This window comes from Vombatus ursinus, unplaced genomic scaffold (genome assembly GCF_900497805.2).
Source record: "Vombatus ursinus unplaced genomic scaffold, bare-nosed wombat genome assembly UNPS02014786.1, whole genome shotgun sequence".
NCBI lineage: Eukaryota > Metazoa > Chordata > Mammalia > Diprotodontia > Vombatidae > Vombatus > Vombatus ursinus.
In genome coordinates, this window is record NW_020954564.1 from 3,213,774 (window position 1) to 3,357,952 (window position 144,179).

Consider the following 144,179-nt stretch of genomic DNA (forward strand, 5'->3'; position numbering starts at 1 on the left):
AAACCAATTCATTTGAAAAAAAAAGGTAAAGTTTAATAATAATAATAATAATAAGCCTTATTTTTGTGTTGGGCCCTTTATGCAGCACTCTACATGTAATAAAGTATATATTAAACCACCTATAGAAATCTATGAGCAGATAGGAGGTGTAGGGTGTAAAGGTTTCCCTCTTTGGTGCTCTTCAGACAGACAGGTTTTCAGGCTGCTACTGGACTTGCTACCTTATTAACTTTTAATACAGTGCTTCACAAATTGCTTTTGTCACAACCCAGCAAGTTAGGAGGCATATTCCCTTTTTATAATAAAGAAAACAAAGCTCATCAACATTAATTAATAATAGTAATAACAATAATATTAATAATAATAATAGAATTTATATAGCTTCTCCTATGTGCTAGACACTGTGCTAAACACTTTACAAGCATTATCTCATTTTATCTTCATAACAACCCTGGGAGGTAGGTGCAATTATTATCCCCATTTTACAGTTGAAGAAAGTGAAGCAAACAGACTTATCCAAGGTCACACAGCTACTAAGTGGAGCCAAGACTCAAATCAGAATATTCTGTCTTTAAAAATAATGCTTTCTCCTTTAAACCTAAAGTCTCCGAAGCCACAACTACTTTGCGTATTCAAAAATCACCCCCTTGAATGTGAAGAGTTGGTGGTGGTAAAAAAAAAATAACTACACAAGGAAATGTGTTGTAGGTTTAAATTTCTCAGGTGAGCACAGGTGTATCAGGTTGGTTGATAAGGCTCCAGACAGGTTCATGTTGTATTCCCTGCATTATTGTGTTCCACATGGAAATAGTGACCTTATTTAAATGGGAAACAACTTCATAACATGCTGGAACAAGTAGCTCTCATCCAGATGAGTTTAACTCAAATTCTGTATAGTATATATTGGTTTTGTTCCATTTAACATGACACAGCCCAATTATCAAACAATAACCCTTGGTCTTGCAACTGCCATCTTCTCACATAATGAATGGAAACACAAAGTAGTAGAAAGAGTGCTGGACCTGGAGGTAGAGGAGATCTAGGTTCAAATCCCACTTCTGACACTTACTAGCTGTTCAGTCTTGAACATGTCATTTAATATTTCTGAACTTTAGTTTATACATACGTGAGATGAAACTAATAATACCTATAATATTTACCTTAGAGAATAGATGTGTGAACCAAATGAATAGTGCAACAAAGTGCTTTGCATACCTGAAAGTTCATTTGAATCTCAACAGTTATTACTTTACTGGGAAGAGAAACCTGCAAGCTGAAGTCATTTCTTCACAGAAAAAGAACTGTTAAAATAGTAAAACAGCGATAATTTTTCTAGAGACTACCTGACCTAATGGAGAAACAGGACTTCAAAATCAGGAAGACCTGAGTTCAAGTCCAGCTTCTTCTGTATATTGACTATGTGACTCTGGGAAAGTCACTTCACTTCTCAGTGCCTCAGACTGTAGCTGAGATTTAGATGAATAAGACAAAAAATAGATAACTTAGAACACACAAAGGAAAATATCTCCAAAGTATAGAGACAATTTGACAAACTAATACAATTTGTTTTGAGGAAAAAAAGGTCTAGAATATTAAAAAATTATTTTTAAAGTAGGAATGGAGAAAAGCCCTTCCAGAATTCAAATTATTTTCATAAAATAATGGTTCATTTTCCTTCATAAAGCAATAACTATCAAAACTACTTGGTAAGTTTCTCTGATAAAGTCCTCATTTCTCAAATATATAGGGAACTGAGTTAAATTTATACAAATGAATCATTCCCTAATTGATAAATGGTCAAAGGATATGAACAGATAGTATTCAGAAAAAGAAATTAAAGGTATCTAGTCCTATAAAAATGCACTAAATTACTATTGATTGGAGAAATGCAAATTAAAACAACTCTGAAGTATCACCTGACATCTATAAAAAATAACAAATGCTGGAGGGGATTAGGGAAAATAGGTATAGTAATGAACTATTGGCGGAGTTGGTCCTGGCATATGATTGTGATGGAGTATTACTGTGCTACAAGAAATGACGAAGGAGGTGGTTTCAGAAAAAAACATCAGAAGACCTATATGAAATACGCAAAGTGAAATGAGCAGAACCAGGAGATCATTGCATATGCTTGTAGCACTTCTTAAACTGTGGGTCCTGACCCAAGTCCAAGGTGTTTCTGGCAGCGCTTGCTGATGTTGCATCTCACAACTTCACTGCATCCTTGGTTCTGAACACAAAGAACGATTATTTTGCATCGCACATACCCTCAGGCCACACCACACCAACAAACATGCTGAAACACCTTAAAGGGGTCCTGAGCGGAAAAAAGTTTAAGAATCCCTGTTATACAGTAACATAAATATTCTAATGATGACCAATTGTGAAAGACCCAAGACAATTCCAAAGGACTGTCCTCTAGAAAGAGAACTGATGAACTCTGAATGAAAATTGAAATACAATTTTCTCATTTTATTTTTCCTGTTTTTTGTGGTATGGATATTATGGAAATGCTTTGCATAATTTCACATGTATAACTGATTTCATATTCCTTGCCTTCTCAATGAGTAGGGGATGGATGGGAATGAGGGAGAGAATTTGGAAGAATGCTGAAAATAGTAAGTTTTAAAAACTACTCGGTCTCATTTGAAAAATAAAACAGTAAACCAGTACAATGGACTAATTAAGCAAGAATTATAAACAATTGAACTCCACAACATAGTGTTCAATAAATCCAAGAACATGAACTATTTAGGGAAGATTTCTTATCTGATGCTGACTTCTGGTTAAATTGCAAATAAGTTTGATGATACTTAAATTTAGATCAAACCCTCAGAGTATATGCTACAAGTTCTAAATGGATAAACAACCTAAATATCCAAAGTCATATCATAAAAATGAAAGAAGAAAATGGAAGGAGGCACCTCCCATGATGGGGACTGATAGGAAATATTCACCAAACACAGAAGACAAAATAAACTATTTCCATTAATTTGAAAAAGTATACATGTAAACACAGTCAATGCAGCTAATAAAGAGAAGTATAGATCAGGACAAAAAAATTCAAAAGTTTAAGTTAAAGTAGTTAATAAGTAGGTAAAGCTTATGAACAAATAGTCCTATATGGAAGATTGCCACACCACTAACCGCTCTATTATGACAGCTTGTTCCATAGCACCACTAATAAGAGAAATGAAAAGTTAAGACTGCTCTCATATTTTACCTCACATCCAATAAATGCTCAAAGAGATGTTATATAGTTAATGTTGGAAGGGTTGCTTGAATTCAGTCCCTGCAGAATTATGAATTGGTTCAATCATTCTGATAAATAATGTGGAATTATAAATGACATAATGGAGGAGGGCAGCATTTATTAAGTGTTTACTGGGTGCCAGGAGGTCAGCTAAGTGGAGCAGTGGATGGAGTGCCAGACCTAGAGTCAGGAGGACTCATCTTTCTGAGTTCAAATCTAACATAAGACACTTACTAGCTGTGTTGCCCTGGGCAAGTCACTTAACCCCGTTTGCCTCAGATTGCTTCTCTGTAAAATGAGCTGGAGAAGGAAACGGCAAACCACTACAGTGTCTTTGCCAAGAAAATCCCAAATGGGATCATGAAGAGTCAGATATGACTGAGAAATGACTGAGCAACAACATGTGCTAGGGTCCTAAGTTGAGATTAAAATATTTAAAAAGAGATCATCTCTGCTCTTAAGAAACTTAAATTTCCCATTAAACAAAACAAAAAACAACAATAGCAACAATGAAAATAAAAGTTTGTACCTTTTGACCCAGAGATTCCTATATGTATTTGTATGTGTGTATATACACATATAGTATATTTACATATGTATAACACATACATGTATATATAATATACATACTTTTATGTATATACATATACATAGCAGCACTTTCTGTGGCAGAAAAAATTCAAAATAAAATGAGTACTTCATTCACATATGGCTAAAATAATTGGTATACACAAATATAATGGCATGTTATTACCTTGGCAGAAATGACAAACATGAAAAATTTAGAAAATCAAGAGAAGACATATATGAATTGATACAGAGTGAAGCAAACTGAACCACGAAAGCTATCTATTCATTTATCTATCTAATTAAAATGTAAACACTGTAAACAAAAGGAATAAGTAAAATAAAACAGAAACTGTCAATCACAATGACCCAGTTTAGAGTGTGGATTGTTCCATAAGCCATGAAACCTGTCAGTCAATTTTGCTTAACTTTATTTTTTCTTTGTTAGAAAAGAATGTTCACTTGACAGAAAAAAGGCTTGGAGGTGTGCATTCAGAAGTGTCTATAATGTACAAACAAAATAAAATCAATAAAATTTTAAAAATAAATTCAAATTATTAAAACAGAAAAATTAGTGTTCTGTTTAGAGGTGCTTCATAATGTTCTGGATGGAAATAGCTTGTTATCTTCAAGAAATAAAACACCTGAGTATCAAGGATGGAGCAACAGTTTAGATGACAGAAGACCTGATTTTTTATTTTAGCCCTGTCTTAAGGGTGATTTTAGGGTAGTCAATTCTTCTTCCCGGGCCTCTGAAACTTACCTTTAAAATGAGGGTAAAGGGCTAGAAAAGCTTTGGATCCTTCCTGTTCTAGCACCTTACAAGCCACCTGTGTCATCAGTTAGACTTTTAGTAAAACTTTCAGCGTGGTAAAGAAATGAACGAAATACTAACTTCAGTTTGCTTGGTGGAAAGGGGAATCCAAAGCACTCAGCTGCTGGAGAAACTTCTATTTGTTAAAAGGACAGTCATAGAATGTATTGTCATTGTGAGAGGAAATGACACAGAAATAGAGTGAGATAAAAATCATCTTATGTCATTTCTGGCATTGGTGAAAAGCAATTACAGATTAGGTTCCCTTCAGTCCAAGAAAAAGCATAGGACAAAGATGATTCTAAGAAGAACGTTGACTTGCACCTAAGTTAGGGTTTAACAAATGTCTGTGAAATATTTGAAAATAAAATAAAAATTATCTCAGGAATCTTGATCTTTAAAGTACTTGAAGGCAGAGGAAGGGTTAAAACTTCCCCTTTCAAAAAGAATAAAAAAAAAAGGAGATGTTTGAGATTGTTAATTTTTGAAGATTAGTAAAGAAGGCACAAGATTTTATCTAGGTATTTGTATTCCCCTAATTCACTTTAAATTGTATATCGCTATACAAAAGATGCCTCAAAAATCTTAGTGAAATTTTAAGCCTCTAAAACTATTAAAACAAAACTGCACTGAGATTTTAGGACACCCTGTTTAGCAATGAGACCATTAATGATTATATAATAACTTAAGAATTCTGTAAAACATAATTTGGTGGAATTGTGTTCTAAAAATTCTCCAATAACATCCCTGAATCTTTTCCATTCAAAGCAAATGACTATAGCTTAACTGAATTGCAGTTAGAGTGTCTAACAATAACAAAACAATTCTAATGCACACTGACCTTGAAAAGCAAAGAAAGAAAGCCTATATCTCCAACCTTGGGCAAGAATAGAGGGAATTTTTAAAGTGACTGAAATGGGTGAAGTGAGGAGCAAGGAAGGAAATGGAATATAAGGGGTCATTTATGTTAGAGACCATACTTTGAACCCAACAGCTAGATGGCACAGCAGGTGGAGTGCCAGGGCCTGGAGTCAGGAAGACTCATCTTCCTGAGTTCAAATGTGACCTCAGACACTTTCTAGTTGTGTGACCCTGGGCAAGTCACTTAACCGTGTTTGCCTCAATTTCCTCATCTGTAAAATGAGCTGGAGAAGGATGTGGCAAACCACTACAGTATCTTTGCCAAGGAAACCCCAAATGGGGTTACAAAGAGTCAGACAGAACTGAAATGACTGAACAACAACAACAAACCAGATGTCTCTTTTTAGGCTTAATTTCTGTGTTGTACTAAGTGTTCTTTCTAGATTTGGGCACACATTCCCCCCCCCCCCCAGTGTTTTGGCTGCTTTTGTTCTCTCCTTGGAAGGAATAATTTGTTTACTACCCAGAATTTTAAAATGATTTACCAGGTAACAGACTTAGAGAATTTGATCAATAAGATTAATGAAGTAAAACAATTATTAGGTTGACCCTCTCAATACATTTCCCTTCTTATTTTGTGGATGAAAAGGTGCTATGGGTTATATTGTACTTGTTTTTCCTTGGCCCATGTAGACACGCTGAGGACTGGCATTCAGTTTTCTTGTTTCTTTTCACTGAATAGACAATGTCATAAGGAAAAGAGAAAACAGAAAACAAAGCACCAAACCAGAAAATCCACAGTTCAAAGGAAAAACAAAACAAACAACAGAAACAAACAACAAAAATAGTACACTTCAAACTGTGAGATACATAGTGGTTAAATTTAACAAATCAAGTCACAAACAACAAATCCTGCATTGGCTAGAAGGAAGACCATCCTATATAAAAGAAGCAGAATTCAAATAAGTCAGGATTATTTTGCAGCCATGAGAAACTGAAGGAGGAAATGGATTAATTGGATGTTCTAAAAAATGAAAGAACACAAGGTTTATGACATACGTTTTACCTATTTTTTTGGCTAACTTTCCTATACTTACTATCACAGATTTAGAATAATAAAGGACCTTAAAATCCACCTAATTCAACAGTATTATTTTACAGATGGAAGAATCTGAGGCCTAGAGGAGTTAAATGACAGTTAAGGTCATTTTGTTGTTTTTCAGTCATTTCAGTCGTGTTTGACTTCATGACCACATTTGGGGTTTTCTTGGAAAAGATACTGGACTGATTTACCATTTCCTTCTCCAGCTCATTTTACAGATGAGGAAATTGAGATGAACAGGGTGAAATGACTTGCCCAAGGTCACCCAGCTAGTGTCAGGAGTGTCACCCGACTCCAGGATTGTCACCCTATCCACTGTACCACCTAACTGCCCTAGGTAAGGTTATACTGGCAGTTCATAGCAGAGTCAGGATTCAGGTCCTATGACTCAAAAACTAGCATGCTTTCCAGTGCACCATGCTTCCTTATTAACATCTAGTTAAAATAACTTCTTTAGTACTAAAGCCAAATTTATTATTCTCAAGTAAATAAGTCCTGAATTACTTACATTTGTACTGTTCTATTGTGCTTTTATCTGTGAACAAATAGTGAAGCACAATCCCATTAATTTTGTCTACTTCTCATCTGTCTGATGCATAGATCTTGGGGGGCAGCTAGTTTATGGAGTGTGACTCTAAGGGTCTTTCATGAGCCCCTCCCTTGTTTCCAAACTAATAACAGTCCACAATATTTGAACACTTTAAGGTTTTCAAAACACTTTCTTCAAAACAACCCAAATGGCCAAAGTATTACTGTATTACTACTCATTTAAAGCTAAGAAAACTAAGGTTAAGGGAATTAAAGTAACAAATCTATTGTCACATAACTAGTAATTATCCCTACTAGGTTTCAAACCCATTTCTCTCGTCTAGTGTTCCTCCCAACCCACTAAGTAGCTTCTAGAAAATAATTGGCACTAGCTCCTTGATGCCTCAAATTGTTTTCCCAAGGGATGAAGTAATAATAACAGTAATAATTTAAAATAAGTTATGTAATAACTCATAAGCATTGTTCTTTTTTAGACTAATTAATTTACTTATTTTTAGTTTTCAACAATCACTTCCATAAGCTTTTGAGTTTTAAATTTTCTTCCCCTCTCTCCCTGCCTCCCTCTTCAAGATGGCATGCAGTCTTGTATAGACTCTACATATACATTCCTATTAAACATATTTTCATATTAGTCATGTTGTAAAGAAGAATTAGAACCACAAGAAAGAAGAAATAAAAGAAAAAAAAGAGCAAATAGTATGCTTCCATCTGCATTCAAATTCCATAGTTCTTTCTTTGGACGTGGATAGCATTTTCCATTACGAGACCTTTGGAGATGTTTTAGATCTTTGCATTGCTGAGAAGGGCTAAGTCTGTCAATGAACAACTTGTTCAGTCATTCCCCAATTGTTGGGAATCCCCTCAATTTCCAATTCTTTGCCACCACAGAAAGCGCTGCTATAAATATTTTTGTACATGTGGGTGCTTTTCCCATTTGTATGATCTCTTTGGGATACAGCCCTAGAAGTGCTATTGCTGGGTCAAAGGGTCCACTGTTCTTTGCAAATTTTAAAACACCATATGTGCATGGAAATGTATGTGGTGATAAAGATATATACACACATACATATATGATACAGATATAAGCATATATTAATATATGCATACATATGTATAGATGGTGATGGTAGTGGTTATTTTTCAAAAGGAGGAGGATAATACTTTTATTATTTACTTCAGTGAGTTATTTTGAAAAAAAAAGCCCTTAAAACATAAAGTACTATAAAATATGAATTATTATTATTTTGGGAATAAGAGTACCTCAGGCATGACCCTCAGAGTCATACTTTATAAGCTAACTGCCCACAAGGTGTAGATAGTCAGACAGGGGAGAGAAGTAGGCAAGATGAAGGGGATTATTCTTCTGAGTTTGCTGACAGAACAAAGCAGTGTGTGTGTGTGTGTGTGTGTGTGAGAGAGAGAGAGTCAGAGAGAGAGAGAGAGAGAGAGAGAGAGAGAGAGAGAGAGAGAGAGACCGAGACCTAGCTGGTGGCTCAGTGGATAGGATACTGGGCCTGAAGTCAGTACAATAGTGCCAGAGCCAGAATCCAAATCCAGGTCTTCTGACTCCAAGTCCAGTGTTCTTTTCATAAAAGTATATGGCTTAAAGTATATATCTCACTGCAAAGACTATTGTAGCCAGTTTATCATTCACACCCTGATCTAAATAACTAATATTTAGACCTCTTCTGAGGGCAGGGTTTCATAAGGGAGCAGTAGAGAGTGTGTGTGTGTGTGTGTGTGTGTGGAGCAGGAAACCAAAAATTATTTCACCAAGGGCTATCCTTATACAGGGCCTACCTGCTCCCAGCCTCCTTCATCATCCTTTTTTATGGAAGCTTTCCTTGGGACCTGCACAGCCAATGTTCTATGCTGATACATACACTCAGTATTTCACAGTAGCATGCCTCTTTGGTACTGAGTGATCATGGCTGACATTTGTTTCCCTAGCAATTTCATGGTGTTTGTCATGCTGCCCACATTTTTGATATTAATATTAACAACCTTAATGCAATCATCATTTTATCATTTGATTTTATTTCCTTGGTGACTCAGACAAGTCTAAGCTAATTTACTTTTAAAGAACATTACTGTACATGCTTCCTTGTGCTAACATAGTTAAACAGGAAAGGACTGAAGCTATTAACCCGGGTGAAAGCTCATTTTAATGCTATTTCAGTCATTTTTCCACATCTGCCAATAATTCTGAATCCAAGAACAATATTGGCAAGGAGACTGGAAGAATGTGCTAGTCTTTTCAGATAGGTAGATTTGCAGGGAGTTTGCTGTCTAAGTGTCCCCAATTAGAGAAAACTAATCCTTTTCCTTGGGGAGAGGGGAGGTGGGTAATATTTTCCCCTTGATCTTTGCTGTGGATGTCTGCTACATATGTTACATTTAGTTAGGGCTCAGAACATATGAATTTGAGAAACTGACGCCGAAAGTTAATTCTACTTCCCTGACTAAAACTCCATTTAGTTTCTCACCATCTCTTCTTATTTTGTTCATGTTGATATAACGCCACTCATAAAGTGACCTCTTGGCAAGTGTTCCTCATCCAGGACTTGGGTGACACATGACAGCAAAAACATCTTTCTCTTCTAACGTGTAGACAACATGAGGGCAGGAACTGCAAGGCTCTCTTGCTGTTCAGAGTGAGTGTCTAAGAAAGGCTTGTGAAATTGAGGCAGACATTTTGAGAAGATGGCTGAGTATTATTACTTGAAAGAGCCATATCCACAACAAACTTACTAGTAAAGCTCTAAATTTGCCTGAGAAGAAGTAATAAGAAGTAATGATAAATCCAAAGGGAAATAGTGATAAGTTCCTGTATCCAGTCTTTAAGACAGTCCTGGGAAAACTCTGAGGAGAGATAGGGTAAGTGGAAGGCAAAGCACATAAGCACTGTTGACTCAAAGAGGGGAAAAAGCACTTCAGCCCTAATAGAAGATGGCAGGTCAGACCCAGGTAACCCCAACCTTCAGTACAGCAGAAGTAAAGGCCATGGCTGCCCTTCCAGAGACACATCAGGGCACAACTCTATGGGGAAGATGGTAGAGTAGGTCAGAAATTTCCAGGCTCTCCAGATTTCCTCCACAAACAGACAAAAAAAAATTGCCATGAAAGGAATATAGACCGGCAAAAATTAAGGGGTAAAGAAGTTGTCCTTCTAAGATAATTTGAGAGGATGTCAGAAAAGACAGGACCTCCAGGGGCTGAGGTTTGGCCTGAGTGAAGTGTAGACACCTTCAGTCTGACTCCATGGAATCAACAGGAAGTAGGAGCTGGGGGCAGCTTCATGGTGGGGGGGAGGGGGCTTGGACTGGGCCTCAGGGAATTTCACCTGAACTTTCACCTCACTCACAGCTTTGGGGGCTTTCACCTCATGAACTTTTACCTCACAAACTTTCAACTAAAGAATGGCAGAGATGGCTGAATGCAGGAAAATTGAAGGACCCTAGCTATTTCTGGAAGTCAGGCCTAGTGGTGCTGATCCTTTGCTGTGGCTGTGGGCGAGGAGGAGTAAGCATGTGCCTGATGAGTATGGTACTTGCAGGGAGCAAGAACATTTTTAGGACAGAGTGACTAGAGACCCTAACTGTAGCTTAGGAAAAGAGAGGAGTCCTTGAGGTTGAGCACCCAGACAGAATTTTTAAAAATAACAGTAAGAAGGACCTGAGGCCTAGTGTAGCATTACCTACAACTTGTCATTAAAACCTGATCATGATAATGAGCTGCTAAAAATAAAACAAAATAAAAATGAGTAAGCAAAGGAAAAAGAACCTGACCATGGATAGCTATTTTAGTGTAAAAGAAGATCTAGGTTCATACTCAGATGAAGATAGTAAGGTAAAAAAAAAAGTCCACTCTACCTCAAAGAGTAACATCAAATGGTCTCAAGCTCAAAAAGAGCTCTTAGAAGAACGTAAAAAGGAATTTTTAAAAAATCAAATAAGAGAATTTGAGGAAAAATTAGGATAAAAAAGTAAAAGCAATCCAAGAAAACTATGAAAAGAAAGTTAACCAGTTGGAAAAAGAGATACAAAATCTTAAGGAAGAAAATAACTCCCTGAAAACCAGAATTGAGCAAGATGAATCAAAAGATGCCATGAGACAGCAAGAAATAATAAAACTAGAAAAAAATAGAAGAGAACCTGAAACATCTCATTAGAAAAGCAACTGATCTGAAGAACCAATCAAAGACAGGGAAAATAAGAATTGTCAGACTACCTGAAAGGTATGATTAAAAAAAAAAGAATCTGGATACAATATTTTAAGAAATGACTAGAGAAAATTTCCCCAAAGTTCTAGAACAAGAAGGTAAAGTAGAAATAGAAAAAAATTCTACTATTCGCCACCTGAAAAAGATCCCAGGAGGAAAACTTACAGGAATGTCATAGCCAAGTTTCAAAACTCCCTGGTTAAGGAGAAAATATTGCAAGCAACAAGAAAAAAAAAAAACTTGAAATACGGTAAGGATTTAACAAGACCTAGCAGCTTCTACTCTAAAAGACTGCAAGTCTTGGAAAATTATATTTCAAAGAGCAAAAGAGTTGCATTCAAGAATAACTCACCTAGAAAAGTTGAGTATAATCCTGAATGAAAAATAGACATTTGATGAACTGAAAGACTTTCAGGTATTTGTGATAAAAAGACTAAAACTCAATGGAAAATTTGATATAAAAATCCAGAAGAAATATAAGGAAAACATTAAAGACTAATTATAAGGCATTCATTAAGGTCAAAGTGTTTACTTATTATATACATGAAAATGTTATCAGTATTCTTACCGGTCATAATTACTAAGGTAGTTTGAAAGAAAGGTTGGAGCTAAGTTGTATAGGATGGGATGATTCTAAAAAACAAAATTGTGTAGGAAAAAGTGAAAAGGAGCAATTATATTGTAAAATGGGGTGTGAAAGGAAAAACTAATATAAAGGAAGCAGGCAGGGTTGGAGGGCTGGTAATGTTGAAACCTTGCTCTCATCTGAGTTGAAGAAAAAAACAATATGTACATCTGGAAGGGGGTAGAAGTTTTCTGAACACATAGAGAGGTGAGAAAATTGAGGGACAGGGTGGAGGAGGGACTGTTGGAGGAGTTTGTAGATTGGGATTTGTGAGGGTGGGGGAGAGGATGAGGAAGGGACTTTTGAAGGGGTCGGTGGATTGGGAGGGTGGGGGGGAGTCTTGAAGGGGTAGGTAGGATAGGGAGTGAGAGGATGGGGAGAGAAGATAAGGTAACAGGAATAGGGCAAAAAGAGTCTGAGAAAGAAAATAGTGAGTAAAATAAGATGAAGGGAAATTCACAAATAGTAACTATGATTTGAATATGAATGGGATGTTTATAGCAGCTCTCTTTGTGGTGGCAAAGAGCTGGAAATTGCAGAGATCTCTAACAACTGAGGAATGACTGAACAAGTTGTGGTGTATGATTGTGATGGAATACTACTGTGCTATAAGAAATGAGCTCAATGATCTTAGAAACTCATGGAAAGACTTGCACAAAATGGTGAAGAGCAAAGTGAGCAGAACCAAGAGAACATTGTATACAGTAACAGCAATATATATATATATGCATATATATATATACATATATATATTAAGAACAACTTTGAACTAAGTGATTTTGACTTTTATAAATACACAAATTAAAAATAAAGGACATATGAAGAAAAATTATCTGCATATAGAGAAGGAACTGATAAAGTATGTATAGAATAATTTTACAAATATACACATACATATATACACATATATATCTACATACACACACCTATATGCTTCTAATGATAGCCATCTCTAGGGTGGGGAGGGGTACAGAAGAAAAAAAGAAAAAAAGGAAAAAAGGAAATTTACATAATAACTTTATTATATAGTTAAAAGGAATAGCAAGTTGTACAAAATAGATTTGTAGTTTTGTCTGTAATTATCTTTTTATTATATTGTATTATGGAAATGTTTATTCCATAAATTAAAAAGAATATATTTTTTTAAAGAGTGACAGCAGTAAATAGAGTGAGACCAACACGCAGGCATCTGCTTGTATAACCCTGAAAATCTAGGCTTAAACATACATGGCTGTGCAGTGGGATGATCCCGGGATTAGAAGCTGATAGACATAGTAAGTTGAGTGAAAGTCAGAGGATGGATGAAGGTTGCAGAAAGTAATTTTAGAGCTGAAAGGAACCTTGAGATCACTTAGGCTAAGCTGCAATAATAGTAGCCTGAGCAGGAAGGTCACCTAATCCAGTTATTAGTAAAGCCCTGCCTTTTATTTTTTATATTTTTTTTGAAATTTTCCTGATTCTGAATAAATTGAGCATTTTCCGAACAGAAAAGGATTGTATGTGATACTGGGAGTCTATATTATGAAGAACTTACTTTACTTTTTAAGTATATAATAAATGAAACATGTCATTACAAAATAGAAACAAACAAAAGAGTAGCAGCAGGCTGAAGGACCAGAGCAGAATAGAGAAAACACCTGAAAAATTTCGAGAGGATTCCTGCCAGCAAAATCATTATATTAGGAACTGTCATGCCCATAGTAAGGGATGGTTCAAGAATATGAAAGAGGAAGAACACAGAGAAATAGTCAAGGCCATAACCTAAATTGAGTTAGTAAGAGAATGAACCAAAACCAGGAATGCCTACAGAAGTTGATAGTTGTCCTGATCTATATCTTGCCATTGGACCCAGATGGCTCTGAGAGGAGAAAGTGATGCTGGTGACTTTGCATAGCCCTGCCTCACTTAAATCCAATTCACTTACAAGACATGGCATCACCTTCCTGATGCCATGGTCCTCTTTGAGAATGAAGGACAAACAACAACAACAACAATAACAATATGAGAGTGCAGAGTTTCATATCAACACCAAGTTCCAGTATAGAAATCTAGGATGGAGATTTGAGTAAAGAAAAGAAAATGCTGAATATAGTGAAGAAAACTATGTACTGTAATTAGCCCAAGGTAAATCAAAGAAAAAAGGTAATAGCAAATCCAAGTAAAACTTCAGAGAAAAGAATGTTCATGTCACAAGGACACAAGAGTACATGGAAGAAATGATATAAGAAATACAAAATATAGTATAAAATGAAATGACATCTAAGGATAAAAGAATGACAAATAGATTTAACGGATTAGGACAAACTCTGGTAAGGCTTACCTAACAATTAAGCTCCCTAAAAATTATAATGGGCTAATGGAAAGCAATGCCTCCCTGAGACAAGAGACATTAAGATGAAATCAAAATATTTAAAGAATAAAAGAGAAAAGAACATGTAAGATATATGCTATTAAAATCAACTAATTAGAAAAACAAAACTAGAAGAGAAAAATCTAAGATTGATATATATTGGTCGTAGTTTTCAGGTAAGAACATGACAAAGGAAATTTGAACATACACAGAGATCCATACCAACAGTTTGGTATAGAAATGCATTAAACCCAACAGATAAGTTAAAGTTGAGAAAGTGGAATTTAAGAGGGAGGAAGAAGATCACTGATGTAGTAGCCATAACCAAAAGTCACTCCAAAATTAATTAGAGCATAGGCCATGAAGATGAGATTAAAAGGAAAAAAAGGGGGGCAGCTAGGTGGAGCAGAAGATAAAACACTGGGCCTGGAATCAGGAGGACCTGAGTTCAAATCCAACTTCAGATCAGACATTTAACACTCACTAGTTGTGTGACCCTGGGCAAGTCACTTAACCCCAATTGCCAGACACACACACACACACACACACGCACACACACACACACACAAAAGGAAAAAAAGAGTAACAACACTGTGATACTGGCAGAGCAAGTGGAGAGGAGGAGGAGCAATAGGGGCAGATCATTTAATAGTAGCGATAAAAAATTAAAGCAAATTTCTTCACTTTTACTATAGTCCACCTTTTGTTAAAAAATGAAGGGCTAGAGGAGAAGGATGGAAAAATAAAAAAGGATATAATGGAAAGAAATATATATTTGAAATTCATAACCATAAATATGAGTGGGATGAAATCACTCATAAAATTGAGGAAGATAGCAATATGGACTGGAAAGTTTGCAAATGTGAGAGATGTTACAAACATATAATCAACTTTACACTTGTTTAAATTAGTCAAACCTAATTTTTCAAATAAATGTTACTACTATGCTACATTTTTATAACACCTACATTTCCAACTATATCCCTCTCTCAATTCCTCCCTTAGAATCCTCCCTTATAATGAAAAGGGAAAAAAAATAATTTAGCAAACCTAACCAATGTATTGGGAAACAGCTGATGTTTAATGCAAAGTTGTATGCCTGTGGTCCTCCGTATTTGCAAAGAACTGGAGGAGGTATTTTTTTTTCTTTAGAACCAAGTTTTATCAGTTTCAATTCTTTTGTTTTTATTCTTTGCATTTACATTGTTTTCATAATTGTGTATATTGGTTGCCAGCTTTTTGATATTTCACGTCCAATTTTTTTTCTGTTTAACCTATTCATCATTAATTGAAAGACAGTAATATTAACAGTAAAAAAAATACAAGTCACTCTCCAATTGATAAATGATCAAAGTATATGAACAGTTTTTAGACAAAAAAAAGCAAAGCTATCTATAGTCGTATGAAAAAATGCTCGAAATCACTCTTGATTAGAGATATGCAATTTAAGAACTATGAGGTACTATCTCACATCTATCAGATTGGCCAATATGACAGAAAAAGAATATGATAAATATTAGAGGGAATTTGGGAAAACCGAGACCCTAATGCACTGTTGTTTAAGTTGTGAACTAATTCAACCATTCTTGAGAGCAATTTGAAATGTTGCCCAAAAGGCTATAAAATTGTGCATACCTTTTGATACAGCAATACCATTACTAGATCTATATCTCAAAGAGATAAAAAAAAGAAGGAAAAAGACCTACTTGTACAAAAATATTTATATCAGTTCTTTTTTGTGGTCACTAAGAATTTGAAATTAAGGGGATGTCCATCAGTTGGTGAATAGCTGAACAAGTTGTGGTATATGATTGCAATGGAATATTAATTGCTGTAAGAAATGAAAAGTAGGATTATTTCAGAAAACCTGTAAAGACTTACATGAACTGATGCAGAGTGAAGTGAGCAGAATCAGTAGGACATTGTATACAGTAACAGCAATATTGTACAAAGAACAGCTGTGAATGACTTAGTTATTCTCAGCAATACAATGATCTGGGACAATCCTGAAGGACTCATGGTGAAAAAATGTTATCTGTCTGCACAGAAAGAATTGATGATGTCTAAACACAGATCAAAGCACGTTATTTTTCACTTTCTTTCCTTCTTTCTTTTTTTGTTCGTTTTCTTCCACAAAATGATTAATAATGAAACATATCAAACATATTTTATATGATTGCACACACATAACCTATATCAGATTGCTTACTGTCTCACAGAGAGGGGAGGAAAGGAGGGAAAATTAAGACTTGGAACCCAAAACTTAAAAAAGGATGTTAAAATTGTTTTACATGTAATTGGGAAAAACAAAACATTATTCAAAAAATTATGTATAGAAAGGGAATGGTCAAAGGGGGTCAATTTGGTTGAGGTGCCTATGGAAGAACTGATTTGCCCAAAGTCACACAGCTGGTAAATGTCAGAGGAAATATTTGAATCCAATCTTTTTAAGCCCAGGACTCTAACTACTGTTTCAGTGTGGATCTATTATGAAAATATAACAAGTCTTTAAAAACACATCAACATTAAACACGAGTGAACACTAACCAATTCTTTCTTTAAGCATGATCAACAATGAGAATTTTGCTTTCTACTAGTAATGGCAAAACTGGTTGGTGGAAAAGAATGGTAGAGCTAAGCTGTTGCTCTGGCTAACATCCAAGTGAAATGTTCACGACAGGAAAGGCACCATTCACAGCAGTAGCAAAAGGCTTGTCAAGTATGGGAGGCCAGATCCATAATTGTAATAAACATGTCTGTTTTTCCTATCCTGGGGAAAATGCCATTCGTAGAAAATGTCAACTCTGACATTGGTGTTCTCTTGAAGCAGTCTGGGACATCATGCTATGAATAAGAAATGTGTCCTATTAACCTTGTTTTGCTCTCCTGTGAGCTAGGGACCTAGGAATATAGAAGGCTATAGGTGATCTAAGGTTACTAGGGACAGAACAGTGGTGGCATGGAGTCTAGATAATTGAGCAACTTCATGCAACGTGGAAGTTGTTTTCATGGCATATTTGAAAGATATGGTCCATTGTTCAAGGCACCTTTTCCCTATTCACTGCCTTGGGGCCAATATTTGAATTATTCCAATATTTTTCAACCAGTTATAATCCCAATGGGATACTAATAATGGCTCCTTGACTCATGACCTTCCCTGGGATAGTGATTTGACTTTATATAAGCCTTACTTTTTTTTTTTTTAAAGCACTAGTTACAAAAAGAGACCAAATAGTTTAACTTCATCATTTTATATATGAGGATACTGAAGGCCAGATTCTGAATGACTTATCTGCCTAAGGTCACAAAGGCATATAAGTAACAAAGTCGGAACTTGAATACAGGTTCTTTGACTCAAAATTCTGAGCCCTTTCCATTAATGATACAGAGTTATTCTTCAACTCAGCAAGACCTGGATTTAAATCCTGCCTCTGACACATGGTAATTGTGTAAATATGAGTTAAGCATATTAACTCTTAAGACCTTACACAGTTCTCTAATATTATAAGATAGATGAGTTGCCAAGTGATTTAGTGGAAGGACTGTCTATATCAGGAGTTCCCTAAGTTGATTAAATTATAGGCCCAGTCAAAAAAGAAAAAAAGTTATAGAAGAAGAAATCTCATCTTCTGCAACCACACAGCTGCTTCCTGTAATCCCTGCAAAGCATGCATAAATAAATGATTGAACATATGAATTTTAAAAAGCATGAATAAGTGCCTATTATGTCAGGGACCTCAGACCTTACCCCTAGGTCCCTATAATGCTCCATTATGTCTGTCCAAAATTGTCTTAGCTCTTACTCCATTCAGAGCTGCTACTCTGCCCCAGCAGCAGAGGCTATTGAAGGCAGGAGTTCATTATAGAACTTGAGTGAGAAAATTACCTTTAGTTTATATAATAACTGGTAATCTATGATTCCAGTGATGACAAGGAATAGAAGGGCACGGTCCTTCTTGAGCCAATGTTGTCTGAAAGACAGCAAACATCTTCCCTGATCATGTGAAAAATTTCAGCCTAATTAGAGAAATAGAGAGTTCAAGTATGCTTCTTAGCATGCTGACCAGGGCTATTAGGTAGGAGTGAGACACCTCTGGAAAAGGGTTTGACTTTCAGTGTTAATTATAATTCCAAATAATGTCTTTCAAATGATAATATATCTTACCAACCTAGAGATTGGTGGTCTTATAACTCTGTCTTTGTACCACCAGCCAGAACATAGACAGAACCCTGAAATGCTTTTAGGCACCAGAACAGCATTATAGGACCTACAAATTAAGGTTGGAAGGGACCTTAGAGGCTATCAAGACCAAACCCCAATCTCATTTTGGAGATGAGGAAACTGAGGCACAGAGAGGTGAGGTGACTTGCCCAAAGTCACACAGCTGGTGTCTAAAACAGGATCTAAACACATATCTGACTGATTCCAAGTCCAGTTCCCAAACCACTATTCCATGTTGTTTTTCCAACTGTTAGATATTACAAAGTCAATGTAAGGCTCTTCCTTAGAACCTGTTTGCTCTCACTTTACATACAACTCTAACAGCTTGGTTTTCTTTTTTTCCCTCCAAATTTAAAGCAGGCTAAAAGTTGCACATTAGAGTTGGAAGTAGAAAGGGGATTTGTAGCTAGAGACCAGTAGTGAGAAGCAACAACTGACAGGATTTAAAGGGATAGAAAAACTAAAATAGTAAGATACAAGAACTCAAAAAAGTTATGGTTTGGGGGTGGGGCATATAGATTTGGTATCAGGGCAAACAATTCTACATATGTCACTAGATTCTATAGGGTAGCACAAAATAAATTATTGAGTTTGGTTAGAATAATAAGTTTATCAACAATAAATTGATGATCTTGGTTAGAAAATAATAAATTATATTCTATATATGCTAAGATGGCAATTAAGTGTGCAAAGCATTTTCCAATTGTGTCCATAACAAATGGGGAAAAAAATAAGATTTTAGTCCTAAAAGGTATAAAACAGGCCAGGCATGCTAATTCCTACTACTAGGTGAAGTTGAGACTGGTAGATTCCTTGAGTTTATAAGTTCTGAGGTATACTACTAACCTGGTAGGCAACTCAGTGCATAGAGCAGCACATAAAGCACTTGTCAAGCAGTTAGCTTGGTACCTGGCACATTGTAGGCACTATATAAATGTGCTTTGCCTTCCCTTCCTTTACCTTCCTTATGGGGCTGAAGTCTATCTAGAGTCCACACTAAGTCCATTGTCAGTGTGGTGAGCCCACAGGAGTAGGGGGTTACTGGACTACCTAAGGAGGGGCAAACTGGCTCATGTCAGAGGTCTGGAGCAGAGATATGGAGCTTCCATGCAGCTCGGTATTGGGAACAGATCTGTGAGTGCCCTTCTAGAATGGGTAAGATTGGGAGACTCAATCTCACAAAAAGGGGGTATGAAGCTTCATCTTTCTCTGTAACTTCACTTTTCAGAATTATTATTCTAGAAGAATTCCAGAGAGCCAGAGTTTTACTGTAGACTTACACAATTTTGCTGATGATTATGAGGGTGATAATGCATGTTTGTGTAGTACCTGAATGTAGAAATCATCAAGGGTTTTTAACAATTATTAGTTGAAAGGAAGCATGATGTAGTGGAAAGAATATTGGATTAGGATACAAAAGATCTAGGTTTGAATCTTGGCTTGGTTACTTATTCCCTGAGTAACCTTGGACAAATCATGCTATCTAGCTGGTTAGCTGGGGATAGGTTTTCCTCCAATGAATAGGTTGGGCTAGATGAACTCCCAGGTTCCTTCTAGCTCTCACAGCTCTAAGCCCTCAGCTGTTGTTCCTATCTGGTAGCTCCTGGAAGTTTGTTGGAGGGAGTATGAATACAATTCTACGCAACATGTGGCTGGACTCTATGCTCTTTGAAGGAAAAGACTGCTTTTGTCTTTCTCTTTGTATCTTCAGTGCCTAATACAGGTCTTGGAAAATCACAGGCACTTAATAAATGTCTCATGATTGATTGGATACAAGACCAAAACAAAGTAAAACTAGAAATCAGAGTACATTAAAGCCTTGCTTACTCAATAACCTTGGTGTTCTCCAAGTTCCTAAAACAAATAAACAAAAAGAAAAATACATACAAAAAAATCTGAAAATCCTACATCCCAGCAAGAGCTGGGTTCCTAAGATATAAGCTCAAATCCTTACACCAATGTTAGTATTATTGTGAAATAATGTCTTTGCTTCATCAGCACTATTCTTTACATTTTTTCCAAGTAAGCTATGTTATTATATTTTACTTTGAGACTTGTAAGGTAACCAGGTGGGAGGCTTCCTGATTCCTGATTCTCTGAACTCTATGAGCTTACTAATGCACTATATTTGACCAGGTTGCTCATGTTGCTTTCTTGTGTTGGTAGGAAGTCCCATGTGCCTTTGGAAAAAGATTTTCTCACTTTGGAATGCCAATGATTTCTTGGCCTTCTTAATATGTCACGAAACTTTAGACCAACCTGACACGACATTCAAGTTATAGAGAGAGGGAGCCCTGGTATGGAATACATTTGCCCAGAGGGGTCTTTTTAATTTGCATTTCTCAAGGGACTCAAGTTCATGTGCCAGAGATATCTGATTTTTTAAAAAGTGGGAGGAGGGACCATGGGCAGGATATTAAAATTGCACACAGATGTTTCCAGTCTACAACAGAAAGCTAGAAAACACAAATAGTATCTCTATTGCTGTGGCAACAGAGGGGAACCAATACATTGCAAGGAGATACCTCATAAGGACTGATAGCAATTTGAGCAATAGAACTGGATAATTTAGGGGTCTCAGTCAAAATTTATGAAGTCTTAGAATCCTACTACAGAGAGCAAACATTATTTTTAAAAATGGAGAACAGCATGAATAAACTAGAACATGTCTCTACTCTGTCTAGACCCAATGTGACAATGTGAAAATGTAAAGGGCAAGAAGCCAGGTGTAAGGTCTTTACTTGAAATCACTTATATTTAATATTACCTTCATGCTGACAGTCTGGGATTTGTCTTACAAAGGAAGAACCTATGGAGTTCTTCAAGGTTTAGCAAACAAAAGGGCAAGGGTTTTTGGAGTGCAAGGGTCTGATTTTGAGTCCTGTGTCTACTGAGTACCTGTGTGATCTTGATTCATTTTTCCTGTTGGTCTCAGTTTCACCATCTGTAAAATAAGAGGCTGTAATACTCCAAGATATCTTCTCTCTCTCAATCCTGTTAGCCCTCTCACTCTCCCCTCTGCAATGTGAACTGATGGTTTATTTGTCCTTGCCATTCCCCTCCATTGTCTCCTGAGTTCTCAGGAAAAGGGGTTGGAGTTCTCTTGTCTTAGCTTTATGCCAGTTAATAAGAATTAGAGCACCATTGAGGTTCAATAACAGAATCAATACACTACTGAAAATATGAATCAAGGATCCATGTCAAAATAGAAGGCTGTAGTTATAAACTGATGAAGTTGGGAAGGTTGGGGTTGGAAGCAGAAGCATGAAGCAGAAATAAGGGTTGAAAAAAAAACCCTTCAAGATTAAGATGACCAAGTTATGGTCAGGAATGCCACAGATCTGTCAGGAGACAGCAAGAGGGCCTCTGCAGTTCAGGAAAGAACAGACAAAGTCCAAGAGGACCACCAACAAGGAGATTTTCTGGAGGCTTTAAAGACTTGACTGTGCCAAATGGTGTCTTCTACTGTCTGCCTCTGGCACCCACGCTAATCACCCTTGCTATTCTCCTTCCCTCCTGATTCCTGACAATTATGGTGCTAGGTGAAAATTTTAGGGCAGAGGTGTATCTACCTACACTGGGCAACCAGATTATGTCCTTTGAGTGTATTGTAAATCAGACAAGCAGTTTGACTGAGTTGACTAGTTGTTTGACTTGAGTCAGTGAATGATTGAGCCGAAGTCAAAAAAGCTGAGTCATTTGTATGTGTAGATGCATCTTCATAGACACAAACATTTGGTGATAACTGCTTTGTTTATGTGACACCCAAACAAGCGGTTAGTTCAGTTAAACATTCAGTCAATGTTGTGATCAAAACAGTCATAATTAGGTATTGGAGTTAGCTAGTCATTTTGGCTGAATAGACCAATAACTTTTCAATGTAACTATAGTAGTCAAATCAGTAACCATTTGTAGATATGAATAGTTTGGCCTTGGGCACTGAATTTGAAGTAAACAAAAACCAAAAAAACAAATGAAATAATAAAACAATATATGGTCAATTTTTTTGGGGGGGTGTCATGTCTTATAGAAAAGCACAAATGATGACAGGAATGGGAACAGGTAGGAGAAATACTTTAAGAGCACTAAATGACCTTTGAGATAACTAAGTCTAACCCAATTCTCCATTTTATAGATGAGGAAATGAATGCCCCAAGGGGAGAAGAGATTTACTTATAAATAGCAGCAAAGTCAGGATTTGAAGATACTCTAAGTCTTCTGAGTTCAGAATCATTTCTCTTTCCACCACAGCCTACTGCCTTCTTTGCTCAAGGTCACAAAAAAAGTGGGTAGCAAAGCCAAGATACAAAGCCTCTAAATCCAGGGCTCTTTCCATTTTGCCACCAGAGAGGAAGTAAAGGCCAAGAAAAGATAAATGAGTAGATGGGAAGAGAGACAAAGCAAGATAAAGCAAGATGGGAACCTGGATAAAATGCAGAAAAGAAGGAATGTTAGTAGTCTTCAAATACTTTCAGAACTGTCACAAGAAAGAAGAAATTAATTCTGCTTGGCCTCAGAGGGAAGAATTTTAAGCAATATATGAAAGCTCACAAAGTGGTATTTAGGCTTAACTTAAGGAAAAAAAAAATTGACCTTTCCAGTAGTGGAACAGAAAGCTTCTGGATGTAGTGAGTTCTCTCACTGGAGATCATTAAGCAAAGGGCAGCTCTTATTAGGTGTACTGTAGAGCTCCTTCTTCTTCCGGGAGGAGTTAGACTAGGTAGCTGCAAAGTGCCCTCCAAATTCTTGTACATACATGTAGAGTATAGATGTATATGTATATGTACATATACCAACATGTGTGCATGCGCACATACTCACATGACACATGATGTACATATGTATAGATACATGTCACTGGCACGTGATACATGTATGTAACACATATGCGTGTTGCATACATGGTACACATATGTTTCGCATGTGCATGCATGGTTAGGTATGTCTGCACACAGATAGATATGTATCAAACAAAAACACATTCTAGGCTATAAAAGAATTGACATATATGATTATTGAACCACTGATGTGATCTTTAACAGAATGGGGATGTGTTGTAGGACTGGAGATAGGAATATATCCTAATTTTCAACAAAGGGTAAAATTTTTAATTGATTTCGATTCTTGCTAAAATTTATGGAATTAAAAGAATGAACAGAAGAAAAGGAAATAGTAATCACGAATAGACAGCAGTGTGGCTTTATCAGCCTCATTTCCTCTTGGACAGAGTTTCTAGGCTGGTAGAGCAAGAGAATTCTGTAGACATAGGATACATTTCACAAAATCTCTCATGTTATTCTTGTGGGAAAGATGGAGCGATGTGGGTTGAATGGCTACACTCAATTATTTTTAGTTGGATTCAGAACTAGTGGAATGACTGAACCCAAAGTGTAATCATTAATGGGCTGACCTCAATGGGACTTCTCTGAAGGAACAGTCCTTTGGACTTATGCTGCTCAACATTTTTTATCAGTGAGTCAAATGATGCTATATTTATTAATGCTCTAATGGATAGTTACAATACTGGATAGAAAATTGAGATCAAAAAGTTCTGGAGGGGCAGCTAGGTGGAATAGTAGATAGAGCGCCGGCCCTGGATTCAGGAGGACGTGAGTTCAAAACCAGCCTCAGACGCATAACACTTACTAGCTGTGTGACCCTGGGCAAGTCACTTAATCCCATTGCCTACCCCCCCCCCAAAAAAAGTTCTAGAGAGTTAAAATTATGGGCAAAGTCCAAAAGGATATAATTTCATAGTGATAATGATGATGATAGCAATAACAATAACTAATAGTGTTTAATATGTGTCAGGCACTTTACAATTATTATCTCATTTAATCCTCACAATAACCCTTGGAGATAGGTGCTATTATTATTCTGATTTTACAACAGAAGAAACTGAGACAAACAGGTTAAATGACTTGCCTAGAATTACACAGCTAGGAAGTATCTGAGGTCAGATCTGAGCTCAGTTCTTTCTGACTTTAAGCTTGGCATTCTATCTGCTATGACACCTAGCTGCCCCAGATAAATGTGAAAGACCAAAGATAAATATAAAGCTCTATACCTGAGTTCTAAAGATCAATTTCACTGTTGTAGGATGGAGAAATAAAGGTTAATAAATGCTGAATGTGAAAAAAAACACAGGAGCATTAATGAACTGCCTGCCCAATATGAACAAAAATATAGACAAAAAAATCCATTTAAATCTTGTGCAACATTGGAAGGCACAGCATTTGGAATGAAGGAGGGAACAGTCCTGCTATCCTCTGGCCTATTCAGACCACAAATAAATTATTGTGTTCAGTTCTAGGTGCTACTTTTTAGAAAGGAAATTGATTACCCAGAGGATATAGAGGGATGGGAAAACAGAATTGTGGGCGGGGATAGGGGAGACTGTGAAGGTCATAGGGATCAGGAAATACAAGGAACTGTTTCAAGAACTAGGGGCATTATCTTGATGTATACAAGACTAAAGGGAGACATGATAATCATTCAAATATTTGAAGGACAGTCATGTGGAAGAAGCATTAGAGTTTCTTTGCCTGTCCACAAAAGCCATCACTAGGATAAATGTCTTGAAGTTGCTGACAGACAAATTTAGGTTTGTTTGGTGTAAGGAAAAAGCCCCCTTAAGATTGGAGATAGGGTTAGCAAGAGTGGAGTGCTTAAAATGTAGTGGATTCTATCTTCCTGGAAATCTCTGAGCAGAGGCTAGGTGACTGTGGGGTAGCTGGGAGATTTCAATTCTTGTAAGGTTTGGACTAAATAATTTCAGTTCTGAATCTGTGATTCTGAGATCACACAAAATAAAGAAGAGATGTGCTGAAGAAAGAGAAAATAAGATGGACCTAATAGGCAGATTGTGGCATCCGAACATGAAAAGCCTTCTCCCATAAGCTAATGTTTGACTTCTGAGTGTCTGTGGGTAGAAAATAGGCCAATTATAAAAATAGGGGGAGTTGATAACTTCATAGTACTCTGTCTTGTTAAGACCCATAATAGGAGTAGTGTGTTCCATTTTAGGTACCACACTTTAAGAAGGATATTGAGAAGATAAAAAATGTCCAGGGAGAGAATTCTGGGAAAATGATAGAGTGGGTCAGGTAGCTTTTACCACTGAGTAATGGTCATAATAATCAGAGCTGTCTAAAGATCAAGTGATCTGCCTTGGGATATAGCATCTTTGTCACTGGAGACTTTCCAGTGGAGGCCAGATGGTCACTTGTTAGGGATTAATTTTCTTCTTGATTTTAATTTCCCCTGGTTAATTGACATTCTCAAGTTTAGGGAAATGGTCATTTGCCTTTTTCATTTCCAGGTTTCTGGGGATATTGAGTGAAACTGGTGGCAGTTTCTATTGGTGACAGTATTAGGAATTGGGCAAATGGGTATTTATCCTCTGAGAAAAATATCACCTTTCTACCTAGTCATTGACAGAAATGGGAAGACTCCAGTGGCAACATGTGAGATGCGCCCAAAGCCTAAAGTTCCAATATGTTGAGTCATGGGAATAGAAAGTGGACAGAGGGTTTTGTGTCAGTCTGCAATGCATTATATGTACTTCTCCCAGATGGGTAAAATTAAGCCATCAGTGTTGACAGAAAGCGAGTAAGACCATTATTGCCACATTGCTTATAGCAATTGTTGGCCTCTGATAGACAGTAACAAGTATTCAAAGAACATTTTAATACCATTACATCATATGGATATAAATGATGGCAACATAGTCTATCCAACCCAGGGTTTTGTCGTTGATGAAGGCAGCACAGAATATGGAACATGACATAGAAAAATGGGGACACATTCTGGGAAGAGGAGAACTGTCATTGACTCCTGAGCTATACTAGGTGCACCATGATGACTGTGGTGTATTCTGACATTCATGAATTTCATAAATGCTGAGAATTCAATCAGATGTTTTGAGCTGTTGCTGCAAAATCCCATGGATAGATGACAAAGAGACCAAATTAGTGCGTAACTTCTAAATGGTGCATGAATAGATAGAGATGAAAGGACAATGGTCAAGAAGATTCAAGTCAAAAATGAAGAAAAATGGTCTTTCTAGGTCAGCAAAGTTTGTGGAGATAGTCACAAGACAACTAGTTTGCAGGAACCTGGAACTGATTTAGGAAGGTAGAGGTATAGGAAGCTCACCTTCATTCCTCCAAAATTTTTTCTCTCACTCCCAAGTACAAATTACTAGATTGCAAATTGCTCAAAACACATGGCTATGGAATATTTGACCTGAAGAAGATATTGCAGCATAGAATGCTAGATCATAGGACAAGAAATATTAAAAATTGAATGGATTCTTAGAAAAAAATGTAATCCACATGATATTAAGCCTGAAAGAGACCTTAGAGTCATTCATCTAGCTCAATGTTCTCATTTTTTACTTTTTTAATAGTTGAAGAAACTGAGACCTAGAGAAACGAAGTGACTTGACCAAGGCTATTCAATGAGTCAGCAGAATAATTCAGATTAGAAAATTTATCACTTGGTTCCCAGTCCAGTGAGATTTTATTGTACCATTCCCCTCAGAGGTCCCTGTCAGAGATAGAATCCTGGCCTGGATGGATCATGGTGGCATTGCTTATATTGTTATGGTAATATGCTGTTAAAGTGTGCTTTGAGCATCAATTGCTGTCTATTTGAAGCCAACATTCTGGTTTTGGGATGCTTGTTAGGTCATTGTGCTTACAATTTTTCCTAAATATTAAATTGGAATTAAATTGCTAGGTATCTGCAGTTAAATCATGCTTCAAAGCAAAAGACTTTGACTGTTTTATTTACTATAGTCTCAAAAGTATTATTCTACAATATAAACTAATAATTTGAGAAATTTCCATTTTTAACTGGTCCTGTGAGGAAACAACAGTAACTGAAACAATAGTTTGCAATGGTCTCTCTGACCCAAGAGGTTTCATGTCAAACAAAACTCTTAAATGAAAATGTATTTTCCATTGAAATTCTGCCTTCTAAGCTTTTATTTGGAGTTACTGCAGTATGGGAAATGCAGACAAATGTAATTGCATGCAGCATAAACAAAATCATCCACATACAGGAATAAATCAATTTCCATTAGACCTGAGAATCTTGGGCAGTGAGGTCAGTGGCCTGTAACTATGGAGGAAAATGGTTTCAAGTATTTTGCCTTTGGCAAAATAATGAAATAGACAATGGTTGTGTTGGGTGCCACTTAACATGAATTCATTCAAAAAGTTAATTAAATAAACCTTAATTAAGCATCTATCATACACAAAGCTCCTTGCTATGTAGATGGGGATACAATTACAGGAAAATAAAAAGACTTAATACCTGTCCTCAAAAACTGTATAATCTTACAGGGAGAAAAGATTCACATACAGATAATACATATGATTAGAATATTAATTAGAATGAGATAAACTCTTCCCCCCCCCCTTTTTTTTTTGCTCTAGTTGAGAGGTTATTAACCTGGGGTCAGTGGATAGCTCTTAGGGGATCTGTGAATTTTTTTCTTTTAAATCATAACTAGTTTCAGTACAGTTGGTTTTCTTTATAACTCTATTTTTAAAATTTTTATACATTTAAAAATATTATTCTTAGAAGGAAACTGCAGTGAAAATATGGTTAATAGGAATGTATACATAGAGCCTAAATCAGATTGCATGCCATCTTGAGGAGGGAGGGGGAGAAAAATTTGAAACTCAAAAGCTTATGGAAGTGATAGTTGAAAATTTAAAATAAATTAATTTAAAAAAAAAAGAAAATTATAGGCTTCATCCCACTGCAAACACAGAAAAAGGTTAAGAACTTCTGGTCAAGACTTATAGTTTCCATCTTTGTGAAGACTGGAAATTCTGCAACTTATAGTCTCTGAGAGTTGCCTAAGGGGCATTGAGAGATTAAATGATCTGCTCATAGTCACACAACTATTATATGCCAGAGGAACGATTTGAAATAAAGTCTTACTACCTACAAGGCTCCCATCTAGTTAGAAGCAGACCAGACCATGGCTTCTTAAACATTTTCCATTCACTACCCCTTTTCACCCAAGAAATTTTTACATGACCCCAGGTATACAGGCAAATCAAATAGGTATATAAATCAAACATTTACTGATGATAAATCATAAATAAATTTATTTTAAAATAATTCTTTGCTATACATATAACTTTACCATTTATTAAAGATGAAAGCAAATTTGAATACTAATGAGAAGGATGTACTTACTTATTTTTACATAAAGAATTAAGTTTTGGTGGAATATCTGATACTGCAGGACACAGAATATCTTTAACATTTTTCAGAATTGATCAATATTTTGATTTTATAATTGTCAATGCTGAGAACGCTACCTTGCATAAATATGTAGTATAAAATGGCAGAAGCATGTTTAGGACCATTTAAGAAATTGTTGGAAATTCTGTCCTAATCCCAAACCAAAATTCATTTAATGATTTTGTATGTACTGTAAAAACACTGCAATTTATAAAACGTAATAGTCTCAAATCTGAGCCAAGGTGTTTCTGGCAGCACTCATTGACCTTGCGTAGTGTGACAGCACACACAGTGCAAAGTGCACATGTTGTGTGTTCAGAACTAAGGCTGCAGTGAAGGTGTGTGATGCAACAGGGGCAAGCATTGCCAGAAACACCTCAGATTCATTAATTTTAATTAATTTTTGGTCACTGCACTTTCAGAAACCTTTTATTGTTGCCAAATTTTTTGTGACCCCCTCATATTCAGTTATGCAACTCTATATGGGGTTGCAACCCACATTTTAAGAAGTGCTGGAGTAGACCAGTTTGCCCCTCATTCCAGCCCCCCCCCCAAAATCTAAACAGATGGATGAGAGAAAGGGCTCACCTGTTGAGGTGTGTGTGTGTGTGTGTGTGTGTGTGTGTGTGTGTAATTCGGAGAGGATAAGGAAGGCCATATTGATAAGATAACATCACTGTTGGGCATTGAAAGAAGGAAAAGATTGCCATAGGCAGAAATGGTGGACGAAGGAGTAGAAATGCACAGGAGGGAGAGAGTAGATAGTGGGAAAAGAGGAAATGAATGACCAGCTGTTCAGATAGGTTTAAACAGATCACATGAAGGGGACCAGTGTAAAAAACAAAACAAAACAAAACCAAAAGCCTGAAATTGTAAGCTGAGGTCAGAACATACAAGCATAAGCAATGTATATTTTATCCAGGAAATAATGGCAACTCACCAAAGATTGTTTGAACAAGACAGTGATGGGAATGGACTTGATTGGAACAAAACTATTTCAGAGGTAGTGAGAAAGATGATTGAAGATGGGAAAGGCGAGGAGACTTATTATACACACCAGTCATGGATAGATCATTGGAGTAGGTACTCTGAGGTATACCAAAGAGAAGAACAATAATAACTAGCATTTACATAGCACTTTAAGGTTCCAAAGTGTTTGACAGATACTATCTCATTTGATCCTCATGACATTCCTATGAGGGAGGTGCTATTATAATTTTTTCCATTTTATAGGTAAGAAAACTGAGACTGACAAAACAAGGTTAAATGACTTGCTTAGAGTAACACAGCTAGTGAACATCTGAGGCAGGAATTCAACTCAGATCTTCTTGGCTCCAAGTCCAGAATAGTTCTTGTCTTCAAAGAGCAAAGAGTCCAAGAGGAGATAAGAGATACACGTTAACAACAAGAATACTAGGCAGAAGGGGATAAAGTATGCTAAAGGAACACAAGGTGTAGTCAAGTTATAAGAGCTATAAGAGTTGTAAGGACTGCAGAACTGGAAGGGAGTTCAAAGGTTATCAGGTCTATCCCCAAAAGTGCTTGGTCAGCCAGATGCTGCGTTTAGATATCTAGTCTTGGGGAGCTCTCTACCTTCCTCTCAACCACTCCTTCCCTACTCTTGAAAGGCCCTAATTGCTATGGAGCTGTTGCTGTTGTTTTCCCCATTCACATCAAGCCAAATTCAGTCTGTCTGCAGCTTCCACCCATTGCTTCATGGTTTTATTCTGGCGCCAAGCAGACTGATTTAATCCCTCTTCCACACGACAGTCTTTCAAAGACTTCAAGCCAAAGATCATATTCTTCTAGAAAAAAGCAGGTACAACACAGGAAGACTATCAGAGAAGGGTGAGCTCACTTCAAAAATATTGAATGCTTCACAAATGCCTATTAACATCCAAAAATGTTTGTTCCATTTTTCCTATGGGGTTAACAGGGAGGCAGTAGACTAGTGTCCAAATCCTAACTCAGATGCTTGAGATTTCTGTGACTTCAGGCAAGTCAGTTACTACTCCTTGTCCTCAGTTTTCTCATCCGTAAAATGAAGGGACTAGATGAGATGTTTACTGAGGTCTCACCTAGCTCTAAATATATGATCCAACAACTCCATTGCAATTAGGTCCTACCCAACACAGTGATAGATAAAGCAATTGAATACAAAGAGACTTAGAATACTGTTCTAATCCTCAAATAACCCATAGAGGAAGTCAAATTTAAGTGGAACCTTAAATAATGGACATGTGGAGAAGGGCAGGGTCATTCAATACAGGGATTTCAATGTGAGCAAAGATATGAATGAATATGGCTTGCTTAAGGTGAATTCTCTTAGGAGCAGGAAGGATTTTTCAAGACTTTTTGCCCAGCTCTCTCATTTCATAGATGAGAAAATAGGTCAAAAGCAGTTGAATAAATGGAGAAAGGTTTTTGAATTGGGTAGTTTTAAGAGACTAGATTAAATATTTTGGAGGAATCGGTTTATGGAGGGCTATAAATGCCAGAATGATAAGTCTGGATTTGATCCCATAGGGAATGGGAGCTATTGTTAAGTTCTCACTATAATATTCTCACCTCATTTCCATAAAAGAAGGAGACTTTGAACAACTACACTCAACCCTAGTGATGGGGGTTGGCAAAACTCATTTTTTACTTCTCTGAAAATACCTGGGAATTTTGAGAGAGTCAGTAAAAATCCAAATTACCAGGAGCTTCCAGAAGATATTGCAATGTGGCCATTCAGAGCTCCAGTTGACTCTGCTTGCTTGTTTGGTGAGCCAGATGTGCTCCATTTTGATGTGGCTTTTATGAAAATTCCTGTGAACATTTTATAGAAGGAAGCGGGAACAGTTTGTTTTTACCAAAAGACCACCTATTCATTTTTCCTCTTTTAAACTAACATAAAATAAAATAATTCATTTCAGAATACTGGATTTATGGTGTACAGGGATTGCTTTGCTCTCTTTTCATGCATGTGTACAATCTTACCATTCTTGAATATAACTTTGTGTGAGCTTTCCTCCAACAGAACAAACAGTCCTTTATAGAAATGACGCTATTATTCTGAAGAAAGAGGGAGGGAAACCCTCCCAAAAAAAACCCAACAACCCTGGAATTTTTTCTTGGAAAATACCTAATCCCCACAGCAGGTTGGATTTGTTGTATGCTCTAATAATCATTTTCATATGGCTCTAAGAATGCTGGGTAAGGGCATTTGATTTTTTCACTAAGGGTGTTCCAATCACTATCCAGAGAGTCTGGTCTTTCAGGGATTTTTTAGGATTTAGCACAACCTTGACAAAAATATGCTCTTTCTGAATGCCACAGGGCTCTGAAGTTGCGGTTTGGGGTGGGGAGGGCAAAAGGGAAGGCTGTTATGTCTATATTCCTATTGATAAAGACTCCTTTTGAGTAAGATTCCTTCCCCAAATGATACACTAAATGAGTCCTACACGCTTATGGTAAAATTTTAGGGTTTTAAGTTTATCAATCCTGTCTTCATACTAGGAAGTTGTTCCTTATAGTATGTAATGGAATTTTGAAAACATGTCTAAGGAAAAAAATGAGAGGTCAGTATACCTATCCACTCAATTCAGAGCTTTGTACAGCATTCCCAGTAGGCACAGTTTCTACTTGATTAGTATACAGTAGTCATTCAAACATACGGACAAGGGAAGGGAGAAAAAATTCAAAGTTATCTAAGATCATGGGATCACAGATTTAGAGTTAGAAAGGGATTTTAGAAGCTACCTTATACAGATGAAGAAACTGAGTTCCAATTTGCCCAAAGTCACACAGGTAATAGGTGGCAGAGTTAGGATTTGAAATCAAGTCTTATAAGGTCAAAGCTAGAATACTATCCATCCTGTCATTCTGCCTTCCCTATCTAGGGGCAAGACCACTGGCATGGAAAACACATGCTTTAGGAGAAACTGCTAGATGGACTTGGAGCATAAAGATTGACTGGTTCTCCTGACTTTGTTTCTTGTCAGACGGTCAGCCAATAAGCATTTATTAAATGCTTACCACATGCTAGACACTATGCTATGCTACTTACTAGATGAGTGATCACCAGCAAATCACCTATTCTTTTTGGCCTTCTATTTCTTCAGCTATTTGGTATTTCTGGTTCTTAATATAATGAGCCTGTGAACCCAACAGGGCAACCTAAAAACTTACTATTGGTTGGGGTAGAGGGGTGTAGAGAAGAGCAAGAAGAAAAACAACATGTTGTTAAGGGATGAGAACTAGGCTTCTGGCATAGACCACAGAGAGGGTGGCAAATGGGATTATAGCCAGGAAAGTAAAGAGGTTGGGCTAGAGCCTTAATGGGAAATGGGGGTCACAACAGTAGCTGGATCCAGTATTAGGAGGGCTTAAATATAGCAGACTAAATTCAATTAACTTCAACAAGAATTTATTACATGCTTGCTATGTGCCAAACACGGTGTTAGGCACTGGGGATAGAAAGGCAAAAATCACCCCTCTCCCTACCTTCAAACAGCTTACATTCTGTTGAAGATGAATGAGGAGACATTCGTAGACAATAAATAAAAATAGACATAAAGTAATTTGGTGGGTGGCAGGGAGTAATGTACATATCAGTTATGAAGGATAGTTTGTTAATAATAAGATAGGGGTTCCAAAGGATGCAATAGAAGGGTATGGTAAAGAGAGATTGTGCATAGAAGGGATGGTGTTGACTTGTATGAGTATGAGTGAGTGGTGGTCAGTGACTCAGAAACATTTGGGTTTTGAGTGGAGCCAAAGGACAGTAGATCAACATTCCTTCAAGTAACCAATTATAATACTGACTTTTAATCCTTGAGTAAAAGATAGAAAAAGGGTGAAGATGAGGTATGGTGCTACAGTACACCTATAACCTGGTCCTGCCCAGTGGTCAAGGAAGAAGTTAATGGAATTATGCGACCTGGCTGTTACTATGAGGATGACGCATACTTGAGTTACTTTTAGGAGAAGGGAACTTATGGAAGGAGCTATTTCATATATTTAAACCTGGTATTTTGGAAATTGCTACTAACTGGCTGTGTGACCTTGGACAATGAACAAATGGACAATTAGATGAATTAATGAATGAAAAAGCATTTATTAAGCATGATTAAGTATTAATACATGTATCAATCATGGTACTAAGCTTGGAGACACAAATAGAAAAAAAAAGTGACCTCAAAGAGAGCATCTTCTACTTGAAATAGTCATTTAATTCTAACATCTTTTCCTTTTCATATAACATGAGGATTTGAAAGGACAATCTGTGAGGTTCCTTTCAATTCTGATACTTTATAAATCTATAAGCTAAATGCTATATGAACAGTGAGATGCCACACCTTTTAAGTCAGTCTTAAATAATCTCATAATCTCAGATTCAAGTTTATTTAGTCACCAAAACAACGTATATTAGAAAACAAGAGTTGAAATGTAGAGTGAAGAAAAGTAAAACATCAAACAGCTGGAGAATGTTAATAAGGTTTGGGATAATAGAAGATTGAAACTCAGGAGTGTGGCTTTTTATGAAAGAAATCCTCCTTCTCTATGGGTTGTGACAGTGGAGTGAATAAACCTATGATCTTTCTAGTAGGCATAGAGATTGAATATATCTAGAATGGTATGGTATATACTGGCAATATAAAGACAGAATAAAAAAAATCCTACCATCTAGGAAATAACATTCTATCATAGGAAAAGCACATATGTGTGTATGTGTATGTGTGTATATACATATACGTACATGTGTATGTAATTGTTATTTATGGGATGTAGATTACATAAATGATACTACATATGTCTGTATTTGTATATGTTTGTGTATATTTGCCCACATAAATGTATACAAGTACTCTACAAAATAATTTCAGGAAAAGGGAACTAACAGCTAGGAAAGATCTCCAGTAGGAGGTGGTGTTTAAATTGAGTTTTGAATGGAGCTAGAGATTGTCAGAGGCAGAGGTAAAGGAAAAAGTTCATTTCAGTTATTGGGGACGACTGGGTAAAGGTGTGGTGAAGGGAGATAGAAAGTTTCATGCAAGGAACAAGTAGAGTAATGTATAAAAAGCCTAGAAAGGTAGTGAAGAGTGGTCAATGTCAAACAAAGGTGTTTGCATGTTATCCTTGAGGGCATAGGGAATCAATGGAGTTTCCTGAGAAGGGGAATAGCATGAAGTGAAATGCTATAGGAATGTCACTTTTTTGTGTGGGATAGACTAAAGACAGGCGGGAATTGAGGCAGGGAGCTCTCTCTTTACATCTCTGGTTTATTGCAAATGTCCATACGGAACAATCAACCAAGAACTTGAAAACTCATTAATTTTGACACAAGGTTTCATAGAAATTCATTTTTTTTTCTCTGTCACATTCTCTATCCATCTTTCAAATGACTTGCAGACCTAGTTGGCCTGGCTAGATTTTCTAGGATTCACACAAATAATTCAAGCTGGGCTGCCCTCATGAAGAAAGAATCCTGAAAATACAATGTGAAAATGTGTTTATAGTCATTTCTTTTTAGCTACATATTTTAGTATTCTGAGGAAGGCATTAAAAAGCAATTAATAAGCCTTTTGGCTGCTGACTTGGTTTTGATACTCAGAGAAGATTTTGAGGGCATAATTCAACTAATGAAAGAGATCTTTGTCTTCCCTTCTTCCCCTAGCCACAGCCCTTTTATTCTGCTGAATTGCATAAACCATATAGAAATTCTAATGGAAAGTATCTGTGTGGGACAGATTCTAGCAGTGTTTTCTGAAACTGGAAAGGATATGTGTGTGTGTGTGTGTGTGTGTGTGTGTGTGTGTGTGTGTTTAAATACATATTTATAAGTAGACTCCATGGAGATTGGCTAGTACTGACCAGTTGGGGATCAAATGGAGATTTGAGATCTCAACTGTCCACAGTAGTGGATTCCTGTAAATTTGCTTCTATTCCATCCATGCACTTAAGGCAGTGAGAGATGCTCTGGAGGCTTTAACCACTCGCTCCCTCACAATCTTTTGATGTTTCTATTAGCCTGCGTAACTGTAGCTTCCACTATCCCTTCATGCAGCTCTCAGAGTATGAATTGTCCCGGGGTTTTCTTCAGTATGTATCCAATGAAATGAAAATAGATGACAACATGACACAAAAATGAGGAGGTACTCAATGTAGGATGGAGACCCAGGAAGCCATTTCCAGGAGAATAAGTATACTACAGCACCAATGTAGCCATGGGGATATTGGGGCCCCTGTCTTTCGGGTTCCCGTCTCTACATCTTAAACAAATACCTGTGTTACTTAATTGACTGACAATGGAGTTGTTTTAAGGACAGTTATCATTAGTTTTGTTGGGCCAGAGATTCACATTAGCTGGAGTGACCCATTGAGTAAAGGTTTAGGAAATAATTTTGATTAGCCCTGGCCTCAGACCCAGGAGACTTGGGTCCTAGTCTCAGTTCTGCCCTTCATTAATTTTATGATCTGTCTTTTTTGAGCTCCAATACATACATCTATAGGATAGCTAGGTGGTGCAGTGGATAGAGTGCTGGATCTGCTGTCAGGAAGATCTGAGTTCAAATCTGGCCTCAAACACTTACTAGCTGTACGGTCCTAGGCAGGTCACTTAACTCTGTTTGCCTTAGTTTCCTCATCTGTAAAGTGAACCAGAGGAATAAATGATAAATTGTTACAGTATTTCATCCAAGAAAACCCCAAACAGGGTCAAACATGACTGAAATGACTGAACAATAACAACAAATATATATCTATAAATTAGGAATGACATAACCCATCAAGGGGTTGCCATGAGGAAAGAGCTTTGCAAACTATAAAGCACTAATCAAAAATATTAATCTGCTAATTACTTAAGTGACATGTCATGAAGTACAGGTCAAATGGCATTGAATTGGGAATCATGAGACTTGGGTTCAAAACCTGATGCCTTTCATTATTTCCCTTTTAATGTGGAATACATCACCTCTCTAGGTTTCAGACTCTTCATCTGTTAGGTTAGTGTATATCTGAGGTGTCAGACATATCACCGATGGGCTGAATGTAGCCCATCACCCTCCTAAGTGGGCCTGAATCAGATTAAAATGGAGCTGGGAAATATTTAACAAAATAAATAAAAATATAATAAAATGTAGGTAATGCTAATATGTGGTTCCCTAAGTCAGTATACTGCCTGCAGTGATCCTTATATATTAGTGGCCTCTATTTCTATTTGAATTTGACATCACTGGTGTAAATCATCTCTTGGGTCTCTTTTTTAAGATCAAATCTAATGATCCCAAACTCCTTTCAAGAGAAATTAGGCCTATGCCAGAGCGCAAATGGGGATTTTCCAGGTTGCCTAGAAAAGACTGGTTTGCACTTTTGCAAAGTAGGAGGAGAGAAGGCAGGAGCAGGTGCTTTAACTGGGGATTGCCCAACCTTGTGGGTTTAACCATATCATGTCTGGATAGGCAGCTAGGTGGTACAATGTATAGAGTTCTGGTCCTGGAGTCAGGAAGATATGAGTTCAAATCTGGCTTCAGATACTTACTAGTTATACCACTCTGGGAAAACACTTAACCTCGGTCTACCTCAGTTTCAATTGCAGTATGAGGATAATAATAGCACCTCTATATCCTAAGGTTTTTCTGAGGATCAAATGAATTAATACAGTTAATTCTCAACATTTTCACATTTACTTTTATGACTTCAGGTATTCACGTGATTTTATTAGTAATCTCATTTTCACTTTTGTACACATTCATGGCCATGCATAAGAGAAAAAAATAAGATGCAATGAGTGCAAGTGTGTGGAGTGATTGGTGTCATACTAGGGTGATGTGGCATAATTGAGCAGCTGGCTAGAGAAATCAAGGATGCAGATCTCTTCATTGATTGCAGCCTCAAGGTTAAACAACCACCCATCTCTGCTATGCTCCCATACTCCAAGACCCTTAAGGATCTCAAATGGTGCACAAAGCAGGCATTGGTGATGGATTTTAAGCTAGTGCATCCTTCACCTCCAGTGCTATCTACTAGCCATGAAGGACAGAGTATCAAAAGTGATGTTGAGACCTCTCTAATTTCAGTGTTTTCTGACAGCAGCCACTAAAGTTCCAGAAACTTCTCCCTTGATTTTCAGAGGGTGGCCAAGGTAGAGAGTTTACAGCAGTATAGCACATAGTACAATTCCTCCACATCACTATCTGATAGAGTGGGAGGTAAGATTTGGGTTAAAAAGTATTGTAGTTTAGAGAATTTTATTTGCTAGATAGTATTTATGGCATTGTAAATTTCATGTGTTATGAAAAGTGAATATTATCTGAAATTAATGTATGTTTTTAATTGAGATGTTAGCATAAAAGGTCACAGAATTCTAGGGAATTACTAGTGAGAATAAATGTTTTGCATGCAATCAATTTTATTTTGCATACTTCATTTTATGGGTTATTTCATTGTTACTATGTTAGGAAAAGTACCTATTATCAGAATTAATGTTTTGTTATGAAGAATTATGTGCAGGAAAGTATATTTTCAGCAATCTCTAGGGAAATCTTACAATTTTTGGTGGTTGTAGGCACATAACCCCTATTTTCCATAGGCTCAATGTATCAACAGTCATGTTTTTCACTTTTGTGCAATTTTCTAATTCCAGATTAACTGTCTTTGTCAAGTGCTTAGCATTGTACCTGGCACACAGTGGGAGCTTAATTAGGGCTTGTTGCGTTCCACCCTTCCTTATTTCCATCTGTGTTTCTCTTGATGTAAATGGGGAAATTCAGGTACAAGGAGCTAGGATCAGAACTTCCAATTCCCCTCCTTTCTAGGCCTCTGTTGTTCCTAAACTGTTATACTTCTTGCTAAAGTAAAATATTTAGTTTAACCTGTGTGTAAATACAGTGTCATCTGAGAGGAACTGAGAATCCCAGAATCCTAAAGCTGGAAGGGACTTTAGAGAGCATTTAGTCCAACCTCTTCCTGAACAGGAATACCTTCTATAACATCCCTAACAGGTAATCATTTAGCCTTGGCCTGAAGACCTCCAGAGTCAGAAAGGCAGCCAACTGATTCTCAAGGAATCTCATTGCACACTGGCAAAGGACTAATTGTTAAGAAAAATTTGCCGCCATCAAGCCAAAATCTGCCACGCTGTGTCTTCCATCCATTGTTCTTAGTTCTGCCCTGTGGAGTCAAGTAAAACAAGTCTAATCATTCTTTCCAAAGATGAGTCCTTTAGAAATTGAAGATAACCATAATCATCTCTTTCTACCATGTTCTCTTCATTTACCTAGTCACCGCCAGTTCCTTTCCCCTCCTGATGATCATGGCATATACTTCTGTATCTAAATCATCAAAGCTCTCTGTAAAACATATTGCCCAGAACTGAACGCAATACTTGAGATATGGTTAAATCACATCTAACTGGGGAGAATACATGGTTCACCAGAATTCTTCCAACCTACGTCCACTTACCTATCATGGGGTTTGAAATTCCCATATAATTTGCTCCTTTCACAATAATAAGTATAGAAGCAGCTTTAGGTATGGATTCAAATAGAAGAATTCTGAAGTCTCTTCCAACTCTAAGATTCTATGATTATATTTATGTGTATGAAGGATAGGGGCAGTTGACCAGGATAACCCTGACAAATTATTCCCCATCTCCAGTCCAGCTGAAGAAAACACAGAAGAGGCAGGTAAAATAAACAAGGCTTTACTGTGTTTGTTAAACAGATTTCAAAAAACAGTTTTCATTTTGTTATCCTTTTTACAAACTGTGAAGAAGATCTTGATGAAATCATAAGTGCAGATTATCATTGTCTGCAAAAAGATACATCATACCTTGTTTGGCCTTTCAAAGTTAGATTACCAGTTCTGGAGACAGTTGAGGCAGGAGAAATGTATTGAATGTGACCCCTCACAGTATAAGAACCAGCTATAGAGAGAGATTCTGGCCCTTGAGAGATTATTCTTTACTGTTTCCCATGCATTACTACTAGAAAGGAGACAGGAGAGAGGTTTTTTTTTTTTTCTCCTCCCCATACTGGTCATGGAATCTCATATCATACTCTTAAATATAAGACACCACAATGAGCAAAAAGTAGAAAGCCAATCAGTAGAGACAGCAGAGAAGAGAGTAAAAAATTCTCTTCTCTCTGAAGAAAATGCCAACTGTCAGTAGAGAAGAGAACCAAATACAGATTCAAGCCCCAGAAGATGGGAGTTGAATTGAAGAAAGAAGCGGAGCCCAGCAGAGCAATCTGTCTTCCAATATCATTGTAGCCAGAAGAGAACAGCTAGAGGACAGGGTAAGAAGATAAAAGACATCAAGACCCTTCAGTGACAAACAGGTATTTTTGCCTTGGTCCTATGTATTCTCTATGCATGTGCCTCTCTAATAATGTCCTTTATGTATGTGCTCACTCTTCTCACCAATGTTAAGGGTATTTATGGGAAAGAGCATCCCAATTTTATGAAGGGAATATTTTGTGGCTAGTATTCTTACTATACCTTTGCTTTGAACTAATAGTCTACTGAGTGACTTAAAGGTAAATTCATGGGTAGGGAATCATAGATTAGGAATGCAGACTTACAGAATACCTTTGATATGGTGGGATCAGTCCTCTCACTAGGAGACCCAACCTATGTCATTTGGAGGTAGAAACTCTGTACTGGTGGTAGAAAACATGATATTACATATATATATATATGTATATATATATATATGTATGTATATTTCACAGATAAGAAAACCAAGGATCAAAAAGTAACTGGCAAATGTGGGACTAGAATTGAGGTCTTCTGACTTCTATTCCAAAGTTCTTTCTACTATATCCTATAGTCCATCTTAGTTCTTGTTAAAAAAGAAAACATTATCTGTGAGGAAAAACAAATTAGTCAGTCATCTATGTCTTAACAAAAGTTAATTAATACATTAGTCAGTCACTTAGAAGACCACAGGGGGATTCAGATAAAAGATATACAAATTTTGTTTAGGTGTGGGATGTGAAAACATAAAGAAAAAGAAATCTGGATAGGTCCTATAGAAGGAAGACTGCTGATTGATCTTCATTCTACTTGAAGAGGCTCCAAGGAGGTTGCCCATATCTTTGTCCAACTCACACTTCCTCCAGATGTCTTAATGTATAGTGATATCATGGTCCCACATGAGCAACTGAGATAATGGCGTTTCTGCTCAGACCTGAGCTTACACATAACCACTATATCCCATTACCCGGAAGTACTTCCACTATAATGCCTAAGCTACTCACCGATAGTAGTTTATTCATTATGCATTAATTTGTACTATAGACACTTATTAAGCACCAACCATGTATGAGGGATACAGAGAAGCACAAATCACAGCTTGTTTCCTCTAGGAGTTTATAGCCTAATAGGCAGATATGACACATAAGAGTAATAATACAAATATAATATGTATGAAATAAAAACAAGGAGTTATGAGCTCAGAAGGAAGTGAGGTTCTTTCATGGGGTTGGAGTAAGGGAAAGCTTTATGTAGGAGCCTCTCTCTCTCTCTGTATATGTATGTATATACATATATATATATACACATACATACGTATATATGTGTATATATATGTACATATATACATATATGGAGAGAGACAGAGAGACAGAGACAGAGAGAGACAGAGAGAGAGAGCACACATAGCTTCGAAAGATGGGGAAGATTTCAATAGATGGTTAAGGAGAGATCAGTGGATATGTCTTGGAGAAAGACAAAAGTATTTTAGGCCTAAGGAATATGTATGTGTGAAAAGGTGCAAAGGTCAGAATATTCACTTGTAGGCAATAGTGAATGATCCAATTTGGTTCAAGTATAGAACAAATGAGAAAAATTAGTGAAAATAAGGTTGGATAGGAAGATGGAAACCAGAGCCTTGAATGCCCAGCTAAGGAATTTGTATTTATCCTTGCCTGTTTCTTTTTATCATCTTTTAAGCCAAAAATAGCCCTTGAAGGGATGACTAATAATTCCTTAACATTTAAGAGTGAAAGAAAGATTAATTCTTTTTCCTTTGGGACTAAAGGCACTGAAGATAGTCCTGCCTCCTTCATAAAATGACCAACAGCCAGCTCTGCCTTCACTTCCCATGCTAGTCTTTCTTTCAGGGTGGCCAGTGAGGCATGTTGTTTTCCTGACAGTGTTAATTGTTGACTCTTAGTCAATTAACTAAATGGAATCCTGCCACTTAATCTCACATAAGTTGGTGACATGGCATGGGGAGGGGGGAGGGAGGAGAAGAAGAGAACAGTGGTAACTTAACCATGGCCTTCTTTTCATGACCGAGGTGTGGGGCCTTCAGTGAAACGTGGAAATAAATGTCCTTTTCTACTCTGACTGGGCCCTCCCAACTGCATGTCTAGAACTGGAAGTTTGCTCACCTTCTTCTCTTCCTTGAGGTATTGCTAGCAATCACTTTCAAGAAAATTCAGCATATAAAACCAGGAACTTCAACAGAAGATGAAACTTCTCAATACAAAAAAAAGCCACTCTAATTTTGTTTGGGAACATTTAACTGTTAGCTTAGATGTTGACTTCTTAATAGAGCATCAAGGGGTCAGAAGATAAAGTCTTGTGAGTATCATTATTGATGGAAAATATGGTCAGTCATTCAGCCAATGACGCCAACTGATATATGTCAGATTCTTTGGTTGGTGTGGTAGAACAATAAGCAAATTTTTAAAAAGCGTTTATTAAGCTTTCTTTGTCAGGCACGGAATTAAACTTTAGGTATACAATGACTAAAGTGAAACAGTCCCTGCTCTCAAAGAGATTACTTGTATTCATTCATTCATCTATTTATTGTTTATTTAATAAAACCTGAGATTAAACTTCCAAAGAGGAACCTCTTTTACAAATGAAGATTTTAAGTTAGTCAGCTTATTTCCTCAAACACAGAGCTTTACTGACTTGTGAAAAGTCACATATTCACGACAGCTAGAAAAGTGAACCCCATACCTTCTTGATTCCAAGACAAGCTCTCTATTCACCAGAGGTCAGGCTGCCTTTCTTTCTCATCTGTGAGATGGGGGAATTAACTGCTCTATCAGGATTATTGTAAAAAAGAATGAGAACTAATTAACAGCAATGATTTCTTAAAATAAGAAGTTAACAGATAGCATCCTTCTTCCCAAATGGGGCACACCTCAATGAATTAGCTGCAATTTAAATCTTACAGGAGGAAAAAGAGATGGATAATAGTGGTAGAATGTGTACAGAAATCAGGAAGGCCTCAGAAAATGTCAGATTTAGCAAACATAAGACTACCAGCAATGTTCAAGAGAAGAGTTTAAGTAGAGTTGTGAAGTTGGAAATGTGATTGCCAAAGAACTGAGAAATAAATGGACAAAGTGTAAGTCATTAGTCTAGACAATTTTTTTTTCAAGGAGTTCGACTATGAATGGGAAGAAAGATATATGTTCATTTTCATTATAAAGAAACACAACCTTGCAGGGCTGGCACAGATCTTAGGTCATCTATTTCAACTCACATGGAAAAAAATGTTTCCTCTACAACAGAGTTGACCAGTCATGTTCAGTCTTTATATGAAGACCACCATGAAAAGGAATTCATTACCTTCTAAGGCAACCTATTCCACATTTGGAAAACTCTAAAGATTAAGAATCTTTTCCTTTCATCAAGCCTAAATTTGACTCTACAACTTCTCTCCATTGCTTCTAGTTCTAATTCTGTCCCCAGGACCAAACAAAACAATTCAAGTCCATTATTTTGTATATTAAGTCTTCTTTTCCCCAAGTTAAATATTGTCAGTTTCACTAGACAACATTTATGTGGCATGAATTCCCCTTTCTGATTCCACTCTGTAGCATACTCTCCAATTCAGCAAAATTCTTCCCAAAATGTGCTATCCAGGATTGAACATAGCATACCAGGTGAAGTATAACCAGGATAGAGGGCCAAGAGACTATAATATCTTCATTCCTAGATGTGACTTCACTTTTATTATGATCAATCACCATCTTTGTTTTTTGACAGTCATATACTACTGTTGACTCAGGACCACAGAATCACAAAATTTTAGAATTGGAAGGCATCTAAGAAGTTGTATTGTCCAACCCATATCCACTGCTCCCAGCTTTACCCTAAGGAGTGAAACAGAACAAGTCTGATTCTTTTTCCATATACAGAGTGTCAACTACTTGAAGACAGCTACATGTCCTCCCTAAGTCTTATATTTTTTTCTGTTTAATTTTTGTTTTATTCTGAATTTAACAATAAGAATTTTTCCTATAGTTTTATTTTATTCTAAAAACAAATTTCTTTATCTTTATATGCATTTATAATCTGATCCTTCCACTATGCTCCCTACCCACAAACAAAAATAACAACAAATCCTAAAAATAAAACTCTTATCATAAGCATGAATAGTTGTGCAAAACAAATTCCCACACTATTTACACCAGAAAATGTATGCCTTTCCTTTTAAGTTCATCACTTCTCTCACAGAATGACAGTGGCATGTTTCATTTTCAGTCTTTTGGACTTGTGATTTATCATTGCCTTGAAGACAATTCTGTAATCTTTCAAAGCAGTCTTTCTCTACCATGTCATTGTCATCATACAAATTTGTCTCCCAGTTTTTACTTTGCTCTGCATCACTTCATAGACATCTTCTTAGTTTCCTCTGAAACTATTCATGTTGTCACTATTACCCTTGAGATTCTTGAGCTTTTTCCTCTCCATATTAATTTGATTATTGTTGTTTTTGGCTTCATAAAATTGGTGGTTTCATTGGTACACTACTCAATAAGTAAATTAATTTATATAATATTGCCATTTCATTGTCTTCTTTTACCCATGAGCAAATTGATGTTTCTCTAATTATTTAGGTATGTATTTATTTCTGCAAAATGTTTCATTGTTAGAGTCATAGAATAACTCAGTGAATCTTGATAGATGCATTCCTGAATTCCTGATATAAATGTAACCTTCTAATAGTAAATAACAATATTTATAATAAATTGTTATAGCTGGCTTGTTAATATTTTGTTTAAATATTTTGTATCAATATTTATTAGGGATTTTATCTATGGTTTCCTTTCTTTGTTTCATCTCTCTCAGGTTTAAGTATGAAGATGATATTTATATTAAAGAAAGAGATTAAAAGAGTACTTCTTTTCCTGTTATTGCAGATATGTAGTATTAGAATTGATTGTTCTTTGAATGTTTGATAGATTTAAATTGTAAGTTGATCTGGTCCTGGAGATCTTTCTTTGGGAGTTCATTTATGATTTGTTCAATTTCTTTCTCTGATATTGGATTATTTAAGTAATCTATTTCTCCCTCTGTTAATCTGGGTAGATTACATTTTAGCAAGGATTCATTTCCTCTATGTTATCAGTTTTGTTAGCATATAATTTTTTCTAGTATTTTTTATTTCCTCTTAAATTGTGAGTTCTCCTTTTTAATTGTTGATAAAATTGGTTTTTTCTTAATCTTAATAAAAATCTGAATAGCTAACTTTTTTCTATTTCATTAACTTTTTAAAAGCCTCTTTATTTATAAATCAACTCAATGTTTTGATGTTTTTGCTTTCAATTTTATTAATCTTTTCTTTAATTTTAGGACTTTGGTGCTTAGTTTTAACTTAATTAAAATTTACGTTAGGTCACTGCCATTTTTCTTACATTGACTTAGTCTACTCATGAAAAATGACTAGTTCTTAGACTATTTTGGTCTGTTTCTGAAAATAATGTTTTATAGTTGAATTCATACAGTTTTTCTATGTGACTTGATAATTAAAACAAAATATTTTATACATACTGTAGTTATATTGAATGGAATTTCTCTATATCTTATCAATAGATATGGTCAGTGATATGCAAAAAAACAATAATTTGTGTAGATCTATTTTATGTCCTGCAACTTTTCCAACATTCTTGTCTCATCTATTTTTTTAAGTTGACTCAGAGTTCTCTAAGTAAACCAGTGTATCATTTTTGTAAGAAATAATAATTTTCTTTTTTCTTTTCCTATACTTACTCTATTGAGTTCTTTTTCTTTCCTTATTGTTGAACCTGCTATGTGTAGCACAATATCAAATAATAATGTGATAATGGACATCTTTGTTTTGTTCTTAACCTTAATACAAAATGGCCTCTAGTTATAATTATCTTCCTCTCTTTCTTCCCCAGTCTTCCAGCCTTATTTCCTGAGTTGAGATTTCGTGGTAGGGTCAAGGTTTATAAATTTCCAGAGGAAATGTTAGGGTCTTGTTTGGTTCTAATGTTTTCTGTAGGGTCTTGCTTCTGTTTTCTTTGGGTAGTGAATGCTTTGTTCTCAGTCTCGGGGGCACCTCAGGCCAGGGAGCTACAAACTTTAAGTAGAACCTAAATGGTCTCATCAAGAGTGTTATCTCATAGTTGCCCTACTGATCACAGCCTTGCAGGGACCTGGTCCTAATTAGCATTTGTGTGGCATAACCCACAAAGTAGTCACTGGTTGGAGCTCTAATAGACAGTTGCTGGGCACAGATAGCTGGAAGGCTCTGTAGGTTCAGAGGGACAGAACTGCAGGCAAATCACCTATTCTTCACTCCTTGCCTAGTTACTCAACTTGAATACTATTAAAGGTCTATGTTGAATCCACTGGATTATACCATTTTTTTTTCCTCTGATCTCTTCCTAGGTCTTTTCTTTTGAATAAATATTCTTGGTTCTTTGAATTGATCTTAACATGGAATGAACTGAATGTCCCGTTTTTATTCTGGTTGTTTTTATATGAATTATCTAGATCTTATCAATATTTTCCCTTACCTATGGCTCCAAGAAATAAATACAATATTCTAGATTTCCTCTAACCAGGGTAGAATACAGAAGCATGGCTAGCTACTTATTCCTGAAAGCGTTGTTGTTCTTATTGTGGCCCAAGATAGTTTTGCCTGTAGTCACATATTTCTGACTCAAATTGAGCTTGTATTCTTCTAAAACCCCCAGATCTTTTTCTGACAAACTGTAGGTCAACCAATTGTTCTCCTTCTTGTACTAAAAATAGACTTAAAAAATGTAAGACTTTAATTTATCCCTACAAAATTTCTTATTGGATTCAAACCAGTGAACTAGTCCATCAAGGTCTCTTTGTATTCTGACTCTCATCCAGCTTAACTATAAATAAGGATTGTTTCATTCATTGTATTTGTACTCCCAACACACAACATAATGCCTGGGACATAGTATGTGTTCAATAAATGCTTGCTGATTCATTAGCTCTTTCTCTCAACAGATTTGAAAGACATGTCATTACATGAATCTTGCAAATCTCTATAATATAAAACAAAAACAAAAATGATATTTTAGAAAAATGAACTGACCATCATGAGATTCATGGGTTTCAGTACCCCCAAAATGTGACATTAGCAGAGGTTCTACATAGATGGGAGATGTATCCCCCTCAAAGCAATCACAGGTCCTTGTTGTACAAACATACATGGTGGCACTATTCTTAATATGGATATGTACTTCAAGCGTGTACATTTTCATTGGTGTGGGTATTCTCTAACAACAAAGATGACTGCCTAATTCTCTATGCCATAGTATCTAGTCTTTAAGAGTTTCTGTGGCTGAAAAATTCATCCTCTGGGGGTCAAATAGTGATGAGTTTCTCCAAAATTATCTAGGGTATTTCTTAGTCTGAAGACATTCTTAGCATTGAGCTTTACTTATGAAGCTAGGTGGTATAGTAGTTAGAGCCCTGAGCCTGGAGTCAGGAAGACTCAAGTTAAAAAAAAAATGGCCTTACTAGCTGTGAGACTCTGGACAAGTCATTTAACTTCTGTTTGGCTCAATTCTCTCAACTGCAAAAATAACAGCACCTACCTCACCGGGTTGTTATGACGATCAAATGTAATATTTTTAAAGGGCTTAGCCCAGCGTCTAGCACATCATAGGCATTATATAAATGCTTATTTCCTTCCCCTCAACTTGAAATCCTTCCAGCTTTTTGCATCATGCTGGAGCTGGTGTTCTACTAACATTGACTTTAGGAACTCAGGATGAGACATCAGAGGAAGATACTGAGGAGGACTGATAACAATCAGAATAATAAGGACATGTAAGGCCCATATGATGACCTAGCCTATTCCTGGGCTCCTTTCTAGTAGTCTTCTTTCTGAGAGTTGATCTATGGATAGGATATTTCCAGTTGTAGCCAGAAAGTTCACTGCCAAGAAGAAAATTGTCCAAAAGGCCCAGCCTGACATTGTTAGAGTCAGAGAGAATCCATGCATGCTCTGTCTAGCATGTTCCTGGCAGCCTGATTGGAGTGAGTTGTTTTGGCTGCCTTTATCCACAATTCTGGCTATAGAACCATCTTTCTCAAAGGCATCTACTGGAGTTACCACAATCCCTCCCCTCATTCCTAGGTGACATCATACAGCATGGGGCCAAAGGCAGTGATGTGATGGTATTCATGTTCATTCTCTAGCTGTCATTGGACCAATATGCTGTATTTTCAATTCTGGGGAAGCAAAAGGTTCTTCCCCCATAGGGTGAGGTTGAGGAATGCACTTCTCTAGAGATTCAGGGCTAAAAGAAGAGCAGAGAAGAAAGGTTCCCAGAGCTGTGAGGATTAGAAGTCCAAACATATATGAACTATCAGCCTGAATATGTTGACAGAGGAAAAGACTGTACACAATGGTTTGCCTTGCACGACAGGCCAAAATCACTATTGCCAAGAGACCCAAGATAGGGTGTCTCCCTGCTGATGTACATTACATGGCAAGCTCTTAGAGAAGAGGACAGCTTGCCTATTGTTGGTGTCTAAACAAATATCAACTGTCCATTGGGAGGATCTCTGGGGGGAGAGAACCAAAAGAATGGAAAACCACCATGAGATATACAAATGAAAGTACCATAAGGTTTGGGGGCATGTTAGTCATCGACAGCAGTTTGTCATGCAAGTCATATTCTCTGTATGTATATTCACTTTCATGCATATATAGTATTTTCTTTGATGCATAGTTTAATATACTTCTTCAATAGGCCAATAGCATCTACCTATACCTACCTAATACTGAAACACTTTGATTTCTAGACAGATGGCAAAGAGGCAGGACATTAGGTTATACATGTATTTTTGCTAAAGATTGCCATATCTCTCCATTGGTTAACCTATGTCCCCATCTGTAAAATGAGTGGGTTTAAGACCCTTCCAGAAATCTATGATCATGAGTAGCAGACTTGTGATCCACTAGATCATAGATTTATGTATATGTATATGTGTGTATGTGTATGTGTGTGCGTGTGTGTGTGTGTGTGTGTGTGTGTATGTATACCCATATGACTTGGGAAAAATCATTTGTAAACACAAACAGCTATGTAATATGATTAGCAGTAGTCATTTACATATGAGATAAAATACTTGTAGTACTAAAACCTCCCCATAATCATCAAGGGCAATTATGTAAGGAAATGGTAGAAACTGAGCAACATATCACTGCAGGCTGAAAAAAAAATAACATTAACCAAATACCTAACAAGATATGACCTTGTGGCTACAATTATATATCAAAAACTTGCTACCTTTCTTGAACAGATAAACGACAAATCGTAACACTATGTCCTTGAAAATTCAACCAATAAACAACATTGAAACTATGGCATTAAAACAGACCAAACTTAAACACAATTACACCAATATAACATTGACCCATAATTATTTAAGGACATTTTTAATAGATGCCATCATGCTAAATAATTATGATTTCCAAGCTATGTGGAAATTTCTCAAAATATTTTGATCTATTAGAATAAATTAAAATTCCATAGGAATAAGATGAAATATATGTCATCCTTGTTTATTGTCTTATGTTCTACTGGAGCTATACCACAGATGTTTTCAGTGAACCTACAGAGGATTACTGTACATCCTAATATTTTTATTCAACTAACAAAGGAAATTATCCACTTATACAATCGCTCATATACCATTAAATAGAGTATCAGGGCAGGAACTTGGTCCAAGACAGTTGCTATCTGGTCTATATAAGAGAAAATGATAACAATAACAATAATAATAAATGCTCCTATAATACATGGAAATGAGCCCACTCTAACATTTTGGATCTAAGTCCAGAATTCCTTCAGCTTTGCCATGCTATCTCTTTCCTAGTCTACTCCTCCTTCCACTAATACCACACCCATTTCTAAAAGTATTTCAAAGTTTATAAAGCCTTTTTCTCACAACTCTTTGGAGTTGGTAGTGTAACTATTATTCACCCAATTTTAAAGATGAGAAATTGGCAGCTGAGAAAGGATCGATGACTTGTTTTTCATCAATAGCTAGTAAAATTGGAAAACAGGAATCAAATCTGTGTCTTCTGACTCCAAATACAGTTTTCTTTTCACCATAACACTAAACATTTCATTGAATATCACACGAAAACAAGGCTAGAATTGAAATGATATTCTGTCTTTTTGGATCCATCGCTTAGGAAGCCAGACAGTCCTGTGTGTAGGGAAGGCATTAAGATCCCAGAACAGATATCTGGCCAGAGTTAAAGGCTGTCACATTCCACCAGGCAGAGGTTGAACAGCCTGCCTGTCACCTGCAGCCCCTTTTCCTTGTCCCACTCTCCAAATCTGCTCCTTGTGTCTGGAGGGCCAGTTTCTAGGCCACCTTGGATTCCTGCTTTTGATGGTGCAGACAGGGTGATGTCATCCTTTCAGCTGTTGCCTGGTTTAAGTTTCTGGAAGACATCCTGAATGAATAATGACTCCTTAAAAAGGGTTGGTGTCAACAGGTCATTGGATTGCTGCTGCTGAAGGATGTGTCCCTCACTCAAAGACAGGCAAATGGATTATGTCTCTGAGCCAGGGATGACTCATTGACTAGCTGACATTGGCCTCTTTCTGTTTGTATGTAGAATCCCCTCATTGACTTGCAGATTTCTTAGGGCTTTCTCCTGTCTTTACTGTATACTATTATGTGTTCAGCATCTCAGTTTAGGGAGCAAGCTTGCAAAGCAGTCTGCCTAAGACAGCCCAGTTATGAATACCTACAGCATCCCCTTATGGGCAGATTTGGGAGCCTGGATCAGAAGAATGTAGGTGCATTTTAATAATTTTTAATATTTAAAGTGCTTTAAAGTCACAAAATGTTTTCCTCCAAATACCCCCCCCCCATTTTTTTTTTAAATTCAGAGAAGGTAGTGACTTTCCTTGAGTCACAAAGTTACTATTAGAATCATGACTTGAACTTACATTGTCTTGATTGTAAATATCGCACTTTCCTTCAGACACAATGCTATCTAATAGTGATTGTCCGGAACTCCATTTATTTTTAATATTAAGCTCCAAAAGATAAATTAACCATGGTCCAATTGAGATATAATTCCAAAAAGTTGGGACTCACCTACTCTTTCCCTCTAAAGTACAGGGTAGTGCATCCCCTGCAGTTCCAAAGACATTATGTTATGCCAGAAGTGGGAGAAAGGTGTGGTATAGCAGAAAGGGCACTATACTAAGAAACTGGACATTTCTGCCTATGAATAGTTGCCTCATTCATAGTATCATGGATTTAAAGATGGAAGAGACTTTAAAAATCATGTAGTCTTATCTCCCAATTTTGATAAGTAAATTAAAGCCAAGGAAACTTAAATGATTTGCCCGAAGTAAAAAAAAAAGTAGAAAATAGCGAAGCCTAGATTTGAGCCTAGGTCCTCTGTCTCCAATGGAATCTCAATGGAATTCATTTGATGTTTGTTAAGTGTATAACATGCAAGTTACTAGAAATACAAAAATACAACTAAAATATGTAGTGCAATAGAAAGATTTGGTTCTGGGGTTAGAGGCCTTGGGTTGAGATCTTCCCTCTAATACAACCTTTGTGATTTTGGATAAGTCATTTAACCAATTTTAGCTTCAGTTTCCTCATCTATAAAATGATGGAATTAGACTAGTTAGTCTTTGTGGTCCCTTCTGGCTTTAGTTTTATAACCCTCTACCATGACCCTAAGCTTAAAAACTTTATATACTTTTTTGGTTTTGAAATATATTTTACTTGTATTTTTAATGTTTACATTGCCTAGATTTCCCTCTGTGTCTCTTCATTTCTCCCTCTTAGAAAGCCAGTTCTTAAAAAAAAAATTAAAAAGAGAAGAAAAAAAGGAAGAGAAAAAAATCCAGTAAAATTGATAGAAAAGGGACTTCTGTGAGCCAATATGGTAGACTGTAAGCAGTAAATCACCATCACTCTCTCATAATAAGCTCCAAACAACCATAAAATATCACCCCAGAACAAATCCTGGAACAGCTGAACTAGCAAAAAATGAGGTAAAACAATCTTTCAACCCAAAAAACTTGGAAGATTGGCAGGAACGGTCTGTCTCCCTTGGGTGAAAGGGCAGCACAGTCCAGAACAGGAAACATCCCAGCAAGCCAGCAGTAAGGCCTTCTTCAGTAAATGAGGGTGAGATACTGAGCCCCAGTGTAGCAAAGCAGGTAAATGTCAACACCAAGACCCTCCACATGCCTCAGCATAGTCAGGGGAAAGGGGCAAACTCCAGTGGCCAGATTTCCACATGTTTTTCAGTGTACACCCAGGGAAAAGCATAAACACCCCATAGGCCTCAGCACACTCTAAACACCAGCACTACGACCCAGGTTCAGCACCAGGTAAGCTGCCAGACCCTAATGGCCTCCAGCACCACCAGCCACCCCAACTCCACCCCCTCAGTGCAACATCAGTGCAGCACCAAGTACACAGCCAGGGCCTGCAGTCCCTGCACAGGAAACCAGAGATAATGCCCCTTCTACCCCTGGAACAGAGCTCAAATGTAAAAGATGAGCAGAAACAACAACAACAACAAAAAAGAATCTGACCATAGAAAGTTGTTATTGGTGACAGGGAAGATTAAGACAAACTCAGAAGAGGATAACAATGTCAAAACACCTATGGGCAAAGTCCCAAAGAAAAATGGAAGTCTGTACAAGTGAAGAAAGGGGTGGGAGAGTAAGCATCACTAAAACCTCACTTTCATCTGAACTGGTCAAAGAAGAGTAGAACACACAAAGTTTTTGGTGTGAACTTGGGAAAGGTCACACAGCTTAAATTTAAGTCAACCCAGAAACACAGAGGAATAGAATAAAGGGGGTTATTTAGGGAGGCATTAATCATAAGTAAAACAAGCACAACTCAGAGGATAAATTATGAAAAAATTTTAAAAGAAAGAGTAAGAATATTTGATATTTTCAAGATTTCTATTTTGATGTTTAGTTGAATTTTAAAATTTGTAAGTCTCCATAGTAGTACAATTTATCTTCTCTTTTTATTGATGGAAGAATTTTTAAAATGTGAATTTTCCCTTAAGGATTGTTTGGCTAACATCCCAAAAGTTTTGGTATATTGTCCAATTTTTGTCATTATCTTTAATTAAATTACCATGATTTCTTCATGGACCTACTGATTCTTTAGGATAAAGTTATTTAGTTACCAGTTAATTTTTTATCTTTCTTCAGTGACCATTTATTGAATATATTTTATTAAATTATAATAACTAAATGTTGTGTTTAATATTATTGCTTTTGTGTATTTTTCTGTATTTTTTGTCTTATTCATTGTCACTTTTTTTCCAGAGGTGTCATAGATAGCTGAGAATTATCTGTACTTTTTCTCTTTCCATTCAATAATCACTGGAAATAAATCATATCTAAATTTTCTGAGATTATATTCAAATACTTAACTGTTTTCTTGACTAGATTTGTTAAGCTCTGATGAGGGACACTAATGTTTTACTACCTAGCTTACTACATATTTTTACTGCATGTTTTTACCTTTAACTCATCTAGCTTTTTCTTCATTTATATGCTATTCCATCCAGTGCACATATGCTAAAAATCAACACTAATTTATTGTCTATGGAACCTTTGAGAAAGATGTAGTTTTCTTGTTTACCTTTTCAATTAAGTTTATTTTCGTTATTCCCTTGTCTAAGATTGATTGATGCTTATTTTTCTTTTTTTAATTCAACTGAGGCATAATAGATTTTGCTCCAACCCTTTCTTTTAATTCTTTGTAAGTTTTTACATTACAACTATGTTTTTTGTAAATACTATATAAGAGCCTGATTTTTTTAATCCATTCTATAATCTATTTTATGGATATGTTTGTCTCATTCAGTTATTATCATCAGCTGTATATTTCTTTCAATATTATTCTCTTATACTTTTTTTATCTTCCTCATCTCGTCTTTTATCAAATATTCTTACTCTTTATTCTAAAACTTTTTCATAATTTATCCTCTGAGTTGTGCTTGTTTTACTTATGATTAATGCCTCCCTAAATAACCCCCTTTATTCTATTCCTCTGTGTTTCTGAGTTGACTTAAATTTAAGCTGTGTGACCTTTCCCAAGTTCACACCAAAAACTTTGTGTGTTCTACTCTTCTTTGACCAGTTCAGATGAAAGTGAGGTTTTAGTGATGCTTACTCTCCCACCCCTTTCTTCACTTGTACAGACTTCTATTTGTGCACCCTGATATTGTGAAATAAATGTTGCTGTCCTTGCTTCCCCTTCCTTCTAGTGTATCTGTTTCAATTCCTTTCCTTTCTTGTATATGACTATCAAAACATGATAATACCACTCAAAGGCCTTCTGTGACTCTACTCTATGGTCTCTCATCACATAAGGATTCCTAAAGACCTCTAGCGTCATCCCCCATAGGATGTAAACATTTTATTCTTACATTAACCCTCTTGATCACCTTTGTTTCTCTTGACTCCTGTGTTTGCACTTCAAAGATTCCACTCAGATCTGGTCTTTTCACTAAGAATGCTTGGAAGTCCTCTACTTCATTGAAGACTTTTTTATCCCCTTACAATTTTATTCAATTTTGCTGGGTAAATTATTCTTGGATGTAAGCCTATATATTTTATATTTGAGGATATCACATTCCAAGCTCTCTACCCCTTTATAGTGGCAGATGCTAAATTTTATATGATCATAACTATAGTTCCTTAGTACTTGAATTCTTTCTTTCTGGCTGCTTTCAGAATTTCTTTTTCTTTGATCTGGAATATCTAGATTTTTACTATGATATTATTAAGAGCTTTCTTTTTTAGATTCCTTTCAGGAGTTAACAGATGGATTCTTTTTTTTTTCCTTTGGCCACATTCTCATACACCTGGGTGGTTTCCTTGCATAATTTCTTTAAATATAATATTTAGCATTGATTTTTGGTCATGACTTTTAGTAAATTATTTTCAAATTCTCTTTCCTTGATTTGTTTTCCAGGCCACTTTTTTTTAATATACGAGACATCTTGCATTTTCTTCTATTTTTCAATCTTCTGACTTTGTTTTAATATTTCTTGTTATCTTGTGATATTAACTTCTGTTTGGTCCAATTCTATTTGCAGGGAATCTGTTCATTGGGTAGGATTTCATACCTCTTGTGCTAACACGTTAATTCTTTTTCCAAGTCTCTATTACATAGCTCTAATTTACTTTCTAATTCTCCTCTCTACTATTCTCATTTCATTTATAAAATAATTTTGGCTTTTTTTAAAATTAACTCTTGCTTCATTTCTTTTAGGAATTCTAATTGATCTTATAACCAAAATGTGTTGTTTTTTTGTTTGTTTGTTTTGGTGGGGTTTTTTTTGAGGATGATGCTTTTGAGTTATTTTCCTCTTCTGGGTTTCTGTTTTAAGCTTCCTTGACATAATAAAAGCTTTTTTTTGTTTACTCATTTTTCCAGCTTTACTTCACATTTTGGGACTTTATGTTAGGGCTGAGCTCTGTGCACTTCTGGTAGGGCTGTTGTGATTTATTATGTCTTGTCTTACCTTCTGTCATGATGCTACAGCTCTGTAGCTTTCATCTGCCCTAGGAGTTTATTTCAGAGATCCCTTCCTGGCTTAGTGTGATAATGCTGTCCCCCAGAACTGAGTCTTAGATAACTCCTCCAGAGTCAATGTGACCACTTTGCTGTCCAGTTCTTCATCTGGGAGGCTAAGTTCTATATCTCCTTTATAAGTTAGAGTGACAGCATTATAACTGTGTTCATCCCTATTAGTGATAGTGACATAGTTCTCTGCTCCTGAGATTTGGCTCTTAGATCCCCTCTCAATAGGATCACTGCTCCTGCCACCAGAGCTGAGGTTTTTTTTTTATATTTGTACTTATATTTTTATTAATTTATTTTGATTTATCAATAATCACTTCCATATGCTTTTGAGTTTAAAATTTTTCTCTCCCTTCTTCCCCACCACCCTCCCCAAGACAGTGCACAATATTAAACATATTTTCACATTAGTGATGTTGTAAGTAAAAATTAAAAGCAATAGGAGGAACCATCAGAAAGAGGAAACAGAACTCAACAGAAGAGAAAAAAACTAGCAATTAAACTTCCATAGTTCTTTCTTTGGATGTGGAAAACATTTTCCATCCCAAGGCCTTTGGAGATATCTTAGATCCTTGTATTGCCAGGAACGGTTAAGTTTATCAATATTAGTCATCACACAACATGGCTGTTATTGTGTACAACATTCTCTTGGTTCTGCTCACTTCACTCAGCATCAGACCATACAAGTCATTTCAGGTTTTTCTGAAGTCAGCCTGATCATCATTTCTTATAGCACAACAGTATTCCATTACATTCATATACCACAACTCGCTCAGCCATTCCTCAATTGATGGGCATCCTCTCAATTTCCAGTTCTTTGCCACCACAAGAAGAGCTGCTATGAATATTTTTGTACACGTACATCCTTTTCCCATTTGTATGATCTCCTTGGGATATAGCCTTAGAAGTGCTATTGCTGGATCAAAGTGTATGCACATTTTTATAGCCCTTTGGGCATAGTTACAAATTGCTCTCCAAAATGGTTGGATCATTTCAAAACTCCACTAACAATGCATTAGTGTTCCAATTTTCCCACATCTTCTCCAACATTTATCATTTTCCTGTTTTGTCATGTTGGCCAATAGGTGTGATGTGGTACCTCAGAGTTTTTTGATTTGCATTTCTCTAATCAATAGTGATTTAGAGCATTTTTTTATATGACTATAGATGGCTTTTATTTCTTCATCTGAGAACTATCTGTTCATATCCTTTGACAACTTATCAATTGGGGAATGGCTTGTATTCTTATAAATTTGACTTAATTCTCTATATATTTTAGAAATGAGGCCCTTATTAGAGAGACTGATTATAAAAACTCTTTCCCAATTTTCTACCTTCTTTCTAATCTTAGTTGCATTTGCTTTGTTTGTGTAAAAACTTTTCAATTTAATGTCATCAACATTATCTATTTTGCTTTTCGTAATGTTCTCTATCTCCTGTTTGGTCATGAATTCTTCTGTTCTCCATAGATCTGACAAGTAAACTATTCCTTGCTCTCCCAGTTTGCTTATAGTATCAGCCTTTATATCTAAATCATGAACCCATTTTGACTTTATCTTGGTATATGGTGTGAGATTTTGGTCTATGCCTAGTTTCTGCCATACTCTTTTCCAGTTTTCCCAGCAGTTTTTTTCAAAGAGTAGGTTTTTATTCCAGAAGGTGGGATCTTTGGGTTTATCAAATAATAGATTACTATAGTCATTGACTACTGTGTCTTGCATACTCAACCTAATCCACTGATCCACCACTCTATTTCTTATCCAGTACCAAGCAGTTTTGGTGATTGTTGCTTTGTAATACAACTTAAGATCTGGAATGGCTAGGCTACCTTCCCCTGCATTTCTTTTCATTAGTTCTCTTGATATTCTGGACCTTTTGTTCTTCCAAATAAATCTTGTTATTATTTTTCCTAACTCTATAAAATAATTTTGGTAGTTTGATTGGCATTGTACTGAATAAGTAAATTAGCTTAGGTAGAATTGTCATTTTTATTATATTAGCTCGGCCTACCCATGAGCAACTGGTGTTTTCCAGTTATTTAGATCTGACTTTATTTGCGTGAAAAGTGTTTTGTAATTGTGTTCATAGAGTTCCTGGGTTTGTTTCAGGAGGTAGACTCCTAAATATTTTATAATGTCTACAGTAAGTTTAAATGGAATTTCTCTTTCTATCTCTTGCTGTTGGGCTTTGTTGGTAACATATAGAAATGCTGATGATTTATGTGGGTTTATTTTAAAGCCTGCAACTTTGCTAAAGTTGTTTATTATTTCAAGTAGTTTTTCACTTGATTCTCTGGGATTCTCTAAGTATAACATCACGTCATCTGCAAAGAGTGATAGCTTTGTTTCTTCTTTGCCTATTCTAATACCTTCAATTTTTTTTCTTCTCTTATTGCTAAAACTAATGTATCCAGTATGATGTTGAATAACAGTGGTGATAATGGACATCTTTGTTTCACCCCCGATCTTATTGGAAATGCTTCTAGCTTGTCCCCATTACATATTATGCTTACTGAAGGTTTTAGATAGATGCTATTTATTATTTTAAGGAAGATTCCATTTATACCTATGCTCTCTAGTGTTTTTAATAGGAATGGGTGTTGTATTTTATCAAATGCTTTTTCTGCATCTAGTGAGATGATCATGTGGTTTCTGTTAGTTTTGGTGTTGATATGATGAATTATGCTGATAGTTTTCCTTATATTGAACCAGTCCTGCATTCCTGGTATAAATCCTACCTGGTCATAGTGTATTATTCTTGTGATAAGTTGCTGTAATCTATTTGCTAATATTTTGTTTAACATTTTTACATCTATATTCATTAGAGAAATTGGTCTATAATTTTCTTTCTGTTTTGACTCTTCCTGGTTTAGGTATCAGCACCATATTTGTATCATAAAAAGAATTTGGTAAGACTCCCTCTTCACCTATTTTACCAAATAGTCTATATAGTATTGGAATTAATTGTTCTTTAAATGTTTGATAGAATTCACATGTAAATCCATCTGGCCCTGGAGATTTTTTCCTAGGGAGTTCATCAATGGCTTGTTCAATTTCTTTTTCTGAGATGGGGTTATTTAAGTATTTTACTTTCTCTTCTGTTAATCTGGGCAATTTATATTTATGTATTCATTTCACTAAGATTGTCAAATTTGTTGGCATATAGTTGGGCAAAATAATTCCTAAGTGTTGTTTTAATTTCCTCTTCCTTGGTGGTAGCTTCACCCTTTTCATTCTTGATACTAGTAATTTGGTTTTCTTCTTTCTTTTTTTTTAATTAGATTAACCAAGGTTTTTCTATTTCATTGGTTTTCTCATAAAACCAGCTCTTAGTTTTATTTACTAGTTCAATAGTTTTCTTAATTTCAATTTTATTAATTTTTCCTTTGGTTTTCAATATTTCTAATTTGGTGTTTAATTGAGGATTTTTAATTTGTTCTTTTTCTAGTTTTTTTAGTTGTATGCCCAATTCATTGAACTCCTCTTTTTCTATTTTATTTATGTAAGCATTTAGAGATATAAAACTTCCCCTAAGAACTGTTTTTGCTGCATCCCATAAGTTTTGGTATGTTGTCTCATTATTGTCATTCTCTTCAATGAAATTATTGATTGTTTCTATGATTTGTTCTTTGACCCAATCATTTCTTTAGGATTAGATTATTTAGTTTCCAATTATTTTTTAGTCTATCCATGGCCCTTTATTACATATAATTTTATTGCATCATGATCTGAAAAGGATGCATTTAATATTTCTGCCTTTCTGCATTGGATTGTGAAGTTTTTATGCCCTAGTACCTGGTCAATTTTTGTGTATGTGCCAGGTACTGCTGAGAAAAAAGTATATTCCTTTCTATCCCCATTCAGTTTTCTCCAGAGGTCTATCATACCTAACTTTTCTAGTGTTCTATTCACCTCCTTAACTTCTTTTTTGTTTATTTTGTGGTTAGATATATCTAGTTCAGAGAGGGAGAGGTTGAGGTCCCCCACTAGTATAATTCTGCTGTCTATTTCTTCCTGTAACTCCCTAAACTTCTCCTCTAAGAATGTGGATGCTATACCATTTGATACATATATGTTTAGTAATGATATTACTTCATTGTCTATGGTGCCTTTTAGCAGGATGTAGTTTCCTTCCTTATCTCTTTTGATGAGATCTATTTTTGCTTTTGCTTTGTCTGAGATCAGGATTGCTACCCCTGATTTTTTTACTTCAGCTGAAGCATAATATATTTTGCTCCAGCCTTTTACTTTTACCCTGTATGTGTCACTCTTTTTCAAATGTGTTTCCTGTAAACAACATATTGTAGGATTATGGTTTTTAATCCATTCTGTTATATGCTCCTGTTTTATGGGGGAGTTCATCCCATTCACATTCACAGTTATGATTACTGTGTCTTTTTCTCCATCCTTACCCCCCATCCCGTTTATGCTTTTCTTACTCCTTTCTCCTTTCCCCCCTACTAGTGTTTTGCTTTTGACCACCACCTCTTTCAGTCCCACCTCCCTTCTATTATCCCTTTCCCTTTTCTTCCCCTTTACCCTTACTGCTTCTTCCCTCCCTTCAATCCCTCCTCCCTTTTCTTTCCCCTTTTCCCTCCTACTGCCTATAGTGCAAGTTAGATTTCTATACCTGATTATGTTATTCCCTTCTTGAGCCAAATCTGATGAGAGTAAGGTTCAAACAATGCTCATCCCCCTCCCTTCTTTCCCTCTGCTCTAATAGGTTTTTGTGTCTTTTCCTGTAATGTAATTTACCCTTGTCTGCCTCCTCCTTTCTCAGTACATTTTCTTAGCTCAGACTAATCCACTTACTTGGATCCATTTAACCCACTTGATTAGATTTTTTTTTATCATTACATCAAAGTCAACTTATATCCATCCCCTTTATGTATACTCCTTTAACATGGTATAATAACAACACAGTTCTCAAGAGTTACAAGTGTCATCTTCCCTTGTAGAGATGTAAACATTTTGCCCTTATTAACAACATATTGTATCTTTCTGTTCCATTTCCCTTTTTATGCCTCTCTTGAATCTTGTACTTGAAGATCAAATTTTTTGTTGAGCTCTGGTCTTTTTATCATGAAGGTTTGGAAGTCTCCTATTTTGTTGAATATCCATCTCCTTCCCTGAAAAAATCACGCTCGTTTTCACTGGGTAGTTAATCCTTGGCTACATTCCAAGGTCCTTTGCCTTAAGGAATATCATGTTCCACAACCTACGGTCTTTTAATGTAGAGGCTGCAAGGTCTTGTGTAATCCTGACTGGGGTTCCATGACATTTAAATTATTTCTTTCTAGCTGCTTGCAATATGTTCTCTTTAATCTGGTAATTTTGGAATTTAGCTATTATATTCCTTGGCATTTTCAATTTGGGATCTCTTTCAGGTGGAGAGCAGTGGATTTTTTCTGTAGTTATTTTACCTTCTGGTTCTAGGACTTCAGGGCAGTTTTCCTTTATGATTTCCTGAAGGATATTGTCCAGGCTCTTTTTTGTTCATCATGATTTTCAGGTAGGCCAATAATTTTTAAACTGTCTCTCTTGGATCAATTTTCCAGGTCAGTTGTTTTACCCGTGAGGTATTTTATATTTTCATCTATTTTTTTTTCATTTTTTTGTTTCTGTTTGACTGATTCTTGCTCTCTCATGGAGTCATTAGTTTCCATTTGTTCAATTCTAATTTTTAACATATTGTTTTCTTCTGTTAGGTTTTGTACTTTCTTCCCCAATTGGTCAATTGTATTTTTAGGGGATTTGTTTTCTTCAGTGTACTTTTTTCCAGTTGGCCAATTGCGTTCTTTGGGGACTTGTACATTTTTTCCAATTGGCCAATTGTACTTTTTAAGGACTCCTCTACCTCTCTCATTTGACTTTTAAAATCCTTCTTGAGCACTTCTAAGAAGGCTTTTTGGGCTTCAGACCATTTCATATTCCCTTTTGATGTTGCAGATGTGGGTTTGATGACAATGTTGTCCTTTTCAGAATTTCTGTCTTGATCTTCACTCTTCTCATAATATCAATCTATCGTACATTTCTTTTTACTCATGGTGTTTCTTTATTCCCTGGTCTTTAAAGAGATTATGCTCTCCTGCTGGGGAGCAGAGGGCACTGAACCAAGCTTCTTGTGTTGGGAGCCTAGGTCTTGGTCACTGGCTTTGTGTGCTGGGGTCTCTTATGTTGGCAATTGGAGGCTGTAGGGTTCTGGCAGCTTACCTGGTGTTGGGCTGGAATCAGCAAGGCTGGGACTTTCAGGCAAATCTAGGTTGCCTGCTTTTCCTTTCCTTTAGCTTTGTTCAGCTCCTTTAAGATGTGTGCTGCAGGGTGTTTATCTGCCTGGGGCCCCTTGCAGTGCTGCCTCCCTTAGTTCTGTTGAGGCACTGGGAGACTCCTTTGCTGTAGAATGCCGAGGGACCTGGTGGTTTTCTGAGCTGGTTTCCACCAGTTTCTCTGCCCTCACTGAGGCACTCGGAGATCCAGCAGTTGGTGTTTGCCTGCTTGACCACCTGGGCTTTGGGTTCTCCTCCTAGTTGGCAGTTGGAGGCTGTAGGGTCTGACAGCTTACCTGGTGTTGGACTGGAATCAACAAGGCTGGAACTTTTGGGCAACTCTAGATTTCTTTCTTCAGCTCCTTTCAGAGGAATGCTGCAGGGTTCTTATCCACCTGGGGCCCTTTGTAGTGCTGCTTCCCTTATTTTTGCTAAGCCACTGGGAGACCTGTTTGCTGTAGAATGCCTAGGCACGGGCATCTCCTCCTGGTGTGCTAAAGTGGGTCTTTCCACTAGCTGGCTGGGCGACTCCCAGTTCCATACTGCTCCCCTTCCCCTGGGGTAAAAGGGGCCTTTCCCGTTAATCCCTCTAGCTACCTGGGCTACTGCACTGCTGCACCCTGTCTTTATTCTGGTTCAGTTGTTCCAGGGTTTTTACTGGGGTGATATTTTCTGGGTTTTCAGAGGTTGATAGGGGAGGGTGAGAGTGACTGACTTTTTACTCTGCCATCTTGGCTTCTGAAAGTGGAAGTTCTGTACTTACATTTTAGATGTTTGTTCTTTGATAGAATTTAAGCTTCTCCTTTTATTTAAATTTAAATCTCCTTTCAGATGTTAGAATGACCTTTTTTCTCTTTCAGGAAATGAAATCCTGTGTCCCTTCTCTGGAGGCAGAATAGCAGTGTGGTCCTCTTCTTTTCCCTTGGCATGACTCCAGGATCCTGGACCACACCTATTCCATAATTCCTCTTCTATTCACTTGCTTGTGGTCAAATTTGCAGTCTTGTGCTTGATAAAAGACTCACTGTGGTCCTTTTTAGATTTCTAATCACTACTTGGTACATAATGGACACTGTATAAATGTTCATTCTCTTCCCTTCCCTTCCCTATACACATGAGATCCTTATTGGAGTAGCTGAGTAAGCTGGGCTGCACTGCTTCTTCCTACTCTTCCATCTTGCTTGTTCTCTCTCATCTCTACGTTTCTTAATCAATTTTCAAAGATAATTTAATGGCGACTCAACAATTAACATCATAGCCATAAAATTCAAATGTCTCTCTTGTTTCTTCAAACATTGGTTGAATGCAATCTATGTATAATAGTGAACAATAATTTAAAAAGGGGGTAGGCAACATTTAAATCTAATGATTCTTGCAGAGCCTGGTAGTGGAGTTTATCTAAACCTGATGTCCACCTCCCATGTTTTCCCCTATTTTTCTGCCAGGGACTAGGGTTGTATGGACAATAGGCTGAATTGATTTATTGATTTTTTAATCACCTTTTTAAGTATAAGTAAATTGGTTTAAAAATAGTCTTACTCTTAAAAATAACCTGAAGCAAATGGTAATTTGTATTTTATTTATATGGGTTCTTTTTTATTCCTTAATGTGTTGCTGTTGTTCAGTTGTTTCAGTCATGTCCAACTCTTCACGACTTTAACTGGTATTTTCTTGGAAAAGATAATGGAGTGGTTTGCCATTTCTTTCTCCAGCTCATTTTAAAGATGAAGAAACTGAGTCAAACAGGGTTAGGTGACTTTCCCAAGGTCACACAGCTAGCAGGTGTCTGAGGATGAATTTGAATTCAGGTGTTCCAGACTCCAGGCCCAGTGTTCTATCTATAGGTTCTGAATTTCTCCTCTCAATCCATTCCCCAAGAAAGTTCACTAACCTTCATAATTTCTCCTTTTAGTTATAGACCAATCAGTCTCAAATTCATACTTTCAGATTTCAAGGCCTTACATCTACCTATCTGTGCGACATGTTGATGTCACACAGGTCAAGTTGATATTGTCTACAAAACACTTCCATGTAGATGTGCCCTACCTATGTGAACTTAGTCTGAACCTATACAAACTTACTATTATTCCTTAAAAAAAGATATCTTTGATATTTTCCTATTTCTATGTTCATCCAACAACAATAATGAAGATAATAACATCAACAATAATAATATCAGTATTTATATATTGCTTACTATATGCCAGGTTTTATGCTAGGCAATTAACAAATATTATCTCAGTTGATCCTAACAACAGCCTTGGGAGGGGGCAGAGAGTAGGTACTGTCATTTCCATTTTACAATTGAAGAAACTGAGGAAAACAGAGTTTAAGTGCCTTGCCCAAGGTTACACAGCTAATAAGTGTCTGAGGCTGTATTTGAACTCAAGACTTCCTGACTCCAAGTCCCGCACTCTTTTGACTGTGTTGCCTAGCTGCCTATAAGCATTGTTCATATTTTTAACTTAGCTATCATTTATTTATTTTTTGTAGCTTTTTTTAGCGATTTATTCCCCCACAGTTTTAATCATCTTAGCCTTTGGATCATAGAATCATAGATTTAAGGCTGGAAGGGATTTTAAAGTTTATTTTGTTTAGCTACGCCCCTTTTTTAATTGAGAAAATTGTAGCTCATAGAATTTAAATGAGTTGCCAAAGGTCACATAGGCAGTAAATTTCTAGATGTGTAAAGCATCTAAGGGCTTGCATTATGCCTTCCTTGGGTTTAATCAGTCAACCATGTTTTCTCACATGAGTGTTTTTTTTTTTTCCTGGAAGCTATCAGATGTCTTACTGTGAAGAAGGGTTATGGATCACAAAGTAACAAGGACTCTTAGATCTAGGGGTAAGATCAGGGAGGTGCCATTCACTGAAGTCAAAGGGAATATGCATCCATCCTCCATGGATGTGATTTGCAGTCACTATAATCTGTGACTAATCTGGCCAGTTCATTTCCCTGCTCAGAAGTTTTCAATGGTTCTCTACTGCCCTGATCTAGTCCTTTTGCTTTATGGATGAGTAAACTTAGGTACAAAATAGGTAAGGTACATTCCTAATGTCACAAAGAGAGTCAGTGGTAGAATTAGAATTAGAATCCAGTTCTCTTGAACTCTATTCATGTTCCAGTGTACCAGGTAATGCCCCTCTCCATCTTTAATTTGGATAGATCAGCTGTCTTCCCAGATTTCATTGTTGGTTAAAAATAATTTTCTCTGTTTTTTTTTTGTTGTTGTTTTGTTTTGTTTTGTTTTTTTATTTTTTTTTTTAGGCAATTGGGGTTAAGTGACTTGCCCAGGATCACACAGCCAGTAAGTGTCAAGTGTTTGGTCTGAGGCTAGATTTGAACTCAGGTCTTCTTGACTTCAGGGCCGGTGCTCTATCACTGTGCCACCTAGCTACCCCCACTTAAAAATAATTTTTAAAAATGCTCTAAAAATATACCACTTATCTCAAGAGAAATTTCTTTCCAAAGTTCAGATAAGATTTCTAAGACCATCCCACTACTTAGTAAATGTCATTTTTGTTCAAATTTATCCCAGGATGAACAAACCACATGATACCTTTGAAGCACTAAGTGACATGAGGCCCAGTTAACATTTCTTTGTAAAAACTTTCCTGCAATTTTCACTTGAGTCTCAAGGGAGATTGGGATTGATCACCCTGACTCTCTCTTTCATCAAAATTGTCCTCCCATCACTGGGAAGCTGACAAGTTGGCTTAGTATTTGGATAGAAATACTGTTTCAGATGAGTATTTTTGCATGACTTAGAATACTTAAACTTATCAGAACCTGGTGAGTTTTTTTGAGTGGTAGTTTTGATTGTCTCCAGGTTAAGATCCTTGATGTGTCCTAGGAAAAGTCACTGTTAACTTAGCTCTATTGCCAGAGCTGTTGGTCACCCCAGCCTTTCCCTGAAGTTATAATTATCTCCATTTGAGGCTTCTAGGGTTTGCAAAATGCTTTCCTTAGGCTGATCAGTCAAGCACCTTTTGTTGCTGTTTGTTCTTGAAGCTCCTACATGCCTTCCTTCAGCATAGCTTTTTGCCCTTCTCCTTTGGATGACTATCCACATTGGTTGCCAAAGCCAAAAAAGAAAAGCATATCCTAAACTTTATAAAGAAAAATCCTTTTTAAAAAAATTCTCCCAAGACTGCAGCCAGCTGAAAAATACTCCCCCATTTCCTAAGAATAGTGACTTGATATTCCCACCCCTACTTTATACCAAACAAGGTGGGATCTCTAACATATGTGGGATTCAGAGGAGTCAGCATGGACCTCATTGGTCCTGGGTGATCTGCTCTAAAAGGAGATCTTATTTTCTTGATCTCTTTGTGGGTGGCATGAACAGATTCTAGGTTTTCTATACTGATCCAAGCCATCTGATTGAATATAAGGTAGTTCAAACAGAGCTGAGTTAAAAAAAAATGCTTAAAACTTCATTCAGGGAAGTCTTCACTATAACATAACCAAAGACATAAAATATACTGATAACACATTTAGGTAAGGCCTATCTGGCCCTGGCCTTTCCTGCAAGATCAGTTGGAAGGTTTTTGGAAAAGGCCCATGAATGCAAAACATATGAGGTGCCTTGGATACAGGAGCTCCAACACTCCTAAAGGGTGACAGGAATCCCAAAGCTGGATGGAGTACATTATTTCTCTCTGGGCCTCATGGTATAATGACATACACAAACCAGCAAAAAATATGAGGCCTTGCAGTGGAGGAAATCAGTCTTTTGCTAACTCTGTAGGCCCTCAGGGAACAGACAAGATTGGCTGAGCCTTTCATAAGTAGCAGATAGATGAATATACCATTTCCTCAGGCTTCAGTTTCAGCTCTGAAAGAAAAGACAAATGGTCCAATAATTGTGCAGCAAGTAGGAAAATATGGACTCAGCCGCTTCTTCCAATTGGCCAGTCATTTAATGAGTTTGCTTTTTTGATAACTTTCAGAAAAAGTAAGTGTTTTATTTGAGAATGGTGACAGGTCCAATTTCAAAGAAGGATTGATGTCCTCTATCAAGTCATAAAATATCTGCATAGATGACTGCTTTTCCAACCTCACCTCTCTCTTATTCTTCTTATGAACCTGTCTATACCTTAAGATTAGAGGAAATAAGAGTGGAATAGAGAGTTCCTCCCTCCCGCATTCCTGCTGTTCAATATAAGCCAGTCCAAAAGAACAGTGGAAAGAACACTGGAATTGGAGCCAGAACACCAAGGTTTGCATCCTGACTTCTACAATTCATTAACTGTATAACCTTGGGCAAGTTGCTTAACTTCTCTCAGTCCATTCCCTCATCAATAAAGTGGGAATCATAGACCTTATACTACCTATCCCAAAGACTTATTGTGGTGAAGGTGTTTTGTTAACTTTAAAACAATATAGAAACATAAATATACAATCATAGTATTATAATAATACTTTATCTCTTTGGTCCTCAGTTGCTATTTATGTAAAACAAGGGAACTGGTCTGGATAAACTCCAAGGTCCCTTCTATTTCTAAATCCAATGATTCTATAAATAGTGGTAAGATTTTTAGGCTATAAACATGAGTACTTTAATGAGCTTTGTTTTGTTAAAGGGGAAAACTATTGATCTGAAATTATGACAGAAGCATGAGAAGACTGAGACAAAGTAAATAAGCAGAACAAAGAAAACAATATATTGTGCATAGTGACTATAGCAAAGTATGTGGAAATTACAATAAGAAAAATAATCAAAGCCAAATGCTATGAAATTATAATAGCCAAACTGGTTCTAATATCTTTGCAGTCACACAGTACTATGGGTGTAAAACACTGAATATTATTTCAGGGTTTTTTTATATATTAATACCACTGTACTTCCCTGCCTTTTTTATTCTATTTATAGAGGAAGGGATTTACTTGGGAGGAAGAAGGAAGGGATACTTTGAAAGATAGAGGTGATTTTGAAATAAAATTAATCCCAAAACATATTTTTAAAATAATCCAAAAACATTTTAAAATATTTTTAAAACTTCGAAATAAAATTAATCCATAAACATATTTTAAAACAAAATGTCTTCCTGCCAAGATATCTTCCTCTACAAGAGGCAGAGTATCCAAATCCTCCATATCAACCCCAACACAACCCTAATATTCTTTCTAGACTGAATGATGATGAATAAATCCAATGAGAAACTACACCAGGTGACTTCTTCCACCTTAGAACTATAAAGAGTCAACCAAAAGCCCATAGACAAAAGAAAAGTGTTATCCTTCAGCAGGGCAAGTACAACCATGATCAAAAATGGGCCACATGTTGATTGCAAGGCTATGAGCCCCATGAATCCCAATCTGAAACAGAGTCTACTCTAAGAGACAAATGGAATTGGGGTACATGTGTCCATGGTTTAATTTCTCTCAGGGTGGTTAGACATGCATTGCATGGGAGTTCAGTCCAAAACTGGGCCCCCCAAGGGGGCTGATTTAGAACAGGCATAGTTTGGGATTTGGGGGTACAGTGTTATATGCCCTTTGAAGAGTAGGTATTCCCGAGGGGTGCCAATCTACTGTGATTGGTCAACATAATAGGAGGTAGGTCATATTAAAAGGAGGTCTTGGGTATGCACTTTAGATCACAGTCCACAGGGGCCAATATCAAAGGAAATACTACCCCCAGTCTTGGAAGTCTGTCTGCACCCAAACCCAAGTAGTATAAAATCAATTCAGGCCTGGGTTAGAGGTTGACCAAAATAAAAAGACTCAATGCAATCTCGTCATCAGAGATGTCCTTTTGAACAACTTTGGTCAGAAGGTTGACAGGGTTGGGGGGGGTGGAGGGAGCTCTGAGTCTCCAGTACACAGATTAACAAGAGAAATCATTTTTCACAGTCCTGAGGCACCAAGAGTGAAAGCCTATCCTGAGAAGATGCATACCCTGAAAGCCCAGGGAGGAGGAGTGGGTAAACTGCTGTCAACCAGGCCAGAACTGTTCCAGAGCACTTAGAACAGGACATCACAGGCACATGGAACCAGGGAACACCCTGAAGATTTAGTGCTTAGAATCTCAAAGATCTGAGTAGCCAAATCCCAGGAGTGGAGATCAGAACAAGAATCCTGGGAACCCAGAGCAAAAATAAACAGGGCCAGCCACTCCACCCAAAAGTTTAGTAGATGACAGAGCATGGGCCCTGACACAAAGCCTGGTATTGTATATCCATCATTTCTGAAGAGGACCAATTACAATACAGGTGATGGCTTGATTCACCTGTGAATTGGATTTAAGGGAGGCAGAGCTGCATTCTCTCTTCCAGAGTCATCAAAGGCCAATTACAAGAAAAAAGTTAAGATGACCAGCAATGTCCCAGGATGCAGTGGAAGACCTTGACATCTTTGATACCATAGTATCAAATAAATCAACGCAAATCATCATCATTTCTGTATCTATCCAAAAAATGCAGCAGGAAGTGATTGAAAGAGTAATTCCATTTAAAATAACTAGAAAATGTTAAAAATACCTGGAAATCTACCTACCAAAATACGTAGAGGACAACAGTGTTTCAATGGCCATGAATGGCCTTCACGGCCATTGGAACAAATTGTTCTCATTTGCTCATTCCACTAAAAGAAATCTTCATGTGCTTGAGGTAGACATTCTTCTAACTCACCAACAGATCTGAGGCCTGTCAGTTACCCTCAATCTGGTTTAACCTGTCTGCTGAAATGGTTTATTTGGGTGTGGCTACTGTACATGATACAACTCCTTGGAGCCACAAGTGAGAGTTAGGTGGAAGGTAGACACCAAAGGTAGATGAACAGCCCTAAAAAGGATTCAGCAAGCCCACACATCAGAGGTTCCAGTCCTCCCTGCATCATCCTTGTCAGCACACAGACCACTAAAGAATGATCTCTATAGAGGTGAGTAAATCAAATACTGATTACTATAAATAATTATTGGGAATCTAACTCTATAACAATTGCAAGCAGAGACACAAGAGAAAAACAAATAGATTTTCCACAAGGTCTACATGAATACCTTAAAAAATAATGAAGAGATTTTTTTTTACATGAAATAGAAGCTGTAAGGAAATGAATGAGAAGAAGTAACTCAAAGAGAAAGTCATAAAAAATCATATCCTAGAAATAGACCCTGAAAACTAGAGTACACCAAATGAAAATCAATGACTCTGTGAATCAGTGAGAAATATTGAACAAAATAAAAAACACTGAAAAAAATAGATAAAAAATGGACTCCTCGGAATCTCTCTCTCTCTCTCTCTCTCTCTCTCTCTCTCTGTGTGTGTGTGTGTGTGTGTGTGTGTGTGTATAAATAATTGACCTGGAAAAGAGATCAACAAGAGATAATATAAGAATTACTGAGCTCCCTGAAAACTATAATAAAAAACAATCAAATCAAAAGTGAAATTGCCCAGATCTATTAGGACCAAAGGGCAAAGACAGAAATAATCCACTTATTACCTTAAGAAAGAAACCCCAAAAGGGAAAGTCCTGACAATGTCACAATCAAAATCCAAAGCTCCCAACACATAAAGAAAAAAAATATTTCAAGCCTCCAGAAAGAAAAAGTTCAAGTACCAGGGAACTACAGCTTCTGCTATCAGCTTTTGCTAAAAACAAGAGAAAATTAATAACTTACCCTGCAAGACTGAGTGTAATTCTACAAGGAGTAAAAAAATGGCTCTTTAATGGAAGAGAGGACCAGAGCTGAGTAAGAAATCTGAAATGCAAACACCAGTCCAGAGAAACCTAGAAAAGTAAATTGTTGAATAGCTGAAAAGAACTATATGATGATGGATGTAATACTGGTATTCTAGTAGAAGTATAAGCAGCAAATATCTCATCAGAACCTTAACATCCTCAAAGCATGTTGAGGGAGATGAATGGGACGGGTGTGGGGAGAAAGAAGAGGTCTGGGAACAGATTGGTCCTGTTCTGAATATTTTAAAGGGGAGAAGATAAGGGAGGGTAAAATAAGGGATAGACCAGTATAGAAAGAAGGAAGAAAGTGGAGGAAATGTTATTTATTAAAACTAGGGGATATGAGAATATACGGAGGAATGGTGGGGAGAGCAAGCATCACATGACCCTTATTCTTACCTAAATTGGGCAAAAAGGATTGAACACATACATAAGAACAATTTAGTGTGTACACACATCTAATTTAACAAAGAATCAAGTGGGGATAAAGAATGAGGTTTCTAACAGAGATGATAATACCAAGGAATAATAACTGATGATGATAATTATAATAGCTAGCATGTATATTGTGCTTTGAGGTTTACAAAGTGCTGCACATATGATCTCATTTGATATTCCCAACAACTCTGTGAGATAGGTGCTATTATTATCCTATTTTATAGATGAGGAGGCTAAAGCTGGGAGAGGTTAAGTGACTTGCCAAAGGTCACACAGTTAGAAAGTGTCTGATGTGGGATTTGAACTCAGGTCTTCGTGACTCTAAGTCCAGTGTTCTTACCCACTGAAACAGACAGTCACACTTCCTTATGCAGTGCCAACAGTGGACATTTTTAAAATAAGCACATTTGTTTTTATGAAAACTCACCAACACCTATTCAATAACCCTTCCCACTCCTGGTGGTCAAGTTTCTTATGGCTCCTCCAACCGTAAGGGTTCTTCTACTAAGGTGACTCATAGGTGAGGGTTGGGCTTCAAACCTTGTCATTTTATATCCTTTATCAAAATCACATGAAAGCCAATATTTTTTCATCTGTAGTAAGAAAATAATCATATCACAGCCACATTTTTTCTCAATAGTTGGGACATATCAATAATTTATGTAGACAGTGACCTTTTAAATCTATTACCTTGACTATTCTATTGCAATGGAAATCTATTCTATCACTAAGATAAGCCCTGAGAGCAGGGACAATAAGCAGAGAGTGAAGCCCTTGGGTCAGCCAAGGTTTAAGGACTTATTTCCATCGCCACCACCCCATTCCTGCTACCTTAATTTTAACATATTGGATCATCTTGCCAGGGAATCCACACAAATCCAGAACCCTTGGATAGAATCTGAAAAATCTATAGAGCTAAATACAGTTCTTAGCTAGCAAACCACCAATAAGAGCCATTTCTCTACTCTTTTGATAAGTGTAGTAAGATGTTCTAAGTGCTCTCTCCAAGAACCAAATGCAAAAAATATCATTTCCAGTGAGATAACGGACAAATTGAAGTTGAAAGTAGTTTTGTAAGACATGAGATTTACTCCAAGTGTCTACTATGTAGTAAAAAAGAGTGCTGGATTGAAAATGAGAAGAGCTGAGTTCTGGTCCATAATATTACTGACTTAGTGATAGGCATCTAGGGCTTACAGTGGATACAGGGTTAGATTTGGAGACAGAAAAACCAGTAAGTCCTAGATATAATTATTGTTATAATAATAATAATTATTATTATTATTACCATTATTTTATTATCTTAGGCATGCTACTTTCCCTCTCTGGCCCTCTATCTCCTTATCAGAAAAATAAAAGAGTTAGATGGCTTTGTAGATCCCTTCCAGCTCTTATAGTCCCTGAATCTCTTAATTAATTGCAAAGAAATACTTTGTCATCATCATACTATTCAGTACTGTCACTGAGAACTTAGGTGAGTTACCCCTGCTCCCTTGGCCTCAGTTTCCTAATCTGCAGAGTGAGGTGAATAGAAATAAAATCTTTTCTAACTCTTTGGTGAATTAAACATAGAGAATAAAGAGGAGTAGACGAAAACAAACATTGTATAGTATCATAAGAAAAGGGAGAACAATTTTCCTGAAGGTAGAAGGTACTCAACAGTAGCGAATGTAGCAAATGAATAAAGAAGCATTAAAACAAAGAACAGGACAGTTGAGGGGGGCAGTGGATAGAGCTCTGAACCTAGAGTCAGGAAGAGACTCATTTTTCTACATTCAAATTTGGCCTCAGAAACTTGCCATCTGTGTGACTCTGGGGAAATCCCTTAATCCTGTGTGCCTCAGTTTCCTCATCTGTAAAATGCGTAGGAAAAAGAAATGACAAACTATTCCACTATCTTTGCCAAGAAAATCCTAAATGGGATCACAAACGATCAGACTGAAAAATGACTGAAAAGCAACAAAAAACTAAGAACATAGTATTGCATTTGTCAATAAAGAAGTAGCCAGTGACTTTTTAGATAGCAGTTTCAATAGCACAGGGGAGACAGAAAATAGACTGTAGGAAGGTGAGGTGGGGTCAGATGAGAGTTTTTGAGGTGTAAATAAGAAAAAAGGGCAGCCAGCTGGCACAGTGGATAGAGTGTTGGGCCTGAAGTCAGAAAAGGCTCATTTTCCTGACTTCAAATCCAGCCTCAGACACTTGCTATACATCTGTGACCCTGGACAAGTCACTTAACCCCATTTGCCTCAGTTCCCTCATCTGTAAAATGAGTTAGAGAAGGAAATGACAAACCACTCTGATGTCTTTGCCAAGAAAATCTCAAACAAGGTCACAAAGAGTCAGACACAATTGAAATTATTGAAAAACAACAAGAACAACAAAATAATACCTAAAGAGGCTAACCAAAGAGCTAGGGAAAGACATATATGCATATTAGATAAGATTTGAAAATTACAACTCCCTTTCCATTTTAACTTCAAGAAACATCCAAGTGCCCAGCATTTGTAGGTCAGTGGGTAAAAGAGTGGGGGAGATTCAAAGTTTAGGTACCTTCCTAGATCTTCTGCATTGTAAGAAGTTTTCCTTTGATTCTGCATCCTCTTCAATCCATTTTTATACATCTCTCCTTTTACTGGTAGACTCCTAGAAAGTACCATCTGTACTCACTGTTTTTACTTCCTCCCTATACATTCATTCCCCAACCCCTAGCAATCTGATTTTCAACCTGGACCCTCTACTAAACCTCCTCACAGTTTACTAATAATTTTGCAATTTCTAAATCCTGTGAATTTTCTGGGTTTCATCTATTTAGTCCAGACAAAAGATGATGCAGTCTTGTATGGGGTGGTACAGAGATGTGGGAAAAGAGGGAAAGCGACATGTATGAGAGATGTTGTGAAGGTAGAAGTGACAAAGTTTGACAACATATTGGATATAGAGCATGATATGGAGTGTGAATGAACAACTGAAGACCACAATGAAATTGTGATCCTGAATAGACTAGGAGGTTGGTGGTACCCATAAGAGCAATAGTCTAATTGTATGCCATCACTCATGCCTGGAAAAAAACTTCCTTCTTCCTTCAGTCTCTTAGAAGTGTTAGTTGTCTTTAACACTCAGGAACCCCACTTCCTATGGGAAGGTTTTTCTCATTGTTAATTGTTCATGATTTCTCCTTCTTTAAACTATCTTGTTTTTACTTAATGAACATATATATCGTATTATATATATATATATGTTATATCCAGCTAGTAGAATGGAAGCTCCTCCAACATCTTAAACTGTATTCTACAATAAATTCAATATAGACAAATAACCTGAATATTAAAGTTCATATCATTAAGAAATTAGAAAATAGATTATATACCTTTTGCAGATATGGGTAGGAGATGGATATTTAGTCAAACAAGGGACAGAGGCAAAAACAAATTATAAAATAGATGAATTTTGATTACATGAAATTGAAAATTTGATTACATGCAAATTGTGCATTTTTGCACAAATGAAATTTTTCAAGCTCTTCTTTACTCTGTATCAGTTACTTTAAGTCTTTCCATGCTTCTCTGTATTTGTTATATAGTCATCATTTCTTACCATACAATAATATTCCATTATATTCATGTACCATGATTGGTTTATCAATTTACCAATGGAAAGACAACTCCCCCTCAATTTTTTGCTATCACAAAAAAATGGTATTACAAATATTTTGGTTTCTATTGACTTTTAAAAAATTTTATCAATGATGTCCATGGGTTAAATATATAGTAGTGAAATTCCTGAGTGAAAGGTTATGGACATTTTAACTCCTTTATTTTCATAATGCCAAATTTATTTCCAGAATGGCTCATATTTCCAGTAAAAATTATGCTAATCAAAATAAATCTGAGATTTCACTTCATACCTTGGAAATTAGCAAAAATGATGAAAGATGGGAATAGTCAATATGAAACAGACATAGAAAGATAGAACTACATGCATTTTTACTAGAATAGTGAATTAATACAACCATTCTGGAAACCAATTTGGAATCATGCAAATAAAATCGTTGAAATCTTCATAACCTTTGCCCCAGGAATTCTTCTACTATATATATAACCCAAGGAGATCATTAACAAAAATAAGGTCTGTAGACACGAAAATATTAGTAGTAGTGTTTTATGGTACCAAAGAACTGGGGGGAAATTTTTTTTTAAAATGTAGTTGCCCTTCCATTGATAAGTGGCTAAACCAATCATGGTACATGAATGTAAAGGAATATTATTGGGCATAAGAAATGATGAATATGACAAATAGAGAAAAGAATGGAAAGATTTATATGAACTGCTGCATAGTAGAGTCAGAAAAACAATATACATAATAAATAGAAAGATGCATATGCAAAGATCACAAAACAATAAAAAATGAATGCAGTAAAATTAATCAAGAACAAGTTTTACTGCCCCCACCAAAAAAAAAGACATAAGAAGACATCTCCCCCTCATACATACTTACATACCTTTCCACTTCAGAGGTATAGAGGAAAGGGTCTATAGATGTAGAATATGGTATATTTTGGCAGAACATTATTTATTTACAATATTATAAAATATTTCATATTTTTCTATCGATCTTTGTAGTATTGTATTTTCCCCAATTACATGTCAAGACAATTTTTAGCATTCATTTTTACAAGATTTTGAGTTTCAAATTTTTCTCTTTCCTTCCTTCCCCTCCCCCTCTTCTGAAAATGGTAGGCAATTTAATATAGGTTATACATATGCTATCATGTAAAACATATTTCCATATTAGTCACAATTGTGAAAGAAGAATTAGATTTAAAAAAACATGACAAAGAATAAAACAAGTAAAAAATAAAAGTATACTTTGATCTGCATTCAGAGTCCATCAGCCCTTTATCTGGATGTGGATATCATTTTCCTTCATGAGTTGTTAGCTTATATGTGATCAATTCTAATTTTTAAGCAGTTATTTTCTTCAGTGAGGTTTTATACCTCTATTATCATTTGTCCAATTCTGATTTTTAAGGAGTTATTTTCTTCAGTGTTTTTAATCTCTCAGCATTTGAGCCAATTCTGATTTGCAAGGAGTCATTTTTTTCCCCAGTATTTCTTTTGTCAAACTGTTAATTGTCTTGATAATTTTCTTGAATAACTCTCATTTATTTTCTTATTTTTCCTCTACCTCTTTCATTTGATTTTAAATGCTTTTTTTTGCTCTTTTTTTGTCTCTTTATATCTTCTAGGCTTGCATCCAAATGTCTTTTTTTGAGGTTTTTCTTGTAGACGTTTTAAATCATTGTCTTTTCCTGAGTTTGTATTTTGAATTTTACTGTCACCTATAGCAGTTATTTTTATGGTTAGTGTCTTCCTTCCCTTTTTTTTCTTTTTTTGGGGGGGGGAGGATTTTAACTTTACATTAGAATTGAGCTCTACTAACTTCTGGACGTGAGAGGGATATCTGGCCTAAATAACTGTCTTTTATGTCATTCTGTTGCTTTCACAACTCAGTGGGGTTTACAATGCTTTTAACAAGGTGTGATCCAGGGTTCTCTTCACTGACCGCTTGGTCTGCACTATGGTACTTACCCAGATAGAGCTTCTGCTCCCTCATGACTGCAGCTTCTCCTCTCTTCCTTGAAACTTTGACCTAAAAACAGGTAATGGGCAACAGAGTTACCAAATGGAACTGAATTCTGTACCCAGTGCTAGAAACAGGGTCTTTGCAGACCTCTGCAAAGACCTATTTCTGACTAAGTATTTATTTCTCTTACTGTCCCGGGGCACTGTTGCCACACCATAGCCCATACTCTGTGCCACTTCACAACACTGCATTCACATCTAGCCCTCACCCCAATGTCCACAGATACCTCTTTCTGTATTTCTAAGCTGTCCTGGGCTAGAAAAATGAATCATTGTGACTTTTTGTTGGTGTTCCCATTCAGAATTCAGTGTGGTATATTTCTTAAGTTTTTGCAGAGGGGGTGTGTTGGGAGAACTTAGAAAAAATTCTGGCTTCATGACACCATTTTGGTTCTACCTTGTCACTATCCTTTGCCATGACCAAACTACATTTGGAGTATTGTGATGAGTTCTCAGTACCACATTTTAGGATGGATACAAACGGAAAGTGATTATGATAGTAACGGGATTGGAAATCATATCCTATGAATATTGATTAAAAGGAAGTGGAAATATCAACCAGTAGGGTATAACTTAGAGGGAACAATAGCGGTCTTTAATTTTTTTAAGGCTATCATAGCGAAGAGGGATTAGACTTTTTTCTGCTTGACTTCAGAAGGAAGAACTAGTAGGATTTGGTGTAAGTTTTAAAAGCTCATTTCAGATCAGTATAAGAAAAAAGAGTATCTTCTTAATGATTCTAATTGTCAAAAAACAGAAATGGTTAGCCCAAGAAGTAATAAGTGCTTCTTGAGAATGAACACAGGAGGAAGAATTCCTGTTCTGCTATAAGTTGTACTAGAGGACCTCAGAAGACCCTTCAAACTCTAAAGTGTATGAGATTGTAGGATAGTGAGGATCTATTAGAGCTTATCTTCAAAATGAGGATAATAAGACTTGTGGCACATTACCTCACATTGTTGCCATGAAGCTCAACTTTTTTGCAAACCTTTTAGTTTCACATAAATGTTAGTTAATATTATCATTAGATCTAATCTTTCAGAAACTTATTAGATAGTTTGAAACTTAAGATAAAGAACTATACAGTCTCCCTTGAATTGGGGGTACCAAGATTTAGTTTCCTGATCTTTGATTTTGTGGCACAAGAGTGAAGTAACCAGGGGGGTTTGTTTTTCAAACTTGTGCAGCATTTTAACTGAGTTCCCTAAATCCAGCCAATATAAGCTGTCTTACTTCCTCAGGCAAAGTTTGAAGTTTAGAAATCCTGATTATGCACACTTAAAAAATCTCATAGGGAAGGGAAAATATTTAAGGTTTTGGAAAAGGATATATACAAGATATTCCCCCAGTACTTTGGGGTATTTATTTATGGTCTCTCTTTTTATTCCCAGAGCTTAGCACAGTGCCTGGTACATAATATGTGCTTCATAAATGCTTGTTGACTTGATTTGATGTATCACAATTAAGGATAGCATTGTCTGGAAATATCCAACCCTTGAAAGGGGGCCTTGTTGTTTGCAGGTAATGGGAAGCAGTGGTATGTATATATGCTCAAACTTTGGACATGTGGGCCTTCTTTGCTATCCATGGAGATATCTATCTTCAGAATCCATGAGGTTAGTGAAGGGACTTGTAAATTCTATGGAGAATATTTCTTGAATTCTGAGCTTTTCATGGTTGGAAAGAGTAAGCTATTTCTTCTTAGGTAGGTAGGTGGCACAGTGAATAAAGCGCTAGGCCTGGAATTAGGAAGTCCTGAGTTCTAATCTAGCCTCAGACATTCATTAGATGTGTGACCCCGGATAAGTCACTTTAATCTCTGTTTACTTCAGTTTCCTCAACTGTAACATGGGGATAATAATAGCACCTACCTCTGAGGGTTGTAGAAATCAAATAAGATGATAATTGCAAAGTGCTTAGCACAGTGCCTGGCACATAGTAGGTGTTATATAAATATTAACTATTATTATTTACACTCAATCAATGTCCATTTATTAAGAATCTACTATATAGTCAGAATGTATTCGGGTATTCAGGGAGGACTAGTGCTTCTGGTATGAGGGCTTGCAAGCCCTTTCCAGGGCTGCTTATCCACCTTTGGTGCCCAACTGGCACTGAACTCTCACCTGTGGCTCCAAAAGCTGTAGAATGTGCTGAGGCCACATCACCTGGTAAATCTGTCTTGGCAGATGGGCTAAACCAGGTTGAGGATAACTGACAGGCCTCAGATTCATTAGTGAGTTACAGGGATGTCTACCCCAAGCATGTGAAGACTTCCCCCAGTGGAGTGATCAGACAAGAACAATTCGTTCTGATGGCCATGAAGGTGACTGAGGCAGGCACTGTGGAGAGCTGAGAGCTTTGTCAGACATCAAAGATGTCAAGGTCATCCACTGCATCCCAGGCCATTGCCATGTCCTGACTTTTGTCCTGCCACTGGACTTTGAAGACTCTAGAAGAGAAAGGGACGCTGGCAACTTTCTGCAACTCTGCCTCACTTAAGTCTAATTCACACACAAGTCAAGACATCACCCCGTGATGTCATTGGTGCTCTCAGGAAATGAAGGACAAAGAACAACAACAACTATGCAGCCACAAACTATGCTAGGTGCTGGAGATAAAATTTTAAAAGCGACACTGTGCTCAATCTCAGGGAGCTCAGATTTCACAGTTAAAATAACTTGTAATTTGTTATATCTCATGAGGTAGTATGAGGGACCATCACCAAACTAGAAATCAGGACGAGTAGGTTCTAACGTAAGCCTTCTCACTAACTGTGTGACTTTGGGCAAATCAATGATCTTCTCCAAGTCCTAGATTCTCCATCTTTAAAATTAGGGAATTGGACTAGATCACATCAAAGGCCCATTTCAGTTCTAAGATTCCACAGTTCTAACAATGGTGCCTCATGTAGACCTTATGGATCCCATGAATGCTAGCCACTAGGATAAGTGTGCAGTACACAAAGCCAAAGCAAAAATTGCCCTTAACTTCAATGTGGGAAGCAACATGGGATGCAAAATGTATGCAGAATAGAAGGAAAGCAGCCTTAGAAAAGGAGTTTTGACCTTTTTTATGTCGTGCAAACTTTGGGCAGCATGGGGAAATTGATGAATTCAAAATTGTGTTTGCAAATGCATAAAATAAAATGTATAGAATTATGAAGGAAATGAATTACACTGAAATATAGTTAACTCTTTTTTAATTTTACATACATGAAGTTAAGAAACCCTGATTTAGAGGAACAGGGAAAATAAATGGGCCAAATGGCTACTGAATGTTACAGTTACTGTAATAATTAAAATGACAGACTTTCAATACCTGAACCTTTGTATGTGAAAATTTATTGGTACTATCTAAAGCATATTTTTTGGAGTTTCTAATTTCCTGGTCCTACCTACAGATGGAAATTCCCCTGTATCACCATGACTCCATTTTTTTTAGGTCTATAATGCATTGGAAAGAGCTCTGGACTTTAAGTTAGAAAACCTGGATTTTGCCCTTAGCATTGCTACCTTTCAACTGAGTGACTTTGGAAAGTCACCTTGACCTTACCTGGCTTCTAGCTGATATAGCCTCAAAATGGAGGCAATAATTTTTACCTCTCACAAAGTTATTGGGAAGAATGTGCTTTATAAAACTTAAAAGGGTTATAAAAGACATAAAGTTATTATTAATAATACCCATGAGGTTATTTGAGATAGAGAAACAAGATATGTTATTGGAGTGGGAAAAGTAATTTTTCTTAGTAAAGGGTATTACCATCTCTTGTGTATTATAAATTTCTAAGTATGGGTGCTGAGAAAAGAGGGCTCAAGGAGAATATTTGATGTTATTTCTCTACCTCAGCAATTCTTATGTTTCTCTCTTTCAACAAGGTTTATGGGAGGGGGGATAAGGGATTTTTTAAAGTAGAATTTGACCATTTTAGGAAATGCTCACCCCAGATCCTGGGTAAAAGGTCAACATTACTCAGTGCTGGGTACATATTGAGCTGTCAGAATGCAAAGCTTTCTTTCAAGGTCTGAAAAAAACTTATCTGATCACTCAGGCCTTGGTAAAGATATGAAACCAGGCAGTAAACATACACTTGGATGGGAGATTTTATTATATTTCATGCTTCTGATTGAGCCAAAAACATCTTTGCTTGAGGCAGTTTTATAATTCCACATATGTTCTTAGAGTAGCTGCTGTGAAAATAGCAGCAAAACAAATTAACTGGACCATACAACTCCTTAACTGCAATTGGGTTTACTTCTAGAAAGGATCAAAACAACAGGTTCTTTGATTACCTTTCTCTTTGCTTTTCCCTTTCCCTCTGCCCCCAAGGGAACTTCCAGTTCCACATTTAGTTTTATTTCTCTCTCTCTCTCTCTCTCTCTCTCTTTCAATGTGCATTTTCTTATTCAATGGGTTTCCTTACTCTTGCTCTGTTCAAAGAAAACTGATATAACCTACATCCCAGAATCCTAAACTCTGAGTTTTTCCTGGCCTAGATCCAATCTAAGAGGCTTCTCAGCAATTATCTTAACACCACCCAGGATTTCCCCTGAGAACCTAAGAATTTGACTTGTTTTGTTCCCACCCATGACCTCCTCTGATAATATCAGAGAATAGCTCATACCTAGGTCTCTAGACCTAGAAATTGCCTTAGTTTTTTGCAAGTGTTCAAGGTCTCTCTCTCTCTCTTTCTCTCTCTCTCTCTCTCTCTCTCTGTCTATTTGGGGTTGCTATGAAGTCCTTTCCTTCTGTAGGACCAACTTACAGCTAATGAAAGTGATGCTCAAGGAGATAAATTATTTCCCCAGGATCACATGTGTTTTGTCAGATGTGGAAATTGAACCAGGTCCTCTGATTTCAGGGTCTGTGCTCTTTTCAGCATACCAAGTATCCTCAAACTTGAGTGATACACATCCCCTTTTACTCTAAAGGAGCCAGGGAATTCACCACTGCCCAGGAAATCCTTTTTTTCCTCTCCAGCAGGGTTGGCCTAAGAGTTCTTACCATTCTTCTGTTGCTACCATTTCTGGAGCAAGCTCTTGGGCATGATGGTTCACAACATCAAGCTTCCCATCATCTAGAGATTCATCTGTTCCCTTGTCATGCTCATGTTTTCAGGGATCTCTGATCCCCTTTTTGGATATGGAGGCTCCTTTTATAGGTACAAGTCTAAAGATCCAGCTTAGATCTACCATAATCATGACTTACTCAATGATCTACAATGAAGGTTAATGGCTCATTAAGCAGACAGTCCAAGAGTCCTCCAGGAAACCCATTTAGGAGATGGCATCAATCATCTCAATGAATGAATGAATAAATGAGAAAGTATTTATTTATTAAACATTTCCTATGTGTCAGGCTCTGTACTAATCACTGGGGATATGAACTCAAGAGAACAAGACCTTCCCTGACCTCAAGGAGTTTATATTCTAACAAAGGAAAACAATGCATAAAGAAAGGAGAGCTAGAAGGGAAAGGGACAGGAGAAGACACATATAACAGCATGGTCTGGGAAGTGATGTGGTCACCTGCCTCGAGACAAAATAAGGTCAAAGGTCATGTATCAATATGGTATAAAGTGGGGAGGGCAGGAGTGGGCGTATATACTTCCTAAAGGGAGATTTCTTTGAGGTGATAAACACATCCAGAACAAAGGCCTCCTCCTTTAAAACTGTCAAGTTGATGAAGGTGCTCTTGGTCACATCTCCACATAAACGTGAGACTTCTTCATCACGCTTTGCATTCAGGTTCCTTGTAAGCACCCCAGAGGTAGGGGCTTTATGTTGTTATGTGGGTTCAATTCCCCTATTGGCTGGGGATAGAAATATTTGCCTTCCCTCTACTTGCCCTGATCTTCTGTTCTGATTTAACCAAGTTAGCCTGTGTTGGCCCTAATCCTACTCTGCTGGGAATTCTCTTTCTGAATTAGAACAAAAGGGGTGACTTGAGGCAGGATGGGACTGGGATTACCTGGGATTGAGGCATTCATTCAGCAATTGACCTCTGCTGCTTTGGGGCTCTTTAATCCTGCTAAATCTAAGCCTTATAGAGGGGGCAGAGTTATTTGGAATTGTTTCTTTTTCTTTTTTCTTTTTCTTTTTTGTATGAGTCTTGCGGGCAGTAAAGCTGAGTTATCTGTCTCCTGAGATTAATTCTAAAGAACTAATATCCAGGCCCTGCTTTCTTGTAGTTCATAAAACAAATTTTTAAGATTCAAGTTATTTAAAATTAGTATTGCAGATTGTCCAGGTAGGGAGAAAATAATTGCTACCACCCAAAACACAGTTAGTATTGTGCCATATTGTGCAAACTGCTACTATATAGCATGAACAGGCTGGTGCTTTGCTGCCAGGGGTGAGCATACACTGCCAATGGGAAGGGGCCCTTTACAAAACATTGGGTGTGAGATCAGTGGCACAAAACTCAGTTTGAACCTCCTCTCTGAGGTCAGCTGGGCTATAGGTAGGAAAAGCCAACTTCAATGGTAAGTCGAATTGCATCTTACACAACAGCCCCAAGTATCTGAAAAACTCATTAATGAGTCTTTGGCACTGCTTCAAGCTCTGTAGCAAGAACACAAAGAGAAATAAATTCCCTTTCTCATTACCCTGAATAGGAAGCCAGATGGCTGGCTGATGTTGGCACTCCTGCCCACAGGGATTGCCTGCATTCTAGTTGTGGGGATTCTATTAGTATTTCTTAATATCTCAACCTTTAGGGTAAGAGAGCATAGATTTCTCTGTGGGTTAATTGATGTGAAAAGTGTTACCATCTACTTAAAGGAAGACACCTCAGATAAATCCTGGGTTGTATAGTTAGTTGATGATTCAATATTGTAGTGGTAGACTAGTCAAAAAAAGCAAAAGAGGGTTATTCTTGGTGATACTGAATTTTACTCCAGACACCGATGGAATGAGAGGGAGCCATAGCATAGTAAAGAGAGAACTAGTTTCATTCAGGGAGTCCTGGGTTCAACTTCTGCCTCCGAGACTAGCTATGTAACCATAGGCAAGTCAATCTTTCAGTGTTACAGGCAACTCTGTAACATTATCAATAAGTAGAAAGTGCTGACATATTGATAGTGTGAATTTCTTTATCCAGGAATTTCCTTTAGCAATGAAACCATAGGTCCAGTCCCTACATCTAAGAAATGAACCTGAACAATCTTCATAAACTGTGATCCTGCAATCACAATTTAGAAAGAGGAATTTTCAGATCATCTAAGTCATTTCACTACCATTAGGTGGGTTTCAGCAAAATAATACCAAACAATTATCTATCACTTTAATCAACATTTAGCTATGCCTGACTACACTTACACTTCCTTATATTGATTTTAACATATTTTGGTTGGCTAATGGTTCTAATGAGGAGAGGTCATGATTTGATCCCTGCATAAATCAAGACAGATAGATAGCCCAAGTGTTAACACTGGTATCCACAAAATATCAGAAGAACCAGATGAAGACTTTCAGTGCATCCTTAAAACTTCTAGTAAGTATCTTAGACTAGATTGAAACCCAGGCATTTTTGCCTTCTGGTACCCTGATCATTATATACTACACTGATTCTTATATGAATTATTTTTGTTACCACTCCACACAAAGTGGTCTGAGTGGTTATGGATAGCCCAGCACCAAATGAGACCATTTGAAAAACCACAGATAAGTCAACAGCTCATTTAATTCAATAAAATGCAAAATTACTGTGTCTACTATGTGCCAGGTACTATTATGTTAGATAGCGGGGAAACAAAGACAAAAATGAAATAATCCCTGGAATGTAGCAGGTTTTTTTTGGGGGGGGGTGAGTTACAACATTTATGCCAATACGTAAAAACAATATAATTTGAGAGGAAGAAAACACTAACAACAGGGACTAGGGAAGAAGGGCAGGGGAAGGAGCATCAGGGAAGGTCTACAGTAGGAAGTAGCTACTAAGAAGAGCATTAAAGGAATGAGGAATTCTAAGAAATGAAGTGGAGGAGGGAGAACATTTCAGGCAGAGGGTGTGGCCTTTGTGAAGGGGAGATGGAATGTGAGTTCAAGGAATGGTTAAGAGGCCATGTTTGGTGGAACATTGAGTATATGATGAGGAATAATATGAAATGTCTGGAAACAAAGGAAGAAACAAGATCATGGAAAGTTTAAAGGCCAGTAACTTCTTTTCTATTTTATCCTAAAGAGAATAGGAAGTCACCAAAGATTTGTGAGCAGGATGGTGACATGATTAGATTTGTCTTAAAAATATTTAATTGAATACTTTATTGCAGTAAATAGTTGTAAATTGTAGAAGCTATTACAATAGTATAGGCCAGAGGGGATGAGGGACTAAATTTGTTTGGTAACCATGTGCATGGAGAGAATGGGGCAGTAGCATAAGATATTGTGGAGATAGAATCAATTAGCCTGGCAAATGTTGGATACAAGTGCCATGGACTAGTGAGAGACACGGAATAGTCAGTGATGACTTTGCACTTTCAAATTTGCATGGATGGGGATAGGATAATGTACTCAACAGAAGTTGGAAAATTTGGAGGAGGTTGTTGTCCTAGTTGTTTCTTTTGTGGGGGAGGAGTAATTATTTCTTTTTGGTCATGTTGAATTTGAATTTAAAATGCCAAAAGGACATTCAAGGTGAGATGTCTGAAAGGCAGTAGAAATTCAAGACTGGTATTCAGGACACCCAGTAGAGCTAGTTATTGGATTTGGGAATCATCTATGCTGACTTGTTAATTGAACTTCTGGGAGCTGATAAGAGCACAATGAAATAGAGAAAGAAGAGAAAGAAGGCCAGCCACTTGACAGAACACTAATACTTAGCGGGACATGGAATAATGATCCAGCAAAATATTGATAAATAATCAATTAGACATGAGGTCAGGACCAAGTAATATAATAGAAGCTCAGGGCAAAGAGAGAATATGGGGAAAAAAGGCAGTGAACAACATAAAACATTGCAGAGGTTAAGTAAGCTATGACAATTTAAAAAGGGTCATCAGCTTTAGTTAAGAGATAAACTCAAAGAGAACATTTTTAGTTGAAGGATGAAGTTGGAACCCAGAGAGATGATACTGAGTATAGTCAAGATGGGAAGGAGATATTGGTTTTATTTTTTTAAGTATTAAAAACTTATTTCTAGGAGTTTGGCCATGTACATAGTAATAGGACATTGTCTATTTCTGATCTCTTTAGAATAGGAAATTAGTTTTCTTTTAGAATTTTAAAGCTGGAAAGGACACAGAACATCAGAGCTAGAAGTGGTCTTAGAACAAAGAATTTTAGAACTGGAAGAATCTTATAACATGAAATATGTGAGCTGGGAGGAACCTTGGAATATATAGTGTGAGAACTAGAAGAGACCTTAGAATATGGAATGTCAGAGCTGGAAGAACCTTGGAACACAATGTTAGAGATGCAAGGTACCCTAGAAGATGAAATGTCTCAACTGGAGGGGACTTTAGAACATTGAACATATGAGTTGGGAGAGAACAAGCTGTGGAACCTGGAAATGGTAGTCTTTTTCTGCTACCAGGCCAGCACATTCTGCACAAATCTCCAGGCTTAGGAAAGAGTATTTCTACTCCTACCTGAATTTGAGGATGATAAGAGTCATAGACTGCCTTCAGAGTACAGTTTTGAAGTGCTCTATTTCTAAAGCTATTCAGAACATGATAAGAATCCTTAGATTCCCAGAACACTTGAGGTCCTTTAAAGAAATCTGTCAACAATTTTGGGGTATAACACAAATTACTTATAACATGCTAGACTCTTATCAGCTGTATCCCAAGGAATGCTTTAGAAATCTGAAGTACTTGCAAAACTATTTGCATACAAATAAAATGCTAGTGGAACTTTCAGGTCACATAAGCAACAAGGTGGAATACTAGACATTTTATCTGATCTCCACAACTTCTCAAACCTCTCCAAAACAAAATTATCCATCAACTGTAAAGCAACTTCAGCTCTCTCTGCTGTCTAGGACACCTAGAATCCAAAAGAAGGTTTATAAAACAAAAACAAAACCAAAACCTATGAACTGGTATTCATTGACCCTAAGCTCACTCAGCACCTCTTCCCCACACACCACACTCCAGCACAGAGCTATATTAGCAGATTTGGCTTACAAAACCTTATTCCACACCACAGTCTCTCCTCCCTTTTTCCAGTGCTTTATTCTAGGATGCAGAAATTTGCCATAACAGTCACAGCCAGCCAGCACCACCACAGTCCTTCAGGAGCAAAAGCTTGGTAGGTGCTGCAACCCCCTAGGACCAAGGCTACAAAACTCTGAAATGCTGGTACTGGAGAGATTAATAAAAATAGTAGGAGATATATTTTTTTTAAAAAAATAGAAATAAAAACATTAAGAAGATAAAATTAAAAGCTGGTTCTTTGAAAAAGACTAATAAAATCAACAAACCCTTAGTTAATCTGATGAAAAGCAAGGCAGAAGAAAATCAAATCAATTAAATAGCAGGTGAACAAGGTGACATTTCAACAAAAATAAGAAATAAAAAGAATAATCAGAACATATTGTGCACAATCATATACTAATAAAACTGAAGATACAAAAAAAGAGGAATACTCTCAAAAACATAAAATACTCAAACTATCAGAAGACCTGATTGAGATTTTAAATAACCCATTTGCAAAAAAAAAAAAAAAAAAAAAAGCTCTAAAAAATAGCTCTACCTGTAAAGGAACTATCAAAGGAAAAAAAAAACCCTCCTGCTTCTGATGGATTCTCAGGAGAATTATGTCAGACTTTTATATAATTAGTACTCATATTTCAAAAATTATTCTCAAAAATTGAGATAGCATCCAGATGCTACAAATTACATGTTTTTGGACTTTTTCCAATGTATTGATCAGTTGTGCTGACTTTTTTTTTCCCCTCTCTAAAAATACTGTTTGTTATATTGGATGGCTTTCTGAGAAGGATACTTGGGAAAACTATGTTCATGTAAGAAAAAGAAGATATCAATAAAAACTTAATTTTTTTACAAAAAATCTTTTAATATGTGTTAAATATATATGTATAAAACTTTTAATATGTATATATTTATATGTATTAAATATTTTGAATATATATGTATGTGAATATATATATCCACATATCTATATTTATCTCTAGAACATGACACATACACATGTGTGTATATGCACATGTGTATATATACACATATATGTGTGTATATCTTTGACAGTCTAGTGAAGCCTAAAGACCACTTCTTAGAATCCTGTTCTTAAATGCATAAAATAAATAGAGTTGCAAAGGAATCTAATTATAATGAATTTTAAAACAAATTTGTGGACTATATATTAAGAAACTCAGAGAGAGAGAGAGAGAGAGAGAGAGGATAAAAATACATCAAGCAATTAATCAACAAGCATTTTGTAAGGAACACTTACTTAGATGATAGTAATAGATAGATGACTAATGATTAGAGACTAGATGAAAAGGCAAAAGCAGAGTTTACATTCATGTGATTTCATCAGAATTCTTGGTATGGAAATTCCTTTTAGCAATATAGCTCAACAGCTCTTCCAAAACATTCTTAGAGTGTTGCCTGGCAGTAAGGAGAGGGACAGAGAGGTTAAATAAGTTGTTGTTGGTTACACAGCTAGTATATGTTGGAGAAAAGTAGCCATGGATCCAGGTCTTCCTAACTACAAAATCAGCCATCTCTTTATCCACTATGCTATACTATCTCCCTCCACACTACAAAAATGCCAAATATGTATAATACAATGTGAATATGTATTGTGTTTAAGTTTTTCTTTTTTTTGGCAGAGGGAGGGGGAAGCAGTGTATGAGTGGAACACGAGTCCAGGAAAAGCATCATCATAAGGTGTCACAACATCAAAGGAGCCTAGTAATCCTTCTTAAATTCCACTGCCAACATCCCTAAAACATCACTTTGGTCATGTCTTTCTCCTATCAAAAACTTTCAATAATTTTCCATTGCTAATGGGATTAAGTAGATATTCTTTTTTTATTAATGAATTTATTTATTTTTATTTTTCAACATTTACTTTCACAAGATTTTGAGTTCCAAATTTTCACCCCATCTCACCCCTCCCCCACCCCAAGATGGCATGCATTCTGAATACCCCTTCCCCTAGTCTGCCTTCCTTTCTATCTCTCCCTCCCTTCTCTTATCCCCTTCCCCTTCTATTTTCCTGTAGGGCAGGATAGATTTCTATAACCCATTTCCTGTATTTCTTATTTCCCAGTTGCATGTGAAAACATTTTTTTAAAACATGTGTTTTTAAAACTTTAGGTTCCAAATTTTCTCCCTTCCTCCCTCTCCACCCACCCTCATTGAAAAGGCAAGTGACTCAATATAGGTTACACATGTGCAATTATGCAAAACACTTCCATAATAGACATTCTGTGACAAACTAACTCTATTTCCCTTGATCCTATCCTGCCCTCCCCCATTTATTCTATTCTTTCTTTTGACCCTGTCCCTCCTCAGAAGTATTTGCTTCTGATTACCCCCCTTCCCAATCTGCCCTCCTTTCCATCATTCCCCTACTCTCTTGTCCCCTTTCCCCCCTACTTTCCTATAGAGTAAGACAGATTTCCACACCCAATTGAGTGGGTATGTTATTTCCTCCTTAAGCCAAATCCTATGGGAATAAGATTTACTCATTCCCCGTCACCTTCCCCCATTTCCCCTCCACTGTAAGAGTCTTTTCTGTCCTGTTTTTTTTGTGAGATAATTTACCCTGTTCTACCTCTCCCTTTCTCCTTCTCCTAGTATAATCCTCTCACCCCTTAATTTTATTCTCTAGACATCTTCAACTCACCCTGTGCCCTATCTCTGTCTCTGTCTCTGTCTCTCTGTGTATATATATATATATATACATATATATATATATATACACACACATATACATATATGGATAGATAGATATAGATATAGATCTATATCTATATATACATACATATAAATTTTCCCTCCAACTATCCCAATACTGACAAAGGTCTCATGAGTCACAAATATCATCTTTCCATGCAGGAATGTAAACAGTTCAACCTTAATAAGTCTCTTATGATTTCTCTTTCCTGTTTACCTCTTCATGTTCCACTTGAGTCTTATATTGGAAAGTCAAATTTTCTATTCAGCTCTGGTCTTTTCATCAAGAATGCTTCAAAGTCCTCTATTTCACTGAATGACTCTTTTTTTCCCTGATGTATTATACTCAGTTTTGCCGTGTAGGTGATTCTTGGTTGTAATCCTATCTTCTTTGCCCTCCGGAATATTATATTCCATGCCCTGTGGTCCGTTAGTGTAGAAGCTGCTAAATCTTGTGTTATCCTGATTGTGTTTCCACAATACTTGAATTGTTTCTTTCTGGCTGCTTGTAATATTTTCTCCTCGCTTCTCTCCCTGCACGGCGTGATATACCTTTTTGATCAGCCATCTAGGTTGTCTTGGGCTGGAAATTTGTTTCACTCTGTCTTTTTGTGGGTTCTGCTGCTTTAGAATTTGTTTAGAGCCATTTTTTTACAGGTATTTGGAAGGGTTTGGGGGAGAGCTCAAGCAAGTCACTGCTTTCACTCTGCCATCTTGGCTCTGCCCTGCTAGATATTCTTTAAGCTACTATTTAGGATCTCCCCATTTTGTCTAACCTACCTTTGCAATCTTTTCTCCCATTATATCTTCCTCTCTCATGATTCCCTAGCTCCTGCCACACTGACTTGTTTACATGTTATTTCTCCCTTATAAAACTTGCTTATTTGCTGAATTTTTATTCAAATTTTTCTCTGAGATGTGCTTCTCTCTTCTACCTATGTCACTCCTATTGGGGCTGTATGAACAAAGGGGGATTTACATCTTGTAATTCATCCCTGGGTCTCTTATATCACTTATCTCATTGTTTGCTTTTTTTTGACAAAGCACCAACTGTGCCTCAATGGAGGTACTCATGTTCATCCTCTTCCTCAACCTCCTTTGTCTCTCCCTCACTCCCTCTCCTCCACAACCATGACTAAAATTTATTATTCTCCCCTCCTTCCCTCTGTTCAATAGTAGAGTGGGGTGAGAAGATTTGAAAAGGCCCAAGGCCAACTGTGAAAGTTGTGATTTCCAATGGTCCTCTCAGTGTGCTGACAGATGTCAGACATGTGAACAGTATGGGAGAAACTGCCAACAAGTGGCATGAGGCCAACCATTGATACTCTTTTAGTGAGATTCTCATCTCATGGTTGGTTTTCAGGCTAACACTTGAAATAAATAGCGATGTTCCCTCTTGTTCTCTCTCTGTACCTGTCTGTGTCTCTCTCTCTCATTTTTTTCCCTCTCCTGAGTTTTTTTTTTAAACTTACTTCCTGTGCCTTCCTCTTAAATTACTGTCATCTTCTAGACTTTGCACCAGAAGTTCCATGAAAAAAAGAAGACTGGTGGAGGAGGGTTTTGATATATAATAGTTTCCTATTATAAATCTTTTGCTTTTGAGAGACTTATTTTTATCCTTACCCCACCCCCCCAAACTATTTCCTTCTGTATTTACTTTTAATATTTCATTTCAATGTAAGCATTGTGTTGAAGGAGCTATAGATGGGCAATGCTTAGATATCACAACCAGAGGCACAAGAAAAGGGCTTTTTGAGCCATATTCTCCCCCTCTGTACTGATCCTCTCCTTCTTCCCCTACCCATTCTTCCCCTTTAAGGCCCATAGGGGGCATTGGGAAGTGGATAATTTTCTCTAAGCAATTAATTTCTCATGAAAAACGGTCTTCAACACTGGGGAGCAGTAGACTCAATTTAGAAAGGCATACATTGAATTTTGAACCACACACTGCCATATATGTCAGGGGTGAGATTTGAATCAAAATCTTTTTTTCATTGAGGCCAGCTCTCTATCCAATATTCCAGACTGCCCTGCTATCAAGCTCTTTATTAAAGAAATATTTATCAATCATCCAATGTAAAAAGGAAGATGACAAATGCTGGGGGTGGTGTGGAAAAATGGGACACTAATGCACTCTTGGTGGGGTTGTGACCTGGTCCAACCATTCTGGACACCAATTTGGAACTATGCCCAAAGAACTATAAAACTCTGCATACTCTTTGAATGCTACAACCAGGTCTATATCTCAAAAAGATTAAAGAAAAGGAAAGGGCCTATCTGTACAAAAACTTTTATAGCAGATCTTTTTGTGGTGGCAAAGAATTGGAAAGTGAAGGGATATTCATAAATAGAGGAATGGCTGAACAAGTTGTGGTATATAATTATGATGGAATACTATTGTGCTATTAGAAATGATGAGAAGAATGGTTCCTGAAAAACATGGGAAGACTTTTATGATGCAAAGTGAAGTGAACATAGCTAGGAGAATATTGTATACAGCAATAGCAATAGCATAAAGATTGTCAATGCTGAAAGACTTAACCACTCTTATTAAGACAATGATCCAAGACAATTCCAAGGGACCCATGATAAAAAAAAATACTATTCACTTCCAGAGAGTGAACTGATGAACTCTGAGTGCAGATTGAAGCATGCTTTTTTTCTAACTTTCTTTACTTTTTTTTTATTTTTGGTGTGTTTTCTTTTGCAACATGACTAATGTGGAAATATGTTTTCCATCCCTTCACATGTATAATCAATATCATATTTGCCTTCTCAATGGGTGGGGAAGTAGTGAGAGGGAGGGAGTGAATTTGGGACTTAAAAGTTTTAAAATAATGTTAATTTTTTTTACATTTTAATGGGAAATATTTAATGAAATAAAAATGAATTTAAAAAATCACCCATTGAATGCAAAGTTCTGCACTAGATGCCGAGAATACAATTACAACTATGTGGTAGACCTTTTTTCTGAAGAAGCTTACAATCTAATAGAGAGGAAGGACACCTAATTAAGTAACTATGACTCCAGGGAGAGGGGATAAATCTATAGGTGAATTATAGGCGAAGTACTATGAGAAGTTTGAAGAGGGAAAAATCTGTCTTACCTTACAGGGAAGGGATTAAGAAAGGTTTCATGAAGATGACTTACTAAATGCATGGTAATCAATCAGTATTTTTGAGCTCTTCAAACAGAACATTCCCATATCTGCACGTTTGTCTTAGCTGTCTGCAATACCTAGAACGCCCTGCCCCCTCACTTCTGCCTCTAAGTTTCTGGGCTTCCTTCAAGACCCAACTCAAATTCGACCATTTACAGGAGATCTTTCCAGTCTCCTCAGCTACCACCTCCCCCTTTTTGAATTACCTTTTAACTACACTGTGTGCATCTTATATGTATATAATTATTTACATGTTGTCTCCACAATTAGAATATATGCTGCTTGAAGGCAGGAAATTTTTGTTTGCCTTTCTTTGTATCCTCATCACTTTGCACATAGCCAGGCATATAATAAATATTTAATAAATGCTTGCTGACTGATTTATTATGTGGTAGGCACATGTGCTAAGGACTGGGAATACAAAGAAAAAGCTCAAAATTGTTCACAATTTTTCATTAGCTCACTATTATCTCTAGGATAAAGTTCAAATTCTTCAGTTTGACATTTGTGGTGTTCCCATTTGATCTGAGCCTATCTTTGAAGTTTTTTTCTATTATTATCCTTCACAAACCCCACCCCATCACTCTCTCTCTCTCTCTCTCTCTCTCTCTCTCTCTCTCTCTCTCTCTCTCAGCTTCAGACACACTGATTTTTGTGCCATTATTCCTAATAAAAGATATCTTACTCATTCCCACTTCTCGACATTTACTTATGTCTCCCTTTCTGGAAAGTTATCTTATTTCTCTGGTTCTCAATTTCCTAATCTATAAATTAAGGAATGGTTCAAAATGGTCTCTAAAATTTCTTTTATTTCTAACCTTTCTGGTCCTCAGTTTCCTTACTTGCAAAGATTGGATTAGATAATTTCTGAAAATGCTTCCAGTTCTAAATGTATCATTCTATTAGGTGTCACTTCAGTCAGGTCCAGATGGAAGAGAGGGGCTACAAAAGATAAAGTTGTAGTCAAGAGGAAAGAGGACAATTCATTCTAGTTATGGAAATGACATGAGCAAAGTTGATGAGATGGTGAGGAGGAATGAGGGCAAGAGACAAAGTTTTGTCCAGGTGACAAGGATATAGAATATATGAAAGGTAAGAGTACAAGATATATACTACATGAATCTATAGCATGCAGGAAATATTCATGTAGGAGTCTAGGGAAGACTATAAAAGTTAATGACTTGTATTCAGATAAACACACACTCAGTGAATCTTTTGTTTGTAGAGATAATAAACTAATATTGGAACCTATGATTAAATATAGGAAGGTATTTGCCCAATATCATACAGAGTACCAGGATTTGAACCTACATTTTCTTACTATATAGTTACTGCTCACTGTACTATACCACTGTACTATACCAAAGGTGGTACCATAGCACCTTTTCAAATATAGTCCTGTAGAATGAGAGAGGTGGGAAACTTGATGACCTAGGAATTTTGGCAGTTACTACCAGGCTTGTCTCCCCTCAGTTCACTGACAGTTGTAAATACTAATGATCACATATCAGGCTGTGAGCTCTGTGAGAACAGGGTTATTATTATTATTTTTTTACTTTTTTTTTTATATCCCCAGCACTTAGCAACAGCACCTGGCTGTAAGCACTTAACAAATGCTTGCTGCTTGATAACAATACATTAGAGGCAGTAAGGTATAGTGAATAGGACAATGGATTTGGAGTTAGGAAGAACTGGTTCAAATCTTGACTCAGACATTTAATTTCTGAATTACCTAGATTTGAAACCAGGGAGGAGGGAATCACTTTCATGCCTCAGTTTCCTCATCTGTCAAATGAGGTAAAACTGAATCACCTCTATCTTCCTTTCCAGCTCTAAATCTGTAATTCTATATTGATTTGCACTGTCAGTTGATAGTTGTGCCTAAAGGAGATAGGGAAGCTATATGTCTCTGCTCTTAAAAAAAAAATAGTACGATGAAGTGTTAAGAGTTCTGTGCCCTAATCCCAGCTCTGCTACTAAAAATGGAAGCCTTGGGCAAGTTGCTTTCTATTTCTACTCTCAGTTTCCTCCTTCACAAAATAAGAGAGTTCCTGTTCTAAAACTAATCTCTAAAAACTCCAGGAAAACTCTACTTGAAAATGCTGGGTACTTAAATATGCAAATGAAAATTCCTTGAAAACTTCATAATTTTGATTTATTTTCTGCCCAATTAGTATAGTTCAGTGAGGTTTATTCATATCTGCTCTAAATACACAATGATAGAATGTCAGTATAGGTATATAATATGTTCTGCTGGTTTCTTTTTAAGTGAAAAAATCAGTTGCCTACCTATTCAACTGAACTGAGACCAAGAAATTGGCTTAAGTTACTTTGTTCTTAAAATTTGGACTGAATATATCAGCTAACCATCCTGGTGTCATGGTGACACACTGCCTTAACTTTTGAAAGCCTCTAATAGCCTTCCTCCCATTCTTATCTTGAAGGGTGAGTAAAGCTTTGTGTTATAATAGTTAAAGCCGAATAGTTGGGCCATCCCCAAAGCCATCAGCCCAGGAGGATGGCATTGGCAGTCACTACTCCTGTTTTCTTTCTGAATAGGAGACCTTGTGTATTCCTAGATGCTCATCTACTAAATGAGTGTGGAAGGCTGGGATGTGTCTGCCAAAGACATGGTTCTCCGGCCTTCTGTCTGGCAGCTTTAATAATTGCATGTATAGTTGACTTCCCTATCTCATTACCAGCTGTCATCATGGGGAGAGGACTTACTCCATTTGGACAGTGGTTGTGAAAGATTAATAATTAGAGCTTCACTGGCATCCCTGTCCATGACAGATGCTTGGTCTTAATTGGTACAGTTAATACTCAAGTTGCTACTTGTCCCTATTAACAGCTTAGGCCTTCTGTATTAGCAGATACTACTCAGCAGAAGAGGTAGAGAATCTGTACATTGATCAAAGGAGTGAAGGTATATAGGCATCTCCAAGCATGTGAGATACTTAGGTCTGATGTGCCAACTTGAAAGACATGTCACTTGAAATAGGATGAGGATAGATTAAAGGAACACAGAAGACACAGAGACAGAATAATTCAAGGAACTGTAATGTACTGCCAAGTATGAAGGACAGGGCTACCCCAGGGCAGTGACTGAGTACTAAAACATACAGTATAAGGAAACTGCAATATCCTGCACAAATCCATTTATACTGAAGAATGTCAAGGAATTCTGAAAGCCAAAATGATTTTTATTTATGTCAAATACAGGAATTAGCAATTCTTTCATTTCATCTCATTCCTTTTTAAGTTTTTTTTTGTTTTACATGTGTAGAATGGGAGATTGCGTAGGGATCAAGTAGCAAGAACAAGAGATAAACCAACTGCCAGCCTACCTGTGCCAATAGTACTCAAGCAATGTAAAGAACTGAGAGGTGATGGCCTTGGGATATTGGGAGAGAGCTATTGATGTGGAGAGTTTATGGGAGGATACAGGCAAGAGTGAGACATGATGAGTAGGCATAGAAGATTGATATATGTATCCATATGGATGAGATTCCAGGTACATGAGAATCCAGACAAGGAAGAGAAAATCTTTTTAGAGAACACAGAATGTTATATTTGAAAGAGGTCTTTAGAAATCATTCATATGTTACATATGAAGAACCAGCAGCTCAGGAAATGAAGAGGATTTATCCAGAATGCTACAGCTTCTAATCAGAAATTTACTCATTTTTTGGCATGCTAAATTGCTTAATGTGATTTCTACTCTCTGCTGCTATTCTCTCCTTCCTCAAATTTCTTTATATTTTCCTGGGTACCTATTGTCTTCTCTCATATCCCCTGTAGAATGAAAATGTGTTGAGAGCAAGTAATGTTAAGAAACTATGGATTAAGGGAGACAGTAATCAGAGGCAAAACAGACTTTTGAGGAAGGAAAGGGGGGAAAAATAAAGAATCAAGAAAAAAAAAACAGAAGAAAATAAGGCAGAGGGAAAAACACAGTAATCATAACTGTGAATGTGAATGGAATAAACTCACCCCAAAATGAAAGTAGATAGCAGAATAGTTTAGAAACTGGAATCCAACAATATGTTGCTTGCAAGAAACACACTTGAAACAGAAAGTTACACAAAGAAACACACTTGAAACAGAAAGTTACACAAAGAATTAAAATAAGGGACTGGAGCAGAATCTATTATGCTTTAGCTGAGATAAAAAAAGACAGGGGTAGCAATCATGATCTCAGACAAAGCAAAAGCAAAAAGAAATCTAATTAAAAGGAATAAACTGGAAAATGGCATTTTGCTGAAAGGTAACACAGATAATGAAATAATATCAATACTTATACATATGTGTGCAAAATGGCAATGTACCCAAATTCTTAAAGGAAAAGTTATATGAGTTAAAGGAGGAAATAGACAGTAAAACTATACTATACTAGTAAAACTATACTAGGAGCTAGTTTTATTTTTAAAAAACTGAACTATAACTTAGATAAACCATTGGTTAATTTGCTTTAAAAAAAGAAAACCAAATTATTAATATCAAAAATGAAAGAGGTAAATGAACCAACAAATAATATGTGAAATTAAAGATCTATTTTGCCCAATTATATGCCAGTAAAACTGACAGTCTAAGTGAAATGGATGAATGTTTACAAAAATATAAATTGCCCAGATTACAAAAAATAGAAAAGTATATATTTAAATAACTTTATCTTAGAAAAAGAAATTTAACAAGCCATAAATGAGCTCCTTAAGAAAATAAATTCCCAGGACCAGATGGATTTACAAGTGAATTCTACCAAACAGTTAAAGAACAATGAATTCTGATACTATATAAATTATTTTTCAAATAGGTAAAGAAGTTCTACCAAATTCCTTCTATGACGCAAATGTGGTTTTGATACCTAAACCAGGGAAAGCAAAAAGAGAGGAACAAAATTATAGACCAATTTCCCTAATGAGTATTGATGCAAAAAAATAAATAAAATACCAGCAAAGATATTACAGCAATATATCACAAGGATCACATACTATGACCAAGTAGGATTTATACCAGGAATAGAGGGCTGATTCAATGTTGGGAAAACTATACATATGATTGACAATATCAATAACAAACCCAATAAAAATCATGTAAGTATATCAATAGATGCAGAAAAAACTTTTGACAAAATACACTTCCCATTCCTATTAAATACACTAGAAAGCATAGGAATAAATGGAGCTTTTCTTAAGATGATAAATAATATCTATTTAAAATGAAGAGCAGAGGGGGCAAAGCCAAGATGGTGGAGGGAAAGCAGTGACTTGCTTGAGTTCTCCCTCAAACCCCTCCAAATACCTATAAAAAATGGCCCTAAACAAATTCTAAAGCAGCAGAACCCACAAAAAAACAGAATAAAACAAATTTCCAGCTGAAGACAACCTGGATGGATGATCAGAAATGTATATCGCCCCAGGTGGGGAGAAGAGCACAGTTCGACCTGGGTGCTCAGGCCACAGCAAACCAGGAGCATGCCTCAGAGGACTGAATCGCTGGCAGCCGTGGTGGTTTCCAGACTTCTCAACCCACAAACACCAAAGACAACTTAGAAGGTCAGTAGGAAAAGTCTGTGACTGCAGTGAGAGAAGAAGTTAGGTCTCAGTCGCTCCAAGGGCAGCAGCTGCCTCCTGAGCTTCTGGCCCACAGACTGAGGGGGAATCAGAGGGCCATTGCAAGGATCTCTTTGCCAGTGCTGGTGCAGGAATCTTTTGCTTTGCCTGTGCTTGGATCTGGGTCACAGTTCTGAGGGGAGGTCCTGGGGTGAGAAGAAGTGCTGGCGTGGTGGAGCTTGTTGTGGCGGTGGAGAGGAAACACCTCATCCCTTATCATACCACCTTGGAAGAACTGAAAATTTTCCAGTCTCAAGAAGTATCTCTGAAAACAACCATACAAACCCCCAAAGCTTGGGACAGTACATTCTTCACATTGGAAGCAGTATCTTACCTTAACAAAGAGTTTAGAACTCAAGTAATTGGTCGGGATTATGAGTAAGCAGCACAAAAAGAGTCAGACTATATTATCTTACTTTGGTGACAAATAAAATCAAAACATACAACCAGAAGAAGAAAAGAAAGTCAAAGCTCCTACATCCAAAGCCTCCAAGAAAAAATATGAATCAGTCCCAGGCCTTGGAAGAGCTCAAAAGGGATTTTGAGAAGCAAGTAAGAGAAGTAGAGGAAAAACTGGGAAGAGAAATGAGAGTGATGCAAGAAAATCATGAAAACAAGTCAACAGCTTGCTAAAGGAGACCTCAAAAAAAATACTGAAGAAAATAACACCTTAAAAAATAGCCTAACCCAAATGGCAAAAGAGGTCCAAAAAGCCAATGGGGAGAAGAATGCCCTAAAAAGCAAAATTGGCCAAATGGAAAAGGAAGTCCAAAAGATTACTGAAGAAAATACTTCCTTAAAAATTAGAATAGAGCAATTGGAAGCTAGTGACTTTATGAGATATCAAGACACTGTAAAACAAATCAAAAAGAATGAAAAATTAGAAAACAATGTGAAATATCTCATTGGAAAAACAACTGACCTGGAAAATAGATCCAGGAGAGACAATTTAAAAATTATTGGACTGTCTGAAAACCATGATCAAAAAAAGATCCTAGACATCATCTTTCAAGAAATGACCAAGGAAAACTGCCCTGATATTTTAGAATCAGAGGGCAAAATAGAAATTGAAAGAATCTACTGATCTCCTCCTGAAAGAGATCCCCAAAGGAAAGCTCCTAGGAATATTGTAGCCAAATTCCAGAGTTCCCAGGTCGAGGAGAAAATATTACAAGCAGTCAGAAAGAAACAATTCAAGTATTGTGGAAACACAACCAGGATAACACAAGATTTAGCAGCTTCTACACTAAGGGACTGCAGGGCATGGAATATAATATTCCAGAGGGCAAAGAAGATAGGATTACAACCAAGAATCACTTACCCAGCAAAACTGAGTATAATTCTTCAGGGGAAAAATGGTCATTCAGTGAAATAGAGGACTTTGAAGCATTCTTGATGAAAAGACCAGAGCTGAATAGAAAATTTGACTTTCCAATATAAGACTCCAGTGGAACATGAAGAGGTAAACAGGAAAGAGAAATCATAAGAGACTTATTAAGGTTGAACTGTTTACATTCCTGCATGGAAAGATGATATTTGTGACTCATGAGACCTTTGTCAGTATTAGGGTAGTTGGAGGGAAAAAATTATATGTATAGATAGATAGATAGATAGATAGATAGATAGATTAGATAGATAGATAGATAGATTAGATAGATAGATAGATAGATAGATAGATAGATAGATAGATAGATAGATAGATAGATAGAGGGCACAGGGTGAGTTGAAGATGAAGGAGTGATATCTGGAGAATAAAATTAAGGGGTGAGAGAGGATTATGCTAGGAGAAGGAGAAAGGGAAGGGTAGAACAGGGTAGATTATCTCACACAAAAAAAAAGAAAAGAAAAGGCTCTTACAGTGGAGGGGAAATGGGGGAAGGTGAGAGGGAATGAGGGAATCTTATTCTCATAGTATTTGACATAAGGAGAGAATAACATACCCACTCAATTGGGTATGGAAATCTGTCTTACCCTACAGGAAAATAGGAGGGGAAGGGGAGAAGAGAGTAGGGGGATGACAGAGAGGAGGGCAGATTGGGAAAGGGGGTAATCAGAAGCAAATACTTCTGAGGAGGGACAGGGTCAAAAGAAAGAATAGAATAAATGGGGGGGGCAGGATAGGATTAAGGGAAATAGAGTTAGTTTGTCACAGAATGTCTATTATGGAAGTGTTTTGCATAACTGCACATGTGTAACCTATATTGAGTCTCTTGCCTTTTCAATGAGGGTGGGTGGAGAGTGAGGAAGGGAGAAAATTTGGAACCTAAAGTTTTAAAAACATGTTTTAAAAAAATGTTTTCACATGCAACTGGGAAATAAGAAATACAGGAAATGGGTTATAGAAATCTATCCTGCCCTACTGGAAAATTGAAGGGGAAGGGGATAAGAGAAGGGGGGAAGAAATAGAAGGGAAGGCAAACTGGGGGAAGGGGTATTCAGGGTATACACTGGAAGCCTTCCTAATAAGATCAGATGTGAAGCAGCGATGTCCATTATATAATATTCAATATTATACTAGAAATGATAGCTATAGCAATGGGGAGGGGAAGAAATGGAAAGAATAAAAATAGTCAACAAGGAAACAAAATTCTCTTTTTGCAGATGATAACATGGTATACTTAGAGAACCCTAGAGAATAAACTAAAAAAAAAAACTAGTCAGAACAACTAACAATATTAGCGAAGTTGCAGAACATACAATAAACCCACATAAATCATCAGCATTTCTATTACCAGCAAAACTTGGCAGGGAGGTAGAAAGAGAAATACCGTTTAAAATAACTAAATGCAGATAGTGTCTGCCTTCATATGTTCTTTATAGTTAATTTGTGTATTTATAGTAGTCAAAATGTCAATGATAATGGTAATCTACTGTTTGATAAACCCAAAGACTCCAGCTTCTGGGATAAGAACTCACTTTTTGACAAAAACTGCTGGGAAAACTGGAAAATAGTATGACAGAAACTAAATATAGACCAACATCTTACACCATATACTAAGATAAGTTCAAAATGGATACACAACTTAGACGTAAAGAGTGACACTATAAACACATTAGGAGAGCAAGGAATAGTTTACCTGTCAGATTTATGGAGAATGGAAGGTTTTATGATCAAGCAAGAGATAGAGAACATTACAAAATGCAAAATGGGTAATTTTGACTACACTGAATTAAAAAGTTTTTGCACAAGGTCAAAATAACCAAAATTAGAAGGGAAGCAGAAAGCTGGGAAACAATCTTTTAAAGACAATGTCTCTGATAAAGGCCTCATTTCTAAAATTTATAGAGAACTGAGTCAAATTTGTAAGAATACAAGTCATTCCCCAATTGATAAATGGTCAAAGGACATAAATAGGCAGTTTTTGTATGAAAAAATTAAAGGAATCTATAGTCATATGAAAAAATGCTCTAAATCACTATTGATTAGAGAAATGCAAATTGAAACAACTCTGAAGTACCACATCACACCTATCAGATTGGTTAACATGATAAAACAAGAAAATGATAAATGTCAGAGAAGATGTGGGAAAATTGGAACAGTAATGCATTGTTGGTGGAGTTGTGAACTGATCCAATCATTCTGGAGAGCAATATGGAACTATGCTCAAAGGGCTATAAAACTATGCATACCTTCTAATCCAGCAATACCACTAGGTATTCTAGGTCTACATCCCAAAGACAGCATAAAAATTGGAAAAGAACCCTCATGTACAAAAATATTTGTAGCACTTCTTTTTGTAGTAGCCAAGAATTGGAAATTGAGGGGATGTCCATCAGTTGGAGAATGGAGAATGAACAAGTTGTGGTATAGGAATGTAATGGAATACTAATGTGTTATAAGAAATGATGAGCAAGTTGACTTCAGAAAAACCTGGAAAGACTTGTATGGACTGATGCTGAGTGAGAAAGAACTATGGATTTTGAATGCAGATCAAAGCATATTATTTTCTCTCTCTCTTTTTTGTTTTTTATTTTCTTTCTTGTTGTTTTTCCCTTTGGTTCTGATTCTTCTTTATAACATGACTAATGTGGAAATATGCTTAATTTAATTGTACATGTATAGCTATATCAGATGCATACCATTTTAGAGAGGGGGAAGGGGAAGGAGGAAGGAAATATAGAATTCAAAATCTTAAAAAAGGAAATGTTGAAAACTAAAAATAAATAAATATTTAAAAAATAATGGTAAAAATAAATTATTCACTCAAAGTTGCTCTTAAAACAATATTGCTGTTATTATATACAACATTGTCTTGATTCTGCTCATTTTACTCCTCATTGTTTCATGCAAGTCGATCCTGTTTTTCTCAGATCATTGAGCTCATCACTTCTTATAGCACAGTAGTTCCATCACAATCATATACCACAACTTGTTCAGCTGTTCCTCAAATGGTGGGCATCCTTGTAATTTCCAGTTCTTTGCTGCCACAAAGAGAGCTACTAAAATATTTTAGAACATGTAAGTTCTTTTCCTTTTTTCCCTAATCATCTTTGGAAATAGACCTACTGGTGGTATTGCTGGGTCAAACAGTATAGGCAGTTTAATAGTTCTTTGGACATAATTCCAGATTGTTCTCCAAAATGGTTGGATTGGTTCACTATCCCATCAACGATGAATTAGTGTCCCAATTTTCCCACATCCTCTCCAATATTTGTTGTTTTATTTTTCAATTATTTTAGCCAATCTGATAAATGTAAAATGGTATCTCAATGTTGTTTTAATTTTCATTTCTCTAAAAAACAATGCTTTAGGGCATTTTTCCTATGTCTATAAATTATTTTCATTTATTTATCTAAAAACTACCTGTTCATATCCTTTGACTATTTATCAATTGGGGAATGACTCACATTCTTAGACATTTTCCAAAGTTCTTTATATATTTGAGACTTTTATTTGAGAAACTATCTATAAAATCTCCCCCCCCAATTTTCTGTTTTCCTTCTGATCTTGGCTTCATTTATTTTATTTATAGAACAATTTTATTTATTCATAAGTTGTTCACCTATCCATAACTCTTTATGTGCATTCATCTTTTTTATTATACCATGAATAAAAATAAAATAAAATAACTGAAGATATTATAAAATACTTTGAAGTCTACCTGGCAAGACCAAGAAAATATATTAATAGAATTATAAAACAGTTGTCCCATAAAGACAGATACAAACAACTGGAGAATAATAATTACTTATAGGTAGGCTGAGCCAATATAATAATAATTATATTTCCAAGTTAATTTACTTATTCAATACCATAGCAATAAATCCACCAAAGAATTGTTTTACAGATATAGAAAAAAATAATAAAATTCACCTGGAAGAATAAAAACTCAAGAATATCAAGGGAATCAATGAATTAAAAAAATGAAGGAAAACAACCCAGGAGTAAAAGATTTCAAACTATATTACAAAGTGGTAATCACTAAAACAATCTGGTAGTGGCTAAGAAATAGAGTGGTGCATCAGTGGAAAAGATTAGGCACATAATACGTACTAGTAAATGATCATAGTAATCTAGTGTTTGATAAAGAAAAAGATCCAAGCTTTGGGGGGAAACACTAAATATTAAAAAAATTGCTGGAAAAACTAGAAAGCACATTGGCAGAAACTAGGCATACACAAACATCTCACATCATTTACCAAGATAAGGTCAAAATAGGTACATGATTTAGACATAAAGAAGTGATATCATAAACAAATTAAGAGAGCATGGAAAATTTCTGTCAGTTCCTTGGGTAAGGAAAGAGTTTATGATGAAACAATAGATAGAAAAAATTACAGGAAGTATAATAAATAATTTCAAATTACTTGAATTAAAAGTTTTTGCACAAGCAAAACCAATGCAGTCAAAATTAAAAGAAAAACAGGAAACTAGTGGGAAAATAGATATAGCAAGTTTCTCTGATAAAGGCCTCATCTTTCAAATATAAGTAACTGAGCCAAATTTATAAAAATATGAGTCATTCTCCAGTTGATAAATGGCCAAAAGATAGGAACAGATAGTTTTCAGAAGAAAAAAAAAATCAAAGCTATCAATAGTCATATGAAAGAAATACTCTAAATCACTATTGTTGGAGAAATACAAATAAAACAACTCTGAGGTACCACTTCACACCTATCAAATTGACTAACATGACAAAAAAAGGAAAATAAATTCTAGAGGGGAGGTGGAAAAATTAAGACACTAAAGCATTATTGGTGGGTAAACTGTTCCAACCATTCTGGAGAACAATTTGGAACCATGTCCAAAGGGCTATAAAACTATGTATACCCTTTGAGTCATCAATACCATTATAAGGTTTGTATACCAAAGAGATCAAAGAAAAGGGAAAAGGATCTATATGTACAAAAATATTTGTTATAGGTCTTTTTGTAGTGGCAATGAATTGGAAATTGAGGAGATGTCTATTAAATGGTGAATATTGAACAACTTGTGGTATATGATTATGATGGAATACTATTATGCTATAAGAAATGAAGGGGGATTTGGTTTCAGAAAAACCTGGGAAGACCTGTATGAATTGGTGCAGAGTGATGTAATTAGAATGAGGAGATCATTATAAACAGTAACAGCAATATTTCAATGATAATCTACTGTGAAAAATTTAGCTATTCTTGATCAATACATGATCCAAAAAAATTCCAAAGGACTTACAATAATAATAAAAAAAGTTATCCACTTCCATATAACAAATTGAAGCATATGTGTGTGTGTGTGTGTGCATTCACTTTACTTTTCTTTCCTTTTTTGCAACAGGGATAATATGGGAATGTGTTTTTCATTGTTTCACACAGATAATTGCCATCATACTACTTGTCTTCTCAATGAAGGAAGAGAATTTGGAACTCAATTGAAAAAAACAAATTTTAAAAATAAGTAATTAAAAAAGAGAGAGTAAGGGATGTTTCAGTTGTGTTTTGATAACTCCAGCACCAAGAAGATTGCCTGATAGCCCAGAAGTATTAATTAATATTGGTTTGATTGACCTAAACCAAATTAAATAGAATATCTTTTGGGAAATGTCAAAAGGAGAGACCCACAAAGATATTGAAGGAAATGGAAACAATACAACCTATTTATCAATCACAGCTGTTTAACAAGGAACTAGAAATAATCATGAACAGCAAATTCAAGGGAAAAAAATTATGTAAGTCATTTTTCTAGCCCAGGTCAGCATAGGGATTTGAAGATCTGTGGACTGTAGGTACAGGGTCAAGTCTAACATTTGTCAAATAGATCCTTCTAATGTGGAAACCAAACTGAGTCCTGGGGAAGTAGGAAAGGGAAAGAAAATGTCCTGGATTCAATAAGGCCAGACCTAATGTTGTACAGTGAGCAGGAAGAGAGGCCTTTCAGAGTTAGGTTTCAGATCCAGTGTAGACTGAGTAGAGGGAATTGGCCTTGTGATGTTAGACAAGGGCAAGGAGGGATCATGGATGAAAGCCTGTATCCTGGGCAAGGAAAAGGGAAATGAAAGGACCAAGAATGCTTTGGTTCTCACCCTGCAGCAGGGTCTTCAATTAAATCTCATACAAAGAAGGTCTCTATAGTTTTATCTACTTGAACTTAAAGAGCCTTTCAGTTAAATGAGGGAAGATGGGGCCAGAAGTAGTCTACTGACACTCCAACTAGGTCAAAACAATAGCAGATTTGTGTTGCTCACACCCAAACCTGAATCAAGAACTTGCAAATCTCAGACCAGGAGGGCAACGATCAAACTTTAATCTAGATCAGACCTCTTGGGTGTGCTGAAAGCTTGTAAGTCCCCAGCCTGAGCTGCCCTGAGATCCTTGAAAAAACACAGCACTTAAAATCCTGAGACAGCAGAAGCAGGCCAGGGTGCAGTTTTTACATTCAAATAGGGGGAAATTACATAAATGTCCTCTCAGAACCATAATATCATCAGAAGACAGTAGGCCTGGGAATAGTTTTATTATGTTTTGATGATCTTTAAGAAAAGGAAAAAAAGAGGGGAAATGAATATTTTAAAGGAAAAAAGAAAGGGAAAGGAGATTACCTCTCATAATTGGGATGTAAATTGAAGATAATAAAAACAAGGGGGAAGAGATGGGTGGAGCAGATGCCATTTGAAATTTACTTTCATCTGAACTAGTCAGTGAACAGAAGAATAAATATCAAAACAAAGGAGTGCTGAAATATATTTCACTGAATAGGGAAATAGAGAGGAAAAAGCAGAGAAGGAAAGTAAATTTCATGATGGAACAGTTATAAATAAAACAAACTAATTATTATAGGTCCCCTTTTAATGAACTTAAAAGGACAGACAAAAATAAGAACCTGTATTTGAGTTCTAGATTAGGGAAAGAGAAGAAGGGCAGAGGAGTAGAAGCAGACTGCATCAAACATTCACCATTGTCCTCTCCTTTGTAAAGAGGGGATAAGGAACAAAGAGAAGAAAAGTATAAAAGAAAAGGATAAAGGAAAATATGTTAATTAATAATCATAACTATAAAGGACAATGTTAAAAATTCACCTATAAAATAGAAGAGGAGAGCAGTCTAAACAAATCAGAATCAAATAATATATTATTTATAGGAAAAATACTTGAAATATAAAAACTTATGCAGAGTTAAAATAAGAGGCTGGAGCTAAATTCTGTTTCAGCTAAAGTTAAAAAAATATTTTAAAAAAAAGCAGAGGTAGTAGTCATGTTCTCAGACAAGGCAACAACAAAAATAAAGTTGATTAAAAGATATAAACTAAGAAATACTTCATGCTGAAAGCAAATACAATGAATCAATATAAGTAACTTTTGAGGTGATAAAGAAGAGCAGACTAAAAAAAGGTACCCATCAACTGGGAAATGGTTGAATAAACTCTGGTATAAAAATGTAATGGAACATTACTGTGAGGAAGGATAAAAAGGATGGTTTCGTGAAGATTTCTGTGAAATGATACAGAATGATATGAGTAGAACCAGAAGAACAGTTTGTGTGATGACAACAACATTGTAAAGATGAACAATTTTGAAGGATTTGAGAACTCAATGTGAAGACCAACCACAATTCCAGAAGGAGAGCTAATGATGAATCATGCCATCCACCTCCTGATAGAGAAGTGACAAACTTGGGGCAAAGAACAAGGTACACATTTTTCGATATGGCCAATGCAGGAATTTGCTGTTCTTGATTGCATGTTTGTTACAAGATTTTTTTTCTTTTCCTTTTTTTTTTAATAGAGGTCATAGAGAAAATAGATTTTTCTTTATTGAAGTAAATTACATTAATTATTTTTAAGTTAAGAAGACTCCAAAGCCAAATGTCTTAACTAAGTAGTGTAAAGATTTGAAAGCATTTGAGCTCACTTCAAAATTTTCCCATCTGCTTGCTCATGCCTGAAATATCATAATAGGAATATTTCTATTTTATATCCCTCTCCTCAGGAGTGTCAAGCAATCCTGCTCTCTCAAATTTTGATCACTGAAAATTATGATAATGATCATGTAGTGTAGAGAAATTTAATTCCCTCCAAAATGGAAATTCTCAACTTCAACACGAGAGATGTACTTTTAATAGAAAAAAAAATTGAAAGTTCTAAGTATAAAAGTACATCAGTCTAGTTGGGAGGACACACTAATTTTCCCTTATTTCTTAGCATAAAACACATATAAAACAGTATTTTCCATCTCAGGTTTGGGTTTATAAGAGAGATGTTATATCAGGTCATTACTGATTCCCCCAAAGCTACCTCTCTAGATGGTAGGAATAAAATTTTCTGAAAAGCAGTCTTATTTATTAATGTAAACACTGATCAGCAAGGAATTAGAACCTACCATAAAATATAGTCTGTCCTACTCCTTCTTCCTCTTTCTGCAACTTTATGGAACAGATGAATTTGTTCATCTCTTCCTTAGGCTTTTTTTTTCAGAGAGGCAGGAATCTCACCCATCCTTTCATATGTTACTATACTATAAAAAGGAAGTATAACATAATGGAAAGAGCATTAGATGCAGAATAAATAGCTTAGGGTTTAATGTAGCCTCTATTAGTTGCTTTCTGAGTGATCTTGAGCAAATTACTTCCCTTCCTTGGTTCCATCATCTATAAAATGGTTGGGCTAGATTTCTAAGTCTCTTTCAGTTCCAAAACCCAGGATTCTATAAACTTGCCCCCAAAAGAAGCACAAGTGCTTAAAATTGTGAAAAGTTATTTTATGTCATTGTTAATTTTTCCCCATGGAAAATTAGTTTTTATACTATTCTCTTCTTCCTCCCATGGGAATCACTGGAATAGAAATAAAAAGGGCAGAAAAGACCCCTGTACTGGTAGTCAGGAAATCTGGATTCTATTCCCAACTTTGGTGCCAACTAGTTACATGAGTGTAGGAATGGCATTTCATCTCCTTGGGTCTCAATTTCCTCTTCTACAAAATAGGAATACTTTGAGGTTGCCTACATACTGCAACAGGATTATAGTAAACATTAGTGAACAGATTTGAAAGGACTTTTGAAAGTGTAAAATGTGATGCTAATCTAAGGCTACATTTTTTAATAAGATTTTTCTTTACATCTCAAAATTCCTACTCCATATTCCCATTTTCCCTCCCAGTGGGTCATCCCAAATAATCAAGATAATTTTTAGCGACAAAAAAGGAAAAAAAAGAGAAAAAAATCAGCATAACTAACCAGTATGTTACAAACATCTGAGCAACATATATGTGCAACATACACTTGTGAACCTCCCACCTCTACCAAGGGATGAGGTGAGGATATCTTTTTATATTTCTTCTTTCAAACTATGATGGTTCTATATAATTTTATAACATTCTTTGTAAATACAACATTATTTACATACATTTTAGCGTATTTATTTTGTTGTTGTTGTTCTTTCCATTTACACCACTGTAGTCATTGTATGTATGGTGTTTTTGGCTCTGCTTACATTACTCTGCATCATAATATGCTATCATTTATTAGAAATACAGGTGCCAAAACTCTCATTGAAATCTGTCTCAAGAATACCAACTTTGTGTGCTTCATTTGGCTTATTTTTAATCCCCTGCCATTTAACCATCTGCTGTTATACATTCAGGGACTTCATATTAATAGGAGCATTAGTGAAACAAAATTGGTAAAGAAAACCTACTTTACTCCCCTCAAAGGCACCCATATCATATTCTAAATACTTCAGTACTCAATGATATCTTCCATCCTTAATAAATCTGCATGATACTATCATTCCCTCAAGCTATCCTCTAATATTTCTCTTCCCTTTCACAATCAAACATCTAGGGAAAAAGAAAACAAATGAGTCTACATTTTTTTTTCTTTCACTTCCCACATCCCACTTACTCTTCAGTACTTTGGAAACCAGCTTCTCACACCAACTCCTTGCTCAACTACAACTGCTCTTACCAAGACTTCTTTGCCATATCTAAAAGTGTTTATTCTGCTTCTTGAATTTATTGACCAACCTCTTCTTTCATCAATCTGAGTTTTCATGATACTGTTCACTTTTGGTTCTCTTCCTATTTTTCTAAATGCTCCTTCTTGGTCTCTTTTGCTAGATCATTATCCACAGTCCATATGTTTTGCATGCGTCTAACCAAGGGCTTCATCCTTGGACTTTCTTTTCTTTCTACATACTCCTGGAGTATAGAAACTTACATGAGTTCAATTACTATCTCTGCAGAGGCGACTTCCAATTCTATAGTCCAACCCTCATATCTTTCCTCAGTTGTAGTGTTATAATTTATGTTCATCTGGATGTTTCACAGATATCTCAAACTCAATACATACAAACCGGAACACATCTCTCTCTTCCTCCTAACTTCCATATTTATGATAAGAGCACCATCATCCTTCTAGCCATTTGGATTTGCAAAAACAGAGTTATCTTGGACTCTTAAGCTACTTAACCTTACATATAAATTGTTGTCAAGTACTATTGATTCAATCTCTACAATATTTTTAAAATCTATCTCATTTTTTATTGTTACATAGCCACTAAGTCTTGTTCAAGCTCTTAGTGTATCTTGCCTGGACTATTGCAGCAGAGTACTAATTGGTCTCTTTGCTACAAGCCTCTGTCCTTTCCAATACATCTTCCACATAGCTGCCTATTCCTAAATAGGTTATTCCTAAAGTACAGGTCAGAACACATCACTCAAGAATGACTATTGCCTCTAGCATAAAATTTAAACTTTTCTTGAGAGTTCAAAACCCTTCACGATCTGATTCCAAACTATTTGCCTAGACTGATTTCATATTACTCTCCCTAATGTTTGTAGGAAAACTAGTCTATTTGCCACTTCCCATACAAAATGTTCCATCTTCTATCTCTCTGTGCCTTTGTGTAGGCTGTATCTCATGTGTGGAATATTCTCCCTCATCAACTTTGCCACCTGGAATACCTCACCACAAATTCCCTTCCTTTAAGTCTCATCCTAAGCAAAGCCTTTCCTCATCATCCTTCCCTTCAATTATTAATGTTCTCTTGTCTCTTCTGAAATTTGTATTTCTTTATCAATGTATGTGACATTTCCCCATAGCAGAATGTAAGCATCTTGAAGACAGAGGCTGCTTTGATTTGTATCACTATCCCCAGTCCCTTATGCTGTGACTAGTACGTTGGAGGTGCTTAGTAAATGCTTTCTAAATCAATCCTTTGATTTTTGTTAGTGTTGAGCTCCCTTCACTGTAGTAGATGGTTTTTGAAAATTGCTTTGGTCAGCACATTAATCACCCTTCACTCAGTCTAGTGAGAAGTTTCTTTGAACTTAGTTAGCTGGTCCTCAGACAAGAGACAGTCTGTCACCAGACCTATGCTTGAATACTTTCTAGCATGGTAAGAGCTGCCCGCATTTGACTCTTCTGACATAGTGATGAGGAACCAAGAAAGGACTTTTCCACTTGTTAAGTCTGAAACCCAATATAAATAGTATTTAGATTATCTGGTGTTTTTAAATTACACATGCTACCATTCTGCTCCATTGATAGGAGTGAATTATAGAGTCATACTTTTATTCATTCAAACAGTCATTATTTATTCAGTACTTGTGAAGTAAGACAACTGTGGTAAAAGCATAACACATTCTTTGAGCTAGATTTGCCTCAGAATATGAATAGAGAGTGTCTTGGAAGACATAGCCAGGAACCTTCTTTAAGTAATTAAAAAAAAAAAAACTTCTCTGTTTCAGAAAGATGGAAATATGTTTCTTTAAGTTAACTCTAATTAGTTATACTGCTATGTGGGCTATGTGTTACAGGATAATGAACTTTGAACTAGGTGAATTTTATCTTTGAAGATCTCCCATTTTCCTGGTATCCCTTACCACCACCACCCCAAGTGTCTAGGTGCCAAGTTTCCTTATACTATTCTTTGCCTGCTCAGAGCTATTAGTAGCCCATCCAGGCCTCCCTATCTCTGTCTAATGATCCTCCAATACCCCCATTTCTTAATTAAAACTCCACTTCTTCCCCTGAGCATGACTGACCTCATCCAGCGGTTGAGAGGGAAGTAATCTGAATAATTTCACTTAAAAAGGTACATTAAGAACTGACAGCACCAAGCCTTTCTAGGAAAAGGACTCCCATTTACTCAAATGTTTGGGCCTCTGATATTGTCATTTTAGCTGGTCTGGAGGCAATCAACCAACAAACTTTTTTAAGAACCTGCTATGTGACAGACACTGTGTGATGTACAGAAGATAGTAAGATAAATGAAACAGTCTCTTTCCTGAAGGAGCTTATACTCTATTGAAGGATTTAGCCTGAACCTACATAAGAATAGAAAGACAGCATGTATCTAAGTAAATATACTGGATACAGGAATATAGATAGATAGATATAGACATAGATATGTGTGTATGTACATGTATATATATATATGTACATATAAAGATAATACACACACATATTATATATATGATACACACACACACACACACTAAATACAACTAATTCTGGGAGAGAGGTTACTAGTAGTTGTGTGTAGGTGCTCAGGAAATGAGGCAATGTGGGGGCAGGCTTTCCTAATACCCTTGGCAGAAAAATAAAAGTTACACTTTACAGGCACCTGCCTACTCTGACAAATCAGAAAACAGATCTGAGCATTGGCATAATTTATTTTTCCTACTGGTGGCACATTACATTTTAAGTGACATGAAGCAGAGAATTCTATTTGAGTATAAACTGGCAGAAAAGTCTCCATGGATGCAGTGGAAATTGTCCATTTCCATTCCCAACGGCCTCCCTCTAGGTGCATATGACTTCTCCTATAAAATGAAAGTAATAGCCTTCTTGCTCACTACTGAGGCAGGTAGCTGAAATAGTTTGTAGGGTGCTGGACCTGAAGTCAGAAGACCTGTATTCATATCCATCCTCAGATACTTACTAGCTGTGCGATTGGGGAAGTCACTTAACCACTATCTGCCTCAGTTTTCTCATCTGTAAAATGGAGATAGCATTACTTACCTCCTAGGGGTACTGTGATGATCAAATAGGATTTCTAAAGCACTATAGAAACCCTAAAGTGCTATAATAACTATAATAGATACTACATTCCTTGCTATCAATCTCCACCCTTCCAATCCATACCCACAAAAAAGTCCTTATATATACATGACATTAACATTCCTCAAAGTGTTTTTTAATCCATTTATCTCCAATTTCATCCATAATAGTACTATAGGAAGGTAGAATAATATTATCATTTTAAAGAGAAGGAAACAGAGACGCAGAGAAAGAAACTAATTTACCCAAGGTCACATGGTCACTAAGTGACTGAGGAAGGACTGGGAACCTAGCTTCTTGCCTCCTGGCCCACCTCCCTTTTGTAATTGAGCCATACTATCTGCAGGCTCTGGGTGAAAGGCACCACATGCTCTAGCCATGTGCCCTGAGGAAAATGTAGTCCTAGCACCTCCCGACGCAGACGATGAAGATTCCCACAAACTGTAACTTCTATTCTGGCACAAAGGCCCGTCGTGGCAGCATCACACTAATAGAGATCCCAGAAGCGACTTACTGGCTTCAAAGAAAACATTAAAAGGTAAAAGAATGCCTGATGGCAACAGCCAATACTTTCCAAAGGAAAATGGGCTGTTCTCTCTAGCAGACCTGGTTTGACCCTTTTGTAAGCAAGGGCAAAATATGAAAACAAGGCTGAGAGGTTCCTAGCTAGAAAGCCGCTGCAGCCAGTGTATGGCAACAGGGTGCCTTCCACTCCTCGGGAACTGTTCAACATTCCTGACATATCCTGGTACTTTCCCATCCATGCAGATGGTCGTTTTCAGAATAACAAACATTGTACTTTCCAAAGCTCTTTTCCATTCTGTAGTGTCTGATCTTCACAACAATCTTATGGTGATCCACAGGGAAGGAATCTATTCTCCCATTTTACATATGAAGATACAGATATGGGGATGTCAAGTGACTTGCTTTAAGATCACACAGACAGCTAATATCAGAACTCGATGGTAGAACTAGACTAAATAACAATCCCTAGCATTTCGATAGTGCTTTAAGGTTTTCAGAAGCATTTTTACATATGTAAACTCATTTGATTCTCACAACAGTCCCTTGAGGTACATACTATTATTATCCCCATTTTGCAGATAAGACAACTGAGGCAAAGAAAGGTCAGGTGATTTGGCTAGGGTCACATAGCTAGAGAGTATTTGAATCAGAATTCATGCTGAGGCTTCAAAATCACAAGTCCTCTACTCTGTCCTCTGTTCCACCTAGCTGCAAATGAAGGAGAAAGATGAAACGGAAGAAATATTTTTTTCCTGTGAGCCATAGGATCTGAGCTGTGATTCTAGTCTCACCTCTGCCAGTGACTCACTGCCTGACATTGGTGAAATCATTTTCCCTCCATGGGTTTTATTTTCCTCTCCTATAAAATGACAGAATTGGACTATATCTCTGGGGTTTCTTACAGCTCTGCTATAAAAATTCCATTCACAAAATCATAGAATGTGGACTGAGGAGGAAACTGAGAGGTCATATAGTATAATTCACTCTTTCTATGAATGATGAAACTGAGGCCCAGAGAGGAGAAATAATTTATATGAGGCCACACAAGTTAAACAGAAACAAATTTGCTCATGATTCAAACCCGGGTCTTTTGACTCCAAATCCCATGCTCTTTTGACAATACTGTGCTATTATTTATGATTTAGTTCCATGAACACTCTTTCACTCAAATGTTAAGGAATCACAGCATCTTAGATTTTGAGTTGGGAGAGACTTCAGAGATGGCCTAGTGGCCATTTTATAAGTGAAGACATTGAGGTTCAGAAAAGTTCTCTGAACCAAGCTTGCACAGGTAAATAGCAAATTCAGGATTATAACCCAAGTTTTCTAACTTCAAATCCAAGATTCTCTCCACTATACCATATCTCAGGGTTTCCAGCCCCCTTCCCTTGTTCAGCACCCACCATTGTCTGACAAGTTAGCCGGGAGTCTTTGAAAACAATGATATTAACTTTCCTGATTCCTTGACTCTGGATTCTGGGGAGATATCTGTAGCAAATAAAGAAGCAATTTCCCAATAGCTGTGATGGCTATGAAAAAGGGACCTAAGTACAATAGTTTCCTCATGCCCACTAGTGGTCACATCAGTAAATGCACCCTGCGAAAGTTTGGGAAACTGTTTGCTTTTTAATTTTTCCATCCTATGGGGTAGATACTTGGAAACTAACTTCATGGGAGAGGCGCCAGTATATATTGAAACACATCTCATTTGGCTTTTTATTTTCCTCCTAAGAGTATTTCAAACAGCAGTCACTTAAATGCAATTGAAAGAACGTACCAGAGAGGCAGCGTGGCCTAAATAGAGGGTTAAATGAAAAGTCACGAAAACTTTGATTCCCATCTTCAAATTTACAAGCTGTTTGACCATGAGAAATTCAATTAACCTCTCTGAGCCTCAGTTTCTTAATCTAACAGAGATAGAGTTCTCATCTGTGAAATGAGGGAAATGGAGTAAATGACCAGTAAGATCTCTTCTAGCTATGAGGCTATGTCATCTTTGACTGTCGAGGAGCTTTCTGAACCTCAGTCTATGAATCTATGAATATCTCAAACACTGTTGTCAGAATGAAATCATGTTTTTAAAGCAGTTTCTTAACTTTAAGAAGTGCCATATAAATTTTAGCTGTTATGAGAGGCAGATTGGCATAGTAGCTAGAGATCCGGCTTCAGAGTCAGGAAAATCTGGGTTCAAGTCCTGATCTTTCTATAGCCACATTCTGACTTTGTGACCCTGAGCAAGTTACTTTACCTCTCAGTCCTCCAGATAACTTGATAAGTCTATAATTTGAAGAGAAGATAAAGATTTCCTTTAGTGGGTGAATGCCTCATAGGGCGTTCCTTATGCAGATGGTCTATCACTGTCCATAGACATAGACTGGGACATAGACATATGGAGAAGGGGCATGGTATATTAGAAGGGATACTGGACCTATAGTCAGTAGAGATCTTAATTCAAATCCCAAATACTTTGTAAATCATAAAACATAAATATCAGCCTTTATTGTTCTCAGTAGAACTTAGTAGAAACTAACCTATGTTCTGATTCCAAAGAGAATGCTTTGTATTCTACCTCAGACACTGCCCAGCCGTATAATCTCATACAACCCTGTCACTTAACCCTTCAGAGCCCCAGTTTCCTCAAAAATAGAATGTAAAATGGAATGATCATACTTACACCTCTGACTTTATAGGGTTTTTACCAGGAAAGTGCTTTGTAAACATTAAAGTCTATAGAAATATGCTAGTATCTCATTGGAACACTTTTGTTAGTGGATAGTTGGTAGAGTATAAATTTATTGTCTAGTCCTAAGAAAGCTGTTCTGGCTATACAGAAGCCAAGGAATGGTTTAAAGAACCAATGTTAGTATAGTTCCCTCCTCTTCACCTCAAAGTCCTCAAAAGTGATGCCTTATTTCAGGAGCTCAGAGGTTCCCACACATATTTGGCCTACTGACCTCTTTTAAAAAAATTACTCAGTGCCCTCCTGGAAATCTACTTTCTTTAACTGCTTAATGGTTTTTTATTGAAATTTGTGTCATTTCAAAGAATATAAAATATTTTGTAATGATACATCTTAAATTTAATAATTTATTGTAATTTGGATTTTTTCCTGCATTGAAATTTTAATGTCATAATATTGCATCATGTAACTGTATAGTATCATGTTTTAAATAAGTCATTACACACACTAACCTGCCGATGCATGCTGGACTTCCCATCAGTGTGCAACATGCTCACCTGCCAACACTTGCTTGTTAAAACCTGTTGGCAGACTTGACCACTGATTGGTTGTAACTTCCATTTTGTGTGTTTATCTGGAAAATAATGTAATCACCACAACTTTAACTCTGTCACACAAGAGATGGAACCTGTATGAACAGTTTTTCAAAATTTTCTTCTCTTCTTTTCTTATGCTTCCACTGCCCTCTTATTTTATTCAATGCCACCCAATTACACCCAAGGCTACTACTGTGCTCCTGGATCCTTGAGACAAGGCATATATTTTCAGCTCTCCTTCCTGCAGATAATTAGGAGTGAAGATCCTTGGAATATTTTCCTTGACCCAAATTGTTCCCAACTGTACGATGTAATCAGCAAACATTAAGTGCCTATTATGTACAAAGCCCTGGGTGAGCTTTGTCTAGGAACAAATACAAACAAAATACGAGTCTAAGAAAGACACGGCCTCTGCCCTCATAGAAATTGCAATCTTGCAGGAGGATAAGACACAACATTGTTGTTGAGCTATTCAGTTGTATCCTATTCTTCACAATCCTTTGAACCATACTATCCATGGGGTTTTCTTGGCAAAGATACTGGAGAGGTGTGCCACTTCCTCCTTCAGTAGATTAAGGCAAACAGAGGTTAAATGACTTGCCCGGGGTCACACAGGTAGTCTGATGCTAGATTTGAATTCAGGTTTTCCTGAATCCAGACCCAGCACTCTATCCACTGAGCCACCTAGCTAGACAGCTACCACATAGATAACTATAATTTGCAGTGACATTATATAAATGTATTGAGAATTATGAAAGACTGCAATGTCAAGACTTCTGGGGGAAAGTCCATTGTGTATTGGACAGAGTGAGAAAATGTGAAGAGGATATAAGGTAATGAGGAGAAATCAAGAAAGGCTTTAGACTTGAAAGGAAGAAAAACAAAATACTGAATACCTATAGAATTCATGCTTGGAAATGGAGCAAAGAGTATATGTCTTTAACAGGTACAGAAAGAGGGATCATCTAAGGTTGTACCTCCATGCTTCTCTCCTTCATTCCTCTACCATGGCTTGTACAGGGTAGGGAGGGATGCTAATTTTTGCTTCCCGGACCACCCAGACTCCATGACCTATAGAAGCTCATTCAGAGTATCAAAAAGACTCTTTAGATGGCCCTTGAATTGGGAGAGAGAGGAGGGAGATGAGTGGAGAAAAAGAAAATAAAATTCAGGCCAGACGGGAAAATGAAGTTTCCCAAAAGGTTTTCATTTGCTACAGCAGGACTCTGCCTTGGGCATTTTTTCTCACTAATTTTCAATCCACATCTATTTCAAGAGGAATTTTAGTCCATGTGATTCTGATTCAATCACCCTTAATTCATCAACAATCTGCTTTATAAGAAAAATAAGTGCCCGCATAGTCCTAATAACTCTCTTTAAAACCAAGGTATATTTGGACACCATAGCAATGTTTTTTTTAATGGTCACTGAAGATTGAAAAGTAAGCTAAGTATGCTTAGAACTTTCCTTCCTTCCTGCTTAGTTGGCCTCTTCTTGCTTATAGCCCTGGCTTCCAAACTCTTGGCTGGCTCTTGGCTTTTCCTCAGCGAGGTTCTATAAGCTCCCAAAAGGTTTAGGTCTGCAAGGCCTTTAAGGCCATTAAACCCAAACTCCTTATTCTATAGATGAGGAAACTGAGGAACAGAACAGTTAAGTGACTTACCCAGGGTCACAGAGGTAGTAAGAATCTGAGGTATATATGAACCCAGATCTTCCTGGTTCTAAATCTAGTCCCCCTTCTATTTTGCCATGCTACTGCATACTAAAGCCTAAGACAAGACGTTGTTTCCTCATTTAAATATTTCCATGTTAATCAGGAGTTTTTGGAGACCAAAAGCATCCAATCAATAAGCATATTAAGCAACTATAGATTACAAAGAGAATGAACAGTCAACAAGGAATCACTTCAACAAGCATTTGTTAGGGCAGCTATGTCACACAGTGGACAGAGTGCTGGGCCTGGAGTCAAAAAGGCTCATCATGAGTTCAAATGTGGCTTCAAATAATTACAAGCTGCGTGATCCTAGGCAAGTCACCTAACCCTGTTTGCCTCAGTGTCCTTATTTGTAAAATGAGCTGGAAAAGGAAATAGCAAATCATTTCAGTATCTTTGCCAAGAAAACCCCAAATGGGATCATGAAGAGTCAGACAAGACTAAACAACAATGTGCCAGATATCACTGCTAAGCATTGGAAATACAGTAACAAGCAAAGAGATAGTCTCTGTCCTTAAGGAATTTATGTTCCAATGGAGAAAGACAACACATAAAAGATGCTGAAAAGGGGGAGGGTAGGAAGGAGGGATACCTGTACAGGGAGATGGTAGGAAAAAATGTGGAGAGTCCAGGAGTGCAACCTGGGGAGGAATTGAAATATGATTGGCCTGTGTGTCTTCCTTAAAATGTAGATTCTAGGACAAACTCACCAATCAGAGAAGGAGATTGAAGATGTGAAGGGAAAGGAATTTCCAGTGCAAGAAGTCTAGGCAGACTTGCTAGGTAGAGTGTACTAAATGCTAGGGACACAAAGAAAGGCTAAAGATAGTGCCCTGCCCTCAAGTAGCTCAGAATCTAATGAGAAGGAAAACAGGCAAACAAATATGTACAAAAAAGTTATGTATCTGGATAAATAGGAAATAAAGGAGGGGTGGCACTAGAATTGAGAGAGAGTAAAAAAGTGTCCTGCAGAAGTGGAATTTTGGTTGGAACTTGAAGTAAGCCAGGGAAGTAATGGAAGCCAGGAGGCAGAAATGAGGAGGGAGAGCATTCCAGGCCTGGGGGGCCGTCAAAGATGGAGCAGCCTTGTTTGTGCATCAGCAAGGAGGCCAATGTCACTTGACTGAAGAGTATGTGGAGTTGAGAGAGGTATAAAGTGTAAGAAAACTACAAGGTTTGAGGGAGGTGGGGGCAGGGGGCTAGATAACAGAGATTTGAGTGCCACAGGATTTTCTATTTGATCCAGGAGGTGACAGGGAGTCATTGGAGTTTATGGAGTATGGGCTGTCTGAATGGAGAAAGAGATTTGTGGCAGGCAGACTGACCAGCAGGATAAGGAGGTGATGGTCACTTGAATCAATGTGATAGCAGTATCAGAGCAAAGAAGGGGGCCCATTGGAGAGATTTAACACAGGTGAAATTGATAGGCCTTGACAACAGATTGAATATGGGGGTGGGGTGAGAGAGTGAGGAGTCCAGGATGACACCTAAGTAATGAGTCTAGGGAACTGGGAGGATGGCAGTGCCCTCTAGCACCTAGGGGAGGGGGTATCAATCAGGAAAAGCTTCATGTAGATGACCTTGAACTAAATTTTGGAGTAAATCTGTCAAGAGGGAGAAGTGAGAAGGGATCAAATTTAAAGTATAGGGAATATTCAAAGGCACCAAGATGGGAGGTGAAATACCATATGTGAGAAGCAGCGAATAGACCAATATGATTGAACCATAGAATATTTTGGAGGGTAGAAAATGAGTGTATGAGAAAGCTGGAAAAGTTGGAAGGTGCCAGGTTTAGATGACAGATGCAAAAGTTTAAATTTGATCAGTACAGCATGCACTTTGAGTCATATTTTCAATTTAATTTAACTCAACTTGGATTTATTAAGCATTTATTATATTCAAAAGATAATGAGCCTAAGTGGGATTGATAGAGGAAGTCCCAGTCAAAACAATGAATTTCCCATTCAACTGGATGATGTGGGGCTCTGCTTGGAGGGGAACTTCTCCATGGAGAACCGAACCTTACTGCATGGAAAGATAGAATTATTGATCGAGTTTTAGGGATGAGGGCTGCCTCCAAGATAATTGCTTGGCTTAACCCTTAGAGGTTCCTAACCTTGGGTCTGTGGTCTATTTTTTTTTTAGTATTTCCATAACCATATTTTGCTCTGAGGCAGCCAGGTGGCACAATGGATGGCATGTCAGGCCTGGAGTCAGCAAGACTTATCTTTCTGAGTTCAAATCTGGCCTCAGACACTTCCTAGCTGTGTAACCCTGGGCAAGTCACTTAATCCTGTTTGCCTCAGTTTATTCATCTGGAAAATGAGCTAGGAAAGGAAATGGAAAACTACTTTAGTACCTTTGCCAAGAAAACTCCAAATGAGGTCAAAAACAGTTGGATGTGACTGAAAATTGTTGAATAACAACAAAACTTCACTCTATTTGGTTTCCTTTTTAATCCTATGTATTTTATTTTATGCATTTAAAAACATTCATCAAATTGTTAGAGGTCCACAACATATATACAAAAGGTTAAGAACTCCAGTTACTATATCAAACTGCCTCTTTTTATTGTTTTAAGTCCACTAAAGAAGGAAAAGTGGTAATCCATCTCAACCAATTATCAATCAATCACCATATACAGGGAAGGCAAGCCAGCCTGGCTGAAGGAGCAAGGCACCCTGACGGAGAGCAGCATGTGCCAGGCAAGTCGAAACATCCCCAATCACCTTGACTATCCTTTCCCCTCAGACCCTGATAGAGACAACCCAGGACCCTGAAGCCAACAGCCTGAGCAACAGTGATGCTTCCAGGTAAGTGTCCTCAGACATCATTCTGGGAAGCAATCTCTGTGGAGATGCAGCTTAGCAATCATTCCTGTGGTTAAGTGCTACAGCCCCAGGTACAGAAAACCCAGAAAAGAAAGTGCTTGCCCCCAATGTCCTTAGAATTGTCAGATGGCTCAACATCAGAAACTCATGTGATTTTATCAGTGAAAATGGCATTAAAGAAGAGGTTTTGCCATCTGCTTTGCTGTTCACACTAAGGACTGTGGATCCTTTCCATATGACTTGAAGCTGAAACCTTCCATGTGTGTGCTATCTACCTTATTAGAATGTGAACTCCCTGAGAGCAGAGACTATCTTACTTATCTATTTGCATCCCCAGCAACTATACAAAGAAAAAGGCCATTAATCCAACCATTTTGGAGAGCAATTTGGAACTATGCCCAAAAGGCTATAAAAATGTGCATACCCTTTGACCCAGCAATAGTACTTCTAGGGCTATATCCCAAAGAGATCAAACAAATGGGAAAAGGACCCACATGTACAAAAATATTCATAGCAGCTCTTTTTGTGGTGGCAAAAAATTGGAAATTGAGAGGATGCCCATCAATTGGGGAATGGCTGAGCAAGTTGTGGTATATGAATGTAATGGAATACTATTGTGCTATAAAAAATGATAAACAGGCTGACTTCAGAAAAACCTGGAAAGACTTGTGTGGTCTGATGCTGAGTGAAGTGAGCAGAACCAAGAGACCGATGTACACAATAACCGCCATGTTGTGTGATGACCAATATTGATAAACTTAACCCTTCCCAGCAAAACAAGGACCTAAGACATCTCCAAAGGCCTCATGATGGAAAATGCTATTCACATCCAAAGAAAGAACTATGGAAGTTGAATTGCTATTTTTTTTCTCTTCTGTTGAGTTTTGTTTCCTCTTTCTGGTGGTTCTTCCTATTGGTTCTAATTTTTACTTACAACATCACTAAGGTGAAAATTTGTTTAATAGGAATGTATATGTATAGCCTATATTAGATTGTGTGCCATCTTGGGGAGGGTGGTGGGGAGGAAGTGGGAGAAAAATTTTAAACTCAAAAACATATGGAAGTGATTGCTGATAAAACAAAACAAATTAATAAAAAAAGTTTAAAAAAAAGAAAAAGGCCATTAGATGACACAGTGGATAGAGCCCTGGGCCTGGAGTGAGGAAGATCTGAGTTTAAATCTGGCCTCAGAAAATTGCTAGCTATTTGACCCTGGACAAGTCACTTAATCTCTATTTGCCTTGATTCCCTTATCTGTAAAATGGGGATAATAATAACACCTACCGCCTAAAGTTGTTGTGAAGATCAAATGAAATTATTGTAAAGTGCTTAGCACAGTACCTGACACATAGTAAGCACTACATAATATGAATATTATCATTATTGTTATTAGCTATTAAGCACTTAATAAATGCTTCATTCATTCATTCATCAAAGACCCTAGATCTCATAAATTATTATTTAGCCATGCTTATTCCAACTTGATAGTTTTATAAATGATTTTTTAATTCAAAGGTAGAATTTTGCTATTTTACAATATGTATATATTCAAATATATTTAATATCCTCTACTCTTCTCCCTGGGCTCAATGCTTCAGGGCATCATAGCAACTACAGAAAGGCACTTTTATATAGTATATTAAGGAATACACTTGAATAGGTTGCATTATTTAGAGGACTAGGAGATGGCCAAAGAGTCAGGAAGACCCAAATTCAATTCTTCCACCTGCCATTTTCAGGCTGTGTTACCCTGAGCAAGTAATTTGACCCTTCAGTGCTTCAGTTCAACTTTCTGACTCTTAGTGAAGTTCCTCACCAGGGATTCCCCTACAATAAAACCACATGTCTCATAAAAATAAACAAAAAATGGGTCAATAGATAGATGATAAATAAATGAAAGGAATGCACAGTTATAATTATAAAGAATATACTAGTGCTTCATGTTTACATAACATTTTAATATTTCAAAGAAATTTCATCATAATAGTCTTTCAAAGTCAATAATGTAATACTATGAATCCCATTTTACAGATGAAGACCCTGAGGCTAGGTTACTTCTGTAGATCAATCAGAAGGCCTGTGACAAACAAGGCCACAGAGAATCATAGTATACGTGTGTTGGAAGGCACCTCTGAGATCACATACTCCAATCCTCAGTTTTACAGATGATTCCATAGAGGACCAGAGAAGGTAAGTGACTTTCCTAAGGTCACACAGGTTTTGATGTAGGAGCTACTTCAGTAATTTGGGGTCTAAGATGAAACAACCTCTTATTGAATTCTGAGACTAGTGTTATAGTGGGATTCTAAGGTAGAAATGTACATGTTTACACATACCTGAAAGATGATTTCACCTAAAATGTACAATAGGAAGAACAGTCAGCAAATTCATACCTTATGATTCAAGGTCCACTTCTGTTCTTCAGACTAAGCCTTTTCTTTAGAGATATTGATACACAAAAGTCTGGCCTGAGTCAGATTTATTTCACTAATGTTCATGATCAAGGCAAGTACTGCTCCCCCCACCCTTATTTTAACATGCTATAATCTTGGAAAACAACTTGGAAAAGGAACATAATTAATAACAATTCTACTTGCTCTCTCCCACTGCAGGAGCGCAAACTGATATTTTCTATGCTAGGGGTCACATGGGCAGAGGTGTTTACCATTTCAATCTGGTTATCAGAACTCTGGAAATGTTACTTCAAGATGGAGACTGTCTTGATTATGAATGTGCTTAGCAAAGCAGGGAGCATTTGGATGAAGAGAAAAGAGATGGTAAACATTTGCCAAGGCATTAAAATTTAAGCCTCCCCAAAGTGGGCAGTAAGACTACTTTTTCTCTTGACCCTTCTCAGTATAAACTTCCACAAATAACATTATGAAAATTTCTCCCCAGAGACCCTTAAATGAAAGGCCATTTAATGTATTATTGAAAGAATCTTCAAAGTCTCCCCTGTGTCTACTGCACTCTGTGTGTGTATGTGTGTGTTTTGTTGCTTCAAGGCCAATATCAATATTTATCTGCAACTTGGGAAGCATTTTTCTTCCAGAAATGTGTAAGTCTTCTTTCTCTCTTACTATAAATGGGATAATTCCTACCAAACATATTTTCAAAATGAATGAGTGGAACATTAATTTCCCCATAGCCCAGCTCCTCAGCATCACTAACTGTTTGCATGTGTTTAGTCTGTAACTGGTGGCCCGGATGGTGACTGTAGAACATAAATCTCTTCACTGGGAATTAGAATGCATTTCAGTTGAGTTTGAATTTTCGATGCAGTCTGCCTCATTGACTGGTACTTCCCATCTTGCCCTCATATTTCACAGCTGCAGGAGACTGGGCTGAAAAATGCTAAATCAGTGGTGGTGAACTCAAATAGAAATGGATCCCTGCTGGCTGCATGTTGACTTAGAAAACCACAAATTAACATTATCTATGTTTTACTCTATTTTTATTTATTTTGTTAAATATTTCCCAATTACACTTTAATCTAGCTCCTACTGATACTTGGGAATTTTGCAGGCCACATGGGGCCTGCAGGCTGTAAATCTGATACTACTGTACTAGATAATTTTGAATCATAGAACACTAAGACCTTAGGAAAATAATAGGATAATAGGTATTGAGATGGAAGAATACTTTTGAGATCATCTATTCCAGAACCATCATTTTACAAATGAGAAAACTCATCATTTCATGTGACCCACTGAATAATGGAATGCTGCAAAGGATATACAAGTTTTCTGTACCATGTTACCAACGAAGACTAGCATGTAAAAAAAAAAAAAAGATAAAATAAAATAAGAGATATCACCAAAGACAAGTATTCTGAAAAAAAAAAGATGGGTCATTCATAAACTTGAAGAATGGACTAATTAGCACTAGTAGTACACTGAAAGTGAGTAAAAGAATCACAAGAGTAAAATAATTTGGAATTCTGAAAGAAAAGTTGCTAAACTAAATCTGACACAGAGGGTTAAGTCATTGCTATGTACCTCAAGGATGTCCAAGATAGAAAGGTATCATATATACCAAAATAATCATAACAACATTATGTGTGTATGTGTGTGTGAATCAGTGAGTGAATCAGTTATAACAACCAACAATGAACCCTGGAAATAAAAGCAAGTGCCAATTGGTTGGGAATGACTAAAAATAAATGGTGGAATATCCATGTAACAGAATTTATTTCCTGAGAAATGAAGAATAAGAGGAGCTGAATGAAACTTGAGTGAACATGTATGAACTGATGCAGAGTGATGAAATGAGAACCAGGAGAAAAATGTGTAATGACTATAATAATGTAAATGTTAAAAACAAAACATCAAAGAGTAGCTGAATTCTGTTTATTTAGAGTGACCAGTCTTGGCCTTGGAAAGCAGATGATTAAAAAAACAACAACAACAACTTCCTTTTTAGTGAGATGGGGGACTATTTTTAGCAACGTATGGCATGCTCTTTCAGATTTTGTCATTGCGTGGATTGGTTTTGTTTAACTGTTTTTTTGGAGAAGCTATTTGTTTTTGTGAGGAAAACTATGTATTGGAGAAGTTGGGCTGTGGCACAAAAACAAAAGGCAACAATGAAACTCAAAAAAAGAAAAAGAAGATCACTAGCAGAGATATGAACAAGGACCACAGAGGATGATAAGGCTTGGAGGGGTTTTGACATATAATCTTTTAGGCATTGTTAGTGTTTGTCCTTCATTCTTAAAGAGGACCATAACATCAGTAAGGGGATGCCATGACTTGCAGGTGCATTGGATTTAAGTGAGGGAGGTCATGCAAAGTCACCAGCCTCACTTTCTGCTCTGGAGCCATCTGGGTCCAGTTGCAAAACAGAGATCAGCCTTTTAGGTAGGACCCACACTGATGACCAAGTGGGACTATTTAAGCATCTGTTGAGAGTGTGCATGTATCTATATGCGTGTCTGTATGCCTATGGAAGGATGGGGATTGGAGGGAGGTTATGGTATTGTGTGTGGGAAGTGACATACTAAAACTAAGATGATCTGGTTAGAAGAGAAGAATTCATTGATCAACATTTACCATGATTGCGCAAAACTAGAACTTCATTAAACATTGGTTTATGCATAGATAGTAAGCTGGAAAGGACCATAAACTCTTTTTTTCTAATTCAGTCCCTTAATCCAACAGATGAAGAAAGCACCCAGAAAGGTTGAGTGTGACTCAAGATGGGTTAAAAATTGGCAAAAGCAAAATTCTAATGCAGGTATTATGAGTCCAAATCTAAGGCTCTTTTTATTACCACATATTTATTTACATTATAGGCCACGAAAAACAAGGTAAGCTGAATATTGATACTACATTGCTTTGCACTATCAATACAATTTTACAGACAAAAACATGCAGGAAAAAAAATCTATTAACTTGCCTTAGATTTCACTGAAAGTTCATCTGTTTTTGTCTGAGGTTAATGGGGGCTGCATCTCAGTGAGAATATCATTCTATAGAGAATGCTATCTTGGACATTTGTTTATTCATTCAATAAGTATTTATTAACTACCTAATAAGTCCTCAGAATAAAAAGACAAAAACAAAAGTTGCTGCTCTTGAAAAGCAGACATTCCATTGTGGGGTGGGGAACATGCTCTGGTATGCTGGAGCCAGCTGTTAAGTAATCAGTGTGAGTGTTTACACCTTAGAAATCAGGTCTTGATTTATTGTTTTATTGATTTATAGACTTAAAAAGTGTTGAGAAAATTCATATTAAACTTAAAAGTATGTTATGTGTACATTTATTTTTCAGAGAGCTGATTGTTAAACATTTGCTACACCACTGACATGTCCACAGAAAATTAAATAAAGAAAATACAAAGTAATATAAAATTAACATCTGACAATAAGGCCCTAAAAACTGTGGGAGTCAGAACGAGTTTCCTCTATGAGGTGGCATTTGTATTGAGCTTTGAGGTAAAAGCTATAGGAGGGAGTACATTCCAGTCACCTGAGATAGCCACTGCAAAGGCGTGGGGGTAGGAGAAAGGATGTCACATAAAATCACCAGCAAGGAGGTCACTTTGGGCTAGAAATTAGAACATATGAAGGACAGTAATATGACACATGTCTAGAAAAGTAGCTTTAGCCAGATTGTTAAGGGATTTAAAAGCCAAACAAAAAAGATTTTATGTTATTATTTAGGTAAGAAAGCCCCTCAAGTTTCCTGGGCAGGGGAATGACATGGTCAGGCCTGTGATTTAACAATATCAATTTGTCACCTGTGTGGAGGCTAGATCAGAAAGTAAAGGGACTGAACTCAGGGAGACCAAATATTAAGAAACATGTAGATAATTTCAATAGTTCAGAGGAGAAATGATGAAATTCTAAAATAAGGTGCTGGCTTATGAGTAGAGAGAAAGGCACAGATGGGAGCCATATTATAGAAATAGAATCAACAAGTCTTGGCAACTGATTGACTATGGGCTGGGTAGGGGGGCAATGCAAGGGGATTGAAAGGGAAGACTGGAAGGTGATGCTGAGGTGCTGAACCTGGATGACTGGAAGCAGGATTGTGCCCTCAAAAGAAATTGGAAAGTTAAGAAGAGACTGTTTAGGGGAAAGATAAGTTCTGTTATGAACAGGTTGAACATAAAATGCCTACGGGGCAGCTAAATGGCTCAGAGGATAGAGTACTAGGCCTGGAGTCAGGAAGACTTGAGTTCAAATCTGGCCTCAGATACTAACTAGCTGTGTGACCCTGAGCAAGTCACTTAACTTCTGCCTTCATCCACTGAAGAAGAAAATGGCAAACCACTCTAGCATCCCTTCCAAAACCCCATGGGCATGGGGCAGCTAGGTGGTGTAGTGGATAGAGCACCAGCCCTGGAGTCAGGAGGACCTGAGCTCAAATCCGGCCTCAGACATATAACACTCACTAGCTCTGTGACTCTGGGCAAGTCACTTAACCCCAATTGCCTCACAAAAAAAAATGAATAAATAAAATAAAATAAAATAAAGCAAAAAAACAAAAACAAAAACAAAAAACATGGGCAGCATTAGCATGATATGGTTCGTGGGATCACAAAGAGTCAGATGTGACTGAACAACAACATGGGACATCCGATTTTAGATGTCCTACAATACAGTTATTTTTGAGACAGTAGAGTTCCTGAGGCAGACAGGCTGAATATCTCACATTCATAGAGATGAGAGCTGAAACCATGAGAATCCCGAGATCACTAAGAGTACAGAAAGATAAAGAAACCACAGACCCAACCCTGAAGTACACTTATCTTTGGTGGAACAGAGAAGATGATAAAGCAAAGGAAACTGAGAAAGAATATCTGTGGAAAGAGAGAGCTACGTAACAAAAACCTGAGAAGGAGAGGGTGTCTCGGGTTGGGATGGATGGGTAAAGGAATTGCATGGCTTATAAATCAAATGTTGTCAATTTGTCAAGAAGTCTGAAGCCTGAGAAAATGGCAAGCAAATTTGTTATCCAAACTTAGAAGAGATTGAAAAGTAATGTGTATTATTAGTACTGTCACTTGACCATTATGTCCAGTCCTGGGTCTCATGGAACTTAAAGAAAAAGTTGTTTTGAAGTGATAATAATAAAGCACAAAAGAAAATAAATGAGAATTTAAAGAAGGTGAGCTGGCCTTAAAGGCAGAACACCTGGGTTCAAGTTCTGGCACACTGGCTATGTGACCCTGGGCAAATCACTTAACCTCTCAGTGATCTATGTAACCCTCTAAGACTCTAAGATAAAGAAATAGTGCCTATAGGCTTTGGTAAAAGTTTCCTTAGCAGGAAGCTCTCTATACCAAAGAAATTATAGGCCAAGTCCTATCCCAGATGTGTATGTGTACCCATGGACATGTGCATACATACTTCTACAAATACACATATGTGTGTATGGGATTTATTTACATTTTTTTTTACCTACAGTGATACCTTGTTTTTGCGATTTTTAAGTTCAATATTCTTTTCTATTGTGAACCGATCACAAACATTTGAAATATACAGAGAAAGCTTGTACTTCTATGATCCTCTTTCATGTAGCTCTCTGTATATTCAGATGTTTGTATCTTTCCTCTGAGATTACCTCCCTACATATCTTGTAGGCACATAGGTGTTTGCTCATAATCTCTCACATTAGAATGAGAGTTCCTTGAGGTCAGGGACTATATTTTTGCCTTTCTTTGTACATCCAATGCTGAGAACAGTACCTGGCACACAGTAGGCACCTAATAAGTGTTTATTGTTGATGATTAGGTTCACACTGAAAAAGAAAATTGACTCAAGGCAACTATTGGGGTAAGGACTCCCCATTTGACAAAAACTGCTAGGGAAACTGGAAAGAGGTCTGGCAGAAATTAGGTTTAGACCAACTTTTTTTTTAATTATTCCATATACAATGATAAACTTCAAAAGATTATATGACCCAAATACAAAAGGCGATATTCAAAAATAAGAGACAGGTAGAAGATAGGTTTCACAACTATCACCAGGGGGAAGAACTGTTGCCTAATCAAGAAGTGATTGTAAAAGACAAATGGGCAGTGATGATTGGATAAAAATTTGTTCAGTTATGTCTGATTCTTCATGACCTTATTTGGGGTTTTCTTGAAAAGATTCTGCAGTGGTTTGCCATTTCCTTCTCCAGCTCATTTTACAAATGAGGAAACTGTGGCAAATGGGGTTAAGTTACTTGCCCAAGGTCACACAGCTAGTAAGTGTCTGAGGCTGGATTTGAACTTGGGTCTTTCTGACTCCAGGCCCAGTGTTCTTTTCATTGTATCACCTAGCTTCCTTATCTATTTACAAATGCTGGTATCTTCTTCTCCACGTCACTGTCCATGTCCAGATGTTTCCCTAAAAGGTCTAGATAGTCATATAGGTACTTCATCTTGATATTCAATCTTATTTTTTGTCTTAGTCCTAAGCTCTCCATCACGATATGTGACATGGTCCAAGATATTCTTTGGGATCATGTATGCAGAACACACCCTTCATTTCTACATAATAGTTCTTCCCCTTTAAGTTAAATGGAATGCCAAGCTGGGCAACATAGAAATCTCAAAGCTACCTTTGGCCTGCATTTCTCAACATGAGAACCAAGAGAAAAAAGGTAATTCCTAGATGCAGCATGTTTTTTAATTCAGTCCTCAAACATAGTTAGGTAAGGATTCAGTTATGAGTCACACTTACATGTGTGTGGGATGTGTGGGTTCTAGTCTGACAGGCCCATATTTTTGAGGATCTGGGTTTAATAGCCTGTATGCTAAGTTCAGAGTCAAGATACTCAGACAATGGAGATTCTCCCTCTGCCCCTTATCCTAAAAATGGGAAAAGGTTAAAGATGAATCAGTTTATTAATACTAGAAATGAACTCACTGGAACATTTTGTTCTAACTGCTCCCGGAATGTTGGTCATGAATTTTCTTTTTTGGTATGGGGCACAGCCACCGCCTCTCCATTAATTCCTGACCATGAAAGCTGTTGCCAATGAACTCCAAGAGGGAAAATTTTTGTAATGATATTCCATTTGGCTCAAGAAAGTTCCCCTTTTCTCCCTCCTTCCTTGTGGTAAAGGGCACTGCCGTGGGATGAATCATAAAGACTAAGAAGGGAGTTTGGCCAGAGACTGGGCAAATGATGGATGGGATGGAAGTCACAACTTTCAATATGCATGGAACATCTCAGCTTGAGAGGGAAGCCCATGTAGCAACTGGCTCACAGCCTAAACACCTCAAGATTATGTCTTGATATAACCTTAAGCTCACTGGAGTTGGCCTGAAACAGAAGACCTTCAGGAAACCATGACTGATGGGGCTTCATTAAAATCACTTATGAATAGTTGACTCTTTTCTTTACCACTTAGAGGACTGAAGAAAACTCCCAATGAAATCTGGTACTGTAAGACATTTATTAAAAGGGGGAGGAGAGCATAAGCATAGCAAAATCTCAAAAGAAAATCACCCTGTACAACACATCTGACAGATGGTCATCCAGCTTTTCTGGAAGGACTCCTGTTGTGTGGGGAAGCTTTGGGCCACCCATTCAATCTGAAAACTCAGCTTTACCAAGTTTTCATTTTCTTTATATCAGACAGAAATTTGCCTCTATAATATGTTGTTCAGATACTAGAGTACAACCATCTTGTCTTCTCTTCTCCCCCGTCCCTATCCCCAGTGCAGTCCTCTATGATACGGACTCAAGCATCTTCACCAATCCTGATTGCTTTCCTCTACACACTCTCCAGTTTATCAGTGTCTTCCTTAAACTATAACACTCCAAAATGATCACAGTACTCCAGATGGGGCTCTTCCAAGAGGGTGGAACTATGACCTTTCCCTAAAAGGTCTAGATAGTCATATAGGTACTTCATCTTGATGTTCAATCTTATTTTTTGTCTTAGTCCTAAGCTCTCCATCACGATATGTGACATGGCCCAAGATATTCTTTGGGATCATGTATGCAGAACACATCCTTCATTTCTACATAATAGTTCTTCCCCTTTAAGTTAAATAGAATGCCACGCTGGGCAACATAGAAATCTCAAAGCTACCTTTGGCCTGCCTTTCTCAACATGAGAACCAAGAGAAAAAAGGTAATTCCTAGATGCAGCATGTTTTTTAATTCAGTCCTCAAACATAGTTAGGTAAGGATTCAATTATGAGTCATACTTACATGTGTGTGGGATGTGTGGGTTCTAGTCTGACAGGCCCATATTTTTGAGGATCTGTGTTGAACCCTTAATGCAACCCAAAACTATACTAGATTAGATGGGCTTCCCTATCACACTCCTATTGAAGCTTGCTAATCTACTAAATCTCCAGGTTTTTTTTGACAAACTATCTAACCATTCCCCTGCAAATTGTACTTTTGAGGATGTCTTTTTGAACCCTTCCAGTATCTTTGCCAAGAAAACCCCCAATGGAGCCACAAATAGTAAGACACAAATGAAGGGACTCTACAACAACAAATAACTAAATATTTGAATGAATATCATACAAGAGTCAATAGTCATAGGCTCATAGGACTTAGTGCTGAAGGAACCATAGAGACCATGCAGTATTAATTCTTCATTTTATAGATGAGGAAACTGATGCTGAGAAAAATTAAATGAATATCCAAAGTCATATGAATAGTAAATAGCAGAGCTGAAATTCACATCAAGGTCTCCTTCGCACTACAAATCTGGAATCTAATCATTTGACCACTTTATATAGAAATAATACTTTAGAGTAGGCAAAAAAAAATCAACAAAAGTTAAATTTCTTAAAGTTCTCAGTTCTTCACAATCTTGTGAGAAATAAGACAAGTATAATTGTCTTTGAGACTCAGTTTCCTCAGCTATAAAATGAGGATAAATGACTTGCCCAAGATCAAACAGACATTAAGTGGTAAGTCTTCTCTCCCAAAATCCAAAGGTCCTTTTATCTATAATGGAAATGTCACGTAAAAAAGATTTTGTTGTTGTTTAGTCATTTTCAGTCATGTCTGACTCTTCATGACCCCATTTGGGGTATACTTGGCAAAGATACTGAAATGGTTTGGCCATTTCCTTCTCTAGCTCGTTCTACAGATGAAGAAACTGAGGCAAAGGGAGTTAAGTGATTTGCCCAGGGTCACACAGCTAGTAAGTGTTTGAGGCCAAATTTGAACTCAAGTCTTCCTTACTCTAGGCTTGGTGCTCTAACCATCTTGTGCCTAGCTGCCACCTAAAAAAGATAGCAGTGACAAAGAGAATAGGAAGAGAATGAATGACCATAGGAATACACAGTAGAAATAAATGGATAAAATGCAGGCTCACCATTCTCTTGGTCCCTTATTTTTGATGTGGAGGCAGGTGGTACCTCTACCTCTACTCAACAAATTAATCAATAAGCATTTATTAAGTGTTTCACATCTGCCAGGAACTGCAGATAGAGATAGAAAAACAAGATTATCCTAAACCAAAAGGAAGCTGGCAATTCAATCACTGAACACGTAGAACTTCCCAGTGGACCAACAGTGGCTTGAGCCAAGCAACAGTCTGCTGAACCTCCCAACCAGAAATATGCCAAGAGCCCTAAACCTGGGTCAGAAATTTGCAGAACACAGACATCTCCTCTGATCACACTACTTTGGGAACACTGAAAGCTTGCAGGCCTCATTCAGAACTATGAAAGCAATAAGACACAAGATGACAAAAGCCTCAAGCTAGACATCCTCTTCTCCTACCCAGAAATGTGCAGAGCCCAGCACTCAAAAAAAAGTCCAGAGTCAAAAAGTAGGCTGGAGGAATAAATAAACAAAAAAGAATGTGACTGTAAAGAGTTATTATGGAGACAGGGAAGCTCAACAAAGAAACAGAGAAGAAAATGACTCCAAAAAAAATGTATAAGCAAAGCCTCAGAGATAAATGCAACTTTGATACAAGTCCAAAAAGACTGCTTAAGAGAGTTAAAGAAAAACTTAAAGAAGGACCTAAAAAAATGATTTTAAAATGTTAATGAGAGAAATAGAGGAAAAAATAAGAAAAGAGGGAAGAGCTGGGAAAGATTAAAAAAAAGAATTAACTGCTTGGAAAAAGAGATACAATATCTTATTGAAGAAAATAACACCTTGATAATTAAATTTTGCCAAATGGAAACTGAGTCCATGAGACAATAAGAAATAATAAAACAAAGTCAAAAGATGAAAATAATAGAAGAAAGTGTGAAATATTTCATAGGAAAAACTGCTGGACTGAAAAACTGATGGAGAGGTCATTTAAGAATCACTGAACTTCCTGAAAGTCATGAACACAAAAAGAGATTAGACATCATATTTCAAGAAATTATAAAAGAAAACTGCCCAGATATCTCCTGATCCAGAGGATAAGATAGAAATGGAAAGAATCCACTGGTTATCTCCTGAAATAAAACCCAAAATTAAAAATCCCAGGTATGTTATAGCCAAAATCCAGAGCTCCCATATCAAGGAAAAAAAATACTTCACACAAGCAGAAAGAAAGAATTCGAGTACTAAGGAACCAGAATCAGGATGACAGAAGGGTTAGCAGCCACCAATGTAAAGGAACAGAGAGTTTAGAATAGGATAATGCAGAAGGCAAATAATATAGGCTTACAACTACAAATAACCTACACCCCCAAAAATGAATATAATCCTACTGAGAAGAAAATAAACTTTTTACTAAACAGAGGACTTTCAAGTATTCCCAATGAATAGAACAGAGCTGAATAGGAAATTTGACACACAAACCCAGGAGTAAATACTGAATTAAACAGGGTTAAGTTGTTTACATTCTTATAGGGGGAGATGATACAGGTAGTACCTCAAAACCTTCTCATGACCAGGGGTCATAAAAAGAATCTAATTAGATAGATAGCCTAAGTGTGATTTTGTTGTGTTTGGATGTTCTCAAAAGAATAATAGAATGCATGAGGAAGAGGCATGTAGGTGTGGGGTGTGGGAGTGATAAAGCATGAATAGAGAAAATTATCTCACATAAATAAGGTATTCAAAGAAGAGTTCATACAATGGAGGGGGACAGAAGGTGACACAGGATTTCACTTGATCCTCACTTTCATCTGAAATGGTTAAAGGCAGTAAGAATACACACATACAAACACAGACACAGAAATATATCTTATTCAATAGGAAAATAGGAAGGAGAGGAGCTAAGAAAAAAGGGGAGAATAGGAGGAAGAGTCTATTAAGGGAGACATTAGTCAGAAGCAAAACAGACTCAAAACAGGAGCAGGGGAAAAAGAGAAGGCTAAGCATGAGAGAATAGGATGGAGGAAACACACAGTTAACAATCAAGACTATAAATGTGAATGGGATGCTCAGTCATAAAATGGAAGATAATAGAATAATCAATTAGAAATCAGAATCCAACAACATATTGTTTACAAGAAACACATTTGAAAAGGAAAACATTAAAATATGGAGCTGGTGTGGAATTTATTATGCTTCAGCAAAGTTAAAAAAAAAAGCAAGGTGTAGCAATTATGATCTTAGACAAAGCAAAAGCAAAAAAAAAAAAGACCTAATTAAAAGAGATAAGCAGAGAAACCACATTTTGCTAAGAAGACCACAAATGTCTACCACAGGCAATTAATTAATGTCAATATTAAATATACATGCACCAAAATGGCATAGCATTTAAATTCTTAAAGAAAAGTTAAGTAACTTACAGGAAGAAACAGACAGTAAGAATATAATAGTGGGGGACCTCAGTTTATCCCTCTCAGATCTAGATAAATTGAACCAAAAATAAATGGAAAAGAAGATAAGAAACTGAATAAAATTTTGGAAAAGTTCGATCTGATAAATGTCTGCAGGATATTGAAGGGAAAACAAAATGTGTATATCTATTTTTTCCACTATGTATTGGACATTTGCAAAAATTGACTATATATTAGGTCATTAAATGAAAAAAAGTAGAAATACTGCATATTTTGCCAACCATAATGTGATAAAAATTATACATAATAACGGACCTTTGAAGAAAAGATTAAAAATCAGTTGGGAATTAAGTAACTGAATCCTAAAGAATGGTTGGGTCAAAACTCAAAATATAATAACATTTAATAAATTCCTTAAAGATGACAACAATGAGACAACATACCAGAATCTCTGGGATGCAGTAAAGGGAGCACTTTAGGTGAATACATATTTCTAAGTTCTTTCATTAATAAAAGAAAGAACAATGAATTGGGCATACAACTAAAAACAACAACAATAACAACAACTAGAAAACCAATAAATTTAAAACTTCCAATTAAACACCAAGATACAAATCCTGAAAATCAAAAGAGTTATTAACAAAATTGAAAGCAAAAAATATCATTGAATTAACAATTAAAACTAGGAGTTGCTTTAAAAAGATAAAATAGATAAGCTATTTACTATTTTTATTTTTAAAAAAGTCAAATTACCAGTATCAAAATTTTTAAAAAGATGAATTCACAACCAATAAAGAAGAAATAAAGGAGCTATTTTGCCAAATGACATGCTGATAAAACTGACAATTTAAATGAAATTTATGAATATTTACAAAAATATATATTGCCAGATCAATAGAATAGGAAATAGAGTCCTTAAATAACCCTCTTAGAGAAATAAATTGAAAAATCCATAAATAAACTCTGAAAACAAACAAACTAACAAGACTGGATGGAGTTACAAGTGAATTCTAGCAAAGATTTAAAGGATAATTAATTCCAAAACTACATACACTTTTTGGGGAAAAAAAGGTAAAAAATAGATTCTTTCTATGACATAAATATAGTCTTCATATCTAAACCAGGGAGAGAGAAAACACAGAAAGAAAACTATAAACTAATTTCCCAAATGAATATTAATGCAGAAATTTTAAGTAAAATATTAGCAAGGAGACTTCAGAAATTATCATAAAGACCATATTCTATGACTAGGCTGGATTTATACAGAAATACAAAGGTGTCTCAATATTAGGAAATTCTAAGCATAATTGGGGCAGCTAGGTGGTACAGTGGATAGAGCCTTGAGCCTGGGGTTAGGAAAACCTGAGTTCAATCCAGCCTCAGACACTAGCTGTGTGACCTTGAGCAAGTCACTTAACCCTGTTTGCCTCTGTTTTCTCATTTGTGAAATGAGCTGGAGAAGGAAATGGCAAACTCAGCATCTTTGCCAAGAAAACATAAAAGGGGTCACAAAGAGTCAGATACAACTGAAAACTACTAAACAATAACAACATAATTGACCATATTTTTAAAAATCATATTATTAAATTGATGCAAAGAAACTTGACAAAACATAACTTAAAATTTCCTCTTAAAAATATAACTAGAAAACATAGGGATAAGTGGAGCTTTACTTCAAATGATAAGCAATATCTATTTAAAAACAAGAGCCAGCATTGTCTGTAAGTGGAATAAGCCTTTCCAGTAAGATCAGGGTGAAGCAAGGATGTCTGCTATCATCACCACTAGAAATGCTAGACATAGCAATAAGACAAGAAAAAAACATAAAGGAATAATCATAGGAAAAGAACAAATTGTGGTACATAAATTTAATGGAATAATACTGTGCTGTAAGAAATCACGCATATAATAAATACATAGAAGCATGGGAAGATATCTATGAACTGATGCACAGTGAAGTAAGCAGTGTCAAGAAAACAATATACACAGTAACCACAACAAAAAATGGTAAGAACTATATGCAAAAAAATCAAAAATATATGTAACAAAACTATAGAGATCAAATCAGACATAAATGAAGAGATATGAGAAGATACTCTCAACCTATCCTTTCACAGAGGTGAGAGGTCCACAGGTGTCACACATTGGACAGGTTTTTAGACTCATTCAATATATTGACCAGCTGTGCTGACATTTTAATTTCCTTTCTAAAAAATTCTGTTTGTTATATGAGATGACTCTCGGGGAAGTGGAGAGGAAGGGATATATAGGATATTATGGTGATGTAAGAAATAGAATATATTAATCACTTTTCTTTAAAAAATGACATTGACTAAAATGAGAATACTCCTAAATTATCCCATCCAAAATTTTTCAATGACTCAAAAATATACTTTTATATAAACCTCTTCATACAACCTCCCTGAGAGAGCAGAAGCAAATAGCTAATACATAAGCAGAAATCTGATTTAATTGGATCAGTACACCTCAAATTTCCTTGCTGCTGATCTCCATGTATCTACTGTATTTTTTGTTTGCTTAATTAGGAGATGAGGTGGGGAGTAATAGGAGAGGGTGTGTGCATGTGTGTGCATATGTCTTTATCTATCTCACCTGTGTGCCTGGCACTGTGCCAAGAACCCCATTTGATTCTCAGAATAAAAACCCTGTGAAGTAGGCGCCATTATTATCCCCATTTTACGGATAAGGAAACTGGCAAACAGGAGTTAAGTGATTTAATAAGGTTCACACAGCTAATAAGTATCTGAGGCGGGTTTGAATTCAAGTCTTCCTAAATCTAGACTCCATGTTCTATCCAAAATATTTATAGTAGCACTTTTTGTAGTAGCAAAGAACTGGATCCAAAGTAGAAACCCACTGATTGGGGAATGGCTAAACTAATCTAATATAAACTGTTCTCCTGGATTTCATAATTGCAGAAATTTATTATTCCACAAGATGAATTCAAGTCTATAACTCATACCTTCTCAGATAATTTCTGTACTCTGCCTACAGGACTTCATCATGCCTCCAGCCAGGTACTCACCTTCCTCTGCCTATTTTTAGCTTGTTTGTATTTATTATCTTCCCAGATTAGATTGTGAACTCTTTGAGGGCAGGGACTGTCTTAGGACTTTCTTTGTATCCCCAACACTTGGTACAATGCCTGGCACATAGTAGGTACTTAATAAATGTTTACTGACTCTTACTATTGACTAACTAGAGCCTGAATTTAATAGAATATTACTATGCTGTGAGAAATGACAAATATAATGAATACAGAGAAGCATTAAAAGATTTATATAATCTGATGCAGGGAGAAATAAAAAGGCAAGAAAACAATATACACATTGACCACAATAATGTAAATGCAAAGAACCACCACCACAAAACTACCAATAGTGAATGTTAAAAATTTACAAAACAACCAAACAAACAACAATGACTAAAAAAAAAAAAAAAAACAGCATAGCCCCAAAGAAAAGATATGAGATGACAAGTTTCTACCCCATTCCTTTGCGGAGGTGGGAGGTCCATGTGTGTGAAACATTGCATGTAGTTTAAGACTTTTTTTGATGTGCTGCTAGGTTTTAATGATATTTTTTTCCTTTTCTTCCCTTTTTTCTTTATATATATATTGTTACATGAGATGACTCTCTGGAATCAAGGAGTAGAAGGCATACTAGGAAAAAGTTTGGCAATGTAAGAACAAAAGATAACTAAAAACTATTTTAAAAGAGGCAATTTGTGGAGAATGGGAGAGATGCCAGAGGCAGCATGGTATAATAGAAAGCGACTTGTACTGATATTCAGAAGACGTGGGTTTAAATATTTACTCCAATATTTACTGATTTTGTGACTGACTTTGAGTCAGTTCTTTCTGGAATTTTATTCACACACACACATACACACACATACATATCTTTATAAAGTCTAATTAGTAGTAAACTGCCAAAGATGACAGAAGATAGAAAAGAAAAAGTCAGGCATGATGAGGTCCAGAGGTTAGGGGTGCTGGGACCCTGAGATCACAACACTCAGGCTCTGCCCAAAATAATTCAACCCAACCCTTCTTTCAGCCAAAGACAAGGTTTATTAAAGATCCACCATATTAGCCAGACTCTTGAGGAATCTAGGAGTCTGCAAGTATTGGCTAGATTCTAAAAATCAGAGTAGTGGGTAGATTTTAGGAATCTGAGCAGTGGCTAGATCAGAAGAATCTGAGCATCTTAATGGAGACAAGATGGACCTTATATACAGAAAGGTGGTGGGAGGGATCTAGGAGTGGCCAAGTAGTTTGGGGTGACTGGAGGAGGGGTCTAAGGAAGATCTGAATCGGAGTGGCCAGTAAGCTGGGGTGAACAGGACTCCTGGGACCTGGACAATGGAGCCTAGCTAGAATTAAGTGTGAGAAATGTCCAGGGGCCATAGGGAGGGCTAGGCTAGGTAAAGGGTAACAGAATTGGGACACTGAGTGTAGCCACAAAGAAAGGCCAGTTGATGGGATTATAGCCTCAGACAAATGCCAGAAATTTGGCCATGTGGGAAAGTCCAGGGGGTCTAGGTACTATCTTTATCAGGCATACCAATATATACTGCACATAGAGCTGTAAATGAGCATAACCATTCTGAAAAGCAACTTGAAATACACTAAAAAAATAAGCTTTTAAAATACTCAGACCCAATGAACCAGAGATACTAATGCTAGCACATACCCTGTGGAGTTAGAAGGAAGAAAAGTTCCTTATACACCTACATATTCATAGAAGCACTTTTTATAATAGCAAAAAAAAAAAAACCCAAACTAACAAACAAAAAAAACCTAGAGACAAAATAGATGCCTATTCATTAGGAAATGACTGAAGCAAATGAAGGGACAGCTAGGTAGCACAGTGGATAGAGCACTAGGCCTGGAGTCAGGAAAATTCCTCTTCTTGAGTTCAACTCTGGCCTCAGACACTTACTAGCTGTGTGGCCCTGGGCAAGTTGCTTAACCCTGTTTGCCTCAGTTTCTTCATCTGTAACATAAAGAAATAGCAAATCACTCCAGTATCTTTGCCAAGAAAACCCCAAATGGGGTCACAAAGAGCAGGACAAGATTTAAATGACTGAACAACATAAGAACCAATCAATGTTACATAAATGTATTGGAATATTACTAAGACATAGAGAATGTATTTGAAAGTTCTGAGACACATGGGAAGATTCACATCTACTGATGCAGAGGGAAGCGAATAGAACAAGGAGAAAAATAGAGTGGCAACAATTTAAGGGGAAAAATGATAAAATAAAGCTAAATGTTGTATAATTATAATGACTAAGCTTGGCTCCAGAAATGCAGAGAAATTGCACCTCTATGTCCTTGTTGCAAAGGTGGGGAGGGTGGGATATAGAGAAGGAAGTGACTATGGAGGTTAAATGTTGTGTGTGGTGGCAAATGCAGGTGATAGATTGCTTGATTTAGCTAAATTATCCTTTTTTCCCTCTTTTGGTCTTTGTTTCAGAGGATAGGGGAATGAGGAGAGGGATGTATTCAGAAATTAACAGGATACAACTACATGTAACAATCTTTAAGCTCCTTTCTAGCTCTAAATTATGTAAAACTAAATTTACATATAGTGATTTTTTTTAAGTGGGGACAATATATATTGACATAGAATCTTTAGTATTTCCTGGTATGTAGGGATTGAAAACTTTCACTTCCAATAAGGCTGAAATATGTCAACATATCCTTACAAACACACATACAACAATACTCAAAGTGAAGTATTCATGGTGGTTATGGGCCTGCTGAGGATGATACAAATTGCAACAGTACTCTTGTGCTCATAAATAACATTACAATGAATTCCCAAGACTCTGGAAATGTGTATAATAAATGGAGGTGTGTTTCATTGTGCTCTAGTGACTCTGCAGGGATCTTGGAGTGTTTTGACCGTGTGTGGGATTATTGACGCACATATGGTCACTGCTAAGGCATTTTGTGAGTATGTCTATCAGGAAACTTGTACAGCTAAACTCCTTTTATTTGGTTCTGCAAAAGGTGGTAGGAAATTTCAAATTACAGGATAGTAATGTTAGCTGATATATTGCTTGTTATTCATTAAGGACTATGTTCACTCAAAACAACCAGAAGATACTTATCTAGGGGATGACAACTACAGTTTCCTTAACAACAGTAGAGAATCTGAGATTTATTTAGGATCAGGAATCTCATCTTTCAGCAATGAACAACAGGATACAAAGTGGACTAAAATCCACTGAATAAGCATATTCTTTTGTTACAGTGAGAGACGTGTTTAATGAAAACTATTATGTGGAATAATGGTGAAAATTCTAACTCAATAGTGAACATATAAACTTATTGAAATGACTAAATTGAGAATCCTTACAACAGGAATAGAGACCAGACCTCTGAATTCATTACACCTTAGTTATATCAATATTTCACTGATTAAAAGTCCTAAAGAAGGATGGCAATATATTGGGCCTATCTTTGTACAAGACTCGGTGATCTTCCCAACTTTTAATAGAGGAAAGAAAATGAGGGGGAGAATGTATTCCCAGAACTCAACACAGAGCCTGGCATATAGTAGGCACTTAATAAATGTTTGTTGTCTGACTAAGCAAAGTTCCTAACACTTGGCTATCTAACAAGGAGGCATGTCTAAAGATATCAATCACTTTTTAGTACTTTTTCTTAGGACCCCATCTAATTTTTGTATTATTATTATTATTATTATTTTAAATAAGGCAATTACTCACGAGTTATACTAAAAACTCAAACTGTTTAGGAATTTTAGTCTTTTTTTTTCCAGAGGGCAATTTTACTACAAACTGTCAAGCATTCCTGAGAGATTAAAATAATTCATAAGAAAAACAGGGCTAATTGGGAGAATGGAGGAGGTTGACAACATCTGAAATTTAACAGGTCCATAAAAAGAAATGAGACAAGTGGAGGGACAACATAAATTGCAATAATGTGGCCTTTGGGGTTACTAACTAGATTAATTTAATAGAAGTTCTCAGTGACATTCTACGTTTCATTTCCCACCAAGGGACGCTCCTGAATGGAATAGCAATTGAAAAGAATTGTATGTAAGCAATTTAACAGTCTGGGACATTACTCAGTTTGCCAATGAAGGTAGTATAAAATAAAATCTCTGATTAAGCAAGTAGTAAACATATGGAGTCCATTATCCAAACTAAAACCTTGCCCTCTATTAAGATACATTTATGATATTGGTTGATCAGGAAGAGTATGCTCAAGACGTGAGCAGATCTGGATGTCTTACAAAACATTTCACAAAGCCTATCCTGATATCGTAGAGGATAGCAAGAAGAAATGAAAGCTGGAGAATACTGCAGGTTGTGGATGTAGAACCAAGAGAATTCCTGGGTCTAAAGCATACTGATTTCTGAATCAATGTTGGTCAAGAGGATCCATGACAGACATTAAGGTTCCCATCCTTTTCCACATTTTTCTCAATGATGCTGAGGAAACCATTCAAAGCACACTTATTGAACTTATGGAGTACTTAAAGCTGGGAGGAATAGCTTATGCAGTAAACTACAAAAAATATTTTAAGAGCAATTATTAAGTACAGAGAGAGCAGCGTTGTGGAATAGTGGATAGGGAGCAAGCCTTGGAATCAGCAAGAGTGGTCTAAATTGGGCCTCTGACACAGTGACTGTGAAACTTGACAAGTTACTTAATTACTTATTGTCCCTCACTTTCTAAGTTGCAGACAAGATGAAAATTTTCATTGGTAAAAGAAGTTCTCTACCTGTAGCTCCCTAGACTAATATAATCATAGGTCTGGTAAAAAATAAAATAAAATAAGGGGCACCTTGGTGCCCACACAGTGGATAGAGAACTGACCCTGAGTTCAAATCCAGCCTCAGACACTTACTAGTTGTGTGACCTTGGGCAAGTCACCTAACCTTGTTTGCCTCAATTTCCTCATCTGTTAAATGAGCTAGAGAAGAAAATGGCAAACCACTCTAGTATCTTTGCCAAGAAAACTCCAAATGCAGTCAGAAGAGTCAGACATGACTGAAAAATGACTGAACAAAACTTAAAAGAAGTGCAAATCAGGTTCTATGTGAAGCCTAAGGAAGAATAAGTCACAATCAGCTTGTTAATAGACTGGAAAAATGGCTGGAAATTTTAAAAAATAAAATAAAACCTAATGGGGGATAAATGTAAAATGCAACATGTAGTAAAAACAAATGAACTCGTTTCAACAAAGGGTGGCGCTGAAAACTTGACTTAACCACTAATTGACCTAAAGAGAAAATTTCCAGATTCTATACAGCTGTCACATGGAGGAAGAATTAGTTACATATTTGCTAAATTGCTCTTGCTAGCAAACCAGGGACTAGAGGATTTTGTTTTATATAAGGATGAATTTCCTAACAATTTTTGCTATCCTACACCTAAATGGCTAGGGACATGCACAAGCAGATGCTGGATGGGGAGATCATACAATCTTCCCAAGGAGGTTAGAATAGATTACAGGATATGGATTTAGATCTAAAGGGACCTTAAAGAGTCCAGAGTTGTCAAACATGGCCCACAGACCCCATGTAGGCCTAAACACTCTCTAGTGCTGCCAGAACAAGATTAAAATGGAAAAATTGGAAAATATTCAGCAAAGTAAAAATACTATAAAACATAGATAACGTTCCATTTTAAAAAGAAGTCAATATATAGCCCCTAATCCACAGGGAATGGAATATATGGTTGTGACTCCTAATTCTGTTTGGGTTTGACACCACTGAACTAGTCCAATTGGTTCATTTTACAGATTAGGAAATTCTGGACTAGAGAGATGAAGTGACT